The sequence below is a fragment of the Rhododendron vialii genome, chromosome 2a, assembly GCF_030253575.1.
Source record: "Rhododendron vialii isolate Sample 1 chromosome 2a, ASM3025357v1".
NCBI classification, from domain to species: Eukaryota; Viridiplantae; Streptophyta; class Magnoliopsida; order Ericales; family Ericaceae; genus Rhododendron; species Rhododendron vialii.
Window position 1 is genome coordinate 10617167 of NC_080558.1, and position 144179 is coordinate 10761345.

Consider the following 144179-nt stretch of genomic DNA (forward strand, 5'->3'; position numbering starts at 1 on the left):
AGTCAATCTGTCAAAGACTGACCTTTTTGATTTCAGAGCACTTAAGCGATCGAAGACCGATGCCTTTGGTGTTGAAGTACATTCTTCTGCCGTAATGTGGTTGTTGCTCGACTTCTTTATGAAGATGCGAGCAGGAGCAGGTGCAGTGTATCCAAGGCCTGCTTGGGACTCCTTGATAGAATATCCCTTTTGCTTGAGCATTTTCTGAGTCGGGTTCAAGCCATGTATTTTTTTGCCAGTCACTTCAGGCAAAAGTCTCCCTAGAGTGGTTGAACCTTTTGGATTATGTCTAGCCTTTGCGAACAGCTTGTAGGCATTAGGATCGAAGCCATTTATCCTCTGTGAAGGCAGGTATTCATGCTCCACTTGAGGGCCATGTGTGGCATGAATGAATCCTTTTAGGGGTGGAGCAACCTTTGCTTCGTCAAGGTCAGTGGCTGGGAGTGTTAATCCTTTCAAGGCCGACTCTTCATTTTTTTGCAACTTTGGTACATATCGAAGTGTTGGCGTGCCTTTCTTCTTTGATGGATCTTCCACGTGATGCTTGCCACCTTGACCAGTTTCCTTCTTTGCCTTAGTAAGAATGTTGGTTTTACCAATTTGAAGGTCATTAACTTCGGAGGGTTTGTAACTTGATGAAGAGGCAGCTGGCACTAATTCCGTCAACACCATGTTTGCCAAATAGAATTTAGCATCAGCAAAATGGGATTCAGTCTCGCTAAAGGGTTTGTCATCGGCTACCACCTTCTTTGTCACACCATCTTTGCAGTACTTGAAGCATTGATGGAGGGTTGATGGGACAACGCCATTCTCATGGAGCCACGGCCGCCCTAGCAATACATTGTAAGAGGTTTTGGCATCAATGACATGGAGCAGTGCGCTTGAAGTCATATCATCGATGACTAGATCCAGACGAATGACGCCAACAGCTCTTTGCCCCCCTTGATTGAATCCTTGGATCATGAGACGACTAGGTGCTAGATCTTCCATAGAGATATTGAGTTCCTTCAGAGTATGAAGAGGCAAGATGTTGACCGCAGATCCACCATCCAGGAGCATCCTATTGACTCTTTGTTCGCATAGGTATCCAGAGACAAAAAACGGACGATTATGTGGAGTTGCGCCAAGCAATAAATCTTCGTCGGAGAGTGTAATGGCTCCAATGCAAGCAGAGCAATCTTTGGCACAGATGGTAGAGCCAAGATGGATTGGAGAGTGCTTATATGCAAGAGGCGACTCTAGTTCCGTCTCTTCAGTTTCTTCACAACTCACAGTATTGCATGAAGCTTCAAAAAGACTGGTGTTGCGAATTGATTAGAGTAAGAAGTCCCATAAAGTAAACGGAGTGCGTAGTCTTTGGACAGGGATGTCTTCTTGCAAGTTTGAAGCTATTTTCTTCAGCTTCTTCCTTCTTTGTTGCCTTCTTGTATGCCTCCTTCTGAGACTAGGCTTTGGGGCCACGGATTGAGGATGCTTCACTTTTAGCTCGCACTTCTTCTTTCTGCGAGTAACAAGGGTCCATCCTTCGCCATCCTTGTCATCTACTTTTGCCTTGGCACAGATGCTGCCCTCAAACTGTTGAACAGAATGACATCGCACTACCTCAATTGGATCGGACGACCCAAATTGAATCTTCACACTCTGTGGCGCTTCAAGCTGTTGAGTTTCGTCTTGTAGAACAGCCACAATTTGATTTGTAGCTACGGTTTCTTTTTCTTCCTCCAAGACGATCTTTCCTTGGCTAGCGAGCTCCACTACCTTTTCTTTGAAGACAAAGCATCGTTGGGTTGGGTGACTAACCAAACGATGGTATTTGCAATAGTTTGGATCATTAACTTTGTTAGCTTCCTCGGGTCGCTTCATCTCTGGGAGCTCAATGAGTTTCAGATCTAACAGTTGATCAAACATTGAAGGGACCTCTGAATCGGGGAAAGGATACACCTTTTCTTGCATCTCCTTCAACGTGAGTCTTTTCCTCTCCTTCATTTGCGGCGGAGTGGACATCTCTACTTTCTTTTCTTTGGGTTTAGTAGAGATCTTGAATGGTGCAGCATTCACAGCCATGGATTCTTTTTTTCCTTCTTTGACTAGAAATTTGCCCCCTTTGCGAATATCTGGCTTGCTTCCTACGGTGCGAGAATCTTGCGCTCTGCGAGAGTCTTGCACTGGTAGCCCTTGCCTTCCATTTGCCGTGATGGTGAGCTCCATGTCATGAGCTCTAGTAGCCAATTCTTCGAAGGTTTTAGGTAGGATTCCTTGAAGAATGTATTGTAGATCCCACTGCATGCCTTTGATGCACATCTCGATTCCAGAAGTTTCAGACAGCCTATCCTTGCAGTTTAGACTCAAGTGTCGCCATCTATTGATGTAATCAATGACAGGCTCATCCTTCCATTGGCGAGCATTCGTAAGCTCGAACATACTAACAATACGGCGAGTGCTGTAGAAACGGTTAAGAAATTCTTGTTCCAGCTGCTCCCAATTGTCAATCGTGCCGGGTTCAAGGTCGCAATACCAGTCGAAAGCATTGCCCTTGAGCGTTCGAACAAACTGCTTGACGAGAAGATCACCATTAGTTCCAGCATTGTTGCATGTTTCCACAAAGTGAGCAATGTGCTGCTTTGGGTTGCCTTTGCCCTCGAATTGTTGAAACTTTGGTGGCTGGTAGCCAACATGCATCCTCAAAAGGTCGATCCTTCGAGTATAAGGCTTAGCATAAGTAGAAGAAGACTTCGGTGCCTCCTCGTACTTTTGCTTGATAGTGCCTAAAATGAAATCCTTCAGCTGATCCATGGGAATTGTACCATCACCAGAAAGCGAAAATTCTTTTGGTACCTCCTTATGTTTGTTTGAAGACCCAATTTGACTTGAATCCCCCATAGTTTCTATTTTGTTCTTGAGGAAGGCAATTTTTGAATCGCGCTCTTCTACGGTTTTTGACAAGCCCTCAATTGCTTTGGCCAAGGAAGCAACCTGCTCTTCTAGATTGACCGCATTTATCGTCATAACATCCATGATTGAAGAACTGACAGACTTGGTGAAGGCATTGAGGTTTGACAGAGGAGTGCTTCGAGAAGAGGTGGAGTCAGAACTGCATGAATAGCCTTCTTCCGTGTTCTTCTGAATTTCTGAAGCAGACTCAAGAAGCATGGGAGGATAAACAAAGGGATTGTCAATGATGGCTGCCATGTCTTTTGCTGCCTCCATGGTAGAGACGCCTTCCTTCCCTTTTGGTGAGCTTGTGAAGGTTAGCGATGCTTTCTGTAGATCAGCACCAACTGCAGAGTTTGGTTTAGGTAGAAGCGAGGCTTGTGCATATGCTTGAGCTGCAGCCTTTGACTTGCTTCGAGTTATTGCACCACCACTTCTAGCATGAGATCCAGAGCGAAGATTTGCAATGGTTGAAGACTTGAAACGTACAACCTTAGCTTGAAGGGCCTTTGAACTGTTGTTCTTAGGAGCCTTTGAAGCCTTGGAACTGTTCTTCTTAGCGGCCATTGAGAGTTTGCTTGATTTGTTGAAGAGAAGAGATGAGAAGCAGAGATTGTCCCACCAGGCGTGCCAAAATCTGTTGAACACAAATTTCGAGTCTGCGAAAAAGACGGAAAAATGTTGAACAAGAGTCAATTTTATTGATGTATGAAATTAGGGTTTACAATCTCTGATCTATTTTCTAATCAAAGAAAGTAAAGTCTTCTGATTCTTCTCTTCGATTGTTGAAACGAGGGCTTTGTGCTTGATCTCGAATTAAATGGCGGAATCTTCTTCGTGATTTGCGAAGAAGTTGATAACTTGGATTGAATGTTCTTCGAGGCTTTGAGGCTTCGATTCGAAGAACCTTCTTGTTGGATGCACACTTGAAGAATTCTGAAGGATTTGAAGGCTTCGATCTTCAGAGCTCTGGAGCTTTTTGCTTCAATGTGCAGATGGAAAAATATGAGAGAAAACACCTCTATTTATAAGGGTTTGGGTGAAGACTTCAACCCTAACCTTCCATATTGATCTCTTTAATTATTTCCTTTATTGAAAAATGAATAATAATAATTTGATAATTATCTTTCCTTTCTTTTCATTTTAGAAGAGGTAATTATATATAAAGAGATATATTATTATTTACCAATTAGCCTAATTTGATTGGCCGGACTTGATAAAATAATAACTGTGTCATTTTGACACGTGGCACCATTTGATTGGTCCATTTACATGTCTCTGACTTTTGACCACGGACATTTGGCATCACTTGATTGGCCAGTCCATGAAACTTTGACTTTGACTTATAGACACTTGGCGACATTTGATTGGCCAATTTGTATGCCCTAGCAACACGTGGGGATTTGTGATAGGCTAGAAATTTCACATGCCTACACTCGCGAAAGACCAACAAAAAATATGATTGGGAAGGACTTAATCTGAACAGTTTTTCTAAAAATGACATTTAAAACTATTCGGATTATGCCCTTCCCGGTCATATTTTTCATGTGTACTCCTAAAATCACGTTTTAAACATATTGAATGGTTCGGATCATCAAAATTTGATCAAGAACAATGTCAAACTCATGAGGTCCTTAACTTAGCAAGTTAAGGGATCCCTTAATAGAAACTCATTGTGTATATATGTAGAGACCCGTGAAATTTTTTTTTTTTTTGGGCTGTATATATATATTTTTTTCCTTTGTTAATGTACGGCCCGTTGAGATAGACGGTTCGGATATTCGGTGTGACATCTTCGTGGGAGGATATAATGGTAATTGGGCGAGAGGTGCGCATATGTGTGTGTGGGGTGGGAGCATGGGATTACTCCCCATGCCAATAATTTCCCCAGGAGACTACTTTCTCCCATTTCTCTTTTTCTCTCTCTCGGCCAAACTCTCTCCTCCTCTCCTCCGAAACTCTCTCCTCCCTTCTCCCTTCGATCTAAACACCTTAGAGCATGATTCTGGATGAAGTCCAAGAATTAAAATTGCTATACGGAGCACGGGCTTTCCGAATATCCAAGAAAAATCTTGATCGGACTGCGTGGGAGCTCGGTTGACTTGGTCAAAGGATCGGGTTTTGCTCAAAACCCATGAGGTAGGGATTTTTTTACTCTTGTTATGCGTTTATACTACGGTGTTTATGTACCTAGATTGTATCTTGCTTCGTTGTTTAAGTTTGTGCCTTCCATTTCCGAAAATCAGCAGAACAGGGCTGTGTTTTTGGGGTTTTACGCCTTCTTAAGCTCAGATTTGAATTTTGGTTCCTTCGTATGAAATAGAGTAGACTTAGAGCCCGTTCCAATGCCGCTGGAATCATACGAAACCGTTGAGAATTGAATTGATGGTGATTTTTAGAAAACTGGTCTGCAATCTGTCTCGTGTTCTGGATTTCAGCCCACTTCGAATGGCCATAACTTCCTCGTCCGATATCCGTTTCATGCAAACTTTATATCGATTCGAAGGTCTTGAAGTCAGCTTTCATTTGCCACTAGAATCGTCTTAAAACTCTTAGTACACAGAAAGTTATGTTCGTTTGAGTGGAGGTGTGTCAATCTGTCATGCCGCGCGACAGATTCGTGTAGCCTGGGAAAACCCCTGTTTAACCACCCTTTGAGGGCAGATTTGACAAGGGTTCCTTCGTGACTTTTAAGCTTCGTTCAATCGCGCAACCATTGGGACTGGAATCACTCAAAAATATTAAGAACTCGATTTATAGTAATTTTTAGAAGATTGAACGAAAATCTGAAAATGTGGGCAGGGTATCGGGCTTCGTTTTTTTTTTATTGTTTGTTATGGTTAAATGATGTTATTGGTTATGGGTCCTTGTGGGTTTTAAAGATTAGTAAGTTGGTGATAATTTGGCGTTGGAATCATTGAAAAATATTGAGTATGCAATTTTTAATGATGTTGTATAATCGTTTTAACTCGATAATGGGTGTGAGATTGATTATGGATGGATTGTGCATAATGAAGGATGTTTATGGACCTATGATTCGAGTGTTACGGCTACGTGTGACATCGAACTTTGTATGTATCGTGGTGTGGCATGTCATAGCATATGGACAATGGATGAAGTCGTATCCAACTTCGGATGTCGACGAGGGTTACGGGGCCCAACACCGCCCGGAATTCACGTCAATATGGACGGAGCCCGGTTCACCTTCTTGGTGGGACCTTGGCGAGGGTTACGGGGCCCAACACCGCCCGGAATTCACGTCAATATGGACAGAGCCCGGTTCACCTTCTTGGTGGGACCTTGGCGAGGGTTACGGGGCCCAACATTGCCTGGTGCATTGCTTTGCATCACATATCACGCATTGTTGATTGGTTGAGCTAGACTTATGACCTGTGTTGCTTGAGAAATGAAAAGAGAGATAAAGTTGTTAATCTAATGTTTGGCTTGTCGTGCGACTTTGAACCATATCTTGGATTACTATCCTTCCTCATTGAGCCTCTTGTTCGGTACAAATCAAGGAAACTAGTTCTTGTTGCATAGAGTGGCTAATACTTGAGAAATGAGAGATAAATCAATTATGTTCAAAAAGGAAATCCAATGATATGTTTGTGTTGTTATGCTGATAGACACACTCATTGTTATTAGCATCTTGGGGTTCGTTGTACATATATAATGTTGCTCACCTACCACTGTTGGTGCATGATCATCACATATTCGTATAGATCGAGGCAAAATGGAGTAATTGCGTAGCAATGGACAAGTGACAGTTGAGGATAAGTTGTGGTCTAATTAGGATAATTCGAGTTGGTTTATGCTTCTAGTTTGACGTATGAGCTGTTAGGAATACCTTTATGAAATTATGATCCCTTGGTTGTAGTATGCTCGTTTGTGGTGGAAAACTCACGTTTCTTTGTGGTATCTCGTCGCATCACTCAGTCTAGGTGTATGATTCATCGCATTTTCATATAACTTGCGTATAGATTTTCCTACTGGGCTAGTGTAGCTCACCCTATTATTTTCAGGTACGATTCAAGGAAGTTGACATGGAGTACATGTTGTGCATTTGTGACCAAACCTTTAAAAAGGTATTCAAGAAGGATTTCATAGCACAAGATTTGAAAGAACATTTTTTTTGGAAAGATAGTATTTGTAAATTGTAATAATATTTCCCTAGAATATTGGTATTTTGATGATTTGGGGCCTTCGAGTTTTGGAATGTAATATTTGAATTTTATTTGAGAACAGTGAACAAAAAGATCTTTTGGGGTATTATTTGTATTACAGCGAGGACTTTATTTATTAAAAGTGTTTATTATTTATGTTGAAAATCGAGGGCGTGACAACTTGGTATCAGAGCATTAGGTTAGAATACCTGGCGACCTTGGGGAGACTTTTAGTCTCATGGGTTCAAAAATTCATTGCATACTTTTACAAAAGTGTGTGTGAGCTTGCATCAATGACGTGTGTTCACTGAGCTGGCATTGCATCTATGTTTGCATGAAATAGTAAAAAGTTAGATGACTCACGTCAAAAAAATAAAATAAAATTTTGAAGTTTGGCATCATTGTAGTGACTGTGGTTACGTCTGTTGTCATTATTATTATTGCTGATGGTAGTCTTGTTCTTGAATCCCATGTGGTAAGATGCCTTCTATAAGTGATGCTAGATAGGGTGGATCTAGAAAATCATGATGGTTGAAGTGCTTATGCGCAGTGGCGATGCCGATGTGTGAAAGATAGTATTCATTAGCATATAAAAGAAGAGTTAGAATATTAATGGGACTTAAGAGTAAAGTGTTAGATGTGTTTCTGTTTGAATTGCGTGGATTACGTATTCAAGTTTTAAGTGTATTGAGTAAATCTTATGTCATATGAGTTGTATTGAGTATATATGCAAGGAGAGTGATGCATTTGTTGAGAATAGAGTCAGTGAGTGTTTTAATGTGTTTAAAAAGGCAATGTCCTGTTGTGATAGTAATTGTGGTTAGTCATTTTTTTTTTATGGTTAATGAGGTAGTGGTTGTGGGCATATGTAGGGCAAGTTGAACCCATATTTGTGAACTATATGTATCTAAGGTTGACTTAGAAAGTTGAAAGTTATAGGTAGGGTGTCGGGATACAGTATGTGTCTTCTGGACACCCAAGTGACTATTGATGAGATCTAGTTGGAAGAGGCAATTGATCACCGCTTCTTCTAGATGGAAGTCTTGGAAGGTCAATTGGACACTAGGATTGTGTATAGGGGTTAGATCTCTAGATTTGAGATAGATGGCTCTACGTAGGAGTTTCAAAAAAAAAAGGGAAGTGTTATGGTGTTTGTAATCTTCATTGTTGAGGTGAATGTCGTGGTGGTGTCATTATGACAGGATGGTAGAAAATAGTGATAGTATTGTGTGAAAAAAAAAAAAGGGAGACAAGACTTGAGAGGTGTACTATATCGATGTGACTTGAGGCAAGTGATTGATGTCAATGTGTGGTGAGAGACTTGTCTGAAGTAAGGGCAATATGAATGAGGACTGTTGTGAGTTGAAAGATTAGAGTGTAGAGATGATGTGTGATGTGTAATTGGCGACGTAGACTAGACTGATGACAGTGTAGAGTGCATTGAGGTATGCCGCTGAGGTGATAGATTTGAGAGAGACTAAGGTTTAAATAGTGATAGTGATAGCAGTGCTAGTGATAGGAGTCTTAGAATATAATGTGAAGTATAGAAGGATTGTTTGCAATCCCGGAGTCTTGTGGGTATTCAGGGATAAGTCTGTTAGTCGGTCTGTGTCAGTGTTTGAGTTCTAGCATGAAGATATTCGAGAGTATTAGATGTTCGTTGGTGCAGCTATTGCACACTTTGTGTAGGTGCTCTAGTGATGAGATGTTAATAGGTTGCAATATTGTTAAAATAGAGGAATGATACGTGTATTTATCATTTGAAGTTTAAGATTGTGAATGTGAAAAGTACATGATTTGATTCGACCGAATGAATGAGAAAGCTCGAGATTGGTAAAGTAAATAGACATTTTATAAGATTTTGTGAGAGTAAAAGGAACAAGATGACTGTTGGGTTTCCTGAAGCCATGAATTGTAAAATAGTGGATACTTGGTGAGTCCATTGGGCACTCGGGGAGTTCGTTGGATATTGAGTGAGTGTTAATGCGTGAAAATGTGGCTGGTGTTGTGTAAGCCATTAAATTATACGGTTGATTTTCAGGAGATATTTCATGTATGAAATGTGTTGATATTTCATTCAAGTGCTTGATCTGTTGTGAATCTGAGTGTGTGAAATTTGCCCTTAAAATGCAGTCCAGAATTGGAAAAAAGAGTTATGTGGATACATAGAGGTGTGATAGAGATTGTGGCTAGCGGTTTTGATTTATGTGTATTGAGTATCTATGTATGAAATTATCAGTGTTCGGTTAATGGAAGCGTCCTATTGATATGTCTGAAGATCGGGTTGAACTCAAAATTCCTTTTTCCTTTTCCGAATGAGAATGATGCTGTATGAAAGTTGATTCGTAGTTTAGTTCGTTTAAAAAAAATAAAAAAATGATAATGATACAAGTTTGGAGTCAGCTATATCATGATTATGTGAACCTTATCTTAAATTTGTTACCATGCTGTCTAAATTGTCGTATCCTAAAAGACTAGGTATGGTGCATGAAGATTGATTGGCGATGATATCTTTCAAAAAAAAAATTTAATTTAAATGAACTTTTCCTGTTAAATTCTATAAAATTTCGCCACTAGGTGGACGTGTTTTGATGATTTATCAACTACGGGAACTAAAATTTTCAATGGAATAAGTTTTCAAAACTGCTTGGAGGCGTGTGATATTACACTTTTACTATGAGAATGGTGAGTGGGAAACTAATGATTGTTGTTTAATTCTGATCTCATTATGTCGGACACGTAGACTTTGAGCTAACGTATGCTGTAGGGAGGTATTCCCGAGCAAATACATTTAATTGCCAGACACGTGATGTTTAGGAGCACGTGGTAAATACGACTGGATTTATCGCCGGACAGTATGGAGAACAGCGATGTGGACCAATGATATGAGGAGTCCTTGGTCCATGCAATCTGTTCGGTTGATTAAAAGGCCAACGACATGAGAAGTCAGTGGTGTAAAACTAAACTGTTCGGCAGATAGGGACATTCTCATTACGTTTGGACCAAGTTACATGTGAAGTCATTGGTCCAAGCAGTTTGTTCGGCAACGAGATGGCCGAACAAGGAAAGAACCCCAAATCAATTGTTGGAGCATGGGGAACATTCTGGGAGAATCCAGAATGTTGATATTCCGTTAAGGAATAAGATCCCGAGAATATAGGATCTGAGAAAGATACCCAATGAGAATGGGATGTTCGGCCAGTAAAGGAAAAGAATCCTAAAAGGACTCTTTTCCATTAAACTGATAAAGGAAACAAGAATCCTTGATATCCTGGGTTTCCTATACGAGTTGGGAGTCCTACGGAAACAGGGATGTTTGGGCAACAAGCATACACAAATCTATAAATATGAGGTAAACCTAAAGGAAAAAGGTACGCAATACACGGCATTCTTATTGCTTTCCTACTGATAATTAGGGTTTGATTTCTAGTACGTGATACTAACAAAGGCATCGGAGGGCCTTTGCCACAAGAGGCAAAGGTGCACTCACCCCCTGTCTATTTTGCAGATTAGGGTTCAGACGACGAGTTAGGGTTCCGATGAAGAGGCACGAATAAGCCGTTGCAATCCAGTTGATCCGAAGCACCAATTGTTTTCATCCCCCTACAATTGGCGCCGTCTGTGGGAAACAACAAATTTTTCTAAAAAAATAAATATGATGGAAGAAGATCCAGTCACTCCATTCAGTCCGAAGGACCAGTTGGGTGGAGGAAGAGATAAATCCCCACCAGGAGCTCCGAGAAAGCCCACTGGTAGACATGACCGAGATAACTCCAAAGAAAAAGGGGATAAAACTGCTACAGGCTCCACGAGAAGGAGTAGGTCTCATCGAAGAGATGAATCAATTACCCATTCGAGAAATATTCACAGTGATAACGATGTTCTCGATAAAAAGAGAAGGGAAATAGAGGAGTATGCTCGTTTGATTAAAAAATGAGAGTACGAGATACAAGAGTTGCAACGGATACGAGACCATCCAGAAGATTCTGGACTCTCTCGAAGGAATTCCCAGAGAGACGGACAGACTCTGGTAATCCATAAGCAGGTTCATTCGAGAAAAAGAGCGAGCAGAAGTCCTGTTATAGGGCGTCATGAAGCTTATCTACGAAAAAGGGAAAGAAGAAGTAGAAGCCGAACACCCGAGAGAAGGGCTTCTTCACGAAAAAGGAGGAGCAGAGACCGAAGTTCCACCCCCGAAGAGGAGGAAACTAGGAAACACCATCGAGATAGGTACGAGAGACCTGATGCTGATTGGGTCAAAGCTACGGCTCACAAGTCAAAGGAGCTAGAGGATGGGACAGTGACTGCACGAGAAGCAGCACGCAAGGCCCTAAGTAATATTGCAGCCTCCCCCTTTACAAAGAGGCTACAAGAAGCGAGGTTGCCGAGTAGAGTGAAGCACGGTGCGTTCGTACTTTATGAGACAAATACGGATCCCGTGGCTCACATACAGCATTATCAACAGGCTATGTTTATGCATGAAGGGGATGATTCCATCTTATGCAAGATGTTCCCTTCCAGTCTTGGCAAGGTGGCATTATCTTGGTTTCATAAACTGGCCCCACGGTCCATACGAGGATGGAGGCAGTTGGTCGAGGAGTTCACTGCTCGGTTCTTGACTAGCACAAAAGCCCCAAAGACCTTTGAAAGTCTTTCCACCATGAAACAGGAGGAGAACGAGCAGATCAGAGATTACGAAAAGAAGTACTGGGAAACCTTCAACGAGATTGAAAGTTGCAGCGAAGAGTACGCAACTGCAACCTTCAAAACTGGTTTACCTGTTCGGGGAGAGCTACGCCACTCATTGAATAAACATCCGGTAGCCACCCTGGCTAAATTGATGGAACGGATAGAGCAACATGCCAGAATGGAGGATGACATACTCCGTGAGGATGACAGGACGGTTGCCGAACAGCCGAAGGCACCTGCCAAAAAAGTGGATAAGCCAGAGCCCAAGACTTATAGAGAGAGAAGGGAGTACGGGCAGGCTAAGAAAGAGCCGTACAAGGACAAGCAAGCTCCTGACCCTAAATCCTTCTTTTCTATCACTACAGTTTGGAAGGAGCCAATTTACAGGATTCTTTATCGAATAAAGAATCAGCCATATTTTAAATGGCCCCCGAGTCTAGGCGGAGACAAAGATGCAAAACATGCTACGAATCAGCACTGCAGTTATCATAAAGATTGGGGCCACATGACCGAGGATTGTGAGATGTACAAGAGGCACCTTGATGATTTGGTCTCTCGGGGCTATCTAAAAGAGTTTATCCAGGAAGATCCAAAGGAAAAAGGGAAAGCTATGCAGCTGGGTTACGAAGAAAACCCTAAAGGCGTGATCCATATGATACATGGGTTGGCTACACCTTATACAAGGAATGAGGTGAGGCTGTTGCAAAGGCAAATCAAACACGATCAGCATGTGATGCGTTTGGGAAATAAGAGAGGACGAGAGAATGATGTGTGCAACGAGAGCATAGTATTCACCGACGATGACTTGGGGGAAGTCTAAATACCCCACAACGATGCATTGGTCGTAACCCTACGAGTTGGGGAATATGACATCGAGAGAATTCTAGTGGACTCGGGGAGTTGTACAGAGGTATTGTACTATGATGCATTCAAGAAGCTGGGGCTGGCCCAAACAGACTTAGAACAGTCTACAACACCTCTCATTGGGTTCGGTGCAGGAGCAGTCTGGCCCCTTGGAAAGGTAACGTTACCTGTTCGGGCTGGATCAGTGGTGTTGAGAACAGATTTCCTAGTGGTCGATGTCCCTTCTTCCTATAACGCAATTATAGGGAGGACATGGTTGCACAAGATGAGAGCAGTCTTCTCGACTTATCACCAGATGGTGAAATTCCCAGGATCAAATGGGATTGAAGTAATTAACGGCAACCAGAAGGTGGCACAACAATGTTTGATTTCCATCATCAAAACAGCCCCAAAAGTCCACCATGTTCATACATTGGAAGTACCAGATCAACTAACCATCGAGGATGTTTGGAGAAGTCCGGCTGAAAAAGTGGTTGAAGGCTTGGAGAAGATTCAGATCAACGAGACTGATCCTAAAAGATATTTTTTAATTGGAGAATCACTACCAGCAGAAGAAAAGGCTGAATCGATAAGATTTCTAAAAGAGTATATTGATATTTTTGCATGGGTGCCAGAGGAAATGCCCGGGGTGGATGCAGATGTGATCTGTCACCATTTAAACATTGACCCTCAGCACAAGCCGATCATTCAGAAAAAACGAAGGGCAGTCGTGCAGCATGTAGATGCAATGATTGAGGAGGTCGATCGTTTACTGGAGGCCCAAATAATACGTGAAGTCTATTACCCAGAATGTTTATCCAACACCGTTGTGGTGAAGAAAAAGAATGGAAAGTGGCGTGTCTGTGTGGACTTCACAGACCTAAACAAAGCGTGCCCTAAGGATAGTTTTCCTTTGCCCAGGATTGACCAATTGGTTGATGCAACCTCGGGATATGAGCGAATGAGTTTTCTCGATGCATATCGAGGATATCATCAGATTGCTATGTTTGAACCTGATCAAGAGAAGACTTCGTTTATCACGCCACGAGGGTTGTACTGCTACAGTGTTATGCCGTTTGGGCTGAAAAATGCTGGGGCAACATACCAAAGACTTGCAACCATTATGTTCAAGAAGCTCATTGGAAAAACTTTGAAAGTTTACATAGATGATATGGTGGTAAAGAGTCAAGAAAAAGGAGGGCATATTGCTGATTTGAAAGAAATTTTTGAAATCTTGAGGAAATACAAACTGAAACTCAACACCTCGAAATGTGCGTTTGGAGTTGGTTTAGGAAAGTTCTTGGGCCACTTGGTAACCATGAGAGGGATAGAGGCAAATCCCGATCAGATTGCTGCCCTACAGAGACTACAGAGTCCCAAAACTACCAAGGAAGTCCAGAGGCTGACTGGAATGGCAGCAGCACTTAACAGATTCATCAGCAGGTCAAGTGACAAGTGCAGACCCTTTTTCAGCTATTGAAAAAGAGGGAGGGATTTGAATGGGGAGAAGAATGTGAGCAAGCTTTCCAGGACCTGAAGAAGTACCTGGCCGAACCCCCACTTTTGTCAACTCCACAGCCAGGTGAGTCTTTAATTCTGTACTTAGCTGTTTCCGAGCATGCAGTAAGTGCAGTCCTGTTAAAGGATTTGGGGATCGAACAAATCCCTATTTATTATGTTAGCAAGACATTGTTGGATGCAGAGACGAGATATCTACCTTTAGAAAAACTTGTCCTGGCACTTAGGACAGCCACAAGGAAACTGCCACACTACTTCCAAAGCCACAAGGTTATAGTTTATACCGAGTTTCCATTAAAATCACTGCTTCGAAAGGCAGATTTCTCGGGAAGGATCTCGACATGGTCCGTGGAGTTTAGCCAGTACTATCTCGAATATCAGCCACACACATCAATCAAAGGCCAAGTGTTGGCTGATTTTGTGGCAGAGTTTTCCCCCACTGTTGCTCCCCTGCCTCCTACGAAAAAGGAACAGGTGGCTAAGACATCATCCATGAAAGATCAACCCGTAGCCGAACAGGATACCAAAGAATGGAAGCTTTTCGTTGATGGATCAGCATGCAATATTGGTTCTGGAATTGGGGTTGTCCTTTTTCCTTTTCAAGGAGTTCTGGTTGAACTATCTGTTCGGCTTGGATTCAGTGCATCGAATAATGTGGCTGAATATGAGCCACTCTTGGCTGGATTGAGGAGTGCAAAGACCCTTAAAGCAGAACGGGTTAGGGTGTATTGTGATTCCCAGCTTGTGGTGAATCAGCTGTCCGGCGAATATGAAACTCGAAATGAAAAGATGGTGGCCTACGTACAGGCAGCCAAGGACTTGCTTGATACCTTCGAGAGGGTATATATTGAACAGATAAGTTCTGGACAGAATGCTCATGCAGATTCGTTAGCTTGGTTGGCTGCAGCTGTACCTACTGAGTATAAAAGGAAGGTAGCAGTCGAATATCTGAATGAGCCGAGCATTGGGAGGAGTGTAGACTTGGTTTTGGACGTGAACCAAGGACCAAGTTGGATGGACCCAATCATGGAGTTCTTACGAGACGAGATACTCCCATCTGACAAAAAGGAGGCCCACAAAATAAGGGTCAAATCTGCTAAGTTTTGGCTGTCCCAAGAGGGTAAGTTATACAGGAAATCCTTTACAGGCCCATATTTACTATGTGTACATCCTGAGATGGTACAAAAATTCCTTCATGAAATTCACGAGGGAACATGTGGGAGCCGTGCTGGAGGCAGATCTATTGCCCACCGAGCAATTACTCAAGGCTACTGGTGGCCACACATGCAAAAAGATGCAAAGGTGTATGTGAAGATTTGTGAGAAGTGTCAAAAATTCTCACCAATGATTCGAACACCCGCCGAAGATCTGGTGCCTTTAACAAGTCCCTGGCCTTTTGCTCAATGGGGAATGGATATCGTGGGTCCATTGCACAAAGCAACTGGGAATCGAAAATTCCTGCTTGTAGCAACTGACTATTTTACAAAGTGGATTGAGGCAAAACCACTGGCCAAAATCACTGAACCTATGATAGAAAGGTTCGTGTGGAAAAGCATCATCACTCGCTTTGGGGTCCCTTATTAATTGATTACAGACAATGAATCCCAATTTCAGAAGAAATTCAAGGCTTTTTATGCCCAGTACGGAATATGAAACTATTATTCCACCCCAGCCTACCCTCAGACTAACGGGCAAGCAGAGGCGTCCAATAAAACTATCCTAGATGGGATAAAGAAGAGGCTGGACAAAGCAAAGGGGAAATGGCCTGATGAGCTACCGTTAGTTCTGTGGGCTCACCGAACAACACCTAGGAGGTCTATGGGAGAGACCCCCTATTCATTGGCATTTGGAACAAAGGCTGTCATACCTTTGGAAGTGGGTCTGCCGACCAACAGGACCGTTTTGGTTGAAAGTGGAGGCAATGACAGGGCCCTTGAAATCGAGCTTGATCTCACCGAGGAGAAGAGAGAAAAGGCCTTGGTCCATCTGGCTTCTTACCAAGAACAGCTGATGAAAAGCTATAACAAACACGTTCATCCTAGAGAATTTGGTGTTGGGGACCTCGTGCTACGAAAAGTGCTCGGCAACACCAAAGTGGCCAACAAAGGCAAGCTGGGGGCCAACTGGGAAGGCCCGTATAGAGTAACTGAGATTGTAGGCATAGGAGCCTATAGATTGGCAGATCTGGATGGTGATCCAATTCCGAGGCCTTGGAATGTTCATAATCTACGAAAGTTCTTTGTTTAGAAATATTAAAATCTGTCTCAGATTTGCACTACGTGATTGTGTGGGAATTACGAATATAATTCCCTTGTTCTAGTTTTGATTATTTTTGTTGCAAGGGGTACGGCTAACACCCTCTTGCGTTTTACAGATTATGAATAAAATCACTTCTTTAGTATAATTGTTGCGGTATTTGTTTTTAATACGAACTACGAGTTTAGTTTCCCTCATTCGTATTGGGGAGCAGGGTATACATTTTAAGTACGTGAAACTTAAACACAAGTATGAAACACTTGTGTGCTTTTCAAACTTAAACACAAAGTCTGTTAGAACATTTTTAAGTACGTGAAACTTAACAAATACAAGTATGAAACACTTGTATGGAATTTAAAGTACGAGACACTTGTGAAATACAAGTACGAGACACTTGTATATAGTACGAGAAACTTACCCTAGATGAGTACGTGAAACTTAAGTAAGTTGAGTACGTGAAACTTAACATCTGTTGCAACTATTGTTTACGTTCAGTACGTGATACTTAAAAGTATGAATACACTTATACATTTTTAAAGTACGTGACACTTAAACAAATATGAAAACATTTGTATGTTTGCTCTTAAGTACGTGAGACTTAGGAAACAAATTGTATGTTTTAAGTACTTAGCAAGTATGAAAACACTTGTATGTTTCATCTTAAATACGTGAAACTTAAGAAACACTTGTATGATTGTTTGTAACACGGCAGTTGCAACAATTTTTAAGTACGGGAAACTTAGAATCAATACAAGCAAATTATGTTTGTAAAGTTTGCTAAGAAGTATGAAACACTTATGCAAACATACAATGATCAAAATACGAAATATTTTGATTGCATCCGAACGGATGCTCCAAAACGAGGGGAGCTGAGCAAATATATGAAGTTATGCCACAGAGGGCCGAATACCTGTATTACTGAAAGTATTACCATACTACGAGAAAGTAACTGATACCACGCAGGGTAGAGATGCTATGGTCACGCAGGACCAGCCAGATAGTTTAAATCAAAAAAGGAACACAAACCCCTAACTGTTTGCTATCTCAATCCAGGTTCTGAACTTCTGGAGGGACGTCAGCCTTAGCCAAAACAGCAGCCGCAGCAGTATTTTCCTCTGGGATGACAATCTCAGTGGTCACTTCCTGAACAGATGATTGCTCAACATCATTTTGTGATTCTATCTGTATTTCTTCATCAACGTCTGCAAAGTCATCGATTTGCTGGTCAACATCATCAGTTGGGGCTGCCACTTGGCGGCTTGGTAGCTCGTTCTCCACCCATAGGGGGGAATCCTCGGCAACCCCCACCTTCGTCAGACAAGTCTCCCAGCAAGATGCCCAGATCTGGTCTTGAATGGCTGGCATTTGCTCCACATAGCTGGCCATCGTAGCGTCGAAACCTTTTTGGTAGCCATCTTCGAAAGCAGCTTTTTTGGTTTGCTCTATTTCAATCAAAGCATGGTTGAGGCTGTCTTCAGCAGCTCCAAGCTTGTCTTTTGCCTCAACGAAGTCTGCTTTGGCTTTGTCTCTTTCCCTCTCTAGTCTAGTGATCGTACGGAGCAGCCTGGTGTTGTTGTTCAGCAACGTGATCCTCTCATTATCAGCATCTTCAAACTTCTGGCCCAGTGTGACCATCTTTTGAATGAACTGGCAAAACACCGAACAGTAAGTAATGGGCATATCAATACATGAAAAGTGGTATACGAAATATACATAATAACTTGTATGGAAAGCTCAAATCACATTACCTTAATACCACTAACGAGTCCGGTGGAAACAAGCCGATCAGGTGCGGCCTCGGACTCCTTTTGCATATCAACCGGAAGCAGTAAACCTTGTGCAAGGGCGAGTGCTGTCTCCGAAGTGCTGGCGCTATCCCCAATATGAACAGGCCGATCACCTCTAATGAAATTGGGGGCCCAGCTTTGAGGAAGCACCTGAATGTTCGGTGAAGGAGGCTGCTGGACTGAAGTAGTGGCGTCTCCAGTTTCTTCACTCCTGGGACGTTTGTCCCGATGAGCATCGACAGCCTCAAGGGAACTATCGTGTTCCCGAGGAGAAGATGAGGATCATGTTGATCCCCCCCTATTACGACGAGATCGTGGGGGGGGGGGGGGGGGGGAGGGGGGCGCCAGTTGATGCCACCCTATTGGTAGCACCACGCCCTCGTGTGGAGACAGTGAGTAAAGTACTAAGATCAATTGGTTGACGAGTCATTGTACCTGATGTTGGGAGAGATTGAGAGTAGCCCGAGGAGGATGACTGACTGGTAATGCAACGAAGAATGGGCTATTGTTCAGGGACAACTGGCCTGCGTTCAGATCTTCTGAGTACTACCCGTGTTTGAGGAATGCCTTCAGGGATAGCAAACTCACCCGGCTGTCCAGCAAGGGTAACACCGGCTTGTAGTCTTGAATTACGTGCTCGGGGAGCAGTGGAGGTGGAAGCGGTACTGGTGCTTGGATGGGCGAACCTCCTGTCTATGACCCCTCTGTACGACGGGTCGTATCCTAGCAGCACTTCTGCGTTCCGTCCCCGACCAGCCGTGGAGGTACCAGGCTTGCCTGTATATTTCAGGACCTTGTTGATGTCCTCTGTTCGGACGTTGCTCGGAACGCGTCTGGGACGATGGTTAGCGTTTTCAGCTGCAAAATCAAAATTGAAACAACAAAATTAGACACATGAAGAAGCTACGAGAAAGCAGTAAACGAACAATTCCAGAGTTATAAAAATGAGGAGTATTACGTGGGTATCCCCATATGTGGGGGCAGTGGAGCCCCACCACTTGACCATCCTCTCCTAGTGGCTCAAAAGCTCCAGTAACGTATAGAAAATCGATCTCATGATCCCGAGCAGAATCTGGCAAGTTGAGCACGAGACGCTTTTCTGCCTTTCTTACTTTGAAATAGTAGGTGTTATATTCAGGGTTTAGTACAATACTGTACCACCACTGAATGTCCCAGATCCCTAACTGGGTCCCTAAAATCCTATTCAAGGCAACTACGCCCATTATCAGCCTAAAAACATTCGTTGATACTTGCATAGGAGTGAGACGGTACCAACTTAGGATTTGACGAAGAAGTGGATGAAGGGGAAATCGGACTCCACCTTCAACAATTGCCACTATTGGGATACACATTCGATCCCATGAACCTCCGTCTCTATCTGCACCCAGGGGCGCGAGTTCAAGACCAACATTTTTTGGAATATTATATTCCGTCCTAAATGCCGCCATGGCGGCAGGGGTTTCACATAATTTCCTAAATTTACTGGGTCTCAAGGGATTCTCACCATCCTCTGCCATAGATATATCCGATTTCAAAAGAAAAATCTGGAAAAAAGGGTACGATTGAAGCCCTAGGGAATGGGTGACTCAAGACAGGGAAATCCTAGTACGAGATGCAAGAAAGGAATAGGAATCTTACGATGTTTTGCAGCGGCAATAGAGTGCAACCGAAAGCTTTGAGGCAGTGGTTATGGCGGAAGCTTAGAGAGAGAAAGGCTGAAGGATTGAATTTTTGGGTGAAAAACCCAAAAGAGACCCTTTCAGGGGTTTAAGGGCAAGAGACGGAGACGAAACGTCTCCTCTCACGCCGTTATAGGATAAAGTAACGGAAAGCAGAGTCCATGCTGACGCCGTTTCATAGAACGTCAGTTCGAAATTAATGATAAGGCATACGATACGTGCCACGTAGAGTCATTACCCCGAAATGGTATAATGACAAAGGCGCCAAAAGGCAACAATGAAATTTTGAAATTTTGACTGCACGAGATCAGAAGAGTCTGATCTCAAATAGAATTTTGTTTCTAAAAGCTTCATATATTGCCCCCGAACAGTGGTAAATAGATGAAACTGGGGAGCAATTGTAGGGAGGTATTCCCGAGCAGATACATTTAATTGCCAGACACGTGATGTTTGGGAGCACGTGGCAAATATGACTGGACTTATCGCCGGGCAGTGTGGAGAACAGCGATGTGGACCAATGATATGAGGAGTCCTTGGTCCATGCAGTCTGTTCGGTTGATTAAAAGGCCAACGACATGAGAAGTCAGTGGTGTAAAACTAAACTGTTCGGCAGATAGAGATATTCTCATTACGTTTGGACCAAGTTACATGTGAAGTCATTGGTCTAGGTAGTCTGTTCGGCAACGAGATGGCTTAATCTTCTTTTGGACTCGCTTATCTTCATAGGAAAATTAATCGAGTGGCAAAATCATTTCTTATCTTCATAGGAAAATCTTTTCCTCCGCTTAATCTTCATAGGAAACTGAAAACTAGGCAACAAATTCAGAGCTGAAAGATAATGAGGAAATTAGAAGCCCTCTCCATGCATACTTTTATTCTTCTTTTGGACTCGCTTGCTACCCCTTTCTCAAGGTATGATCATATTCTGACACCCTTGCTTTAATTTTGAGCTAGATTGGCAATTACATGGAATTTAGTAATTTGCAGCCGTCTACTTTGTTCATCAATAAGCTTCTCATGAAGTATTTACTCGAATAAATCGATGAACCATTCACTACTAGCTAGGGACTTAAATAATATCCTCTGATGAGTAGTATGATGAAATCTTGGTGCGTGTTTGCGAGAACTTTTTTTTTTTGGTTTTGAAATTCCCCTCCTCATATGATTTTGAAAAATATTCTGGGAGGGGAAATCTTCATGATGGGATTCTCTGCAGACTGTGGTGCAGGGCAAGACCTATGTTGAACGGCTGCAATGATGTGTTTTGTGAAAAGTGGAGAGCTTTAGCATTCATTGGGCAGCACAACGGTCCTAAGCGCTCGGGACAATCACTCCTAAGCGCTCTGGAGTGAGCTGGCCCTGGGATTTTGGAAAATAGATTTGAGCGCTCGGGAGTGGTTACGAGCGCTTTACAGTGATTTTAGCACTTTATTTTGCCCTTTTAAAGTCTTCCGAGAAGCATGGTTCTAATCGGTCTAAGGCTTGTTTTAATCCAAATTATCATCGGGGAGCCTCAAAGCCACAAATCAAGGAAATTTGAGAAGTCAAAATTAGGGTGTCTACACAGCCCAACTGATGCCAGCTCACCAAAATCAGAACCCATTCACATGGCAGACAACACCAAAGAGCAACTTCCTCCATCAGCTTCACAGCAACTAGAACCACAACTGAGTAGCAATCTTCCCAGAACCAACCCTTTTGGTAGCAACAACTTCCACTCCAGAAACTTTTGCTTCGTCTAACTCCCACGAACTCTACTTCACTGCCACGCTATTTGCAATCCTTGCAATTAACCACAAACTTGGAGTGTGACTGTGTATCAAACTTATGCATAACAACTTTAGTAGACATCTTTTTGTGTAACAAACTTATGCAAACAACTTAGGCGTATCAAACTTGTCATTCAACTTCTGTTCCACTCACCTTCATTTACGATTTCAAAAACCGTTTTCCAAAACGGGCATGACAGACGTGCCTTGCACGTCGCGATGCACCTAGTAATATATATAAACGAAACTCCTCCCATAAGTTCGGATGAATTCCAATCATTGACCATATTACACTATTGTTTCAAAGCCGTTCTAAATTTTCTTTCTATCTTTTACCCTTAAAATTGTATAACTTAAAAAAATTAGAGTGAATAAAGATTAACTGTATTTCTTTATTTTGATATGGAAAAAATTAGTAACGTACTCAATGGTCGCTCTCCGGAGCTCTTCTCACGAAAAGTAGTCTTGTATTTTTTTTTTTTTTAAATGAACAACAAAGAAAGTAATATTTCTTTAATATTATGGATGTGTTCCTTCGGCCAAGACCACTTCGAACAGTGGCCTCTCTTCGGCCAAGATCACTTTGAACAGTTGCATCTTTTTCTTGACACCACCCTGAATATATAGTACTCACTTTAATGGCTATAAAAACACAAAAATGCTACACCCCTTACATTACTCCACATACTTTGGAAAAATTCGTGCCCTCTTGTTTCATTACTCCTCATATTGCTCTGAATTATTTTTCCTTTCGAGAGAGAGTTCAACATTCAATTTGGTTCGATAGATTTGTAGATTGTAGTGCTACTTTTACAAGGCGAGATCGTTGAATCCTTGGGGGTGGGCACTGGTAAACTCGTTTATAGCACACAGGCAAGGGTGAATTTCGCTTAAGACAACCACAAAGGAGACATTTCATTGAAGTCGAATCCAGGAGTTGACAGTAGTGACTATTGCCAAGGCCCCAGGTAATGACACCAAATTAAGGCCTAACCAGACCAAAACAAAATGGCAAGAAGCTAACCCGGCCGGATCAGCCACAGAACAAAGATAGGAGCAAAGACAATAACCAAAACCGATGCCCTACCCCAGAAAACAAAATCTCAATAACCTGGTCAACATCAGAAAACAAAGAACCTCAAAACGGTAGAATGTTACAGTGGAGGTTAGAAAGTTAGAGATTACAACAGGAGCCGAGCATCATAAACTTTTTCAAGAGGACTTGAACTCACAACCTCGCGGTATGAACTTTTTTAGGAGGACTCAAATTCACAACTTCTCGATCAGTCCAAAAAAAAGAGTGGCGAATCAAGCATGCTACGCATGCGGTTCTATAATATTAGAGTCACAAGAGAGTACTCAAACCAGGAAAGGGACATCATGAAGGCCCTCTTACGTACAAGACAAGAATCAAATCATTGAGAGCCGAGAGTTTACAATTTACATCAGGACAATAAATACAGCTCATGACATACATCAGCAAAATCTATCCAGCTAAGGCCCCATTCCGCTAAGGAAAATAAGCACTTACTTTTTAAATAATCAAGTATTTTTTGAATTAAAGATAATGTATTATGAGAGAATGACCTGCCTCGTAATGTATTTAAAAAATATGAACCTTAGCAGAATGGGACCTAATTTTCTATTTGATCGTTAACTTTTTTTCCTACCGTAAAACTTACTAAAATATCTATAAATGTGGTATATACACCTCACATTATACCAAAAAACATAATATTAGAGTTAATTTTCTATTCGTAATTGTAGAATCATTGATTTGTTTGTCTTTCGGCCAAGACAGTAGAATGTTAGTGGAGGTTAGAAATTTAGATAGTACAACAAGAGCTGAACTTTGTGAAAAATACTCGAACTCATGATCTCTCTATCTCGACGACAACAACAACAACAACAAAAGAGTGGTAAATCAAGCAAGATAAGCATGGCATTCTACAATATTAGAGTTACTGATAGTGTACTCAAACCATGAAAGGGACGGTCATGAAGGCCCTTTCACAATACTTACAAGTAACAAGTCATTTTCTAGCGACATCTCATACTATGCATCAGGACAATAAATACGCCTCATCTCGTGAGCTTTCATGCTCTGTCAGGCCACAACTATCTACATTTCCAAACTAGTTCTTTTGCTTTTGGATCTAGCCACCACCCTCCCTCCCTCAGCCCCTCAAACCAATGGATCCTTGTGTTCGACTCTTGCTGGTAACGTTTCCAGGACAACCGCAAATCAACCCCGGCCTCCAATTTGCCAAGCGCCTCCTCAAAATGGGGGTCGACGTCACTTACGCAACAGCCTTTTCCGCCCTCAATCGCATGACCAGAAGCACGACTACTCCACCAGGTTTGACGTTTTTCGGCTTCTCTGACGGCCACGACGGCGGGTGGGGAATGGACAATTTCGACCAGTACATGGAAGAGCTAAAGAGACACGGATCAGAGGCTGTAGCAAAACTCATCAAATCACAGGCTGAAACAGGCCAGCCTTTCTTCCATGTGGTTTATACCACATTTGTCCCTTGGGCAGGCAAGGTTGCACATGATCTTCACGTGCCGTCCACTTTCCTCTGGATTCAACCAGCCACCATCTTGGATATTTACTTTTATTACTTGAATAGTTGAATGGCTATGGGGATTCCATTGGGGACAACATGAATGACCCCTCATGGTCAGTTGAATTACCCGGATTACCACCAGTAACCGGCAGTGACCTTCCCTCTTTTTTGCTTGCTTCAAACACCTATAATTTTGCACTCAAGTTACTAAAAGAGCATTTTGATGTGCTTGATGCCCAAAACAATCCGAAAGTACTAGTAAACTCCTTCGACGCTTTGGAGTCTGGAGCCCTCAGAGCAATCGAGAAGCTAAACTTGGTTGCTATTGGACCGTTAATCCCGTCGGCTTTCTTGGATGGAAAGGATCCTTCAGACAATTCTTTTGGAGGAGATCTCTTCGAAGATTCGAAAACCTATATCAAATGGTTGGATTCAAAGCCTAGTGAATCTGTTATTTATGCAGCCTTTGGAAGCTATTCTCCAATAGCGAAGCAACAGATAGACGAGATAGCACACGGGCTGCTTGCTTGTGGAAGGCCGTTTTTGTGGGTGGTGAGAGCCACTGAAGACGAGAAGCTGAGTTCTAAAGAGAAATTGGAACAAGAAGGAATGATAGTTCCGTGGTGTTCTCAAGTGGAGGTTTTGTCACACCCATCGATTGGGTGTTTCCTGTCTCATTGCGGGTGGAATTCTTCTTTGGAGAGCTTGGTTTCCGGGGTTCCGGTTGTGGCTTTTCCGCAGTGGTCGGACCAAGTTACGAACGCAAAGCTGATTGAAGATGTTTGGAAGACTGGAACAAGAGTGAAATCGAATCTAGATCACTTAGTCGAGAGTGATGAGATTAAAAGGTGCATAGAAATGGTGATGGGCGGGGATGAAATGAGGACGAATGTTAAGAAGTGGAAGGAATTGGGAAGGGAAGCCGGTAAAGAAGGTGGATCATCGGATAAGAATCTCAAGATTTTTGTTGATGAGGCCAAGGCTAATAAAGTAGAATGAACTGGTCTATTTGATTGATAGGGGTTTGTGGTAGAATGATGCTTCCTTTTCGATTGGTTGGTTTGGATTTTCTCCCTCGTCACCACTGTCCTTGGGCAAGTGACATCTTGTTGTAATCCATCTTTGTTGTTTTCTTGAGAGGTTTTATGATGTTAATTTGTACGAGAAATAAGTGAAATATTCTTTCGCACTAGTTCCTATTTTAACCGATCATCTTAGCAAACGTACATGTGCAAAAATTGTACATTTCGAATAAGATTTCAGCATGCTGATGTGGTATTCAACCAATAAAGAATCAGTAATTTAGTAGAGATAGGAGTACCGTGACACACGACTTATCTATACACCACGTTCGGGTCATGTTAATCAAATTCACAAGCGGAGGAATTGCCTCGCTAGATATTGCAACTTCGAAAAAGCTATCAATCACAACTAGCTAACTGGCTCTTGGGCGATGTAAGAGAAACAATGAAACACACATCAAGCTAAAACACAATATATAAAAGAGTAAATTTTCGTGGCCGTCCCTCTAGTTCTACGGTTGTCTCAATTTCATTCATCTAGTTTTAATTGTCTCAATTTCGTCCCTATAGTTTGTTTTACGTTCCAAATTGGTAAAATCGTTAACACCGTTAATGAAACTAATAGAAAAAATGTGATTAAAAAATTAAGTGCTCCAATTTTCAATCCGGTTGAACCGGTGTAAAGATCTTATTTTTCTGATCATTTTATCTTAAATGGTCATAATGAATTTTTGGCTCTAAGGCCTTTCAATGAGCACCCTAAGAGAGCCCTGAAACTAAAGAACGAGTCTTCGGGTGCTTGTTAAAAGGCCTTAGAGCCAAAAATTCATTACGACCATCTAGGATAAAATGATCAAAAAAATAAAATCTTCGTACCGGTTCAATCGGATTGAAAATTGGAACACTTAATTTTTTAATCATATTTTTTCCGTTAGTTTTATTAACGGTGTTAACGATTTTTACCAATTTGGAACGTAAAACAAACTACAGAGACGAAATTAAGACAATTGAAACTAGATGGACGAAATTAAGACAACCGTAAAACTAGAGGGACGACTACGAAAATTTACCCAATATAAAAATAAAAAATAAAAATAGGGTAAAACTTGTGGTAGAGTATTTGGCAAGACAACTTGTCCTAACAATCCTGGAAAACTTGAAACGCATGACGAATCTAAAATCCTGATCTTCCTTTATTGATTGTTTTTTCCAGAGGCAGAGGAGGTGTTAGGTTGAAATCCAACGCAGCCAGTGACGGACAGAGAGGGTGAGGGCAGGGATACGTCATCCCCAACCTTTCGATTTTCTTGTAATCTCGTATATTTCTTATGTATATGAAGAACTGTAAATGAATACCATTGAGCTGTTCGAGACTCAACTCGGAAAAGACTCGTTTGAGTTTGATTTGTCCACTAAATAAACTGAATCTGAACCTTAATTTTAGGCTCGTTTCATAAATAAGCCAAACATGAATGTAGTAGTATTCAGCTCGATTAGACTCGCGAACCTGAAATATATGTATATCATGAGGATTTTATATAGTTATATAATGAAAATTTTAAAACTTGTACAAGTCTAAACGTTTCCAATTATTAAAAATTTACTCCCTCCGTCCCAATTGAATGGTCCTTTTTGGGAGTTTGTGCCATTTTTCAATTGATTATATTTTATAATTTATAATGTTCTATGTGATTTCGAAAACTTTTTATAAAAAACTAATCGAGATCTATCAAATAAGATCCATATTCGATATGAAATTCATTACAAATTTAAAGATATAGCAAGTTTTTTAGCCGATTAGATTAGAACGAGGGACAATTAAATCCGGATGGAGAGAGTACGTATATATATGCTTTTATCATTTTATAATTATTATATGAATGTGATGCCCCAAAAAAAAAAAAATATATGAACGTATTTATGTACATACTAAAAATATTATTTGTTACTTTAGACCTTTATGAGAGCATGAGAGCTTAAATATATGATATAATTGAGTCGTTAAGGCTCACGAACAAGCTCGAGTTCAACCCAAACCTAGGCAAGCTCAGTTCGAGTTCGGCTCGTCATAATTTTTATTGAGTTCGGCTCGAGCTCGAGTTTGCTAAAAAGCTTAATGAACAAATCTGAACGAGCTTGAGTTTACAATCTGATATCTTAACCAGAAAAAAAAAAGCGTGTGGGCACTTTAGAAATTATTACTCCCTCCGTCCCTTTTTAAGTGTTATGCTTCGTAACTCCAACTTATTAAAAAGACATCATCATTACACCGTCCACATCAATTTTTTTCTCCACTTTCCCTATTTACCCATCATCATTACACTTTTTACTCACTAACTTTTCAAAATAAAATCTACTTTTAGGGACAAAATAGACAATACACCAACTTTTACCCCCCTAACTTTACAAAATGGACACTTAATAAGGGACAGCCCAAAATGGAATACTGGACACAAAAAAAGGGGACGGAGGGAGTAATAAGTTTACTTTAACCCCTTCAATACTGAACTCTTTTAGCCAAATTTTATTTTAAAAAAGACTGAACTTTTCTGCGATAATTTACTCAACCTCAAATAATTACATTCGGCCTCCCCCTTCATCAAATTCATGTTTCCGCCACCAAACGCAACACCATCTCCGGCAATAATTTCTTTGCCTTAACCAGCTAAAGCCGAAGTTCTATTTGATGCCAATACCCTGCCTTGAAGAGAGCATAAGTACGAAGAATAAGTAGAAGAACAAGTGGAGTATAAGAACTCTGAACTAGGCATGGCATACACGCTACTCACAAACCCAGATCCCTGTCATTACGTTCATGAGAGAATCAGACCTAAGAAGCGTTTTTTCAAGCCAAAACTGGCCAGATTAAAACATGCGATTTTAACCAGAACTAGAATGTGCATGCACCCAAATGACTGACATCAACAAACACTAAAAGAAAGTTCACCCATGTCGCGTTTGGAAGCTATGCTTTTACAACGAAGCAACAAATTAAATGGTTACTTGTTCACTCAAACCTATTAGACTCGTATCTTTGCGCACAACAATATCTAATGTCAGTTACTGTCTTCCCTCCTTGTAGCGTTACTACCCAAAATTATCATATCCGCTCTCTTAACTACTGCATTTACAAAAAAAAATATCCCAAAAAAATTGCTATAGGTAAAACGATTTCTCAAGACATCGAACATTTTGACATCAAAATATATATCGAGAGCCACACACCCATGTGAGAGTATGTCTCATAATTTTACCACATTTAATATGTCTCATAATCTTACTTCATCAGAAAAAAAAAAAAAAAAACCCGAGTTATGTTATGGGATTACAAAATTAAGTACCACCATTCGTAACTGTCCGAATACTTTCGCACCAACTTAAAGAACTAAGAAGGTTCAGAAACTTATGCAAGGAAATGCTCATGGGCAGAGATATTTTTGTCAACGTAGATGGAAAAAATAACGAAAATATGGACTGATTTGACTCTTAGTATAGTAAGTTTCAGAGGGTCCGGTCTATGCACATGACAAGTTGATGTTGCATTACAATACAACATGTTATTGATACATGGTCGTATCAGTGAATTCTCGATATTTAATATTTTTATTCGTAAAAACCTGTTCTATAAAAGTTAGAAGAACCAATGTAAACTTTCCACTGTCTCCCTATCTTTTCCTGCTAGTTATGAAAGGATTCACTGCCCTCCTTCAGTATAAGATTGGTCAATGCCCTGATTTTGTGTTTCATCCAAGATGCAGAGCTTTAAACATCAACCACCTGATTTTTGCTGATGATCTCTTTGTTCTTTGTGGGGCTGAAGCAAAAACATTTCAATTGGTGGCAGATACGTTGAATGATTACCAATTATTCTCTGGTCTTGGCCCTAATTTGCAGAGAAGTACCATTTTTTTTCTCAGGAGTCGTTGACTTATCCAAAGCTTATCTCAGTACTTTATTAGCTATCCCTGTGGGAGCATTACCTGTGAAGTATTTGGGGGTACCTCTTATTTCTACAAGACTCAAAGCTGATGATTGTGCTCAGTTGAAAGAGAAGATCCTTAGCAGAATCTAGTCTTGGTCGCATTAAACCTCGTCTTACGGAGGCAGGGCTCAATTGGTCTAGTATGTTCTCTTCAGCATCCATTTGGTCTCGAATTTTTTTTCTTCCTCAATGAGTTTTGCGTGACAATGAGAGAATGTTGAGAGCCTTTCTTTGGTCTAGTCCTGAAAAGGTTGGGAGGTTTGGGATTTAGACTTCTCAAAGACTGGAATAGAGCTTCCAAGTTAAGACATTTATGGGCCCTGTGTTTAAAGGATGATATGTTATGGATAAAATGGATTCACACCTACATTATTAAAGATCAAAGCTTGTGGAGAGTTAAAATTCCTAATGAGGCTTCTTGGACCATTAGGAAGATTTTTAATCTTAGAGATCTAGCTCGACCTTAAATACTCCATTCCAGATGGATCCTCTACTTTTCTTTGGATTGATAAGTGGTATGCATTATGATCTTCATATCAAAAATTTGGTAATGCAGTGGCAGTCAACGGAGGGGGATTTTTGCTCACCAAAGTGTCTACCATTATACATCAAGATACTTTGAAATGGCCTAGACCTTGGAGTATGGCCACAAGGGAAATTGATGCACATACTCCCCCTACTTCGATCCCTAACATTGCTACTCCTGATTCGGTTAGGTGGATCTTAACTAAGGAAATTGATGCACATACTCCCCCTACTTTAATTCTGGTTGGCAGGCCTTGAGGGCTTCTTTTCCTAAGGTTCCATGGGCGAAAAGTGTTTGGTTTCCCCACCATGTACCTCGTTGGGCCTTCATAGAGTGGGTTGCTTTTATAGGCCATCTTTCTACAAAGGACAGATTACTTAGCTGGGGATGGAGATTGATGTTGATTGTGTCCTTTGCCTCGGTGCCATGGAGTCCCATGAACACCTATTTTTTGAATGTCCATTTTTGAAGGAGGGAAAATGGTCTTAAACAAGAATCAAATCGCAACAACCGTTTTGGGCTGTCTCGATCCCTATTAGAATCTACAAGCTCTCTTTGGCAGCTTCTATTTATTGGATTTGGCATGAAAGGAATACCAGAGTATACCAAGGTAAAGCTCTCCCTGCTCCTTTCTTGGGCTCTCACATTATTAGTGAAGTTTGGACATGCCTATGCTCTTGGAGAGGCCTCAAGTACTGATGGGAATCGTTTGCTGACTAATGTTTGGAGCTTAAACTCGATGATTTTAAATACCGAGCTCACTATTTTGTCTAGCTTCGTTATTTTCTATTAGTAGGTGCTTCGTTTCTCGTTGATTTCCTTGTTAAGGCGCCTTGTTGGTAGCCATTTCAGAGTTTGTATTGGAAAACTCTATATATTCTTTTTATTTGATCTATAGAGTGATTAATTTACCCCAAAAATTATGTAAACTTTCCAGAAGTATCTCGTGAACAAAAAATTTATATTCTAATAGACTCTGCACGAATGCAAACCATGGTTCCGCAGCTGAAAGTCCTTTAGTTATTTGGAAAAATAACACAAATTTTTTAAAATGAAACAAGTAAACCATAGGACAGAAGATGTAAACATTTACCCAAACTTTCTCACACAAGTCAAACCAAGAAAGCGTACTCAAACCATGAAAGGACGTCACGAAGGCCCTTTTAAAATACTCAAAAGTAACAACTCATTTTCTAGCGACAGCTCATAATATGCTTCAGGACAATAAATAAATACACCTCATCGCGTGGGCTTTCATACTCCGTCCGGCCACAGGTCAACTATCTAATACCCAAACTAGTTCTTCAGCTTTTGGATCTAGCCACCACCCTCCCTACCTCAGCACCCAAACCAATGGACTCCTGTGTTCGAATACTGCTTGTAACGCTTCCAGCGCAACCGCAAATCAATCCCGGCCTCCAATTTGCCAAGCGCCTCATCAAAATGGGCATTGACGTCACTTACGCAACAACGTTTTCCGCCGTCAATCGCATGACCAGAAGCACGACTACTCCACCAGGCTTGAACTTTTTCGGCTTCTCTGATGGCAGCTGGGGAATGGACAAACTCGACCAGTACATGGAAGAGCTAAAGGGACGCGGATCAGAGGCTGTAGCAAAACTCATCACATCTCAAGCTGAAGGAGGCCAGCCTTTCATGCATGTGGTTTACACCCCATTTGTCCATTGGGCAGGCCAGGTTGCACATGATCTTCGTGTGCCATCCACTTTCGTTTGGATTCAACCAGCCACCATCCTGGATATTTACTACTATTACTTGAATGGTTATGGGGATTCCATTAGGAATAACATGAATGACCCATCATGGTCAGTTGAATTACCAGGACTACCACCGGTAGCCGGCAGTGATCTTCCCTCTTATTTGTTGGCTTCAAACACCTATAATTTTGCACTTCAATCAGTAAAAGAGCATTTTGAGGTGCTTGATGCCCAAAACAATCCAAAAGTACTCGTAAACTCCTTCAATGCTTTGGAGTCTGGAGCCCTAAGAGCAATCGAGAAACTAAACTTGGTTGCTATTGGACCGTTAATCCCGTCGGCTTTCTTGGACGGAAATGATCCGTCAGACAATTCTTTTGGAGGAGATCTCTTTGACGATTCAAGAGAATATATCAAATGGTTGGATTCAGAGCCTAGCGACTCTGTTATTTATGCAGCCTTCGGAAGCTATTCTCCAATAGCCAAGCAACAGATGGAGGAGATAGCACACGGGCTGCTTGCTTGTGGAAGGCCATTTTTGTGGGTGGTAAGAGCCACTGAAGACGAGAAGCTGAGTTGTAAAGAGAAATTGGAACAACAAGGAATGATAGTGCCGTGGTGTTCTCAAGTGGAGGTTTTGTCACACCCATCAATTGGGTGTTTCTTATCTCATTGCGGGTGGAATTCTTCTATGGAGAGCTTGGTTTCCGGGGTTCCCGTTGTGGCTTTTCCGCAGTGGGCGGACCAAGTTACGAATGCAAAGCTTATTGAAGATGCATGGAAGACTGGAACAAGAGTGAAACCAAATCTAGATCACTTAGTCAAGAGTGATGAGATTAAAAGGTGCATAGAAATGGTGATGGGAGGGGACGAAATGAGGATGAATGCTAAGAAGTGGAAGGATTTGGCAAGGGAAGCTGGTAAAGAAGGTGGATCATCGGACAAGAATCTGAAGACTTTTGTTGATGAGATCAAGGCTAGTAAAGTTGAATGAACTGTTCTTTGAAACTGGTCTATTTGATTGATAGGGGTTGGTTCATAACTCATCTTCGTCGTTTTCTTGAGAGGTTGCATTATGTCAATTTGTATGAGCAATAAGTGAAGTATTCTTCCGCAGGTCCTCTCTTAACCCTTCTCTATTGTTCTTTCCTTCATCTTACCAAACATCTATTTGCAAAGATTGCACACTTGGAATAAGATTTCAGCATGCTGTCATGGTATCCGAACAACAAGAATTCATAGATAGGTCCGTGACACGTGACAAGCATTCGCATTGTAATAAGCAAATGGATGCGAATAAGCAAATTTAACAACAATGCTAAAAAAACACCCCACATTGTAATAACCAAAGTTACAAGTCTTTTAGTAAAGAACCAAATTCCATCCATTCCATAACCAAACTTAACAACTTTTACCAATAACCAAAACTCAATAACCAAACTCAACAATTAAACTTAAAACTCAAAAACTCAAAAACACTCCATATTAGAATCGTCTCATCGAGACGAATAATTTGGTGTGATCGAGTGCGTGATTAAAACTCGTTTACGATTGGACAAATATGCATTGTGTATTGTGGGGGTTTTTTTGGTTAGGGATACAAAAATAACCAATGTGGAGATAGAGGTTGTTAAGTTTGATTATGGACTACATGGATAATCAAATGCTGACGTGACACATTTTGATTATTGATTTTGATTAGTACCATTGCGGATGCTCTTATCCATGCGTCAAGTTCGGGTCATGTTAATTAAACACAAGCGAAAGAATTGCCTCATTATTTGCTCCAACATAGAAAAAGCTATTAAACACAACTGGCTGACTGGCTCTTGGGTGAACGGAGAGGAACACGGAAACACACACCAAACTAAAACTTGAAAAAGGTAAAACTTGTGGTATTTGGCAAGACAACTGGTCTTAACAATTCTAGAAAATTTCAATCACATGAATAATCTAAAAGACTAATCCTTCTTTGTTAATTTTTTATCACCTAAGTACATTCTAAAATTGCAATATTACATGCCTATATCAACCCTATTATAACACAATTCTAGTATCATTATGAAATATCATCACTAGCATTAGTGTAAGTTGCTTCAAATTGAAAAATCACACTTGATTGTACTATTCTATTTTCTAAGAAGATGAAACTCCAGAATGCACTTTTCATGGCAAGCAAAGAAGCATAAGCTTTCAGGAAACATTTTCCAGAGGCAGAGCAATTAGGTTGAAATCCAACGCAACCAGCGATGGACAGAGAGGGTGAGGGCTGGGATACGGCAACGCCAACCTTTTCGAGCCAAAATTGGCCCAATTAAAACGTGATTTTAATCAGAACTAGAAATTACATGCACCCAAATGACTAGCATCAACAAACATTGAAAGCAATTCTGTCTATGCCACTGTATGATTATAGTAATTGCATTTTGCTAGACCCATAGACAGTTGCAGAAATAAGAATCTCATACTTCCTTTGGCTTGTCTCTTTTACAAGTCCTGTATTCATGATATAAGCTATAACTGGGAAGAAAGGTAAAGAACTACTCCTATATTGGTCAAGGAATGCACCTACCTATTCTTGGGGCGGATTAGTTGAAACATCAAAGCCAGGAGGAATGAAAACCACATCATCCCAGGTCGACGAAGTATTGTCCTGCAATGTAAGAAGTTATTTTTGCAGAGCATTTCACGAATTTTCTAATTGATTGGCAAATAACTAGGGAGAAAAGACCATTTACAAGGGCAGGACCTGTTATCGAGTATATTCAAAGGGTAGATTGGGTAAAGAAAGTCTATGCCGTAATTGCTCCATGTGCCTGCTATCAAACTCCAACCAACATTCTCATTCTACAATGCTAGGTAACCCCAGCTTTTCAGTTACTCCAAGAGGACATGAAAAATAAAAATATCCATAGCAATAAAAGGACACGAAATATTTCCAAATTCATTTTCTAGACTCCACGGTCTCCACCTTCTCGGCAGTCAAACCAGGGCTTTGGTTTGTCTACTACAGACCACTATGTCGATTGCACCGGTGCAATCCACAGATTCTGGATTAGTTGGCCTACCCCGAGTTCCACCATGATGATCCAATCTGGTCACTTATGCAGATCATACATGACAAGTTTGTGGACAATCGGACAATGGGAGGTACATTATTTGCATTTGTCAAAAAATATATGGTCATTCAGTTCTTCAAAGACAAATGGGATGAAATCATGCACCTCCTGGATCAATCTGCCATTTTTCTCATGCATGATCTACACACAGGCACTTAATAAGAGATTGAATCATTGAAAAGGGACCCGGTGAAATCAAGGTCACGGACTAGCAGGTGAGGCTTGCAGAGAAACTTACTCCTTAAACAAGCTACAAGGAAGAACTACGGATAAAAGCTCCTCACCTTCATCCCTTGTATTATGTCCTCGAGTACAGCGACCTACAAGATTGGAAGGAGAGGGAAAAAATGTTTAGCGAAACTAAAGTTCTACCAAACCAAGGGGACCACAAAAGAGTTTACCTGAATATTGCCCTCTCTGAAGGCAGGATTCAATTGCTTCTGTTGGCGAGAAGCTCTCGATAACGAATTTTCCAGGTCCTCCTAGATAATTCATCAACAATTAAAGAATAGAAATGATCCAAAACATAAGCATAACATTATGTCAAGATGGCCATCTTCTTACTAACCTTCCTGAAAAAAACAGGCCGGTATTTCTTATCTTGGCTCCTCAGGATCAAGTTCTCTGACTGTACATCAAAGAAGGTTGGAAAGCTTCAAACCATAGGCCTACTACTTTGTCCACAAAATTACTCACAGTAAAAACATCGCACAATTAAAAATGAACTGGAGCCATATCATACTTTCGGACCAAAATACTCAACACAGCAATTCTCGATCCTGAACTCTTAGGCCTCATGCTAAGGGGCAGGTCACCCAAGAGGATCAAGTGTTTGTGGGAGAACTTTCAAAGTCGAGCGATTGACATGAAAAGAAACACAGGTGTGAGGAGATTATTAGAGGTTGGACCAGATGTGGTTCAGGCTAAGATATAGTCAAAGTTGAAACCCACTCAAGTTATTTAGAATTAGGTAATCAGTGTTCTAAAACAAGGAATTAATCGGTGATTAATCAATGGCGGGGCCTATCCGATTAGGTTCGACTAACGATTAATCGCCGATTACTAATTAATATGCACCGATTAATCGCTGATTAATCCGATTAATCACTCGAAGGTGGTTGACCACCCGACTAGTGCCTAGCGACTTTTAGAACATTGACCCTGATCACAAAAGACTTAAGCAAACAAAGTCTTAACTCTGAAGACTAGAAGGAAAACTTGTCTCATTGCACATGTTGAATGATGCCCCCTAAATGATTACCTAATATTAAACTTTCTAATTATCAGCTCCAATCATCGTAGCCTCGTAGGTTACTCTCTGCCATAATACTATCAACATGAACAAGTACAAGAAGGGCCTTTTTACATTCTTTTATCTTCGCTTGTCCAGCGAACCCGAGAGATTAAACATGTGCATAATCAGAAGATAAAGCTAATAAGGGTAAGTTTACGCCTTGTTCACTTCACTACTCTACCCAAAAAATCTTTCTCAACTCAATCATTACTCTCATTTCTCTCTTTGACTTTTCAATCATTACTCTCATTTCTCAATCTCCCTCTCCACTTTTCACCTCTCTCTCCAGTCATTATTCTCATTTCTCTCTCCACTCATTATCCAAAAATACTACTCAAATCACAAACCAAACGATGCATTAGTATCATCTTGCATGAATCTTAGGCCACCTTTACTATTATTCACTTCACTATAGTCTCGAATTGGAACATAAATATAAGTTCTCAGGATATACATTTCAATTATACAATTTGGTTACTTCCATAATTGAAACAAATGGAAATATATAGCCTCTCAGCATACTCTAGGCTGAAACTTTTTCCGTAAATGATAACAAAATGATAAACTCTATAGCGTCAGTGAACAAACACTACCACACAGTTTTTCAACAAAAATAGTGAAAAAACAGAAACCTTTTTCTCGCTGAGACATAGTAACTGTGATAAAATTATGTTTCTCTTTCTCCAGAAATTTTCGATTCATTATGTTGCAAATGCCTCGTCCCTTACAAACCATCAAACTGGATAGGTTCGTATATCATAACGCATGTACATGAAGTACACATAAGGCTATTTACTAGGCTTTTAATAGTTTTCGAAACAAAAAACTAATACAAGAGAACCTGAAAAACAGGCACCCCGGGGAAACTCTCATCCGCAAAACCAGCCTTTTGCCTCTCCTACATAGAAAAAACGAAACAAAAATCAAATAGAATATTATCATAACTCCAGCTGTAAAAATTACAGGTGAACAGTTCATCAGAAGCATGATTTCTGCAATCTGCATGGCCCATTGCAATAACAAACATCATTTCTTCTGGCTGAAGAGAATTATAATAGAGAGAGAAAGCAAAGAAGCTGGAAAGTTTATAATCTCAGGCATTCCATATTCCTAAATTATTCTGATTCAATCTTCCAAGAAAACTAGTGTCTGCCTATTTGTTTCAGACTTTCAGACAATATTTGTACATCCCTATCCATTCAAAATAAGTGAAAGGATATTGTACAACAAATAATAAAATTATCCAGATTAAGAAGAGAAAGAAGAAGCAAATAAAGGGCAGCAAGTTTAGCTTGGAGACACAACCTCTCTCTAGTGACACTCCTGATGTTATGGCATCTATATACCGCATTTAACAATTCAAAAAAGGAAACCACAAAGCTCAAACATTAAAGTAATCTCCAAAATCAATTCAAACACTCTCCTAAAGACTTTACCCAATGTGTACCAAAATCTTAAACTATCAATGCTTATTGCAGCTATACAAGAGCACCATCAGTACTTGCGCTAAGAGACTTTGCGTAGAAGTGCAAAATTAACTTATGTTTCCTAACTTCCACACAAGAAAACAAAAGCAGAAACTAACATTTCCAAATAACTGACCTTGAGAGCATTCGCGATTTGGGACAGCTCCGGTATCAACCTAAATGCCACACCTTCAAGTTTAAGCTGCAAAACCTGCAATACCAAAAACTAGTTAGACGACTCCTACAAGTGACTAGATCCAATGTTTACCAGTCAGTAATTCAGTAAATGAACGTATCACACCCATAAATCCAGAAACCCAACCAACCTCATATTATAACTTCTTCATATACAGGGCTATTTGATTGGCCAGAGTATACATGGCATTGTAATAAAAATACCAAGGGATTGCATTCTCAAAATCCCAACCCCTTCCCCATGTTCTATCTCCACCCTGCCTCTCTTGCTCTCTGTCTCTCTCTCAATAAATCCGAAAACAAGAAAAATTCTAGGAAATTAGATTTGGAAGAGAGGCTCAATTAGAGGTGTCAAACGGACCGGGCTGCACGAGCACAACACGACACATTTAAATGTGGCACAACACGACACGTAAATGTGGCATGGCACGACAGGGGCACAGCATGGTTCTAGACTAAATTCTTAGTTGGTACACAAATTTGCTTCCTGTCGGAACTCGGTTGGAGATAGGCCGGCACCGGCACGGCACAATATGATTTTACGATTATGTAAACTGGCCAGCACGGCACAATTTAAAAAGGGCACGACACATCACGGCACCATTAAGTAAACGGGCTGGCGCGGCACGGCACAACGAATCTAAATGGGCCGCCCGGCAAGGCACAGCCCGTTTGACACCTCTAGGCTCAATACATTTGTGGAGATCACTATTCCGACCAAAATTAAACATTGCCTAAATGGCTACTCACAAACCTTGTTCAGAGGCACAGCAACCACTTTCGAGCCTCTCCGCATCGCGGGGTCCATGGACTTCATCTGATCAAGAAGAGCCTCAGCATCTTTTTCCTTGAAACAAAACAACCCAATTGATTTCCCCGTACTCAAACCTGAAACCAGCACGAATTCCTCCGAGGCGTTGCCGAGGGCGTACACGTGGACCCCGGTCAACCGCTCTTCCACCGCCTCGTTCCCCAGTGCCAGGGCACTACCAGCACCGCGCCTTTCAGCGGCCGAAGCCGGGTTTTTCTGGGCCAGGATCGAAAACCCGGCTTCGATTGCGTGTTTGGCGTGCTGGTGGAGGTTGGAGAGGGTGGAATCGAGGTGGGTTTTGAGGAGAGAAGGGTTAGGGTTTAAAAAAGGGATGTTGAAGGGTTTGTGGTGGTGGTGGTGGTGGTGGCGGAGGAAGGCGGAGCATTGGGTTTGGAGGTGGGTTAGGGCTTGTCGGAGGAGTAGATTTGGGGATTGAGGGGAGGGGGACTCGTGGTGTTCGGGTTTCAAGAAATTCATTTTGGTATCGTTTTGGGGTTTTCTTTTCTGGGTTTTAGAGTTCAGAAAGAATGAGAACTGGACCCGAAACGGTGGCGTGAGTTTATGCAATCGCCCCTTTTGATTTATATTTGGGAATGGTCATTTGGCCAACTTTTGCAATGAGACTATCTCTAATCCTAAATGCAAAATTGTTGTTATCTCTGATGCGGTTCTGCGCCATCTTGAGAGTTGAGGAGAATCTAACGATCACTGGTGCCGAATTTTATTGTCAGTATAGGTAGAATTTTGATGCCCGTATTTAAGATTTAGACATTAATTATCTCTTTGCGTTTATTGAATAATCCTTTAGAGTTTCGGCTTTGGTTGTAACTCCTTATCTTTGTTTTTGGATGAAAATCTTAGTAAATGCCGGATGAAGTTTAATGTATGCAACTTGTGCTTCTGTTAAAAAAAATTAAAAAATGTGACCACCTCATAATTTCAAAGAAAATTACTTGCCCTCCATAGTTTTATCAAGCGATTTTATGGACACAATTTTAAAATACAACTCCGGATATAATTATATCAAGAATAGTTGGATGCATGTGCATCCACGATTCCACGTATATCTAACAATTTCCGGACACAATTCCTCTAGAGTTGTGTTCGAGTGGTGTTTTTTAGACTATCATTTTCATCGGTCTATAATTTTCGATACTATAATTTGCGGATTTCTTCTCAAGTTCAAAAATTTGGAGGGGTGTGTGTGTGTGTGTGTGTGTGTGTGTGTGGGGGGGGGGGGGGGGGGGGGGGGGGGGGTTGGGGAAGGAGCGGGCTGCTGGGCCCAATTTTTGGGCCCACTCCGAGCTCACTCCGATAATCGAAATCGTTCACTTAGTAGAACTCGTCGAGTAGAACAACCATGAAAAAAATCAGCTTAATTGGATATCATTAAGTGCCTGATCGGAACCTTTTTATGTTGAAGAGAATGGATCTGAAACACTGGATCAAATCCACTGTAACCCATGGACAGAGAGTTATATGTGCTCTGATCAGGCACTTAAAGATATCTAATTAAGCTGATTTTTTGCATGGTTGTTCTACTCGACGAGCTCTACAAAGTGAACGATTCCGATCATCGGAGCGAGACCAGAGTGGGCTCAGAATCGGGCACAGCAGCCCCCGCTTCCCCAAAAAATTTGGGGTTTTGGTAAAGCTTGTGGTCCTCAAGTACTCCGGCAAAACATTAACTTGATCGAACATCAATAAATACTATTAGTATGCGAATGAATCATGCTTTGGCTGGTAAAAAATTGAAGATGTCAGCTTATTTTTTGGTTTGCTGTCCATTAGGAAAAAAAGAAAATTCGACTTATCTATGCACTTTTTAATATTGAACCAAACTAATTTTTCCAAGATGTTCAGGATGGTTAATTTGCTGTACGATATTATAAGATGAAAGGTTTGAAATATTGTAAATTCCGGACAAGATTCATTATTGAGAGCAAGAGGTAGTATGAAGAGATCTCTCAGTAATTTCAGCTAAACCGCATTTTGGGACCTTGGGGATGGCAATCATCGGGGCGTTTCATTTAGGGTTCATTTCAGTTGTATCCTCGATACTTATCCTAGTTTTTTTACTTCGTCCTTCAATTTTTAATCGCGTATATTTCGTCTTTGAACAACTATATACTTTGAACCTTTTAGCCCCAACAATTGACGAATACCGGCTCTCATGATGTGCAAGGGAGTTCAACTAGTAAAATCTGTACGAAATCGGAAATATTTCAGTAACACAATTTAGGAACTCGTGTGTTCAAATTTCTTCATGACATCTTCATCACAATAAACTTTTCACACGCTTTACAGCTTTAACAATCACCCGGGGACAGTTTTCATCTATCATTTGGAAGTAAGCGACGCAGTAAAAGTAACTAAATACTTGGGGAGTGAAACTATAGCGTGCAGAGACGATAAGAATTTACGGGAAGGGTTGGTCTAGGGTCACGTCCCGAGCACATTCTGATTCGTGCGTAATTGTTTGAGATTCTTTGTAAGTGATAGGTGGTATCACCATTGCACTCACTGTTCGACTGAAAGGATCCCGTTATGAATATATATCATGTATCTTTCTGTAATATGTCAAAAATAACATCAGTATTTTCTGTCTCTGTTTTCTATCACCCATGAAGGAAATTCTCCCCAGTTTTCTGTGCTTAGAAGTTAGAAGATATCACTTGGCTTTTAGAAGTTGTTATTTGGGTTCTATCTTGAATATTTTTGCAGGAATACAATGGCATACAAAAACTCTGAAGGCGTTCCATCCTATTTCCTGCGATTACAGAACTTTACAATGATAAATTGATCAATTTGCATCTATAAATGCGATGCTAGTACGGTCATTTGAATTAGCAATTAAATTTTCATTCTCAAGTTCAAAATCTTTTCATGTCACAGTATTATTCACATGATCATATTACGGCCTGTACATGTTTTTGTATCTTTCCTATCATCTTCTTCCCTAGAAAGGGCCTTGCTCTCCCTGATTAAGATCACAGATATCACATTCTGGCCAGTGACCAAACTACTTTTCAGTTATCTGCCAAGTAGGCCTGTCAATGGGCCAGATCCGATCCGGATCCGATAAGACTCAAATCCGATCCGAAAAATCCGGATCCGATCCGAAAATCCGAATCCGATCCGAAAACTTTTTTACTTCAAAAATTTTAGCAAAAAACAAAATTATATTTTTCAAAAAAATACAATTTTTTTTCAAAAAAAAATATTTTCCGAAATTTTTTTTTAAAAACATTAAAATAAAAAGTAAAAAATAAAAATACAACTTCTTAAACATTTTTTTTTCAAAATAAAAAATTTACTGTTTTTTAAAAAAAATTAAAAAAATAAAGTTCGAATTCGGATCGATAACGGATTTAATCCGATCCGATTCGTATTTAGATTACCGGATTCGAATTATCGGATCGACGTTATCGGATTTGGATCCGGATCGAATCCGGTCCATTGACAGGCTTACTGCCAAGACTCCCTTCACCCATCGTCTATGGTCTACTTCCATCAAACTTTTAGAAATCAGTTCTATTTCTTCTGACAATATCTGTTATTACTTCTTTTATCCACTATAATCCATACCTAGAGAGGTTTGAGATGACATGATCTTAATTAGAACTTCACGCGCTTTTGCTGTTTCCTGCCTGCCTGTTATATACAATCGAAAATATGAGTTTAATTAGAAGTTCAACACTGATGCAATGTCTTCCTTCTGAAAGAATGTCACAAGGCTGTGGCTGGATATTCGATTTGCGAGTGAATTGTGGAGGGAAAAGAAAAAGTCTGGAAACACAACCAACTATATCCAAACTGTTCCTATTTTTACGTCTTCATCAAAACTTTCTCCCACAAATCTAAGATTCAAACACAGTCCAATAGCATTTGTCGCAACACATGGCAATAAACTCTCACACGTGCCGATCAAAAAAAATAAACTTTCACATGTTTCTATACACTTTCCGTGGTTTCTAACACAGCTTTCGAAACTTGGCCATAGCCCAATAGACAGTGGTAAACATTTTACATGCTGTTGTATCATTGCGAATTCTAGAATGGAATGCTAGCACCGAAACAAAACATAGGTTTGCCCAAAAAGAGGTTTATTAGACGTCAAACTCTATGTGCACTCTAGGCAGGTCGCAATAAGTTGTTGGTCAAAAGTTCAGACTAATCGCATTTCATTACCATCTTGCCCGTCGACACCACACAAAGCATAAGATATACAATATCTTGGGGGCCGGCGTGCTGTTGACTGTTGTTATCTATACTACTTCTTTTAAATGTACGAAAATGTTTCCTACACTTTATCTTCCAAAAATACCCTTTCAAAACACCTAGAATAACTAACCCTCAGCCTTTAAACAAAAACTAAGGTCATCCACAGTGATATAATCAAAAAAGGATAATCAAAAGTTGACACATCAGCTTTTGATTATTCACTTAAGAGGTTTCTAAGCTTAACAATGTTAAGCTTCATTATGGTCACTTCTAGTCAATAATCAAAATATGGGGTCCACTACAATTTCACTCTCTATCCCCCTCCATTTTCCGTCATTCACTTCCCTCCATTTACGTTTTTTATGGGTTAAAATATATCGATTCCCTCTCTTAATTTTGGGGAAAAAAACCGGTGACTTCCTTCCCTCCTATTATGAATTTTTTTTTTGGTGGTGGTGGTGGTGGTGGTGTGTGTGTGTGTGGGGGGGGGGGGGGGGGGTTAAACAGGAAAGAAGAGTGAAACACCTTAATCCGGCGACGATGAGTTGAATTATAGATGATCGAAAGATATGAGTTTCACTTCTGAAGGAAAAGAAAGAGAAATAGTTTGTGGGTGAAGTGAAGAGGACATAGAGTAGGCGAAGAAACTTAGCTACATAAAATTTTTATTCTTCAATTTTATTTTTTTTACCAAAAAAAAAAAAAGTAGGCGAAGAAGAGAAAAAGAAAATACCAGTTGAAACACGTGTGTATACAAATTTTGAAATTAGTTAACTTATGTGATGTATGATTCACAAATTTTGATTATTGAAAAAGGTTGCTAGTTTTGGTTATCCAAAGCCTAAAATTTGATTATTTCTAAGAATGTTGCTAAGTTTGATTATACCATTGTGAGCGATCTTTTACAACAACATTGTTAACTTTAAAAACAATTGGCATTTAATTATACCACTGTGGATGGCCTAACCCTGCCAAATTCCGTTCAAAGCTTCAACTGTTGCAATGTTTCCAAACGACACTAAAATGACAAACGAAGCAACTCCCATCTCACGCGCAGTCGCGCCTCCAAATCCCAAACCCATAGCACAACGGTTACATCAGTCACCAAATGCAACATTAAATGCACTGGCTTCTCCAAAGGGACTTCTACGGATGACCCTCTCCCGACGTTGCACACCGCACAATGGCAGCACACAGCGGCTCCTTTGGTGCGCGCAATCTCTTCCGGCCAGTGTTCTACCAATTTGAAATGGTAAGTATTCCTAAAACGTGTTAATCTAATGCTGGGTTTTGGATATTGTGGGTCATGTGGCTCACGCCAAATAGTTATTGCACTGTGTTTGATGAATTGCTGCTATGGCCATTGATTATAATCCAAACAAGTTTGCAAAGAGAAATCAATCAAAGAGAAAGAGGACCTAACAGTAGATGTTATAGGTTAATTTGTTTCGGTGGACACCAAGTCATCTATCTGACTTTGCAAATCCATCAAAGACTATGTGTGCCCATATAAGTCTTGTTTGCCTTTTGAGTTGAGAGCTTTATTGAGTAACCAATTTGACATGCAAAATTTGATTGGATTATTATAAACCTTTAATTTGTAGGAGGACATAAGAGATTTTGTGTTTTGCTTGCGTTTTTCCCTTGAATTCTACACTTAAAATTTTCCAACAGTTCGTAGCATTTTTGGACACTAAATCCATAGACTGTTTTGAATTGAATAAAAATCGAAGTCGAAAAACAGAAAGTTCGGCAAAAAAACAAAAAGTTAGTCCATAAAGGTGTAAACGGATCTCTGACTTTGGGGTTCCCCTTCATGTCGTCCTCAAACTTAACATTGGTAGGTTGGACGTAGAAGTGTTGAACTTGATGAAACCACGCTAAAATGCTTAGCTTTCATTTAAGGAAGATTGTTCATTGTAACCAAGCATTTGGAATGCATTAAGGAGTTCGTGAAACTTAAAGATTAAGGATGCGATTTATCTCGTGAAAATGAACAAAGATATATCAGTGGGCAAATATCTGCTTTGCATCTGCAGCGCCTTCGTCATCACTATGGAAACCATGGAACCACGATTTTCTGATTCAACGTCACTTCAAATTGGTATGATATCCATATTCTCCAAAACAACCGGAAAAGTTTGAATATGGTCATGGAACTGATACTTTTTCACTGTGAACAAGAAGATCAAGTAGATGATTTCGGTGATGATGACTTGGCAACTGATTGTTCAAACCAGTACATGGGGATGAATTTTGGATGCTAATAATGATGAGTTGGAAGTGGAGAACGATATAGATAATAGAAATCAAGTTTTTGGAGATGAACCGATGAACTCGTGATTGGCGAGACAAGTCCCTCAATTGAGAATATGGCTTTTTGGTTTGGTGGCTGAGAATGGAGTGAATGGGGGGTGGATAACCATGGAAAATCAAATTCCAATACAAAGCAGTTAGAGGAACTGGGGGACCCCATTGATTACCCAAAATTGTGTTGGGCTGGGTTCAAGCAAATAATTCAATTGCAGATTTATAAATTAAATGGTGGTATCCATAAATCGTGTTATTGGTTAGAGGTACAGATGTTGCAACCAAAGTGGGTAAGATTCTGAGCATTGGGTATGAGGATAGAGACTATATTTAGGGCAACAAATTCGATGCTTAAAATCCAATACGCTCTGGCAATCCATTCCACTAGAAGCAATTTAAGTTATATTTTCTGCTGAGTGTTAATGGTCTCTGTCTGAATCGTTTTGGAAAGAATTTGTTTAATGCAAATGTAAGAGCAGTGGCTGTAGAGAAACTAGCGTGGATTGGAATTACCCATTCAAAAGTACTTAAAGTAGAGTTCGTTTTTCCGGCTTGAAGGTGTCAAAGACAAAGGATTCCATCGAGACATATCTTACAAAATTGAAACTTTACCAGCAGGTGCCTTAAAGGTGTCAAAAACATGAGGATCAGAGGTTTTAGTGTTGAGACATGTCACTTATTGGACAAGGTTCAGGAGAAATTGGTATTATGCCATCACTTATGGTAGCTATTTGAAGTTAATGTATCTGCCTTTTCAATAAGTTGGGAGGATCATAGTGGATCTAGAAGAGGGGTTGCTGGTTTGCCGCCTTGGTTCAAGTCGCATGATTCATTAAAGAATTAGCTAGCAAGTTAGTTTGGTTGCGTAAGGAAAATAAATGCGCAAATGGTTATATTCCCATATATTTTCCTTCCCCTTGATATATTTCCAGATCCATACTTCTGTTTCACTATAGACAAGCATTGGTGTGTGAATATGTACACTATGCCTATATGATGGGGTAAGTGGTGTGTGTATTTTTTAGGTATGAAATATTTTCCCTATGGCAAGAAGAATAATTACTCAAATTTGTTTTTGGCTTTTGAATTGTTAACATTTAGTTATGAATGGCATATTTGTACGGTGATTATACTTATGAAGACAACGCGAATAATTTTAGATGGTACCATGTTGGAATGGAAGCCATACCTGTAGGTTTATTGAATTCAAATTGACACTTTTTAAGTAAATATCTTAGAACAACTTCGTCACAATTATCAGAATTTAAAGCTCATAAAAAAAAAAAATTCCTTTTGACTGCTCCACGTGCAAAGCACGTGCACATTACTAGTAAATTGAAATAGGCTAACAGCTGTTAATGCGTTTGAAAAATTTTAGGCCTCTATTCTTGCCTCCGAGAGGTCTCCAAGGGAGGAGAAGGTGACCAATAGCCACCATAGTCAAATCTGTGGGGCCCAGATTGATGGTGATAAATGATAATTGATGAGAGTTCCCAGTTCTTCTCAAACTCCGTGTAGTCCCTTTCAACAGCTACAACATCTTGAAAACTAGACAAAAAGTGGATAGGAATTCTGCAAATTGTTCCCTTCAGTCATCATCCCTATTGTAAAATATGAAAAGAAGTTTTATTGAATTCGATATCACTATACAATGAGCTCTTCTATTTATAGAGGAGAGAGAGCCTAATTAAGGAAGGAAATCATACCAATTAACTATGAAAGAAAATCATCATAGTTAAAATCAAATCTCAATCTTAATATCACGATATATATGATCATGATATTATTTATTATATCCATTTATTCTAACATCCCCCCTCAAACTCAAGTATGTCTACCAACTTGAGTTTGAAAAAGCGCAGAGAAACAAGAAGTAATCAAGTCAGGCCAAGTGAAACCAGGAGCAGACAAGCCAAGCCAAGCCAAGAAATCAGGAGTAGCGCTAGGAAGAAAACCAGGAGAAACCAAGAAAATCCGAAAAACAAAGAAGCCAGTAATTGAAAAGCCACGAGCGTTGGTGGAGAAGAGGCATGGTGGGTGCAGGCAACTGAAAAGCGTGAAAGAGATTGGCAAAGTAATTAACTAAGTGCCCGGCGGACGTCAGTAAGGCTTAGGTAGCCCGCCATGAACGAATATCTACAGGGCCTAGATCTTATAGCTCTAATATCATGTAAAATATGAAGAGAAGTTTTATTGAATTCGATATCACTATACAATGAGCTCTTCTATTTATAGAGAAGAGAGGGCCTAATTAAGGAAGGAAATCATACCAATTAACTATGAAAGAAAATCATCATAGTTAAAATCAAATCTCAATCTTAATATCACCATATGATCACAATATTATTTGCTATATCCATTTATTCTAACACCTATTATGATCTAGACAGCTGCAGAATTTCAACAAATTGGAAGCAAATGTTTTAGATAGTCGTACATGTTTGACTAATTAAGCGGGCAAGAACAAAGTGACCGGCACCTGAGCCCGCGAGCCCATTGCCAAGTCTACCCCTCCACGCTGATTAGAACTTCTGGAAGTCTCAATATGTGATAGAAATCTGATTGTACGCATTCTATTTATCTCGAGCTCCCAACTTACACATGTGATAAGCCGTGTACCTATATAAATACTCCTCCACACGATGAAAATTTAATGCTTTCATCTTTCTAAGCAGCACATGCAACTCCTAGATTGTATTCAGAAACAAGCCATGGCATCCTTAACAAAAAGGGTTCCCAATTTCCAAGTAGTTCCTTGCATAATCATTTTTGTCTGTGTTATCATCCTTCCGTTTGTCTCTTCATCTCGTTTTGCTGTGGCTCACGTTTCTACTGCAACTAAAACAAATGCAGAAGGAAGTGAAACATTCGCTCTCCTGACGTGGAAAGCTAGCCTTGACAATCACAGCCAATCTCTCCTTTCATCATGGAATGAAAGTAGTCATTGCACTTGGGTTGGAATTGGTTGCAACGAGGACACTAAAGTAACCAATTTGAACCTCACGAGTATAGGTTTGAGAGGTACGCTTTCGAGTCTTAACTTCTCTTTGTTCTCTCATCTAGTTAAACTTGATCTGTCCAACAACTTAATCTATGGGACCATTCCCTCGCAGATTGGCAACCTGTCGAGACTCACCTCCCTTAACATGTCCCTCAATCTTCTTTCGGGAACAATTCCTTCAGAAATAGGATTGCTAAGCTCTCTCAGTTCTCTGTCTTTGTGGTCTAACAACCTCACGGGTTCAATACCTCCAACTATAGGAAATTTGGATAACTTAATCGAGTTATACCTTTATGAGAACAAACTTTCTGGATCCATCCCTCAAGAAGTTGCGACGCTTAGGTCTCTCTCTAATCTTTCACTATCGCGGAACAACCTTACTGGTTCAATTCCTGCATCTTTAGGGAACTTGGGCAATCTTACAATTTTGTACCTTCATAACAACAAACTTTCTGGATCCATCCCTCAAGAAGTAGGAATGCTAGGATCTCTCATTGATCTTGGGTTGTCAGCAAATAATCTCACAGGGTCAATCCCTGCTTCAATAGGGAACATGGAAAACCTCAACAGATTGTCGCTTCATACAAACTCTCTCTCTGGATCTATCCCTCTAGAACTAGACAACCTTAGAAATCTACGAGTGCTTGACATAAGCTCTAACAAGATCACAGGTCATCTTTCGCCGAATACGTGCATTCATGGATCACTCATGAGACTGCTTACAGCAAAAAACTACTTAACAGGTTGTATCCCGAATATCTTGAGAAATTGCATTGAGTTGCGTCGTGTTAGGTTAGATCAAAACCAACTGACGGGGCATATATTAGAAGCTTTTGAGACACTCCCAAACCTTGAATATCTGGATTTGAGTTATAATAAATTCCATGGTGAGCTTTGGCAGAACTGGGAACAGTTTCCCAATTTGAGTAGCCTAAAGATCTCCAACAATGACCTCTTTGGAAATTTACCACCTGGGATTGGAAGTGCAACTCGGTTACAGTTACTTGATCTCTCTTCAAATCATCTACTTGGTGAGGTCCCAAAGAATTTGGGAAAGTTGGTTTTATTGTTCAATCTTTCTTTTAGCAATAACAAACTTTCTAGCGATATTCCACCAGAAATTGGAAGCCTGTCTAGTCTTCAGCATCTTGACTTGTCCGGAAACAATCTTAGTGGACCAATTCGAGGGGAATTGGGTGGTTGTGTGAATCTTCTGAACTTGAACTTAAGCAGAAATCTTCTCACGGAGACTATTCCTTATGAATTAGGAAAATTGCACTTTCTTCAAAATCTTGATCTTGGAAACAACTTATTAACAGGTGAGATACCACCAAGGATCGGGACCCTGGAAAGCTTAGAGACACTAAACCTCTCCCACAACTTGTTGTCCGGTTCTATTCCCTCCTCTTTCAAGGGATTGTCAAGCTTAATATCTGTTGACATATCCTACAATCACTTGGAAGGTCCTCTTCCCAACACAAAAGCATTTGAAGATGCTCCATTTCAAGCATACAGAAATAACAATCAATTGTGTGGCAATAAACCTAGTTTGATGCCATGCTCACTGAAGCAAAACAAAGGAGATAAAGGGAGAAATCATAAAAAAACTGTGATTCAGGTTGTAATTCCTATCCTGGGCATTTTATTTTTTATTGTTGCTATGATTTTTCTTGTTCATCGCAACAAAATGGGAGACAATGAAATTGAGCCAAATAGAGCAACTAATAAGGATATGTTTGAGATTTGGAGCTGCGATGGAAAATTGGTTCATGAAAGTATCATTGAAGCAACAGAGGATTTCAATAACAAGTATTGCATTGTAGTAGGAGGACAAGGGGCTGTTTATAGGGTTGAGCTCCCAAGTGGTCAGGTTGTCGCAGTAAAGAAGTTTCATCCTTCGCAAGATGGAGAGTTGACTGAACTATGGAGTTTTACGAGTGAGATTCGTGCCTTGACAGAGATACGACATCGGCATATCATAAGGCTTTATGGTTATTGTTCACATCCACGACACTCATATTTGGTGTACGAGTTCTTGGAAGGGGGGAGCTTGGACAAGAAACTCAGTTGTGAGGAAGAAGCATTAAGTTTGGATTGGGATAAGAGGATGAATGTTCTTAAAGGTTTGGCAGATGCTTTGTCATATATGCACCACGGTTGTTCACCCCCAGTCATTCATCGTGATATATCAAGCAAGAATGTCTTGCTAGACTTAGAAGATGTTGCTCATCTCTTTGACTTTGGGACTGCTAGACTTCTTAACCTGCACTCATCAAATTGGACTTCCTTTGTAGGCACCTACGGATATGCTGCACCAGGTACTTGCACATTTCAACTTAGCTATCAGTATTAGTGTCATTTTTTAAAAATCTACTAGTAATTCCTAAGCCGCCTCTACAATTTCTTGATCGTTTGTCTTTCCTGTTTGTTGTACCCCTCATTTATTTGAGTAGAACTTGCTTACACAATAGAGGTGAATGAGAAGTTAGACGTCTATAGCTTTGGAGTTTTAACATTAGAAGTTATAATGGGAAGGCATCCAGGGGATCTCATCTCATCTCTTTCTTCATCATCTTTGGATTCACCACCACCATCTTCTTATGGTATGCTATTGAAGGACGTATTGGATAAACGACTCCCACTACCAAGGAATGAGGACGGGGAAGCAGTGGTTCTTGCCGTAAAGCTAGCACTCGCATGTTTGGAGCCCATCCCACGGTGCCGACCAAGTATGGAACAAGTTTCTGCGGCTCTATCAAAACAGAAGCCACACTTGCAGAGCCCGTTCCATATGATCACCTTAGGACAACTACTAATTGATAACAATTGTCCAAATTCCTAAGTGCTCCTGTTGTCCCTTCTGTTTGGGTTTTGGCTCTCCATTTGTTTATTGTGCAATGTATGGAGTTTCCTAGCTGGAATTGGTTCCAAGGTTTTGTATTTTTGTTTGGGTAAGTTAAGGATTTTATTGAACAAACTTGATCATACAAGAGGTAGGGGCATACCTCAGAAAAGTACAATTAAAGCACCTAATTAACCAACAACCCAAAATACTAGGGCATAAGATTTTCTATTAGTTTCATAACCATTGTTACTTTTTCTAGCAATCTAAACTTTGTGAATTACTTTAAATGATTATACTTCTGTTTAAGTATTTGCATTCAATTTGGGCGTGGTGTTCAGGTTTACGAAGAGAGAGAGAGAGAGAGAGAGAGGCAGAGTCAAGTTTTGACGGGTTATTTGTGTTTACAATGCGGTGTTCAGCGCGAAATGTGCCGTTTCACTCGAGTTATGAAGTTCTTATTTTTGTGTGTGTACAATTCAATTGCGCAGACTAAGGCTGGATTTCGTATCCTCCCCTATACAATAATCCTTGTTCGATCGATGGTAGACACACAATACTCCTCTCTTGTACTCTCTAGCGAATTGTTCCGATCCCTCCAAGCATTTCAATTCAGTCCAAATTTAATTGGTTTCCACCATGACTGTGTCCCTAAAAGATACTTTAGAAGCCACATTCTTCCTGACGACGCTGGTGAACGCAAGAAAATAATTCTCTCTTTTTCTTTGTCATTGATTAACCCAGCCCGTATTGGTAATTATTCAGTTGTGGCAGTGCCCCAACCCTTCCTCCTCTGCGCAGTTGGGTCGAGAGGCCGACCCCAATCCACATTCCACACCAATCACAAGCACAAGCACAAAACAAAAATAAGCACAAACAAGAAAAGAGTAACACCGAATATACGTGGTTCGGCCAAGCAACCGGCCGGCCTACAACCCACGGGAAGGGGGGTTTCACTATATTGAGAAATTACACTGGTGAGATTTTCTACAATCACCCACAATCTCCTCTCAATACAATGAACTCTCTCTCTCTCTCTCTCTCTCTCTCTCTCTCTCTCTCTCTCTCTCTCTCTCTCTCTCTCTGCCTTGTAGCCAACAATGAACACTCTACCCTAGTGTTTACAAAGGAGAACAATGCTGGGCCTAACCAGCCATTACCAAAACAGGCCCACTGGGGTGGACCCCACCTCCTCCATTCCGAGTGGGTAATCACCAACCAAGCATGAGATAAACCACACACCCCTTGCATAGGATGCACCCCCTCCCAAAGGTATCCACGCTCACCAACCGGAACGCATCCATCTCCAACCGAGATGTCCCCAAATTGCAACGGAGTCCATTTCTATCCGCGCTCCACCATTGCTCAAGCACCCACACCCCCTCACCAGGTGCTTCGCAAGACTCACCGCCTCGCCGTCCGCGGTGTGTCTTTCCCTCCTCCCGTGTCGACAACCCCGAAGAGATCACCACCACTCACCAAATCAACAACAAAAGAGACTCTTTTCTTCTTTTTTGGAGTTCCCATTCAAGACTACCCCAAGGTATTTGGATGCCCAAGGCTTATTCTACGAATAGTGCCCTAAACGCTTGTCAATTTTTATGAAAAATAAAAATAAATAGTCATAATACGAGAAAGCCAAAACTATAATATTAAATCTCCTTGACTAATACATGTATATATATTCCAAATTTTGAAATTTCCTTTCAAAACAATTTTAATTTTAATTCTGATACATGCCGTCAATGTGTTGTTTTCACATGCAACCACTCTATGAGCAAGTGGAAGAGGTTGAGTTGAGGGCTTTATAAGTGAGCACTTTGCCAATTGAGCCTTTGCTCTGTCGATATGGGACAAACAAGTTGCAAAGCAAAACCTCCCACCTATAGTTTCACATCGCTAGTTGAAGGAAACAATGAAGGCAAAAAATCTTTTATAAATAGAAAGTCCTACTACCTTAGTACCAATGCTCTAGAGACTGGACTTGCTTCTAAAACTTGGACTGGGCATTTGCAAAGAGTCCTACCCAACCCAAATAGTAAATAAAATTGGGGTGCCCCAAAATTGGGCATTTTAGGAATGCCCAAGGCCCAAAAATTGAGCACTCCTAGTATGAATACTGATCAACATGATGGGATTGAACAAAAAATCAATATTTTTTGTGTGTGATGTTCACTTGTGCCACCAATCACTTTGATGTTAAACGGTGATCATCTATATTAGTGTTATATAAACATCACATGCATTTAACGCATGACCAACCAAAATTCAAGAGTCTATCAGCTCGTTTGTTTTTCTTTCAGTGCATTTCAGGTGAATTTCAAGCTGACTTTCCACTTGGATACATACATGATCTCAATTATCTATCATTTCTAAACTTAAAACATTCTGAAATGACAAGGCAGTGGAAAAAAAAAAAAAAGAGTTTTCGAAAATATGCACTTGCGGAGTCGCATGTAACATGCATGAGTATCATTTGTGCAGCGAACTGAAAAATGGAGTTGAGGATGCCAAGTATGGTGGTGGAGGGGACCCATGGCCAGGAGGCAAATTTTGGGGAAACCGAGGCCGTGGACTCCTTGGCAGTGGATACGGTGAAGGGAAAGTGGTATACAGCACAGGGGATGATGGAGGTGGGGATTGGTCGTGCTACGACAAGCAGAGCCGGCTCTAGGCATAGGTCCACCAGTAGACCGCCTGGAGCCTCCCGTTTTGGGCCCAATTATTGGGCTCCAAAATAGAGAAATAGGTTATATATTATGTGTTTCAATGAAAGGAGTGTAGCTGGGTGGTAAGATATATGCCCTTTAGCCTAGAGAACGCGTGTTCAATCCATAGGGATTTCATTTTTTTGAGCTGATTTACTGAAGTTGTACGAAAAACTGTACAAATTGAAGGCGGTGTAACTCGAACTCGCGAACTAGGACTCCCAAATCACGCTCAAAGCATGCTTGCCACCAAGCTACATGGTTATCTTGCTTCTCATATTGGACAACATATTTATATATAAAAAGATGAGAGGCACCATTTTCATATCTCGCCTGGGACCTTCAAAATCTCAGGGCCAGGCCTGACGACAAGTAGATATTACGATATATATTAAGATTGGGGATCCACGCGGCCGTTGATGTTGCGGTTTATTTCATCTTTCTTCGGTTGCTTTAGATTTGGTTTGTTCGTCCGTTTTGCACTGGTTCGTTCTGGTGGTGGGTGGGTGAGTATTCGTTTCCTGTATGCCTGTTACATACAATGGAAAATTAAGAGTTTAGAAGTTCATGCCACTGCAATGTCTTCCTTCGAAAAGAATCTCGTAAGGCTGTGGCTGGATGTTGGATTTCCGAGTCCAAGCTGTTCAACACAGTCCAATAGTATTTGTCGCAACATACGCATGGCAATAAACTTCCACATGTTTCTATACACTTTCCGTGGTTTCCAGCACAGCTTTCGAAACTTGACCACAGCCCAATAGACAGTGGTGAATATTTTACATGCTATTGTATCATTGCGAATTCTAGAATGGAACGCTAGCACCAAAAAACAACAAAGATTGATGCTAGGCCGGCTCATAATATGTATAGCAGGTAGGGGGGAGCCAAGGTTACGACTCCAGCATTCGAATGCAAGCAACCGAAAGATGCTAGGCCGGCTCATTCTCAATCAAGTTGCTTTGCCCTCTAGGGGAGGGAGAAAATTACATATCGCTTCGCATTTTAAGCAAGGGAATTGTGCTAGCCCCATGCCAGCATTTGACCGACCCGCCTATTCATGCATCCGTAGAGAGTACAAAGGCACCTATGTTCTTCTAGCTTAAGAGGTTTATTCAGAGCCGGCTCTGACTTTATAGAGGCTTAAAGCGGAAATCAAAAGAAGGCCCTTTGTTGAAATCGAACAAAATGTAAGTAGGTAAATTACCCTTCCAAGAGCAAAAACTATCAATAAGAGCCCATTCTCGATTCTCAAATAAGTACTTAAAAAATAAGGACTTATTTTCAAGTTTTAAAATAATAGGCTTAAAAAAAAGTTTAATTTTTTTTTTGCAGGGTTTGATAGATTATCAAATAAGATCCATATTGCATATTTTTTTTTATTTTAGTAAGCCTATTATTTTTAAGTTTGAAAATTACAAATCAGTACTTTTTTAAAGGGGAAAAACGGAACACACTAAGAATAACCCTAAAACAATAACCAAACATTCCAAGATTTCAAACTCGTCACTTATACATCACTAATCGTAAAATTTAAAAAAAAAAAAAAGACCATTACAAGATTTTAAAATTATCATCTAAATATCAATCTCCTTTTAGTTTTAGCATATTCTAAATATCAATCTAAAGCATCATCTAAATTACACGATGTACGCATTTTTTTTTTTTTTGGTATTACAAAAGATACCTAGGGGTACTATATGAGGGGCCCTTAAAATTCGCACTTTTAGGGGGCCTAAATCAACCGTATCGCTTGTTTTAGCTCAGGGTCGGCTTTAGGTTTATTAGATCACAAACTGTATGTGCACTCTAGGCAAGTCGCAATAAGTCGCTGGTTGAAAGTTTAGACTAATATCATTTCAATACCATCTTAAGCATATACAAGATATACAAATACACATTGCAATAGGCTAATAGCTGTTAAAAGAGAATGGCTACAATAAACACCCCACAAAAATATGCAATTGTATTTTGAGTCACAAAATCTCATAATTGATTACTAAAAAAATTCGTATGTTGAACCACAAAAATATTCATATATAGCACCACAAAAGTTCGTAAATAACACCACAAAATCTCATATATTGGAGCTGCCATTTTTGACTTTGCGATGTCTTCTTGGACCAAAAATTCGTTTACAACACCAAAATAATTCATATACAACACCACACATATTCATATACAACATCATAAAAATTCATATATGAACAACCATAAAATCTCATATATTGGGCCATAAAAACAAGCCACAAAATTCATAAATGTGTACCATACACACTTTCGTAAGATGAGCCAAAAAACTCATAAAAATCAACCACAAAATTAGTATGTGGTGGTGTGTATTGGAATCTTTTCCGCTGTTAAAAGCATTTGAAAAAGGAAATTAATTTTCACGCTCCACTTTTGTCCGCAGACCGCTAGCTCTACATTTAACATAAAGTTACTAGTAAACTTTATGTACAAAGTAGAGTGTCTGCGTACAAAAGTGGAGTACTAAAATCAGTATCCTTTGGAAATTTTCAGCCTCTATTCTTGCCTCCCAAAGGTCTCCAAGGGAGGATAAGGTGATTAATAGTCACCATAGTCAAATCTATGCAGACCCAGATAAAGAAGAATGATTTTTACACTCTCTTTTTAGCTATTCACACTCTTTTTTTGTCTTTATCCACATGAATTTACAATATTGTCCTTGAATTTATGAAGAATTGTATTAAAAAGGGCAAAATAATAAATTCAAATAATAAAGACAAAAAAAAGGAACGTGAATGGCTAAAAACAAAAAATGGTAATAATTGACCGGAAGTTCCCAGTTCTTCTCAAACCCCGTGCAGTCCCTTTCAAGTTTCACTATAAATTCCCAATTCCTAGACAACTGTCAACTATATGGTTAGAAAAATGAATCTCTCCCAGTGCATTCCTTTTCCTATTCTACTGATTTCAACTTTTGATCTTTATGAATAACGAAATTTTCTTCTCAGTTCAATTAAAAAATGAATTGTTGTGGTCAAGTTAAAGCGATTCCATGTGTTCTTGGCACCGCATGTCATTTGATATCAATCAATCTTGGCGACTTCTGCAAATTTTCACGTCAGTCATCCTCTTTATGATCGAGACAACTGCAGAATTTCAACAAATTGGAAGCACATGTTTTACATATTAGTACATGTTTGACTAAGTGATGCAGGGTGTCTTATGAAATACGGAACGACAATCGCGCAACAAAGATAGAAACAAACTCTAAAGTAGAAAATGTTCTCTCTAGACTCTTTTTCTCATTCAATAATAATAATAAAAATGCTTAGCCTGAAGGCTTTCAACTTATTAAATAGGTAGAAAATCCTAACCTTAATCGATTCACCCGAAAAGGGAGCCGATTCAATTAACAACGGAAAATTAGCAAAAATGAAAAATTCAGAATAATGGCAAAACCCAAAAATATAGAAAATTCTAAGAGTTATAGAATAAGAATGGACTAAATTGGGTTTTCTTTGCCCGAGTAATAAGAAAGTCAAATCTTTGCTAAAACGGAAAATTTGGCCTTTCGGAAGCCGAAAAAGCGACAAACACCCGAAAAATGCCATAGGCCATGGCAAAGCCATGGGTCTCGTTTCGGATCAAACAAAAGTGGGCCCAATGCGTAACTCTACAGTTGCATATTTACAGCTTTGCCACTCTAGGCTTGAAATGCCTTAAGTGTACCTCTTTTATCACTACAAGAAAAATGAAAATTAGTGACGAAAAAGTGGCGACGAAATTTAATTTTGTCACTAAATGAGTATATTTGGTGACGAAAAAATAAATTCGTCACTATTTTGATAACTTTCGTGACGAAATAATTTCGTCACCGATTATGCTTGTTTAGTGACGAAAAAAATATTTTCGTCACTAAAGGTACACATTTGGCGATAAAATACATTTTTCGTCGCCGAAAGCTTAAAAAAGGTGACAAAATTATTTTTCGTCGCCAAAGATAATCATTTGGTGACAAAAAATATATTTCGTCGCCAAATGTGAGCAATTTAGTAACGAAATATTTTTTTCGTCACCAAATGCTTAACTTTGGTGACGAAAAATAATTTCGTCACCATTTTAATGCTTTCAGTGACAAAAAATATATTTCGCTGTCAAATGGGTACCTTTCGTGACGAAATTTATGAATTACGCTTTGTCACTAAATGTATTTCGGACATAACTCTTTACTAAAATCTCCGATTGAGATAATTCAAATTGGGTTTGAACAATAACTCAATTGCCTACAACTTTCATGTTTATCAAAATTGCTAATTTTAATATTTAAAGGTCCAAAATTACGTTCGAAATATATTTTCATGTTAAACATATGTGTTATATATTAGATATTTCAAATATTTACTGAAAAGTGTGTGTAGTGCAGTTGGTTGGAACTTGCGCGAAAAACTCAAGGGACTCGGGTTCGAAACCCAGCAGGAGCAACAAAGATGGATTTCTTTTCCCATATGAAAACACTTTCGCAACGAAAAATTTCGTCACCGATTTTTTATATTAGTGACAAAAAATTTCGTCACCAATGTGACCCATCGGTGACGAATTTTTTCGTCGTCAAAAAGCACAATAAGTGAGGAAAAAAATTTTGTCACCAATTATTCACTTTTTGGTGACGAAATATTTCGTCATCAAAAGGCACTATAGGTGACGAAAAATAGATTTCGTCACCAGGTAGGAATCCTCGACAACCTTTAGTTGACAAATTTTTTTTCGTCACCTATATTATTTGTGACGAAAAACATGCAATTTGTGACGATTTTCATTCGTCACCCAATTGAATTTTTCTTGTAGTGTATGGCATCTGCATCATCCCCCTTCTAGAAAGAAATTCGCCCTCGAATTTACAAGATCATCACACGAACTATCACCCGGAATGGAATCAAATGCTTGACATTAAACACATCGACTGTACGAACATGACTGGGATGCTTGAAACGGTGGGCATTCGGATTACTCTAGCTTCTCAATAATTTCAACAGGTCCAACCTTTCGGGCCGCAAGCTTGTTGTACTCATGAGCAGTGTAATAATCTTTAGTGATAACTGCATAAACAAAATCACCAACCTCAAACTCCACCAGCTGATATTTCTTGTCTGTGGCCTCCTTATACTTGGTTGTGCTGTTTTGCAAATGCAGTCAAGGGCGGAGCTACTAAGGGACATGGGGGGTTTAGTGACCCACTCACTTTGATTTTCCACCAGAACATTTGACAGTTTGCAACCAAATTTTGTTATTTTGACCCCAACAAAAATCTCTAAATTGCCCCAACTTGTTTTAAATGCATATAAATTTCAAGCGTTCTCTTCTCTTCGAGAGTTGATAGTGCTAGAAATGAGAGTATCATGCATTATATATTTTACAAACATAACAAGTTCTTTGGGGCCAATTATGAGGCAAAAATGAATTCTTTGTGTATATCGATCTTATAATTAACCTCTTAATTTAGCTACTTTTGAACTTGTGCGCAGAAAAAATATAGTTGCATATGAATCTAATTTTTAACCCCACTAATCAAAATTTATGGCTCCACCAGCGCAGTATCCTTGTGAATTTGCTACAGGTTAGAAATAAAATCCTCAGCCTTGCCGTTGGCCCACTTCAGATTAGGAACAAGAGCCAAATCAACCAATGTGCGCAGGTTAAAACCATAGACAACTTGGAATAGAGAGATCGAACCAAGTGCTACGATTCACAAAATGAAAACAAACTCAGCCTGACACAGTATTTCATCCCAACTCTTGAAATGACCTTCAACTAAACTTCGAAATAGATTGCCCAAAGAACGGTTTACCACTTCGGTTTGGCCATCTGTTTGAGGGTGGTAAATTGTACTGCAATCCAGCTTGGTGTTTGCCAAGAGGGGCGGAGCTGGTATGTGGGGAGAGGTGGCACGTGCCACCCCCTGTTTCAAAAATTCTTAAAAAAAAAAAAATTCTCAGAAAGGTTTTAATAAAAAAATGCGAAAGATTAACATAATGTTTACTTTGCCTGAGTGGTTCAGTGCAGTGACTTAGGGTGGTGTTAAAAGAGAATGTCTACAATAGACACCCCACAAAATATATGCAATTGTATTTTGAGCCACAAAATCTCATAATTGATTATCAAAAAAATTCATATGTTGAACCTCAAAAATTCATAAACAGCACCACAAAATCTCATATATTTGAGCTGCCATTTTTTACTTTGCGACGTCTTTTTGGACCAAAAAATCCTTTACAACACCAAAATAATTCATATACAACACCACACAAATTCATACACAAAGTCATAAAAATTCATATATAAAAAACCATAAAATCTCATATATAGGGCCATAAAAATTCATAAAAGCAAGCCACAAAATTCATAAAGGTGTACCGTACAAACTTTCGTAAGATGAGCCACAAAAACTCATAAAAATCAGCCACAAAATTTGTATGTTGTGGTGTGTATTGGAATCTTTTCCGCTATTAAAAGAATTTGAAAAATGAAATTAACTTTTTCGCTCCATTTTTATAAGCAGTGCTCCACTTTTAACGTGAAGTTACTAATAACTTAATTCATGTACAAAGTGGAGTGCCTGCGTACAAGAATTGAGCACCAAAATTAGCATCTTTTGGAAAATTTTGGGCCTCTATTCTCGCCTCCCAGAGGTCTCCAAGGGAGGAGAAGGTGACCAATAGTCACCATAGTCAAATCTATGTGGACCCAGATTAAGGAAAATAATTTTTTCACTCCCCTTTTAGTCATTCACATTCTTTGTTTGTCTTTATCCACATGAATTCACAAAATTGTCCTTAAATGTGTAAAGAATTGTATTGAAAAAAAAGTAAAAATAGTAAATTCAAATGGATAAAGGCAAAAAAAAGAGTGTAAATTACTAAAAGACAAAAAAAAATGGTGATAATTGACTGGAAGTTCCAGTTCTTCTCAAACCCATGTAGTCCCTTTCAAGTTTCAACAGCTACTACAAATTGAAAACTAGACAACGATATGGTTAGAAAAATGAATCTCTCCCAGTGCTTTCCTTTTCCTATTATACTGATTTCAACGTTTGATCTTTTTGATTAACGAAATTTTCTTCGCAGTTCAATAAAAAAATGCATTGTTGTCATGATCAAGTTAAAGCGATTCCATGTTTCTTGGCAGCGCATGTCATTTAATATCAATCAATTTTGGTGACTTCTGCAAATTTATCACTTCAGTCATAGTCCTTGAGATCTAGACAACTGCAAAATTTCAACAAATTGGAAGCACATGTTTTAGATATTAGTACATGTTTGACTAAGTGATGCAGGGCATCTTATGAACTCCGGAACAATCGCGCAACAAAGATAGAAACAAACTCTAAAGTAGAGAACTCTAAACTCTTTTTCATTTAATAATAATAAAAAAATGCTTAGCCCGAAGGCTTTCAACTTATTAAATAGATAGAAAACTCTAACCCTAATTGATTCGCCCGAAAAAGAAGTTGAATCAATTAACAATGAAAAATTACCATAAATGAAAAATTCAGGATAATGGCAAAACTCGAAAATATAGAAAATTCTAAGCTTCTCGAATAAGATTGGACTAAATAGGATTTTCCTTACCCAAGTAATAAGCAAGTCAAATCTTTCCTGAAACGGAAAATTTGGCCTTTCGGGAGCCGAAACAGCGACAAACACCCGAAAAATGCCACCGTTGGGTTGTTTCTATCGAACAAGGATGGGCCCAAAGTGTAATTCCACAAATGCATATTTACAGCTTTGCCACTCTTGGCTTGAAATGCCTTACGCTGTGTTTGGTTCACAATTTTGGATTGAAAATTTTGAGTAAAATATAAAAACATGTGATTGGATGAGTTATTTCAAAAATATGTGGGACCCCCCTACTGAGACTGACAGAAAAGGAAAAAAGAAAAGCTGATGGATAAAAGGCAAGTTGGACAAAAGTCTCCCGTTTCCCTCTCTCTCTCTCTCTCTCTCTCTCTCTCTCTCTCTTCAATTACTCCCTCTCTCCAGAACCAGTATTGCTATGTGCACCGACCAGAGTGTAGAGAATTCGTACCGATTGGCCGCACTGAGCATTCTCCGGCCACCGGACAGCCGATCCGAGCCGTCAAAAAATTCTATAAAAAAAAACCGAATGGGCTCTCCCAAGAATCAATGCCATCCAAGGTGTGTAGGGTATTTGATCCGAGCACCTATTTTTCGTGTATATACACATATATACATATATACACGAAAAATGGGTGCTCCGATCAAGTACCCTATATACCTCAGATGTCGTTGATTCTTGCATAAGCCCACTTGGTTTTCTTTTTTGAATTTTTGGACGGCTCGGATCGGCCGTCCGGTGCCGGAGAAGACCCGGCAGTACACATATCATTTTCGACCACGATTCATCTCTCTCTCTCGAAAATTCTTTCCAAACCTACAATAGTCAGATTTTAAAGTCAAAAGGTAGTCTTTCGGCACCTTGGAAGTTACTTTTTGACTCCACATTTAAATGGCATTAAAAATAACTTTTTGAAACAAAAACTCCAAATGTGCTTCCGAACACAGTGTTAAGTATCCCTCTTCTATGGCATCTCCATCATCCCCCTTCTAGAAAGAAATTCGCCCTCGAATTTACATTATCATCACACGAACTATCACCCGGAATGGAATTAAGTGCTTGACATTAAACACATCAGTTGTATGAACATGAGTGGGAAGCTTCAAATGGTAAGCATTCGGATTAATCATCTCAATAATTTCAACAGGACCAACCTTTCGGACCGCAAGCTTATTGTACTCATGAGCAGTGTAACAATCTTTAGTGAGAACTACATACACAAAATCACCAACCTCAAACTCCACCTACGTACCCACATTTCTTGTCCACGGCCTCCTTATACTTGGTCATGCCAGTTTGCAAACGCAGCATAGTATCCTTGTGAATTTTCTACAGGTTAGCAATAAAATCCTCAGCCTTGCCGTTGGCCCGCTTAAGATTAGGAACAAGAGCCAAATCAACCGATGTGCGCGGGTTAAAACCATAGACAACTTGGAATAGAGAGAACCCAGTGCTATGATTCACTGAATGATTGATCGAATACAAACTCAGCCTGACACAGTTCTTCATCTCAACTCTTGAGATGACCTTCAACTAAACTGCGAAGCAGATTGCCCAAAGAACGGTTTACCACACCTTGGTGTGGCCATCCACTTGAGGGTGGTAAACTGTATTGAAATCCAGCTTGGTGTTTGCCAACCTCCAGAAGCAGCACCAAAAGCGATTTAGGAAACGAGTATCACGGTCAGAAACAATGGATGTTTGCAGCCCATGCAAACAATAAACCTCCGCAAAATATAACTGTGCCACCTTGACACCATCCGTAGTCTTTTTACAAGCAATGAAGTGGGCCATTTTGGAGAACCGATCAACCATCACATAAACAGAATCATTGCCGCATTGGATATGCGGTAAGCCTAACACAAAATCCATACTGACATCGGTCCAAGGGTGAGATGGAATGGGCAATGGCATGTATTAACCTGCAATTGTAGCTGTACCCTTAGACACTTGGCAAAAATGACAGCCACGCAGCCACAAACTTGTAAAGATATCACTGCAAAGTCGGCCAAAAGTATGACCCGACACCAACGCATACATCTTATCACGGCCTAAATGCCCCTCATCATGCAGTTCCTTAATAATTTACGAATGAAGATTAAAATCCGGAACACACAACTCATTCCCATTTGCAAAGATGTGCATCTTTCAAATATGGCTACTAAGCATTAATAATCCATTAATCCTCATCATGGTTACTATGAAATGAAAATGATTTTCGCCACGTTTATCATTTTGGACTTCTTTTTTGATCAAGTACAATTTTGTTAACCCACCTAAAAAATAGGTGAACTATATCCACATCCTCATTAGTTCTTGCTGTACGATATACATGGACCATGCTTGATACTTACTGTCCCAATAACAAGAAAAAGGTACACTTTTTCTTTTTTATAACCAAATGTTCAGGCCAGCTAGTGCGTACTTCAACTAATACTGAGGGCTTGAAGATAATAACCGGGCATAACCCCCGAGTGATTCGAACATGCGACCTCATGAACAAGTACTTATTGTTTTCTTATGCCTACTTTGCAGACCTTTGGGTGGCTGGGGGGCTCAAGAGCTATCCATAGCCTTGAAATCGGGCCGGGGGGGGGGGGGGGGGGGGGGGGGGGGCGGCTCAAAAGCTATCCATAGTCTTGAAATCCCAAACCCTGCCCTTCGTGGAGCTCAAAACTAGGCCACCATGGATGGGGGACATGAACTTTACCAATTGTGCTAACTTGACAGTTCTTTGCCAACCCCTTGAGGTCGAGAATACAGTACACTTGGTGGTACGGAATTGACAACTTTGATTGTTGTGTGAGAATACCTTAGATCCCAAAAATATGGGCCGGGTATTGAGAGGTGGCAGATTGTTGTTCACAATCCACTAGATATGGTCCTAGAAATTGTACCCCCGGCCTCTGAATATTAGCCTCCATTCATGTTAGGGGATTTTAGCTTCTTAGATTTGGGACCATTAATTTCTCATTATCAACAATTTTTTAGTAAGAAATTTCATCAGAATGCTACTCTCAGGCATCATTCTTTGAGAGGTCTCCGACGACGGCAGAAGTCGTCGATGATAACCTTTTGCTGCCGGCCGTAGGGAGATGACTTTGGTTGTTTGCCACGGTGTTGAAATTGTGGAAAAAGTCAAATAACACACCCCTTTGCACCATAATGTACGCCACATGCTTATGTGGCTGGCCTGGCGGCGTATAATTGAACAATGTAGAAGGGCATCTAGTTCGCTGCCCAATTATTCAGAGCCTCTTAAGAATGTTGTGCATTTTTGTTCTGCAAAGTGTTGTGTTAGCATACCTTTAAAATTGCTTCTCTTTGAGAAAGAGGGGCGTGGGCTGAACGGCTAAACTAACCAAACAGCTCGAGCTCTGCTCAACTTTTGGCTTGTTCAAACTCGTTTAAAAATATATAATCCAAGCTCAACCACATTTTTTTGCTTGTTTATGAATTCAAGCCAGGCTTTAGTATATGAGTGTTTGGCTCAATAGGCTCGTGAACGAAGGAATTATTCCGTAAATGTTACACATATATGGGGTAGACTAATCGATATCCCAAAATATGAGATCGGAGTCGGTCATTTATATATTATATATTTTTACCAGTTTTACAGTATTATTGCATCTAGATAGGAAACCTCCTATATGTGAGATGAAAATTTGGAACTTAATCATGAGCTTGAGTTCAAGCTTGAAAAGCTCAAAATTTCACGAGCTTCAACTCATGCTTGATAGCTCGAGATTGATTTGCTTATTCCACGAGCCAAGCCAAGCTTATTACAAACACAAAACTTCAAATATGAACCAAGCTTAAAAAATTAGTTTCAAAAAATTTCAAGCACCAGATCAGGCTTGGCTCATTTGGCTCGATTACAACCCCTAGGCATAGGGCGTGGGTTTTGATTTTAGAGGGTTGAATGGTGTGGGACCTACTCAAACAAAGAATTTGAAAAAATACCAACCCCAGAGAATCAAATGCTGAAGGTATTCACCCATTTTCCAAGCTTTATCTTCGATTCTTCCTCCTTTCATCACTAAGACATAAATACTCTTGAATATACTAGCACATTGTCTTTGCATATACTTTAGGAAAAAAGTTTCAACTTTTTTTTCGCTCTATTTGCGAATTTGATTTGTGAAGGAAAACAAAAATTGAAGCAATATTGTAAGATTTGAATACGTATGATCCGAGTAAAATTTGATGTTCCATATCTTTTCCTTCACAAACTCAGGCAAGAATTCAAAATGGACCTGATCATTTTTTCCATGTTCCACCAATCTTCCACGTACCATATTGTGAAATTTTCTTCTCATTCTTCTTCTTTGGAGTACTAGAATAAAACTTTTTGGAATATTCTATTACAAATTTTTTCCATATGCAAAGTTTATATATTGGATTGGAGGAAAATAAAGATGAATGTGAATACATTTTTAAAAAAGTTGGAAGTTGATATAGTATAATTCCACTTCTGTTTTCTTCTCTCCACAAGTTGAACTAAAATTAAAACTAGACCAAATATTTCATATTACTCCATGTTGATTATTTTCATTTCTGTCCTTTTATAGATATATATGAGGGGACATATATAATTGGTTCCAGCAGCATTTCTCCAACCAAATGGCTGTTCACGATTATGACTTCTCTTACGAGAGTAAATTCGCGACAACAATACCAGCTACTACATTTGCAATCCATTTAGTTGAAGAAGCCAACTCAAAATACCAGAAGAAGTGGAGATCTATGCAGGGTGAAGACCAGAAAAGATGACCTATTTATGCCTGCACGCTGAAACTAGATGCTTTCCCGGCAAGAAAGCAAAAAGTACTGGTAAAATTGACCTTATTTGCATAAATATACGTATATATAGCCTTGTATATATGTGTTATGTTACTAGCTTATGTCCGAGTCTTTGCTAAGTGGAACCTTTGATTTGGAGGCTTCTAATACCCCAGTTGGCCTCAGCTTAGCAAAGCGGGCCATAGCCCGACTCTTGAAAGTAGGCTAGATTGATATTGGCGGGAAAAAACAATAGAAAGTACAAGAATTGATGTCAGAACCATTCATAAGATGCCGTTATGAGTCTCATCCATGAAATAGAAATTCCTACCCATTCCTTACAGTTTCTTGCAAAAATAGAAGAAAATTGGGAGAAAAAATTTAAGTAATTATTTTTATTGAATAGGCGGGAAATAAGTTCATTAAAATGCGGTTATGTACAATTTATATTTCAAATTCATTCATTTTTCCCGCAATCTCGACAATGAACATAATTATGTACATTGGATCGACTATTGAAACTTTCCTAAAACATTTCATGATCAATATGATGTTTGTGAGCAATTGAGGATTCGATGAGAAAGAGGATGGAGCAAGATAGGAGAGGAAGCCGTGCATCATTTGGAAGGTGCAATGGTGGAGACGAAAGCCGAAGGGGTAATTCAACAAAAGAAGAAGTCTAGAACCCAAAGCAAATGCATGGGAGAAATTAACCATGGCTAAGCTTCTAAAACAGTACAAATTCATTGATATTTGGAATCCAAATTCTTTCAGAGTCCACCCTACAAATAACTCAATATTTCAGTTATATGTTGGTGGAGGGCACCCAGGAGGTAGATTTGGTTTGTTTGGGACCAAATTAGAGATCACAATTAATTTTTTAATTCAGTGTCAACAAATTTTAGAAATTATGCGTGGAAGTAATTTTTTTTATCTGAAAATTGCACATCTTTTCTATAGGATCGAGACCAACAATTTGGAGCGAAATTAAGGAGTACATACAAAAAGTTAAGAGGCCAAATTTTCAAAACTGATCTAGGACCCTGAAAAACTCAGGATCGGGTTTGGTTGGACGCTACAACTACACGTGATTAAGATTAGACCGTCCAGCTAGAACTCTAGTGCTGCAGATCAACATGATATTTTCACTAACAAAACTTCTTTGTTTAATGGCGTAGCTGACACCAAATTAGAGATCTCAATTAGTTCTTTAATTCGGTGTCAAAATGTTCTAGAAATTAAGCATGGAAATATTTTATTTTTTTAATCCGAAAGTACGTCTTTTCTATAGGATCGAGAACAACAAGTTGGAACAAAAAGAATATATACAAAAAGTTAAGAGGCCACATTTTCAAAACTCATCTAGGGCCCAGAAAACTCAAGACTTGGTCTGGGTGGACGCTACGACTGCACGCGTGATTAAGATCAGACCGTCCAGGTAGCACTCTAGTGTTGCAGCTCTAGTGCTCTTTCACACCAACAGCCAAAGACTTCCCTTTCCATGATACCATGGCCCATATGTCGAAATTACCACTGAAATAATTTCTATTCACATCCATGCACTTTTTCTCTCTAGGTCTATAAATAGGCATCAAAACGGTACTTAAATCTCATTCAATATACCCATCGTACTCATCTAGCACCGAGCAAAATGGGTTCCAAAACAATAGTTTTCTTAGGCCTTTTGGTGGCTATTGTTCTTCTCATTACGTCGGAGGTAACAGCAAGAGATTTGGTTGAGACTTACAAGGAAACTAGTGAGTCTATATTTGAAATTGAATTTACTCTTCACATTTGATAAAGGCTTGGTTGGATGGGATATTATTATATCACTGTAATATTTAGTCTTATATCCACTTGCAGTAGGTTCTTATTATACATGGTTATTTTTGTTTTTCGGTGTTTGATTGTGGTGTTTTGATTGGCATATTGCCTTCCTTTTGTTTTGGTTCTCAAGTGACGTATGCCGGTGTGCCCGTGATTCCTTTCATCTTTGTTTCCTTTCCAAAGATTAATAAAAAAAAATTATCAATAAAAAAAAAATTGATACATGATTATTTCTAGGGGTGAGCATGGACTAGATTGGTTCGGCTTTATAATAAACCAAAAATAAAACCACTACATACAGATTATGAATTTGGAGAACCAAACCAATCTACAAAAGGTATAGAACCAAACCAATTCAAACCATTAGACTATGGTTCGGTTTCGGTTTCGAACTACGGTTTACTTGAAATTGAAATATCATATTCGTAAACTATTTAAAATACTCAAAATTATGGAGATAAATTAAGAATCCATTTTCATTTATAGAAACATAGGAAAATTTAGAAATTAATTGAGCCGTGGAATCACTTATCACTAAATGGAGTATTACATTATACCATGTGCTTTTGGTGTATCAAAATTATACGATGATATATAAAAGTTTATGCGAAATAATTTTGATAGTAAATAAATACTCAATAGGACAGTAGATTGAATAGATTATTAATTTAGAAAATTAGTTGACTATATATATATATATATATATATATATATATATATATATAAGTACACGCGCGCGCACGCACGGTTTGGAACTTGAAATCACTAACATAAATCCACAAACCAAACCATTTAACGTGGTTTCTAATTTTTTTAAACCGAAACCAAACCAAACTACTAAAAAACCAAACCAAATCATTGATTGGTTTGGACTGAATTCACGGTTTGACGGATTTTTTGCTCACCCCTAATTATTTCTATTATTTTTGAAAATGACAAATGCCAAGCAGTGAAAGAAAATTAATTTTTGAATATGCAATTGCGGAAGTCGCATGTAACATGCATGAATATCATTTGTGCAGATGCTGAACAAATAAATGGAGTTGAGAATGCTGGTGGTGGAGGGCACCCAGGAGGCAAATTTGGAGGAAACCAAGGCCGTGCACACGGAGGAGGCCCTGACGGGGGGTACGGTGGAGGCCATGGCGATCGATACGGCAAAACTTGGGACAATGGAGGTGGGGATTGGGGGCCATGCTGCAGGTAGATATTAAGATATATATGGAGAAGGAAATCGTGGTGGCTGTGGAGGCGACTGTGGTTATGGGATTATGGGGTATTCTAGGAAAATCAAAGCCTTTCAATAGTAATCATTGTGTCATAGTAAAAGGTTTAATTCTGAAAATGGACAAACAAATTGAAAGTGAGAAATTATGAATTAGTATTTGGAAGCAACCTCTCTCTGATCTTACCTTCAAACAGATCTCGAACCTGAGATCTGTTGGTTCAAAGAGGAGGTTTTTTTTTTTTTTTTGGTACGTCGTAATTTGGCTACAAGAGGAGTTGGTAGTCAATTAGTATTCATAGTAGAAAAGTAAAAGGGCATCCCATTTGTAAAGGTGAGCATCTCTTTCAAATATGGCAACTAAGCATTAATGAAATGAAAATGATTTTCGCCCCATTTATCATTTTGGATTTCTTTTCTGATCGAGTATGATTTTGTTCACCCATTTAAAAAGTAGGTGAACTATGTCCACATTCTCATTGGTTCTTACTCAAAGCCGGCTCTGACCTCATACTATTTTATCCCTTATTATAGTCCAACAAAAGATGCTCTATATTTAATTTTCACTTAAAGCTCCCGAAAAGTTAGGGTCGGCTCTGTTCTTACTGTATAGTGTACATGGACCATACTTGATACTTACTGTCCCAATAAAGAAGAAATGGTACTCTCTTTCTTTTTTATAATCAGATGTCCGGGCCATCTGGCGCACCCTTCAATTAATTTTGAAGCTCTGAAAGTAACAATCGGATAAAACCCGCAGTTGCCCCAAGGCTTGGGATGGTTGGCCTCAACACAAGATTCAAACATGCATGCGACCTCATGGAACAAGCATTTATTGTTTTCTCATGCCTACTTTGTCAAAGCGGTAGACTAGCTGGTAAAGAATTGACAACTTTGGTTGTTGTGTGAGATCACCTTAGATCCCAAAAATATGGGCCGGGTAATGAGAGGTGGCAGATTGTTGTTCACAATCCAGTAGATGCATGGTCCTAGAAATTATACCCACGGCCTCTGAATATTAGCCTCCATTCATGGTTAGGGGATTTGAGCTTCTTAACATCATTCTTTGAGAGGTTTTCGACTTCGGCAGAAAATCATCGATGATGAGCTCGTGGCTGGAGGCCGTAGATAGATGACTCCCGTTCCATCTGTCGTTTTTTATTGGAACGGGAGTGGAACCTTAAAAGCAGACTTAGACCAAGTCCGTGGCGAGTGTGGAAACGCCAATAAGGACCAAAGTTCAGTAAACCTGGAGGTAAACAAGAGTCCTTCTATAGGAACCAACGGATGTTGCATCGAACAACATGCAGGGTCCACTCCGGGTCCAGTATAAATAATTTGAGTCGTTCAATAATTTTAAAATATTTTTTTGAGTGAGCTTGTGGTGAATCAACTCAATAAAATAAGTGCAAGTGTTCGATCTAATCTTCCAATTTTTCATTCAAATTATAGAATCCAATCAGCAAGATGCTGACTCGTGAACAATTTGATACCGGAATTTACAGATGGAAAGGAAGAAAAGTAAAAAGGATAAAAGGGATAAACGCTCACCACCCAAGTTCGGAAATCAATAGGATACAGATTGACACTACCCGAGTATTTAACGAGGGATAAAATACGTAGGGATCGCTCACCATTGTTCAAAGGAATCCACCTAATAGATACATAAAAGAAAAGAAAGTGATATACTTCTCACGAGCCAAAGGTTATACTTCACTTAAACACACAAAACTACTCATTTCATTTATAGCATCATAATTTATAGGCCACTAGACCCTCTAAAAATAGGAAAGGACACTCACATTTACTGGCCAAAACTTAATGAAACAAAACTTTGACTACTAAAATCTAGCAAGACTCTCAATAAAAATATGTGAGTACAAATAACTACGAAGAGTCCTAAATATTTTGGCTAGAAACCAAAAAGACACTTTGACTTGAAAACAAACACTAAAAAATATTAAGGGAAAATTTTAAAAAAATCCCTGAACTTTCTGACAACTCGCAAAAAAACACCTGAACTTTCACTATTAACAAAAAAACACCTGAACTTTCTGACAACTCGCAAAAAAACACCTGAACTTTCACTATTAACAAAAAAACACCTAAACTTAGCATTCCGTAAACAATTAGACCCCTGCCGTCCAATTCCGTTAGTTTGTAATGGATGGAGCTAACGGAAGGCGTTAACTTTTTTTTTTTTTACTTTTTACATTCAAAAATTACTTTTAACTCTTTCTTTTTTTATTGGTAAATAAATATGCAATAAAGTTCTTTTTTTTTCTTACTATTTATCAAAAATTACTTTAACTCTATTTTTTACTATTTACAAAAATAACCTTAACCACCATCTTTTTTGTTACTTTCAAATTTTACCTTTCCTCTTCTCTCTCTCCCTCTCCCTCTTTTTTTTTTAGAACTTTAACCCCACTCCACCAATCAACTGCCAAAGCTCTAGCTCTAATTTCAGAAATTCAAAATTGCATTTAACCTCCTTTTTTTCAGTATTCTTGTTTTTTTATATTTTTTACTTCCAAAATTACTTTTAACTCTTTATTTTTAGTAGTAAATAAATATGAAATAAAGTTTTTTTTTCTTAATAAAATACTTTTAACTCTTTATTTTTAGTAGTAAATAAATATGAAATAAAAGTAATTTTTGAATGCAAAAATTAAAAAAAAAAAAAGTTAACGCCTTCCGTTAGCTCCATCCGTTACAAACTAACGGAATTGGACAGCATGGGTCTAATTGTTAACGGAATGCTAAGTTTAGGTATTTTTTTGTTAATAGTGAAAGTTCAGGTGTTTTTTTGCGAGTTGTCAGAAAGTTCAGGTGTTTTTTTGTTAATAGTGAAAGTTCAAATGTTTTTTTGCAAGGTGTCAAAAAGTTCAGGGGGTTTTTTGAAATTTTCCCAAATATTAATAACGAAAACACATGTTATCCATAACAGGAAAAGTTATATCCGGATGAGCCGGTAACTCGACTTTGTCCTGAAAACCAATAGAGGAACTCCACGTCATCCAAATAATAGAAGTTGCAGCAGCATCAATAAAGAGCATTAACCCGTTCCAGAAATCTTTTTAAAAAATAAGCAGTTTATTTTACATTTTTAAACTCAAAAATAATATAAATGAAAAATAATTTTTCAATTTTTTTTGCATCGTATAAAAGATCTCATCGAGATCTTTCAAACAAGATCCATATTGCATATTTTTAGATTTCAATAAGCGTATAATTTTTAAGCTTGAAATTGCCTTATTAAAAAATAAGAATTATTTTTTAGTTCTAAAACGTGTTCTTTCCTTCACTCCCTCTTTCAACAATGTGGATGGGTCCCACCCTAACCCTTTGAGATACGGAGTAACTATTTTTACCCCTCTCAATTTACCTGAAAAACTCCGAATATTGGAAATAGCAAAATCAACACAAAAAAATCCCAATTCAATTTACTTTGAACCTAGCGAAAATCAAATATTAAACCAAAACTGTTCTTTGTACTAAAAACTCATTTTATTTGTTGTGAATGGCGTGGAATATAGGCGGAGAAGAACTAACACGGTTGGAGGCGAAGAGGAGCCGTGTTGATTTTTAACAACGAAACCCATCCCATCCATTAACAAATAAATACAAAAAAATCCGGCTAAGTACTGCTAAAGGTTTTTTTGGAATTTTTGTATTTTGTCTTTATTCAAATTTTTTTTCGCGTTTGTTCGTTTTGAGACAAATATTTTACCCTTAATGATTCGTCTCGACGAGAGGAATCGAAAGTAATTTTTTTTTTTTACTTTTATCCTAATATTTTTTATAATATCGAAGATAAAGTAATTTTTTGTACTTTATCTTGAATATTTTCAAAAGTATTTGGGTAAAAATCATATTTTTTTACTTTTTTGATACCTCTCGTCGAAACGTATCAATAGGGGTAAAATATTTGTTGTAAAACAAGCAAATGCTAAGAAAAAAAGAAGAAGAAGGACAAAACAAAAAAAGCCTCGAAACTCTTAGCGGAACTTAGCCGAATTTTGTTGTTTTTATTTGTTAAAAAAGCCTCCATCTTGTGTTTTTTTTTTTTTTTCACTCGGTACATCTATTCCTTTTTTTTTAATATGTTATAACTCAAATGGGTAGGGTGGGACCCATCCACATTGTCGAAAGAGAGTAAAGGAAAGAACACATTAAAAGCATTTAATACTCATGCTGCAGCTTTGTTATTTGGATGACGTGGAGTACCTCCATTGGTTTTCCGGACAAGATTGAGTTACCGGCTCATCCGAATATAACTTTTTTTTCTATCCGTATAATTGCCATGTATAATGCCCACGTAACGTCACCGAGGATATTTCCCAGGTTTCCCCCCTACTATTTCCAAAAGTCTCTCCCCATTAGTCTTTCCCAGGTCTTTCCATTAGTCTTCCGATTAGTGTTTAATCCCCTTTAGTCGCTTGACTGGGAAAAAAAGACAAATCTAAATGAAGGACTTGGAAAAACTCCAACCCGTCAAAAGGGTTGAGTGTTAATTCTACGGCTATCATTTTGTTTTGTAGACTTTATTCCATGTTTATTGGCTGCACATGCCCGTTGATATTGACCAATTTTGGCGACTTCTGCAAATTATTATCATCAGTCATCCTCCTTAGGGTCCAGACAACTGCAGATCATTTCCACAAATTGGAGGTACATGTTGGGTAAGTGGGGAAAAACAAAGTGACCGGGACCCCTCCATGTGTGTTAACTTTTGGAAGCTAATGTGTGATGGAAATCTCATTGTACGCGTTCAATTGATCTAAAGCTTGTAACTTACATAAGCCATTAATTCCAATAAATTTGTGCAACAACTGCTACTCCCAGCTTAAAGTAAGATCAGAAAACAAGCCATGGCATCCTTACCAAAGAGGGTTCCCAATTTCCATGTAGCTCCTTCCAGACTCATATTTGTCTTTGTTATCATCCTTCCATTTGTCTCTTCATCTTATTTTGCTGTTGCTCATGCTTCTCCTGCAACTAAAACAGTTGCAGAAGAAAGTGAAGCAGTCGCTCTCTTGATGTGGAAAGCTAGCCTTGACAATCAAAGCCAATCTCTCCTTTCATCATGGAACGAAAGTGGGCATTGCACTTGGGTTGGAATTGGTTGCAACGAGGACACTAAAGTAACCGATTTAAACCTCGAGGGTATTGGTTTGAGAGGTACGCTTTCTAGTCTTAACTTCCTTTTGTTCCCTCATCTAGTTAAACTTGATCTGTCCAACAACTTCATATACGGGACCATTCCCCCACAGATCGGCAGCCTTTCGAGACTCACCTTTCTTAACTTCTCTTCCAATCATCTTTCGGGAACAATTCCTTCAGAAGCAGGATTGCTCAGTGCTCTTAGTTGTCTCTCTTTGTCGTCTAACAACCTCATGGGTTCAATACCTCTAGCTATAGGAAATTTGGATAACTTAACCGAATTATACCTTTTTGACAACAAACTTTCTGGATCTATCCCTCAAGAAGTTGGGATGCTTAGGTCTCTCTCTAATCTTTCACTATCGTGGAACAACCTTAGTGGGTCAATTCCTGCGTCTGTAGGGAACTTGGGAAATCTTAAAATTTTGTACCTTCACCACAACAAACTTTCCGGTTCAATTCCTCAAGAAGTAGGAATTCTAAGATCTCTCATTGATCTTGCATTGTCGACGAATAATCTCACAGGGTCAATTCCTGCTTCAATAGGGAACCTAAAAAACCTCACAAGATTGTCTCTTTATGCGAACTCTTTCTCTGGCTCAATCCCTCTAGAACTAGACAACCTTAGATATCTACAAGTGCTTGACGTAAGCTACAACAAGGTCACAGGTCGCCTATCGCCGAACTTGTGTATTCATGGATCACTCATGAGATTGCTTGCAGCAAACAACTACTTAATAGGTCATATCCCGAATAGCTTGAGAAATTGTAGGGAGTTGCAACGTGTTAGGTTTGATCGAAACCAACTGATGGGGCAAATATCAGAAGTTTTTGAGGCACTCCCAAACTTGGTATATCTGGATCTCAGTTATAATAAATTCTATGGTGAACTATGGCAAAAATGGGAGCAGTTTCCTAATTTGACTAGCCTAAAGATCTCCAATAATATCCTTTCTGGAAACATTCCACTTGGAATTGGAAGCGCAACTCAGTTACGTTTACTTGACCTCTCTTCAAATCATCTAGTCGGTGAGATCCCGAAGACTTTTGAAAAGTTGGTTTTATTGTTCAAACTTAATCTTAGCAATAACCAACTTTCAAGCGACATTCCACCAGAAATTGGAAGTCTGTCTAGTCTTCAGCATCTTGACTTGTCCGGAAACAATCTAAGTGGACCTATTCAAGGGAAGCTGGGTGAGTGTGTGAATTTTCTGAACTTGAAATTGAGCAGGAATCGGCTCAGGGGGGCGATTCCTTATGAATTAGAAAAATTGCACTTTCTTCAAAATCTTGATCTTGGAAATAATTTATTAACAAGTGAGATACCACCAGGGATCGGGAACTTAAAAAGCTTAGAGACACTAAATCTCTCTCACAACTTGTTGTCCGGCTCTATCCCCTCCTCTTTCAATGAGATGTCAAGTTTAACGTCCGTTGACATATCTTACAATCACTTGGAGGGTCCTCTGCCCAACATAAAAGCATTTGAAGATGCTCCATTTCAATCATACCGAAATAATGATAGATTATGTGGCAACAAAACTAGTTTGATGCCATGCTCACGGAAGAAGAGCAACATCGATAAAGGGAGAAATTACAAAAAAATTGTTATTCTAGTCGCAGTTCCTATCATGGCCATTTCATTTTTGATTGTTGCTATGATTTTTTTGGTTCATCACCCCAAAATGGGAGACAATGAAATGGAGCCAAATAGAGCAACTATTAAGGATATGTTTGAGATTTGGAGCTTCGATGGAAAATGGGTGCATGAAAACATCATCCAAGCGACGGAGGATTTCAGTGACAAGCATTGCATTGCAGTAGGTGGATATGGCGTTGTTTATAGAGCTGAACTGCCAAGTGGTCAAGTTGTCGCTGTAAAAAAGTTTCATCCTTCGCAAGATGGCGAGTTGGCTAATTTGCAAAGTTTTACGAGTGAGATTCGTGCATTGACAGAGATACGACATCGGCATATCATAAGGCTTTTGGGTTACTGTTCACATCCACAACATTCATTTTTGGTTTACGAGTTCTTAGAAGGGGGGAGCTTGGACAAGAAACTAAGCGGTGAGGAAGAAGCTCTAAGTTTGGATTGGGGTAAGAGGATGAATGTCATTAAAAGTTTGGCAGATGCTTTGTCATATATGCACCATGGTTGTTCACCCCCGGTCATTCATCGCGATATATCAAGCAAGAATGTTCTGCTAGACTTGGAAGACATCGCTCATCTCTCTGATTTTGGAACTGCTAGACTTCTAAACTTGCACTCATCAAATTGGACTTCCTTTGCAGGCACGTTGGGATATGCTGCTCCAGGTACTTGCATAGTTCATCCTAGCTACCAATATTAGTGTCGTGTTTTTCTTTTGAATATGCTAATTCCTAAGCCCTCTTTACCATTTCTTAGTAGTTTTTTTTTTCCTGTTCTTTGTACTCCTTATTCCTTTGGGCAGAACTTGCTTACACATTGGAGGTGAATGAGAAGTTAGACGTCTATAGCTTTGGAGTTTTAACACTTGAAGTTATAATGGGGAGGCATCCAGGGGACCTCATCTCTTCTCTTTCTTCATCATCGTTGGACTCACCACCACCATCTTCTTATGGTATTTTGTTGAAGGATATATTGGATAAACGACTCCCACTACCAAGGAATCACTTGGCGGAAGCAGTGGTTCTTGCTGTAAAGCTAGCACTTGCATGCTTGCAGCCGAGTCCGCGGTGCCGACCAACCATGCAACAAGTTTCTGTGGCTCTAACAAAGCAGAAGTCACACATGCAGAACCCGTTCCTCATGATCACATTAGAACAACTACTAATTGATATCAATTGTCCAAGTGCCTAAGTGTTCGTGTTGTACCTTCCCCAGTTTGGGTTTTGGACACTCGAGGCACCGATGCAGAGAGCGAAAGAACTGAGATTGTGATCAGTAGGCCTAAGTGGTATTCTTGTTCGAATCATACGCATACAATTTACTCTGGTAAATGTAGCAGTTTGGAAAGAAAGTATTGTTGGTTGTGTTTTACACCAGATTCAACTAAAAAGTGACATCATCTTTTATAATTTAAGTTTTTACTTTCGATGCTTTGTATTGTTGAAGCCTGAAAGGTGTGTTTGCACGTGGAATTAGTTCAACATTCAAACACACTTGTTATACATCCTAGTGTCACGTGAGCCGCGTGCTCATTGTTTTTTAGTTATCGGTTATTGTTGTGATGGTTATTCCTGTATTTGTGGTAGGATAGTAATCAAAATAGATGAATAACGAAAGCAACGATTGTGAGATCGCGATTCGTAAAGATGTGCTTCTTTGAAATATGACGACGATTAGGCTTCACTTATCAGTTTAGAACGACTGAGATGGCCTCCATTCGTTTCAAGCTGAGCTTCAGTATCTTTCTTCTACATTGTCCTTACACTTGTCTAACAAACTCAAGTCTTCTGATGACTTCTCTAACATTTCTCTAACTTCTCTAACATTTCTCTAAGTGACAAAGTAGTTGTTCTGCGACAGTTTATTTGTTGGAATTTTGTAAAAACAAGTTACTATTAAGAAGCTTTGGGTGTTTTGTTTAGGTTTTTCTCTGACTCTTAATTTCTTGCTGTTTTGGTTGGCATCTTGTCATCCTTCTTCGGTCTTGTGTGGCGTTTTGTCAGTATGTTCTTGTTCTGTTTAATCTTTGTAATTCTTTATAAAGATTAATAAAATTCTTTTTGCTTGGCAAAAAAAAACTGTATTACCTAAATTTTAATGCCGTTGAGGAACAAATTTACACTTGCATCTTGATCTTGTAATTGTGAAAACTTTTTATTCAACCCAAAATTAATTAACGATGAGTGGAGAGGTTCCCTCATAATATTAATTGATCATTTATTCCACTCTCAAAAAATGTGGAGCTATACAGGTATTTCCTTAACATGGCCCTCACGTGTAGCCTCTTTTCGTGCAGCCTTTTTGTTAGTCTATGGATTGTAAATTGAGAATTTTCTAAATGTGGAGGTGACATAGGTCCTGCTCTAATAGCATGTGTGGAAACTTTATATCCAACCAAAAATTAGTTAGCAACATTATATTAAATAATCGCACATTCCACTTTCCAGCAACATGCATGAGACCACATATTACCTTAACAGCAAATTCAACACGAATCTTTTTGTTTCTTTGCCAAATTGAATACTCTATTTGGACTTGGAGGACTGGTCCTCCCCCTATGTCGTTTTTGATTACACATGAGTGGAAGAGTTGAGTTTTGTTCATCCTCCACTTAAGAGGGTGAACATTACTCTTCTTTATATTAGTTGAAATGATGTGGGTTCCACTACAAAGTGATGTCATGCTTACCAAAAAGTGTATTGCATGATAAGCATGTCATCATTTTGTGGTGAGATCTATACCATTTCAACCAATAAGAGAGAGAGTAATGTTCACTCTCTTTTAAGAAATGTGAACAAAATTGCACTCAGGGTGGAACCTTAAAAACCGACATATCAGGAGGTAAACAAACTATATTGATAAGAATATCCTAAACTATTTTTTTTTTATCGGCAAAAGTAACAATTTAAATTTTTTTAAAAACTTAACAACATATCCGGTCTAAACTTTGTCGGTACTAAGATACTGGTATATTGTTAACTCATGTTATTACACAAACAGAAATGATTCGTGCACATACTGCTGTGCACAGCAGCCTTTTTCTCCCGCTCCGGGTTGTACAAAGATGATCGGAGCCGTTCATTTTGTTCAAAATATGTCGTTTAAGGTCTCTGTAAAAAATGAGTTTCGTTCAATATCGTTAGAGGCATTAACAAAACACCCAAAATCACTTCAGAATTTAGCCTAAAATTCTGAAGTGATTTTGGGTGTTTTGTTAACGCCTCTAACGATATCGAACGAAGCTCATTTTTTACAGAGACCTTAAACGACATATTTTGAACAAAATGAACGACTCCGATCATCTTTGTACAACCCGGAGCGGGAGAAAAAGGCTGCTGTGCACAGCTGCTGTGCACAGTAGTCTGTGCACGTAGCACAGCTCTTAGGCAATTTTGTTTTCATGGGGAACAGGGACGCTACGACTAGGGCTGCAAACGAGCCGAGCCGAGTTTCAACATGTTCGGGCTCGGCTCGCTTTAATTTACCTTGGCTCGAGCTCGGCTCGAGCTCGTGACGAGCTGCAGAACTCGAGCTCGAGCTCGGCTCGATAAGTATTTACAGAGCTCGAGCTCGGCTCGTTCTGCTCGTTTATGAAACAAATGTATATAAATATATATATAAATAAATATAAATATGTAAAAAAAAATATATATATATATATATATATTTAAATAAATAAATATATATAATATAATTGAGCTCGCGAGCCAATTCGAGCCGAGTTTCGACTAGCTCGAGCTCGGCTCGTTTACGAAACGAGCCCAGGACTCGAGCTCGAGCTCGTTCTTTTGTGTCTCGAACCGAGCCGAGTCGAGCCGTTGTCGAGCCGAGCTCCGAGCCGCTCGCGAGCGGCTCGGATCGTTTGCAGCCCTAGCTACGACTACACATTCGTGAGGCACCGCCGCTAGCCGCCCCTCCTCTGTCTATCTCTCACTCCCCCTCCCTTCCTTTCAGCTTCTTCCATTTTCAGATCTACTTTACCGCTTCTTTTTCTTTCGTTTTTTTTCTTATTCAAAATCCATCGGCAGAAACATGGAGATGGTTGGCGATGATGGACGGTGCTAGCATTTTGGGATCTCAGTGCCCATTTTCCCCTGGTCGTTTTTGGAGGCCGAAGTAGCGTGCTTCACAGCAACCACTGCTAGGGTTACAGTTGTCCGACGAGGTCGACGTTCTGGTATTACTCATCTTTTCCTTTGTCCTCTCTCTCTCCACTCTATTTTTTTGACCCCCTTCCCTGTGCGTTTTGGGCATTTTCTTCCACGATCTTATTCGCCTTTGATCCCGTTCACGGCTGTGCCTCCTTGTTTCCGTGCTTCTCCGGTTAGTTTTTTGCTGGGTAACTAATTTTGGCCTAACAGCATAGGGTCGGTGGGGGTGGTTAGTTTTTTGCTGGGTAACTAATTTTGGCCTAACAGCATAGGGTCGGTGGGGGTGTGGATGGCGTGGTCGGCATGGCTCCTGCCGCGTTTCTGCTGTTGGGCGGCACGGTATTCGCCTAATGGCAAGGTTGAGCTTCTGCGGCTGGTCGGCTTGTTGGATCCCGTGCTGCTTCGCCACTAGTGCGGCCAGTGGTGGCATGGTGTGGGTGGTTGTGGTCATGATCAGTCTGTTTCTGGGGTTGATGGTGATCTATGGCTATGATTGAAGCTGCTCAAAATGCTAGGTTAAGTTTTGGGTTTTCTTTTGGGCTGGGCTGTATTGTTAGATTTGGGCATTTTAGGCTTTTTTTTTTGCTAATTTTTGTGCATTATTGTATTATGTGGGTTTTTAGGCCATTGGGTGTTCTTGGGCTTTTTTGTATTAGGAGTATTTGGGTTTTGTTTCTAACAGGCTGATCAGACCATCCAGATAGGTGAGGAGCCAGCCCCTCCTCGCTCTGGTGCTGCAGCTCTAGCGCACACTGGAATGCAAACACCTCAATTAATTAATTTTCCTGGCTGGAGATGACTCCTCTTTCACACTAACAGCCAAAGACTTAAAAGACCTTTCATTTTCCATGCAATAAAGTTCATGTAATAGACAGCCAATTACATGTATACCATGACCCAATGAAGGTCAGATGTGACTCTAAGCTCATCTGATTTTACCTCTTCGCTTGCAAATGCAAGATTTGGAGTTCGAGTCTATAAATATTGAAAGACGTTGGACCCCCTCAAGTAAATAATTGCGAAATCCATGTAAGAATTTCCGGCCTATTTTGGGTTATATCAAAAGAGCATCGATAAGATCGAATACGAGGCTTATTTCTGAAGGAAAGTTGAATGTTTTGTAAACGTTCTACCGATATCGGGTTGAGCTAATATTTTACAGACAACCTAATAAACAACATATTTTAAACAAATTAATGAACGACTTGGATCATATTTGTGGGACCTGATACGGGTCCCAAAAGCATACGTACACGGTGTATGTACGCATATATGTATGTACTCATAGCAAGGTTGTCTATGATTAATCTTACAGCTGGAAGCCGGGTCCATGTAGTGGTTTTGTGGCAAATGGCAGCACCCCGTATATAACCACACATATATACAAACACTTACACGTTACACACACTCTCGCTCGATCACAATAGGGGTGAGTGTGTTTAAGTGTTTGTGTATATGCGTGTGGTGATAGCATTATTGACAATTGTGTTTGATCTTTGAGCGCCCCGTACGGTACACAAGCCAGTACCAATGGTTGTGTGAGCTCATTTTGTGATTCTACACAAATAATTTCAGCCATTTAATAATTTTAAAATAGTAATTTTTTTGGTGGTCTCACATAAAATGACCTTAATTGAATAAGTGTAATTTATTAATCCAATTTTATAATTTTTCAATCATATAAGAACATGAATAATGAATGAATTTTGAAAAAAAGCTATACAATTGTATACCCAATATAACATAGATCTGAACCACATATATTGTACGGATTATGAAGAAAAGCATTCAGTTAAAAATTTATCTTAATTAGGCATCGATAGATATCAAAACAGAAAGATTATGAACTGTTTTGATATCCATCGATGCCTAATTAAGATAAATTTTTAATTGAATGCTCTTCTTTATAAGCCCTACAATATCTGTGGTTCAAATCTAGGGTATATTGGACACACAATTGTGTGGCATTTTTTTCAAAAGTAATTCATGATTCATGCATGATGCTAAATTATGAATAAAAAAATTGAAAAATTAGATTAATTAATTATAATTATCCGATTGAGATTATTTTAAACGAGACCACTAAAATAACTATTTCAAAATTATTTAACGGCTCGGATCATTTATATAAGACCTCAAAATGAGCCCCACACAACCATTGTTACGGTATGGGAGAAAAAGGATACGGGTTAAGCTTGCTTACATTACTTGGGCCCCCCAAAACATTGTAGTTTTGGGGCACTGCCATTTGCAGCCACAAAACCTCATTACAGGACCCGGCTTTCGAACTGGAACAGCCAACCACATATATTATTACCGAAAAAGCTACGGACACCAACCACATGGGCACCAATTCTGTGCCGACACCACCCAGGACCCACTCCGGATCCCGTACGAAAAATTCGAGCCGTTTAATAATTTAGAGAGAAAAAAAAACCGAGTAGGCGTGTGAAAAATCAGCTCAATCCGATATACATAAGTGCTCGATCTAATCTTTCTATTTTTCATTCAGATTACATATCAGGCTCGGACCTTCCATGCGGAATCCGGAGTGGGCCCCGCTTGTCTTTTGGTGCGGAATCGGTCCCCATGTGGTCGGTGGCCGTAGATGGGTTGTATCATTACTCATATGTCCAAACCACTGAATTATTAGTTTCTATTCACATCCAGGCGCTTCTTCTCTCGTAACTCTTTGGGTCTATAAATAGGCATCAAGATTGTACTTAATTAATCTCATTCAAACTTTGTGCAATTTGAAAGAGTAGTCATATCTAGTACTGAGCCGAAATGGGTTCCAAAACAATAGTACTTTTCTTAGGCCTTTTGTTGGCTACTCTTGTTTTCATTACGTCTGAGGTAACCGCAAGGGATTTGGTTGAGACTTCCAAGAAAGCTACGAGTAAGTCTATATTTCAAAGTGAATTTACTCTTCGATCACATTTGATTAAGCTAGGCATATGGTTAGATGAATATTGTTATTACACTGTCATCTTTATTTTCTTCATGTGTCGAAGATAACATAAGTATATTAGTTTTTTGAAGATGAACTTGCATGTAACATGCCTTAATATCATTTGTGCAGCTGCTGAACAGAAGACAAATGGAGTTGAGGATGCCAAGAATGGTAGTGAAGTGTACCCAGGAAGCGGATTTGGAGGAAACCGAGGCAGTGGAAATGGAGGAGGCCCTAACGTTGAAGGCCGCAAATTTTGGGATTTTGGAGGTGGGGATTGTTGTCAATAAACCTGATTTGCAGGCTGTTGAATGAGTTGGAAAAGTAGGTAAACAATGTGCGGTTTGTATCTGTATCAACCTAAACGGTGCTTTTAGTGTATCAATTGTGGGAGTAGAGTGAGTAAGGGAGAGACAGTGAATAATTTGTGAGTGAGATTTCAGTTGTAATACATTGTGTGTTTAGCTTTTGCGATAAAAATTGTTGGCTGTGCGTGTGAAATCGTGGTGGCCGTTGAGTTGAGGCGGAGGTGGTTATGGAGGATGGAACGTCTAAAGCCGAATTATTGTATATGTGGAATGGGTGGCTATATTTAAGAACTGGAGTAATATTAATCCTCGTCATGGTTATTATGCGATGAGAAATGATTTACACACTCCCGATCCCTTTTATCTTTTTGACTTCTTTAATTTTTCAGAGCGTAATTTTGTGCACTCACCTTCAAAATGGGAGAACAATACCCACTTTCTTGTTGGTTCTTTTTTTTTTAAAAAAGCGATGCAAACATTTTATTAGAGGAAAAAAAGAAAATTCCAACCAAAAGTTGGAAAATACACCCAAAGGGCCGAAACCCAAACAAACCTAAGGGCCAAAAGCCCAGAAAATACAATGAAGCACAAACACCCATGGAGCCAAAAAAAACCCAAATAAATCAATACAGCCCAGCCCAAAAGAAAACCAAAACCTACCCAAGATCACTGTCCACCCCCACTGCCGGCCAACAAACTCCACCAACCACCGAACCACCATTGGCCACCCGACCGAGCTGCAACCTGCACCCAAATCACACAAACAACCACAGCAGATCAGACCACCACCCACCGCTGCCCAATGAGAGAACTTTCTCATTGGTTCTTAGTATACATGGACTATACTTGATACTTAACCATAGTTAGTTCTGGAACAGAAAAGAACATAAGAAAAGGAAAGAAGCATACTCCACTTAATAATTTTGTTCACCCTCCTATGACAATGTATTCCGTATGAGTTTTTCCCCCTCATACTCCACTTAATAATTTTAAGACTTTTTTTTGCTCGACGAAAGTTATTTTTGTTAGTATAGTTACAAAAAACACCTTAGAGGAGTTGAACTACTAATGTTATTATTCCTAGCACCTAAGTAGATGTTATTATACTAGAGTTGAACTACCTAACAGTAGATGTTAGAGGACCCCTTGATGCCGTTGAGCCAAATACCCGTCTTTCATCTTTCATGACTATGTTATTATATTCAAGCAAAAAACACAAACAAAAAAAAAAAGAACTCAATAACATCTACTGTTAGGTAGTTATTCTTAAATTTTTTTTGGTCAAACGGAATAGATTAAAATTATGCTAAGTGAATAAGTTCAAGTTGCAACAACAACATTACATAAAATAGCTAGCAAAACAAAGCCTATCATAGGTTCTAATTAAGATGGCCACACCAAGGGCATTCATTCTTGGTAGTAATAGAACTATATTCAATACATGTAAAAAATGAATCCATTATGTTATTTTAGCAAAGTAATGACTTTCTCAGAAATAAATAAATAAATAAGGATTTCAAGTCTTGGTACTGTGATGTTTATCTTTCGTAAGTTTAATTATTTTCTCCACCAAAATAGACTGTAAATCAGATTTATTTCTTTTTGCAGAGCTAACTATTGTTTCACTAGCACAATATATGATTGAAAGTGTAAAGTTGTAACCAGAACCAATAAAAAAGTGGATGTTGTTCACCTGCGTACTCCTCCTTTTCTTGTTCTTATTCATGTGAAATTGTCAAATTATACTTATAAAATGCAAAAAGTAAATTAAGAAGGAAGAATAATTTGATAATTTCAAGTAAATAAAAACGTTGCAAAAGAATAATAAAGGGGTGCAAAATCATTTTGGTTTTGGAATTAGTATATCCAATAATGCTACGGTTCCAGAAACATCCCTGAATGGGACGTGGTACCGAACCTCATTTGGGTGGGTCCGACAATCATTATAACTTGAAAAATGTTAGAATACATAAAATGTATTTATGAAAAGGAAGATGAAATTAAGGGTAATGAACAACGACTCAGATCGATTCACATCACTATGGATCTGAGGCGCCGTTCATTGCCTTTTCATATTCCATTTCATTGATACTTTTCATGTGCCATTCTAAACCCCTTTTAACCCCTCTAATATCAAACCCTACACCCTCTCTTTCCCAAACGTCACTTCTGCCCTTAAGCTCATCATGAAATCCTAAAATACCCAACTAACATTCTTCCTAAGCAGTACAATCTCACCAAATTCCTCAAAATTAACGTCAATTTGTTCAACTTAAAAAAGCTAGGGAAAACACAAATCAACAATCATTGAAAGAATTCAAGAATTCTTTGCCCTAAATCATGAAACAAGCTCCATAGACTTCCTATTAGGTCACTCCTCCAACCATTATTGTAAGACAAGCAAGTTTAACCGTGAAGTTCCAACGAGTTTTGGCAACTCTCGCGGCTTCAAAATGCCTTGCACAAAATAGGGTCAACGGATCGAATAATTAATTTATATAAATGGAGTTCTCCGGATGATCTATTATTGTTCACTCTACATTCACCAAATAATGTGAAACTCAATCGTGACCATCCATCCAGACGTCTATGGGATTCTCTACTGGAGCTTGGCAGCAACCTGGCTATGGTGGCATCAATTCATTTCAAGTTGAGCTTCAATATTGATCCTTAATTTCTTCTTCTTTCTTCTAAATTGTCCATGCTCTTTTTTTTAAACCAACTTGGGTCCTCAAACAATTCTCTAAGTCACTAATTAAGTAGTTGTTCTGCGCCAGATTATTTGTTAAAATTTTGCATGATTGCATGTTAAAAAAATTAATTATCAAAAATCTGAATTACCTAAATATTTTTTAATATGCACCTGAGAAACAACTGTAACAATTATTGTTCTTGATCTTAGTTGTAAATTCAACAAGAATCTTTTTGTTTCTTTGGCAATCGAATTGTCTATTTGGAAGACTCGTCCTCTCCTTATGTCGTTTTTGATTGGTACAGGAGGGGTCGCCTTAAAAAGCGACTTAGACGACAAATTAGTCAAGTCTTCCCATGACAATTAGCCAGTGGTGAGTGTCATAGAATGGCAAAATGGGCCCAAAGTTTCAAGAAAACAAACTGTCCTTGGTTCTACTTTTTCATATTTTATTTTCGAGAGTTATTTTTTAATTGGAACTAGTTTGAAAAGAATAGGTGGTGGATCCCTTTTAAATGACTATTTGGAAATTGTGCATAAAGAGTACACAACAATAATTAATTCTTGGTCCAACAAGTTAACTGTCGGATTTTTTTTTTCTTCTAATGCATATTATGTTAGACCACTGGTTTGAGAGAGTCAAGGGAGACTCACTTATCTTTGAGATGAGGCATCCAATCACATGTTTTTACATTTTAACTCAAAAATTTCATATACTCCAAAAGCAGTGGCGCCTCTGGGAAATTGTGAGCAATGGGTCATTCAAAAGGTTAGGTCCCGTTCATTTTGGAATTTTGAATTTGGATTTATAGGAAATGAGCATAGAGAGAAATAGAGAAATGATTAAAAGTATGGGTAATAATTCGGGAGAGATAGAGAGATAAATGAAAATAATGATTGAAAAAATTAAGGATAATGATTATTGTATTTTGCCTCTCAATAACTAAACAAGAGTGCTACACACATAATGGTTGTGTAAAACACAACACACAATCAATCTCTATCTGTCCATTGTTGTAATAAACGGCCAGGATTCGCTCAATTTTTTCCTCGAAAAAGTTAAACTTTTCGCTAAAAGAGTTTTTTTAATATCTGGATTTTTAGACCCACAGGCATAGTTGTCAATCCCGTACCGTACCGGCTGGTACGTACCAGATTTGAGGAAAACTAGTACCCTAATACCGGTCCTTACCGCTTGGTACCGGCCGTTTCGGGAAATACCGGCTGAGACAAGCTTACCGGAAATCCCGTCCGGTATTATTCGGCATCCTCGAAAAAATTAACAAAAAAACCAAAGGGATAGGAAAAAAAAAAAAACGTTGCCTTTCAGAATTTTAGCAAAACGTGGGCTTAATTATAGTACGTGCACGAGGCTCAAATCCCAGATTTGCACCCCTCCTGTGTGCGAATAACCCGTGACGCGCACTCGATTAATTGATTTCCAAATCAGTTTTTTCAAATTATCTTTAGCCACGGCCCATTTTCCTGAGCGCGCGAGACCTCTTTTTGGGTCCTCATTCACAAGCCCACTAGTGTGCAAAGTCATTTAAGATGGAAAAGAGTTTTCTAACTAGGCAATGTGGGACAAGAGGCAAACACATAGGTATTTTATAATGAATTGCATGGTATGGGGGATTTTTTTGAATTATAATTATATATAATTATTATATATATTGTAGTTGCGGTAAATTTGAAATGGTACCCGATATTTGACCGGTACCGATACATACCGTACCAGTAGGAAAACTAGTACCCTGGCCGATACGGTATTCAGAACATTGCCCACGTGTTTTTGGGCTTGTATTGTTATATTTGGGCATTTTAGGCCCACTGTTTTTGGGCTTGGCCAATTGGCTGTAGTGTCCAACTTTTTGTTGGATTTTCCTTCCTCATTTTTCTTAATAAAATATTACTTTTGCAATAAAAAAAAGAAGGCAATTTTATAAATCTTTAAAAGGAAAGACCGATCTTAAAATTGTTACAAAGATTAAAAGAACCTTAAAAAAGACGCATGACAATTAAGAGGAAGCATCCTAACTATGTTGGCACCCAAACTCTATATATTGATACCTGCTATAGTACTTTTACTCAAAGGAGAGTAAAAATTGGAGTAAAACTCGATTTGGTGCAAGTTTGAGTCAAGCGTACGTCAGAGTAATTAATTAGTTTCAAGAAATTCGTACTCAAAATTTGGTTCCAAACCAATAATGGTGTCATGGAAAATGTGGACGCTATATATGACTACACATACGTGATTAACTAAGATCAAACCATCTAGTTCAAGAAAACAAGAGGTAAATTAACAAACTTGATTGATATTAAGCATATACACCATGATTAGGTATCCTATTATAAACTGTATTGGTATTAATTAAGATGAGAAACTTATATATATATATTCCAGGTATAGGAGGGTCTTGGTATCCCCTCCGGTCTGTTTTCAATTTTTTGGCCACTTTTGAGTACACATTGATGATCGGTTTCATTCATTTTGTAGAGTTCGGCGAGAACATTAATCTTGCCAAAAATTATGGTGTCTCAGGAAGCTATTATTATAGTATTGGTATATTCTTAACCCTTAGTAGCCAAGATTGGTGTCTCGGGAAGCTTGGACTCTGTGACCATGCATACGTGATTAAGGCTGCGTTCGTTTAAATTTATCTTAAAATAAGTTGGTTTGTCATTATTTAAATTTTTTTCGTATTTCTTAATTTTGCGTCAAACTTTTGTGAATTATTGTTTCATCTCAACGAAAGGAATCGGAAAAGTATTTTTTTTTTCCTTTTATCCAAATATTTTGAGAAATAATCACTTTTTGACTTATTTTGCCAAAATGTGGTTAAAATACATGGGTAAAAATAATTTTTTATTTCTAGAGATGATCACTCCTATTTCATAGAACGTAAAAGCCAAAGACTTGATATGAAAGACCTTTCTTCATTTTCCATGCAATAAAGTCCATGTAATGCCAATGACGACATATACCATGACGCAATGAAGTCCATGTAAGAATTTGCGTCCTATTTGGGGTACCTCGAAAGACCATTATTTTTTCCATGATTGATCCGAAACAGCCAACTATATATGTCATGCTCTTGGTCTCTTTAACTTTTTAGATCTTAAACAGCCAACCAAACCAATGAATTAATTTCTTTGGGGTTCGTTCATCTTGGCCTGCCTGGTCACCTCTTGAGCCTCTGATTCGGTTATGGTTCACGCCTAGGTTCTTTACTTGACCTGCACAAGAAAGCACGACTAAAAGACTCCTCATGACGCCGAGCAAAAAAAAAGAATCCTCATGACTTGCTCTTTAGAATTAAAGTGCAGTAGGTGAAGGAAAGTACTAGGGTTTTAGGTGGAGAATATAATGTACCTCTTAGGATTGCGCGCATCCTTTCCTTTAAATAGAGACTCCTAACTTGCTCTTTAAGTACGTGCGCGTACATCTCACACTCGATAAGCTCTTCGATTGACATCACGACTAACACACCTGAAAAGGTTGTTATCGGATAGGAGTATGAGCTGTCACTCATGCGCACACGTGCTTGGCTCATGCCCTAAGCACCCTTAGTGACGTCACCAGTACTGATGATGCGGATATGGCGGTTAGGGTCATGGATGTGAGCTGGCATGCTAGGGCTCATGCTGAACCTAACAGTCTAAACCCTAGTCCGTTGAGAGTTGCCTTTAGTATGGCTTGACAGATGGACCTCCCATGTCCGAACACCAATATTGCCGAATCAATTAAGCATCCAAACGTAAGAGTACTATAGTATCCGGCCCGACTTGCTGAGACAGAATTGAGGGTCTAGGCCTGGCCTTGTGCCGAGCGTATTGAACCTAGATCGAACCATCATATATATTTGGCCTATTACAATTTTTATTCACATCTATGCACTTGTTCTCTTTAGGTCTATAAACAGGCATCAAAATTGTACTTAAATCTCATTCAATCTTTTTGTAATGTGAAAGAGTAGTCACTAGTAATCAATAGTATGGAGCGACAAGGGTTCCAATACAACAGTTTCCCTAGGATTTTTGTTGGTTACTGTTCTTCTCATTTACATCGAATCGAAGGTAACAGAAAGGGATTTGGTTGAGACTTCCAAGCTAGTAAACTAGTGAGTTTATATATGAAATTGAGTTTACTCTTCACATTTGATGAAGGCATGGTTGGATGAATAATATTATTCCACTGTCCTCTTTAGTCTTATATCCACTTCAAGTATGTTCTTATTTGATAGACGGTGATTTCTATTTTAACGGGTCTACTTGATAGTAGACGGTGGGATTGATCAGTTGTAGACATTAGATGAGGTGCGCGCACGTAAACTGGTTCTGACATATAGAGTCATCAAAAGTAAGAAAAAAATGTGTGGAAATGAACTATGAGTGAACATATTGTTTATTGGCATGCAGTGACCAAGTCCTCAAGTCGCACATCTACCTAATAAAACACAAGGATGTGGGCCTCCACACAAACACAAGTTGAAAGAAGGGCTGAGATTCATTTGATTCCAAAAGCTGACAGTGCAATCTTCCCAAGAAATTAAAGTGCCCATGTTCTTTACATGTATTACAAAGCTGCCATCAAATTACGTTTTTTTTTTTGTTTGTGCTTTCAAATTTTGAAACCCACTACGACATTTCATCTCTCTCTCTCTCTCTCTCTCTCTCTCTCTCTCTCTCATGCCACGACGTTGCTCCCCCCGCCAAGAACTGGACTTTCGTTTCCGTTGACTTCCAACTCCCTTCCCCTCCTCTGCAACCTGCCGGGGCTTCGTCTCACCACCATGCCGACTCCAACCTGAATACATTGAGGTTTGATTTTTCAATTTTGTCGCTAACTATTGTTATGGAAGTGTTCTTTTTCAGAATTTGAATTTTGAAAAAAAAGGGCACATACATATATTCAGCATTTCAAATCTAGAGAAAAAAAATTTCTCAACGTTTATTCCATTCAGAAAAGGGCTTTCCTATCTGGCATCGAGCTTTAGATTGGGGGTGAGTTTGATTTGGTTCTTTTTCAACTAATATCGGGCATCGAGCTAAAGAAGGGAAATGATCTTGGGTGTGTTTTGTATGATTTGGGGTGATTGTCGAGTATAACCTACTGGAAATTAAAATATTGGGGCAGTACAAAATAGGACATTATTTGCTAATTACACACTAATAAATCGATTTAGTGTTTGAGCCACTAGCTAGCAAGTGCAGGCAAGGGCAAACACTAGTCGACTAACAAGGCTGGATTTTATATCCTGCGCTATACAATATAATCCTTTTTCGATGGTAGACACAAGACTCATTTTGTATTCTGTAAGGTCCAAGCGATCTAGGATTTTTCATATTCTTTTAGCTATTAATTTGTTCCCTCCAAGCATTTCGATTTGGTTGAGACTCTCGATGAATACATCTCTAAGTTTTATACATCTATGAAACTTTCAAAACTTGGAACAACATAACAGATTGAATCGTTAATGGAAAATCAAAAATATCCCAACTGAGGCCCGTGTTACACACAGTGGCCTTAAAATAGGTTTGCTGCCTCTAGAATGATGCTTGAGGTTTCAACCGGTATCTGTCTCCCAGGATACAATGGTTTACATATATAGTTTGGCACCAAGGATTTAAAATTACATAACGGTTTTGGCTTCTTGATGCCTTCACACCCCGATATACCGGAGGGAGAGAAATCGCATGCGTATCGGCCAGTTCCCGTTACGTAACGGTCTGTTTCCGATTCACTGTTACGGGTGATTTTGGCACTTCAAAATTTTTTTCCCTCAAAAATGATTTTTAAAAATTCACGACCGTGACAACCGAGTCGCATTAGGTATCTTTCGATACTCCCCATACTGTTACGCCTCAAACGTTATTATTATGTGCCCCGTTATTTAAAACCTTTGTCCACGCATACCACTCGGTGGAACTGCCCAGCAAAAACAACCATGTTCGCACTCTTTCAGAAGAAAAAACTAGCAGAAACACAACGATAAGAACAGAGAATTGAAGTTATGGAATTTGTAGAGTGGTTTCGGTCTGTTTTCCAACGGGCTTGTAGTGTAGCGCAATGGTAACACGTGTTCCTCCCTTGAGGGAGATCAAGGTTTGAACTCCGACGTGGGCATTTGTGGGTTTAGGACTATAGACAGCCTCTCAACCTTATATAGACTAACTCAATAATCCGGCCTCCTACCCCCGTTGGCACATGAAGTATGGCAAAAAAATAATAATAATAAATCCCCAAATTCATGACAGTTTGACGTGGATAGTTATGATCGAAAGGTTTGGATGCCCAAGGCCATGCCACTGGTCCATAGCATGAGAAAATATTGCTTGCTCATATAGTCTTTTCCACCTTCCCTTTCTATGGATACAAACACTAACGCACGCGGTGGAAAATCACTAGGCGATGCTTTAGCATCACTGAATAATTACTCAACCACAACATTTAGCTATAGGTTCTCTCTCTTCATTATTGGTTCCCAAAATATCATCTGGCACTGTGGCAATAGACCAACGTACAGCTGTTAAAGGCAATTGGATAATTAATTAAGCTGATTAGATAAAGGTCACCGACAGCCACAATAGTCAAGTCTATGCGGGTCCAGATTAAAGATGCCATGGTCATTGTCTGCTGCACCTACCATCCTACTATTAAAGTGACAAGTCTAGCTACCCCATGCACGACAAGCAGACATTGAGAACTGATTAGAACTTTTGTTGGAAGGCTTAATATATGGTGGAAATTCCATTTCATTGTACGCATGCATTCAATTTATCTCAAAATTAAGCTCTGGATTTAATTACATATGTGATGAATATTTAACCGTGTTCCTATAAATACTCACTCCTCAATATGATGAAAATTTAATGTTCAAGCCGATCCGGGACTTGTGATGTTTTGAACTCGACTCGTTTACGTACCAAACGAGTCTAAAAATCGAGTTCGAGTTCGGCTAGTTTGTAAACGAGTCGAACCTGATTCGGTTTGAGGGAGGTTTTTGAGATAATGCGAATGGAGAAATAGATAGAGAAATAAGAGTAATAATTGGAGAGAAAATTTACTATGGACTATGCGCAAAGAGAACGGTTGGGTTTATTGACAATAATTTACAAAAAAAAAAAAAAATTTGACATACATTAAAAAAGGATTATTTTTTTGAAATAAAGACAACAAGAATCATGAGGATTAGTAAGCCAAAATGGCAACATAAACGACTTATAAGAAAAAAATTACTTAACCTCACTAACTACAACTAATGCTGTTGGCGTTCATTGAGAAAAGAAAGTGAAGACTGTAGTAAGCTCCCCGTCCAAACTAAAGGTGACAAATCATGTTCCTATAAATACTCCTCCTCCATACGATGAGAATTTAATGCTTTCATCCTTCCTTGCAACCACTGCTACTACTCCTAGCTAGCTTGTCCTAAGAAACCAGCCATGGCATCCTTACCCAAAAGGGTAATTCCCAATTTCCAAAGAGTTCATTCCATATTCATGTTTGTCTTTGTTATCAATATCCTTCCATTGGTCTCCTCATCTGATTCCGCTATTGCTCGTGCTTCTCCTGCAACTCAAACAGTTGTTGCAAAAGAAAGTGAAGTAGTCGCTCTCTTGACTTGGAAAGCTTGCCTTGACAATCAAAGCCAATTTTTACTTTCATCATGGAATGAAAGTAGTCATTGCACTTGGGTCGGAATTGGTTGCAACGAGGCCAGTAAAGTAACCAATTTAAACCTTGAAGGTATTGGTTTGAGAGGTACGCTTTCTAGTCTTAACTTCACGTTGTTACCTCATCTAGTTCAGCTTGATTTGTCCAACAACTTAATACATGGGACCATTCCCTCACAAATTGGCAGCCTTTCGAGACTCACCTCTCTTAACATGTCCATCAATCATCTTTCGGGAACAATTCCTTCAGAAATTGAGATGCTAAGATCTCTCATTGACCTTGATTTCTCAATGAATAATCTCATGGGGTCCATCCCTACTTCTTTAGAGAACCTGAAAAATCTCACAACGTTGTACCTTCATGAGAACTCTCTCTCTGGATCTATCCCTCAAGAAGTAGGAATGCTGAGAACCCTCATTGATCTTGCTTTGTACACCAATAATCTCACGGGGTCCATCCCCGCTTCAATAGGGAACTTGAGAAACCTCACAAAATTGAACCTTTACCAAAACTCTCTCTCTGGACCTATTCCTCAGGAAGTAGGAATGCTAAGATCTCTCATTGATCTTGATGTGTCAATGAATAATCTCACGGGGTCCATTCCCACATCGATAAAGAACTTGGGAAACCTCAGAGTATTGTACCTTTACAAGAACTATCTCTCTGGATCTATCCCTCGAGAAGTAGGAATGCTGAGAGCCCTCATTGATCTTGGTTTGTACACCAATAATCTCACGGGGTCCATCCCTGCTTCAATAGGGAACTTGAGAAACCTCACAAAATTGTACCTTTACCAAAACTCTCTCTCTGGACCTATCCCTCAGGAAGTAGGAATGCTAAGATCTCTCATTGATCTTGACGCGTCAATGAATAATCTCACGGGGTCCATTCCCGCATCGATAAAGAACCTGGGAAACCTCAGAGTATTGTACCTTTACAAGAACTATCTCTCTGGATCTATCCCTCGAGAAGTAGGAATGTTGAGAACCCTCATTGATATTGCTTTGTACACCAATAATCTCACAGGGTCCATCCCCGCTTCTATAGGGAACTTGAGAAATCTCACAAAATTGTACCTTTACCAAAACTCTCTCTCTGGACCTATCCCTCAGGAAGTAGGAATGCTAAGATCTCTCATTATTCTTGCTTTGTACACCAATAATCTCACGGGTTCTATCCCCGCTTCAATAGGAAACTTGAGAAACCTCACAAGATTGTACCTTTACAAAAACTCTCTCTCTGGATCTATCCCTCGAGAAGTAGGAATGCTGAGAGCCCTCATTGATCTTAGTTTGTACACCAATAATCTCACGGGGTCCATCCCTGCTTCAATAGGGAACTTGAGAAACCTCACAAAATTGTACCTTTACCAAAACTCTCTCTGTGGACCTATTCCTCAGGAAGTAGGAATGCTAAGATCTCTCATTGATCTTGATGTGTCAATGAATAATCTCACGGGGTCCATTCCCGCATCGATAAAGAACTTGGGAAACCTCAGAGTATTGTACCTTTACAAGAACTATCTCTCTGGATCTATCCCTCGAGAAGTAGGAATGCTGAGAGCCCTCATTGATCTTGGTTTGTACACCAATAATCTCACGGGGTCCATCCCTGCTTCAATAGGGAACTTGAGAAACCTCACAAAATTGTACCTTTACCAAAACTCTCTCTCTGGACCTATCCCTCAGGAAGTAGGAATGCTAAGATCTCTTATTGGTGTTGACTTATCAACGAATAATCTCACGGGGTCCATCCCCACATCAATAAGGAACTTGGGAAACCTTAAACTATTGTACCTTTACAAGAACTCTATCTCTGGATCTATCCCTCAAGAAGTAGGAATGCTAGGGTCTCTCAAGTATCTTGACTTGTCAAGGAATAAGCTCACGGGGTCCATTCCCGCTCCAATTGGGGACTTGAAAAATCTCACAACATTGATCTTTTTTGAGAACTATCTCTCTGGATATATCCCTCAAGAAATAGTCAATCTTCGATATCTAGAGACTCTTGATATAAGCTCCAACAAGCTCATAGGTCATTTACCGCCATATATGTGCGTTCATGGATCACTTATAAGACTGCTTGCATCAAACAACTACTTAACAGGTCGTATCCCGAACGGTTTGAGAAATTGTAGTGAGTTACGTCGTGTTAGGTTTGATCGAAACCAACTGACAGGCCATATATCAGAAGTTTTTGAGGCATTCCCTAACTTGGTGTATCTTGATCTTAGTTATAATCAATTCTATGGTGAGATTTGGCAGAAGTGGGAACAGCTTCCTAATTTGACTAGCCTAAAGATCTCCAACAATGACCTTTCTGGAAACATTCCACCTGGCATTGGAAGTGCAACTCAGTTACGTTTACTCACCTCTCTTCAAATTATCTAGTTGGTGCGGTCCCGAAGAATTTGGGAAAGTTGACTTTGTTGTTCAATCTTACTCTTAGCAATAACAAACTTTCACTCGATATTCCAGCAGAAATTGCCAAACTGTCTAGTCTTCAGCATCTAGACTTGTCTGGAAACAATCTTAGTGGACGTATCCAAAGGAATCTAGGTGAGTGTGTGAATCTTCTGAACTTGAACTTGAGCAGAAATCTTCTCAGGGAGACTATTCCTTATGAATTAGGAAAGTTGCACTTTCTTCAAAATCTCGATCTTGGAAATAATTTATTAACAGGAGAGATACCACCAGGGATCGGAAACTTGAAAACCTTAGAGACACTAAACCTCTCCCATAACTTGTTGTTCGGTTCTATCCCCTCATCTTTTAACGGGATGTCAAGTTTAACATCTGTTGACATATCTTACAATCATTTGGAGGGCCCTTTGCCCAACACAAAAGCATTTGAAGATGCTCCATTTCAAGCATATCAAAATAATGACAAATTGTGTGGCAATAAAACTAGCTTGATGCCATGCTCAATAAATCGGAGCGATGGAGGTAAAGGAAGAAATCACAACAAAGTTGTGCTTCAAGTTTTAGTTCCTACGCTGGGCATTTTATCTTTTATTGTTGCTATGATTTTCCTGGTTCATCGCAACATAATGAAAGACAATGAAATCCAGCCAAATAGAGCAACTAAGAAAGATTTGTTTGAGATATGGAGCTTTGATGGAAAATTGGTGCATGAAAACATCATCCAAGCGACGGAGGATTTCAATGACAAGCATTGCATTGCAGTAGGTGGATATGGCATTGTTTATAGAGCTGAGCTGCCATGTGGTCAAGTTATAGCTGTAAAAAAGTTTCTTCCTTTGCATGATGGCGAGTTGGCTAATCTGAGAAGTTTTACAAGTGAGATTCGTGCATTGACAGAGATACGACATCGGCATATCATAAGGCTTTTGGGTTACTGTTCACATCCACGACACTCATTTTTGGTTTACGAGTTCTTGGAAGGGGGGAGTTTGGACAAGAAACTAAGCTGTGAGGAAGAAGCACTAAGTTTGGATTGGGGTAAGAGGATGAATGTTATTAAAGGTTTGGCAAATGCTTTGTCATATATGCACCATGGGTGTTCACCCCCGATCATTCATCGAGATATATCAAGCAAGAATGTTCTTCTAGACTTAGAAGATGTCGCTCATCTCTCTGATTTCGGAACTGCTAGACTCCTAAACCTGCACTCATCAAATTGGACTTCCTTTGTAGGCACCTTGGGATATGCTGCTCCAGGTACTTGCTCAGTTCGTCTTAGCTACCAATATTAGTGTCGTGTTTTTCTTTTGAATATGCTAATTAATTCCTAAGGCACCTTTACAATTTCTTAGTAGTTTTTCCCCCTGTTCTTTGTACCTCTCATTTATTTGAGCAGAACTTGCTTACACAATGGAGGTGAATGAGAAGTTAGACGTCTATAGCTTTGGAGTTTTAACACTTGAAGTTATAATGGGGAGGCATCCAGGGGATCTCATCTCTTCTCTTTCTTCATCAACTCTGGATTCCTTGCCACCGTCTTCTTATGGTATTTTCGTGAAGAATGTATTGGATAAAAGGCTCCCACTGCCAAGGAATCAAGCGGAGGAAGAAGTGGTTCTTGCTGTGAAGCTAGCACTTGCATGCTTGCGCCCCAACCCGCGGTGCCGACCAACTATGCACCAAGTTTCTACGGCTCTATTGACACAGAAGTTAGGCCTGCAGAGCCCGTTCGTCATGATCACATTAGGACAACTACTTGATGACAATTGTCCAAATGCCTAAGTATTCATGTCGTCCCCTCATTGCTTGGGCTTTGCTTCTCCATTTTTCTACTGTGTGAGGAATATGTAATCTAAGGTTTTGCATTATATTTATATTATAGTTTTTTTTTTCTAGCAATTGAAACTTTGCGAGTTAATTTTGATTACTATATGTACTTTTAAGTTTTGGCATTCAAAATGAATGAACATAGCCATTCCAATCACAAAATCATTCTCAAGTGACGTGGTGGAAGTGATGGGATTTCGTATGGCAGTGACCCGTTTGCAGAATTTTGGAAGGAATATTGTTATCTTGGAAGGTGATGCTCAGAAGATCATTCGTACGCTGCGAGGATGGAGCTCGATCAGGGCTGAATTGGATGTCATCATTCATGGTACTTAAGCTTTATCTTCTACTCTAAACTCTTGTTCTTTTAATTTTATTCCTCGCACGTGTAATAAGGTGGCTCATTTGATAGTCATGTATGCTCTATCTCTTGTTTCTCCACTTACTTGGAATGGGGACTTTCCAACCTAGGCTCAGTTGGAAGCGTCTTTGGATATTTCTACTATTACGTAATGCGATGTTCAGCCAACAATGCGGGTTTACATTGCGGGTTCAAAGTTTGCAGTTCCTGATTCAGCCCTCTAACTTTATCCCAGCCTCGTGCTGCCGCTTGTGTCGCGTGGATTTTTGGAATTTTTACACTTGAAGTTATAATGTCCCCTCTTTGCTTGGGATTGGGTTCTCCATTTTTCTACTGAGCGAGGTATGGAATTTCCTAACATTGGCTCTAAGGTTGTGTATCGTATTCATAATACAGTTGCTTTTTTCTAGCTTGGGATTGAGTTCTCCACTTTCACCTACTGTGATTATCGCCATGTGCGGATATCCCCCACATGATTTAAAACTGACCACATAACATATTTGTAGTTTTGAAAATGTGCGGATAGACCTCCAGCCGTCATATTTTTCATCTATATTAACGGACACAACATTAAAAGACTGATATTCCCTCATCATGTCCTTTGATTCTTTTTCTTTTTTAAATCTAACTACACCCTCCTCTATACCAAAAATTGAATCCAAACCGTTGATATTGTAAAATTTGACGACTACATCTATGCCAAAATTCAAATCAATCAAAAAATAAAAAGCTCATGGTCGAATCGATTTTGTTATAAAATTAAATTTTCAAATTTGAATTTACTAAAAATTAGATCACTGGGTTATTAATGCCTGATTGAGATGATTTTTTACAGAGATGCTCTGTTATTTATTTAATACATTATGAACAACTCAGATTACATTCTAGAGACGTATGAGATACACCTCCGTTAATATGAATGAAAAACATAACGGTAGGGGGTCTATCCGTATATTTTCAAAACCACACGTAGGTTATGTGATCAGTTTAAAACAATGAGGGGGTATAGGCACATTGACGATAACCACAGGAGGTAAAAGTGGACTTTGTCCTATTAATTTAGATGATTATACGTATTTTTAAGTACTGGCATTCAAAATGAATGAACAGAGCCACGAAAATATTAACAGAAATGATACTGGTACAGATCGATATAAATCTGTACCAGTGCGTACAAACGCTTTTTTGGGCATGTTTTGGGTAAAAAAAAAATGATCGGAGCCGCTCATTTTGTTTAAAATACTTTGTTTATGGTCCTTGAAAAAAATAAACTCAATTCGCTACCGGTAAAGACGTTTACAAAACATTCAACTTTGCTTTAGAATTTAGGCCTAAAATCTGTAACAAAGTTGGATGTTTTGTAAATGCCCTTACCGATATTAGATTGAGCTTATTTTTTGCAAAGATCATAAACAGAGTATTCTAAACAAAATGAGCGTTTTGGATCATTTTTTTGAGACCCAAAAGAGGCCCAAAAAGTCATTTGTACTCGCTGGTACAGATTTAAAATCTGTACCAATAGCACCACTCAAATATTAACTCGTACACCTGGCGCCAACTCTAGGCCAATTCACTAGACGACATCCTCCCCGCAATCCTTGTAGAGTTCAAATTTGGGCGCAGTGTTCAGGTTTTACGGGGAGAGAGAGAGTCAAATTTTGGCAAGGTATTTGGGTTTACAATGCGGTTTTAAACCAACAATGCAGGTTTAGTTTCCGGGTTCAACTTTTGCAGTTCCTGATTTAGCCCTCTAACTTTATCCCAGCCTCGTGTGGGTGGATAGCTCCACCACCCGGTACTCCTGAGATGAGTGGTCGGAGAGTGATCAGTAGTAGCGTACCTTGGAGTGGTCGGTCGGTAGGAGTGTACCAAGACTTGTGCGTGGTGTTAAGGTTTATTATAGTGAGATTTATAACGGAATGGTGAATGAACATAATTACAGTGCCTGAGTTTTTTGGTTCGGGGGTATGCCCTTTACTTCCTATTTTGTGGTTGGTTCAAAAAAATGTTAACTACCCAAAAAAAAAACATAAATACAGTGGAATAGAAAAGATCCCGAGCATGGTGCCTCTCAACCGTCTACAATTTGATGATCCCTCGGCACCCCCTCTCTCTCAGCCATCTTTTTTGAAATTTTCTTGGATATTTAAAAAAAAAATGTTAGATAAATGTCATAATTTTTTGCTTTTGCAATTCTATGTTGCTATTGGCATTAGATCAAGCATGAGGAACAGGGCTTTTGGTCTCAAGTGAATATTGGTGCTGAATCTGTTGATGCATATGCTGATTATGTTGGTGCATCTTATACCAATATTCCCAGGGATTCTCAGCTCTCAAAGGAATATATATATTTTCAGATGGATGCTGCAACTGAAACTGCTGCTGTTAAGGGATGCCGGATGATCTCAGTTGAGCCAATCATTTTTGGTTGCTGCCATTTTGCTTTGGCTGTGGTGATATCTCAACTTATGGATGGTCAATCATTTGGAAAGCTATCGGCAACGTATCATTTCGTGTGAGTTTTGTTTTCTTTATCAATCGATTAAAAGAAATAAAAAAATGTTGGCTAGTTTAAAAGCTGTGGTTAAAGCCTTGATTTGCTTTATGATATTATTCAAGTCTATTTTCAAGAATGGGTTACCAGCATTCCAATGATTTTATATGGTTCCCCAAAAAATAAAATGAGATGTCGAACAAAGACAGAAACAAGTTCGGTCTTGGGTGTTGATTGCTACCCACGTTCTGATACCAATTGTTATGGCCATGGGAGGGGATCAAACCAAAGCCAAAACACACACACATACACACACAGACACGAGCATAGAAAATTACGTAGTTCTCCAATATTGGGTACTCCACGGAATAAACCGGAGCAATCACACTCCGTGTATGGATGTTATTTTTTTCCAAGTCTTCCCATTAGTCTCTCCCCTTAGTCTTTGTCCCCTTAGTCTTTCCATTGGTCTATCCCCTTAGTCTTTCCATTAGTCTTTCCTGGCCAGGTCTTCCCATTAGTCTTCCGATTAGTCTTTCCTCTTAAGTTTTCCCAATTTAATAGGAAACGATTGGTAGATTGCAATAGATAGAATCCTCTATCTCGGTGGATGTCCATCGCTTGATTGGGAAAAAAATTAAAGGACAAAATCTGAATGAAGGATGTGGAAAAACTCCAACCCTTCAAGAGGGTTGAGTGTGAATTCTACGGCAATCATTTTGTTTTGTAGATTTTTCTATGGTGTCACAGTAATATGTTATATCATGGTTGGAAGACTCTGTTTCGTATTCCTTGTTAGACTTTAAAGTTCGAAAAAGACTAAGGAAAGTTAAGCTTGTTTGGAACATGGGAAAAAGAAAGGAAAAGATAAATAAAAAAAAAAAGGAAAGGAAAGGAAAGTGTGAAGGAAAATTATTCCTTGTCTTGTTTCCTCTCAAATCGGACATGGGAAAAAAAACTCTCTTCCGTTCTTTTCTTTTCCATAGGTTCCAAACAAACTCCGTCCGTGTGCTTTCCTTCCTTCTATCTTCTCTCTTAAGAGCATCTCCAACAACCTAATTGTCACGTTATTCATTATTTTTTGTAACGCCTTCTTATGATTAACGGTATGCCTAGCTTCTCATTGTGAAAATCATGGGATATGGTATGTGACGATACCTTAGCCTTCCCCGTGATATATGTCCTCCATTTATTGCTCTATGTTGTCTGTAGGTCAATTGTCGACATATGATTGCCTTCTATCAGAAGTTAAGGAGAGACCAAATTTGATTTTGGTTTGTTGCTGTCACCGCATGTCCTGCGATCGATTAGGCTAGATTTGGATGATCCAAAATGGTTTTCTCAGATGCTATGTACCATACATGGGGTGAAAGAAATGCTACAACTATTCACCACACAAGAAGAAAAGGTGTCTGGATTCATTTCAAGCTGAGCTTCAATATTGATCTTCTTTCCTTTAACGGACTTGGGTCTTCTTAATTAACGAACTTGGTTGTCTAATGACTTCTCCAACATAACATTTCTCTAAGTCGCTAAAGTACGTAGTTGTGCTGCGACAGTTAGTTTATTTGTGGGAATTTTGTATGAGTATTTGTTAAAAAAAAGTTAATTATTGAAAATCTGCATTACCTAAATTTTTAATGCACTTGAGATAGAAACAACTGTAACAGTTATTGTTGTTGATCTTAATTAGTTGTAAATTCAACAAGAATAATCTTTTTCATTTCTTTGCCAATCGATGGAATTGTCTATTTAGAAGCAGACTAGTCCTCTCTGCTCCCTATGTCGTTTTCGATTGGTACAGGAAGGGGTAGCCTTAAAAAGACTAAGTCAAGTCGTCCCATGACAATTACCCTTTTATCCTTATTTTTAAAGGGTTATTACATGTGTGATGTGTCTCTATGTAGTACGTATTTGTTCAAAAGAAAAAAGGAAAAAGATTGGCCTGGGCCTTATTTGGGAGAGGAGTTGACTGGAGAATGATTTTTATTTATTTATTTTGTGAACTTAAAATTATGTGAGCTTTTATTTTTTCTTTTTTTAATTAGAAGAGGTTTATATATATAATGAGAGTGTAATTTTTGTTGTCTAATAAAAGTTTATTTTATGATGATCGAATTGCAAGGCAGGGAAAAAAATCCGATTTATAACTATATGTAATAGCAATAGCACTAAATCTGAAACAGTATTCGATATTTGTCCGGTACCGGTACATACCGTTTCAATAAGAAAACTTGTACTTTAGCTAATACGGTGTTCAGAACCTTGGTACTGGTATCTATGTTCTTAACCCTTGTTATTAGCCAATATTAAATTGATTTAATTGTGTTGCTTTCCCTTGGAAAGTGCATTTGAGAACCGGTGTCATGATAAATGATTAGGAGAGCTAGCGGGAATGCTGGCTATGGGTCCCCTTCCTCGCGCAAATCAGAGCACACACAGTATTCACTGGAAGGTAATTAAAAAGATGAAAGAAGGAAAATGATAAAGCCTGTTGCAGGTGTACATGCTCAATAGAACCCACAATCAGCCAACTCTATTGTGGTGCCTCATGATGATTGTACAGCCAGCCAGCCTCTGAAGACGCTCAAAGAACACTTGAAGACTGACATCGTCAGTTACGAACATTTCTGTCCCAGAAGCCATCGATCTCATGAGCGTTGCTATACGTAGCTGATGCGTGGGTTCCACTTAGGCTCAATTTGGATGACTGAAATCTTTAGTAGGAATAGAAATGTGATTACTAAAAATCAAATTCCAAGGAATTTTATTGAGTGGGTATATGAATATGATTACTTCGAATGATATTCCTAGAAATACAATACCTGATGTAATCTTATTACAGTATTTGGATTAATTCAGTAATCTTATGCAGGAATCAATTTGTTTGAAAATTTATCAAAATCAATATTTTTTTTTTATTGATTGAGCCAAGAATCTAAGATTCCCTATGGAGCAATCAGATTTCCACTCAATCTGCTAATGTGATTCCTAGTCGATTGTGTCATTTGAAATCAAAATTTTATTCATGTCTCTTCCAAACATGAGAATCCTAAGAGTATGGTATCACATTCCTATTCTTGTTCTTTCAAAACGTCAAAATCATGGAAGTATGGTGACACAATCTCATTGATCTCCTCAAGATTCCTGCCATCCAATGTAGTGGTGGAAGTTGGAATGGGTATGTCCCCCTTCTCTAGCAGTCTTAGCTACTTGGTGGTTTGGCAACAGGTTTCGAAATTTGGAACCGCACATTTGGGAGGTGACTTTCTTTGCTACTTTGTGGTCTTTGTGGCTTGCGAGGAATGACCTTATGTTCAACAATGTAACAAGGTCTGCGAGTGATCGAGGTAGGGGATCTAGTCAAAACAAGGATTGCTATGTGGATGAAAGCTAAGTTCGACATCAAGATGTACTCGGTGGAGGAGTTTAAGAGCTTTTTAGGTCGAATTTGTAAACTAAAGATCTAAGTTTGGCCTTGTGGTGTTGTAACATCCAACTTTCGGTTCGATGCCTCCCTTTTGTTTTTCCCCCTTTTCCCTCTCAATGTACCCCGTTTCAAGTTTTATAAAATCGTTTCCGTTTGCCGAGCAAAAAAAATAAAAAATTCCTACCATCCAAATTGAGCCTTAGCTAATTAAAAAGAATCTTGCCTGCTCAAAATGTCATGAAAATCAAAAAACTATTCAGTACCGCAACGAGGAATCAGTTTCCAGTACAATGTTTTCGCCATGAAGCCCTTGATGCTAAAAGAGGAGGTAATAGAGCAGGCCCGCCGTATTGCCAAAGCCATGTTTTTACTTGCATAGTGTCAAACCACCCCCCCCCCCCCCCCCCCCCCCCCCCCAAAAAAAAAAAAAAAAGCAATGTAACAGTTCAGTGCCATTTTGGCACAATGTCAAATTTCGACCATTAGATTAAACTCATCTCATGTTTCAAAACAAATGAAACGGCTTGGATGAAGTGGAAGAAATTAAATGGCATTGCCATTTTCGGCATAATAAATGGCAATGGGTGGACCTAGATTTTGCCAAATAATTTTGCCGAATTATGCCAATGGCAAGGGAAATGGCAACGAGGCGGACTCGCTGTTACAAGGAAAAGAAATCCCTATGGCGACATCGTGAATCAAGAATCACATATTAATATGTGAGTTGTCGTGTGCACGCGCGAATTTATAAGCAATATTCATGCACCTATATATAATAATATGAATAACGGGATGATATGGCCTCCTTATCGTAAAGAAGGTAACAAAGGTTCACTTATGTTATGCATTGGGTGATAGGACAAAGTATCGTGGGCTAACAAACAGGTCATAATTAACCAAAATAGTGAAAGTTCGGAAATCTACAATAATTTTATTGGAACATCACGACAAATTATTGGATATAATTGAAATGTTTACAAAAATTAATATAATTTCACGAAATCTAATGGGGGCCGTGCCTCCGCAGGACCCCACCTACATCCGTCCCTGCCTTGATGCCGTTAGGCCAAATGCCTGTCTTTCATCTTTCATGAATATGTCATTAACATAATCCAATCCAATTATGTTCAACCAAAAAAAAAAAAAAACAAATTATATCGTCTCTAAGTACTGTTAGTTATTCATTCCTGGTAGTAATAGAATTATATTCAATACAAGTAAAAACTGAATATGGAACCCATTATATTATATTCAATACAAGTAAAAACTGAATATGGAACCTCATTTGGGTGGGTCCCATATCATTTTAACCCTCTCATATACATCAAACCCCACACCCCTCGATCTCTTTCTCAAACATCACTTCAGCCGTTAAGCTCATCCTCTTCCTCATGAAATCCTAAAATACCCAACTAACATTTTTCCTAAGCAGTACATGCAATCTCACCAAATTCCTCAAAATTAATGTCAATAAAATGCAAATCGAATCCATTTACCACAATTTCAGTAAAGACCAAAACATGCACCTAATATGTTGAACTTAAAAAAAAAAAAACTAGCGAAAACATAGATCGACAATCATTGGAAGAATTCACTAATTCTCTGCCTTATGTCATGAAACAAGCGCAATGAACTTCCCTATTACATCACCCACCCCAACATTATTGTAGGGCAAATACAATTAACCGTGAAGTTCCAACGAGTATTGGCAACCCTCACGGCTTTAAAAATCCTTGGACGGAATAAGGTCAGTAGAATAGTTTAAACAAAGTTTCCTGGATGATCCATTATATGTAACACTTAATTCGCAGTCTCTAAGGGATGTGGGACTTTGGACCACCCATCCAGATGTCGAGTGGGACTCTTTATCGAAACTTGGCCCCAACCTGGCTATGGGGCATCACATATGGTATCTTTCATTTCAAGATGGGCTCCAATATTGATCCTTTCTTCTTCTTTCTTCTCCATTGTCCTTGCTCCTTTTTTTTTTTTTTTTAAACCAACTTGTGTCTTCTGATGACTTCCCTAACAATTCTGTAAGTCCCTAAGTAGTTGTTCTGCTACAGTTTATTTGTTGGAATTTTGAATGAGAATTTGTTTAAAAAAAGTTAATTATCAAAAATCTGTATTACCTAAACTTTTAATGCACTTGAGAAACATATGTAAGTAGTTATTGTTCTTGATCTTAATTAGTTGTAAATTAAACAAGAATCTTTTTGTTTCTTTGCCAATCGAATTGTCTATTTGGAAGACTAGTTAGTCCTCTCCCTATGTCGTTTTTGATTGGTCAATGCTGGACAGGAGGGTAGCCTTAATAGAGACTTAGACTAAGTCAAGTCGTCCAATGACAAGAGATTGGAGAGTGTGGGATAGCAAAAGGGACCAAAGTTTCAAGAAAACAACAAGGGAACAAATTTAAACTTTTTTTTTCAAAAGGAAAAAGCATATTCATTTAATTCATTCAAACAAGTTATACGGCATCTACAAAACATCATCCAGATACGGATCAAGACATACAACAGTTACTAAAAACCATCCGAAAACAGAGATACAGAAAAACAGTCAAACCCTAAAAGAGAAGAAATGAATGTCGAACTCCTAAATAGGAGCCATTACCCATCCATACCGTAATCATGAACCTCGAAAGTGGAGATAAGCATATAAATGCACCATGATTAGGTATCCTAAATTGCATTGGTATTAGATAAGCACATAAATTCACTCATGTGGCTTGGGTGATGTGCGGATACACCCCCTATAATTCAAAAGTGTGCATATAACTCCTTGTGGTTTTGAAAATGCATGGATAAACCCATTACCGTCATATTTTTCATCCATACTAGCAAGGGTGCACGTGCGATGCACGTGATAATTTTCTATGAAACTATTTTGGGCTTTACCTCAACTTCTACTAATGGATAGTGGGATTAGTCCTGAAAGATTAGTTAAAGTGCGCATAAGCTGGCTTGGACATTAAAATTATAAAGAACAAATTCTTTTATATGTTCAAAATATAAGAGTTGGACCAATATATAGCACAAGACATTTTGAATGATGCTTGCAAGATTTGAAGAAAAAAGAATAGACATGTAAACCTCTCCTCCTTATCAAAAAAAAAAACCCCTTGGTTGCATTGTTAAAGGGGAGAGCATTGGAGAGTAGTCTAAAGACATGTTTTCCCTTAAATCTCAAGGATGTAGAGAGATTTTGAGAGAGCAAAAGATATCAGACAAATCACTCTCTTTCCTAAATTGCCGATCTAATCAAAAGATATCAGAAAAATCACTCTCATTTCTATCTTGCACATCCAAACAATAGAAAGAGAGACATCACAATCTTTTTTCTTCCGTGCTTTTTTCTCCTAGGTGGCCAAACGGAGTGCAAGTCACCTTGACTAAATCTTCTTCATGGGTACAATGACAAATATACAGAGCAATTTAAGAATTTGTCCCAAGACATTTGGTTCTAATGCCTTGCTAATGAACGTCGATCTCAAACCAGAACACTAGCATCAATCGTGAGTTTGAGAGAAGTTGAATCATCATAATGATGCATCAGAAACTACCCAAAAAAGGCAACATATTAATGGGCAGATCCTGAAGTGGAAAAGAAGTTGAATCATCAGCATGTCTAGCAAGTGGAAACATTTCATACTCCTTAAAGCAAAATTGAAATCCAAGCTAGGTAATTCTTGAAGAACATGGGACAACAATCCCTCAATGAACCCACCAACCCGCAATAACTGTGGATCTTTGAAAAAGCAACTTCTACCTTCACCCTTCCTCAAATACCTAACATTCCCGGTGAAAATTTCAATGAGTTTAAGGTTTGTAGTATTAGAGAGGTCCTTCAAGATCATTATTTTTGGGAAGTCAACCTCTAATATAGATTACATCTTCAATGGATACTACCCGTTTCCATAGAGCCTCCTTTTGCATTGTGAAACTTCAATGTAATTTTAGTAGTTGAGTTTCATTTCTAACTCAAACTTTTGACGTTAAGACCATGAAGTCGTTGCTTAATACCACTTTTCCCAATTGATATAATGCATTACCCTTAATTTTCAGTCTAGGCGACAAATAACTCTTGTAGTCTTAACAAACAAATGATACGGCTTTCTAGACAAAAGAAAACAAAGACCATAAATTGCGCATGAATTTCCAAAGTGAATGGCTTGAAGGTTTCCCCATTGTTACTCTACATTCAGTGGTGGTTTGCAATGACTGTGTACAAGTAGTCAAAAAGATATATGGGTGACCCATAAAATCAGAGTCAAAGCATATGTATCTTTGTCATTCTTTAGCACTCCATTAAAGCGATGGATAATGGCCAAGTAGAAGAGCCTTTTACCCTATTATTGAAGTGTATCTAGAACTTGGAAGTAACTTCCCTGTAGGAGATCTAAGACTTGGATAAAAATGTAAAGATGAAGGCATGATATGATAGTTGATTAATGCCAATGATCCAAATCAGTTAAAGAAACACTTGAAATTAAGCCAAACATAAGCCATGTTACTGGTGCACCATATGTTAACATGGAATCAATGGGAAAAATGCCATTTCATTCAAGAAAAATCTAAGCAAATTTGAGAAAGAAATCAAAACAGTGAGAAATAGGTCCATTTCTACCCAACCTAAGAAAAAAAGTCCATTCTAAAATCAATTTGAGATGTAACATGAATATATCAAATTGGTTACCCACAATTCGCAAAGCACTAACCAAATCCAAAAAACATAGAACACAGAGAAAGTGCTTGGTATCTTAGATACAAAATAGATTGAGATCAAATGATGACCTGATTTTTGTTGCAGTAAACAATAGATTTGTAAGAGATGTTAGCAGACCAAATTGTCGGTCATTTTTACAAATGTTGGAGAGATCCTCAATCGAATATCTCTCATCTCTGAACTCAATCCCTACCAAATCCCCAATATTCTCGGGACATTTCTGCAAAGCTGTAACCCTCCACTGAACTGGTTGATGAATATCTTGATGTGCCTAGAGAAGATCTAAGACTTCCTGCTAACATCAATCAAAAAGAAAAAAAGAAAAAGGGCCCAACATTATGTCGAACAGCTTTGGCACACATGTTACATGTATTACAACAATGGAAACTAACTGGTTTAATTAGTTAACGAAACATCGTAATAAGAGTACCTGGAATCTCAACTTAAAACCATGGCCATAGTACGAACAACAAAATGATGTAGATGCCTCTATTGCCCTTTTCCCTTTTGAAACAGAAGCAGTCCGGATTCACCCCAAGTTGATTCCTGTTGAAGCATGGAAGAAACTGATGCATGGTTGGGAACACGCACACACTGTCACGCTAGGGAATGAGGCTGAAGATCAAAAGTTGCTCTCTTTTACAAGTTACACGAGTCAACAGACAACAGTCGATGTTTTCACCTCTTGATGCGAAGGAAGGAAACCTCTGTGTGTTTGTGTCTGTGAGACATGGCTTTCTTTCTTTTGTGTTAAGCCTTTAGGCAAACAATCGTATCTTTTGGTTTACATGCCGCCGTTCATAATGCACCGTTTCCTCTAGAAGGAAAACGTCAGGTCTGTTATGTTAGTATTTTTTTTTGTTCTCAGCAGGGTATTTTGGGTCATAAAAGTGTGTGAAGTGCTTTATTAGTTTCTTCTGATTTTTTAAAGAAGTATAGTAGATATTAGTTGCAAGGGCATTTTTGGAAATCAAAAAGTAGAAAACACCTTCGTACTTTTTAAAAAGTAGTATAGATAGATAGGAGTGGTAATTCCACCGCACATCTAATTTGAACAATCAAATTAGTAGTAAGATTATCAATTACCACAACAAAGGTATTCTATTCAAAATCCATAGATCATTGTGACCCTTGAACTAATGTTTACAGCCCAATTTTTTTTTGTATATTCTATTAGAATTATCTTTAGATTGCTAATATGTTTATTGGGAAATTATAATGCCAAAACTGTTTTTGTTGGTATCAAAACTCTAGTACACAAAAGACTTGTACCATGTGCAATGCACAAGACTTTTATGCATTAAAGTTTTGACACCAACAAAAACGATTTTGACATTATCACTACCCTTATTATTTTGTTTTTGTTTGATAGGTGAAAAGGGGGCGGAGTAGGTAATACATCTCCATATTATTACAAATTTACAATTTCATGGGGTAATATTTTGTTGATTTGGCTTTTTATGATCTTTGTCTTCTTTATTTGACTTGCTTGATCACTTGATCATGTTTCGTTGGTGTATTCACATGAAATTCAAATTAAATAAACACAATAAAAAAATTATTGGAATAACTTTTGGGTTGCGATTTCCGTGCATAACACGGGTTTTCTGCTAGTAGTCAATTAAAAGCAATTGATGAATAATTTAGGGCTGGCTTTTCGGTCTTCTTTCTTCCCAGAGGCTTCCACAGGAAGAAAAAGTGACCATTACCAACCATAGTTGATTACCAAAACCAATTTCTAACTGACGGAAAGGTCCCACCATATCGTCCATGTTTATTGGCTGCACATGCCAGTTGATATAATTGGAACAGAATTTCCAGACAACTAAAACAGAATTTCCGCAAAAGACAAATGCTATAGGGTGCTTGATGGCACTGGGTCCATTGGCCAGCTTTAGGATTCTTTCCAATGCGAAGCAGTGGACAATTTACATCACACAAAACACTTTTAACATGTTTTACAAATTTGCCCTTAGTTTTGAAAGTAATAACAAAACAACCATTTTTCCAAGGAAGTTGATTTTCGTGCTCCAAAAAAAGCCTCACGCACTCCATCTTTTGTCTTCATTAGATAAACTTCCTGAATTACCCTCTTCATCTAAAACTTTTCCGTGGAAAAGTTCTTTCTTTTCCTCAGAAGAGTTTTTTATAGGTTTTCGCGCTCCAATAAATATCTCAAGCGTTCCACCTGTTTACTTACTTAGAAACTTTTCCAGGAAAAAGTTTTAGATTGAGATGATAATTTAGGAAGTTTGTCTAATGAAGACAAAATGTAGAGCGCCTTAGACTTTTTTTGGAGTGTGAAAATCATTTTCTTTTAACCCAATCAGAAAAAGTAAAATGCTTTTGTTTGGTTTCAATCTTTGGATATTTTAGTTTTTGTAATGAGTGGAAAGAAAAATATGGTAATGATTGAAGAAATGAGTAATGAATAGAAAGAGATGAAGAGAAAAATAAAAGTAATAATTAAAGAAATTAATAAGGTAATAATTGAAGAGGGAAGCAAGATAATGATTAAAAAACAGAAACAAAAACAAAACAAAGTTAAACTTGAAAATGAACAAAGAATTGTGTTTCCCCCTTTAGGCGCCATTTCCCAGTATTTCCTTTTTACCATTCTTCCTCTAAACTAACTTTTTCTCTTAAACTTGTTTCGATATGCTGGTGTCGAAAAACACTCAATTACATTTGACGTGCTTGAAAAACTCTTGATTAACCCCTCCTACAAGGGTCCTTTTCCCCTCATTTTGTCCTTTCCCCCTCCATTTTCTTTTTACTTAGAATCCTAGAAATCAATAGTTCGAAGGAGCTTAATTAATGGAAGAAGAATAGCGGGTTCCACCACAGTCAGTTGTGATTCTTCGGTGAGGGTTTTGCCACAGTCAGTTGTGACTCTTCGTCAGAAAGTTCCGTCACAGTCAGTGGTGATTTCCAACGAGAATTTTTGAGACGAACGGTTTTGTCATTTGAGGGCGGAGACGGTGGCATGGCTAGAGTTCGGAGTTCAGACTTGTGATTCGATAATGGGCATCTGCTTCTCCAAGACTGATCGATTTGTTGATTGATTGGATAATGGATGGACAATTGTTTTCTTTTGATTTCAATGAGCTTCCAACAGATGAAGATGCCCATATGTATTTTTGTAGTTATGGGCTGATGAAAATGATTCTTGATACGGGGTCATAATACCTTGTCTTTTGGGAATTATGTCAGTTGAAAATGAAACTTAGCAGGAACATGATGGTTTATGGAATTATTGGCGTTGTTCAAGTTCTCACTTAATTATGCACGTTGGAGTTGATTTATTTGTGGCTTCAGGTGCTTAGGTATTTTTATGCACTTTTGGTGTTGTTCAAGTTCTCAAATATAAGAATTTGGCTTCAAGTGTAGTTCATCTGATTTGTGTAAATTTGGCTTGAAAAATTTGACTTGGACTTGTCGACCACCTCAAAAAGAAAACGGAAAAAATATATACTTCAAAATAGTACTAGTCTCTCTCTCGAGTTGTAGTGGGTCAAGGAAAGGGTATATTTGGCAAATATATGTGTGGCTCTGGTGCATCCCTTCCAAGATGACAGAAAAGAATAACAATCATTCTACCTCCACATCTAAATACACACCCAATTACATATCCTCACTCAAAATAGGGGTGGAGCCCACATACACTATACACAGTGTATGTGGAACCCACCCGTATTGTGAGTATAGGTGTGTAAATGGGTGTGGAGTTAAAATTTTCAAAAGAACAATGGTTAATGACATCTAACAAGATGAAAGAAAATAAAGTACACAATTCACAATGTTAAACGGTGCTTATAGTGTGTACCCGTTAGCCAGACCGTTTCCACAAATTGGAAGTTCCGTACACGTCATAGATATTAGTACCAGTTAGATGACAGATCTCTTCCGGTTGGATGGACGGGACACATGGCTTGGAAAATAAAACCGAGGCTTGAATCTTGGCTCGTCTGGCTGGATTTGATGAGATTCAATCGGACGGATTGCATCCTTTGCCTCCTATTTTGCCTTCGGCCAGCCTCAATCACTCCTACCTCACGTTCCATCACATCCAAATTCTTCCATTTGGCTCGAAAATCATCACAATGGGACGTATTTGAGTCCTTTGCAAACTAAAGAGAGAATTTTAGCCTCAACATCTGTACGGATTGTCTGATCAAAAAAAATATCCGTACGGATTGGGGAATTCCAGATTCAACTTTTGTGCAGAGGCAGGGGTATTTCATTTTTTGTAACTAGGTTTGTTTTTTGAGTTCATTTTATCTCTGAGTTGTCTGGTCCTGGCTGTGCCTAGTTTTGTAGCATAGCTCTTTTGTACCCTATTGCATGGCTATTTCCCCGTGTGTTTGGGTTTGGACGTCCCTTATAAAGTTTGTTTTTTCTCGGCAAAACGAAACTTTTATAAAAACCTCGAAAACAGTTACATCGCGGGCTCGAACACGGAGATACACACATGCTTGAGAAAAACAAGAATAAAAAGGACCAAAAACAAAAAGCCCTCCAACAGAAAATTGGATGACAAAGCACCTTACCACCCAAACCAACTTACAGCTTCAACACCCTAACTCCATCAAGAAAAATCCTAAAATCCTCCACCGAATACACCTTGATGTTGAATTTCGCCTTTACCCACATTGCAACTCTAGTTTTAATCAAATCACCCACTTTCCCAGAACTTATTGGACGTCCCTTATAAAGTTGCCGGGTTCAAAAAAAACAACAGAATTTCGGAATTTGAATTATGCATAGCAATCAGTGTCTGGATATTTAATTATAGTAGTTTTAGGGAACTGATTTTCGCGCTTCAAGATTTACTGGAGGCGCTCCACCTTTTTGTTGTGTAAAAACAAAAAGATGGAGCGCCTGCAGTAAATCTTGGAGCGCGAATATCAATTCCCTAATTTTAATGGTTTTTAGAAGTTTAGATAAGTTAAGGATTCTACATCTTATTCTTCTTCATTTTAGACTAAGGTTGTTTCTTTTAAAATTCTTTCGTGTTATGTTTTTAAGATTTTGATCATAAATTTTTACATTTTAGATTTCTCTAGCTCAGACGAATAAATAATCCAAAAAACAATTGATGTAAAATTGACGAAGGAGATTTTTTTGGAATAAAGACAAAAATTAAACATGCGGATTATTAAGTCAAAACAGGAACATAAAATAGAAAAAAAAATTACTTAACCTCACTAACTACAATTAACATTATTGACATTCGTCAAGAAAATAAAATAGAAAAAAGTTGGACGGAACTTCCACGGTTAGGATAATATGCAATACCTTGGGTGGTAATAGGCCAATAGCTATTAAAGGCTATTGAATAATTTTGGGAATAAAAGGTGAGCACTAGCCACCATGGTCAAGTCAATGCGCGTCCGGATTAAATTAAGCTCCCCGTCCAGATTAAAGGTGACAAATCATTTTCCTATAAATACTCCTCAGAATTTAATGCTTTCATCCTTCCATCCAACAACCGCTACTACTCCTAGGCTCCTAGCTAGCTTGTCGTAAGAAACCAGCCATGGCATCCTTACCCAAAAGGGTTATTCCCAATTTCCATAGAGTTCATTCCATATTCATGTTTGTCTTTGTTATCAATATCCTTCCATTGGTCTCCTGTTCTGATTCTGCTATTGCTCAGGCTTCGCCTGCAACTCAAACAGTTGCAAAAGGAAGTGAAGCAGTCGCTCTCTTGACGTGGAAAGCTAGCCTTGACAATCAAAGCCAATCACTCCTTTCGTCATGGAACGAAAGTGGTCATTGCACTTGGGTTGGGATTGGCTGCAACGAGGCCACTAGAGTAACCAATTTAAACCTCGATGGTTTTGGTTTGAGAGGTACGCTTTCTAGTCTTAACTTCTCTTTGTTCCCTCATCTAGTTAAATTTGATCTGTCCAACAACTTCATATACGGGAACATTCCCCCACAGATTGGCAGCCTTCCGAGACTCACCTTTCTTGACATGTCAACCAATCATCTTTCGGGAACAATTCCTTCAGAAATAGGATTGCTCAGCTCTCTCAGTTCTCTCTCTTTGAGTTCTAACAACCTCACGGGTTCCATACCTCTAGCTATAGGAAATTTGGATTACTTAACCGACTTATACCTATTTCACAACAATCTCATAGGGTCCATCCCCGCTTCAATAGAGAACATGAGAAATCTCAAAACAATGCACCTTTACAAGAACTCTCTCTCTGGATCTATCCCTCAAGAAGTAGGAATGCTAAGATCTCTCACTGATCTTGAATTGTCAACGAATAATCTTACGGGATCAATCCCCGCTTCAATAGGGAACTTGAGAAACCTCACAAGATTGATCGTTTTCGAGAACTCTCTCTCGGGATCTATCCCTCAAGAAGTAGGAATGTTAAGATCTCTCACTGATCTTCAATTGTCAATGAATAATCTCACTGGATCAATCCCCGCTTCAATATGGAACTTGCGAAACCTCAAAACATTATACTTTCACCACAACTCTCTCTCTGGATCTATCCCTCAAGAAGTAGGAATGCTAAGATCTCTCACTGATCTTGAATTGTCAACGAATAATCTCACGGGATCAATCCCTGCTTCAATAGGAAACTTGGGAAACCTCACAACGTTGTACCTTTTCGAGAACTCTCTCTCTGGATCTATCCCTCAAGAAGTAGGAATGCTAAGATCTATCACTAATCTTGCATTGTACACGAATCATCTCACGGGAACAATCCCAGCTTCAATAGGGAACTTGAGAAACCTCACAATGTTGTACCTTCACGAGAACTCTCTCTTTGGATCTATCCCTCAAGAAGTAGGAATGCTAAGATCTCTCACTAATCTTGCATTGTACACGAATCATCTCACGGGAACAATCCCAGCTTCAATAGGGAACTTGAGAAACCTGACAATGTTGTACCTTCAAGAGAACTCTCTCTCTGGATCTATCCCTCAAGAAGTAGGAATGCTAAGATCTCTCACTAATCTTGCATTGTACACGAATCATCTCACGGGAACAATCTCCGCTTCATTAGGAAACTTGAGAAACCTCACAACATTGTACCTTTATGAGAATTCTCTCACTGGATCTATCCCTCAAGAAGTTGGGATGCTAAGATCTCTCATTGAACTTGATTTGTCAATGAATAATCTCATAGGATCCATCCCCGCTTCAATAGGGAACTTGAGTAACCTCACAAAATTGTATCTTAGCGAGAATTGTCTCTCCGGATCTATCCCTCATGAAGTAGGAATGCTAACATCTCTTACTGATCTCAAATTGTACAACAATTATCTCACGGGAACAATCCCCACTTCAATAAGGAACTTGAGAAGCGTTACAAGTTTGCTCCTTTACAACAACTCTCTCTCTGGATCTATCCCTCAAGAAGTAGGAATGCTAAGATCTCTCGCTATTCTTTCATTATACATGAATCATCTCACTGGAACAATTCCCGCTTCAATAGAAAACTTGAGAAACCTCACAGTCTTGAACCTTCACGAGAACTTTCTCTCTGGATCTATCCCTCAAGAAGTAGGAATGCTACGATCTCTCACTATTCTTGCATTGTACAAGAATTATCTCAATGGAACAATTCCTGCTTCAATAGGGAATTTGAGAAACCTCACATTGTTGTACCTTCACGAGAACTATCTCTATGGATCTATCCCTCAAGATGTAGGAATGCTACGATCCCTCACTAATCTTTCATTGTACACGAATCATCTCACGGGAACAATCCCCCCATCTATATGGAACTTGAGAAACCTCAGATTGTTGTACCTTCACGAGAACTCTCTCTCTGGATCTATCCCTCAAGAAGTAGGAATGCTAAGATCTCTTACTGATCTTTCATTGTACAGGAATTATCTCACAGGATCAATCCCCACTTCAATTGGGAACTTAAAAAACCTCACAACATTGCAACTTTACGAGAACTCTCTCTCTGGATCTATCCCTCTAGAACTAGACAATCTTAGATATCTAAAGGATCTTGGATTATCCTCCAACAAGCTCACAGGACATCTATCGCCGTATATGTGCGTTCATGGATCACTTGTGAGATTTTCTGCAGAAAACAACTACTTGGTAGGTCATATCCCGACCGGCTTGAGAAATTGCAGTGAGTTACGTCGTTTCAAGCTTGGTCAAAACCAACTGACAGGGCATATATCAGAAATTTTTGAGGCATTGCCAAACCTTGTATATTTAGATTTTAGTCACAATAATTTCTATGGCGAGCTTTGGCACAAATGGGAACAGTTTCCCAATTTGACTGCCCTGAAGATCTCCAACAATGACCTTTCTGGAAATATTCCACTTGGCATTGGAAGTGCAACTCAGTTACGTTTACTTGACCTCTCTTCAAATCATCTAGTTGGTGCGGTCCCGAAAATTTTTGGAAAGTTGGTTTTATTATTCAATCTTACTCTTAGTAATAACAAACTTTCGCATGATATTCCAGCAGAAATTGGAAGCATGTCTAGTCTTCAGTATCTAGACTTGTCTGGAAACAATCTTAGTGGACCTATTCAAGGGAAGTTGGGTGACTGTGTGAATCTTCTGAACTTGAACTTGAGCAGAAATCTTCTCAGTGAGACTATTCCTTATGAATTAGGAAAATTGCAGTTTCTTCAAAATCTTGATCTTGGAAATAATTTATTAACAGGAGAGATACCACCAGTGATCGGGAACTTGAAAACCTTAGAGACACTAAACCTCTCCCACAACTTGTTGTCCGGTTCTATCCCCTTTTCTTTTAATGGGATGTCAAGTTTAACATTCATTGACATATCTTACAATCACTTGGAGGGTCCTTTACCCAGCACAAAAGCATTTGAAGATGCTCCATTTCAGGCATACCGTAATAACGACAGATTGTGTGGCAATAAAACTAGTTTGATGCCATGCTCACTGAAGCAGAGCAATGGAGATAAAGGGAGAAATTATAACAAAATTGTGCTTCCGATTGTAGTTCCTTTGGGTATTGTATTTCTTATTATGGGTATAACTTTCCTGGTTCAACGCAATAGAATGGTGGACAACGAAATCAAGCCAAACAGAGCATTTAATAAAGATTTGTTTGAGATTTGGAGCTTTGATGGAAAATTGGTGTATGAAAACATCATTGAAGCAACAGAAGATTTCAATGACAAGCATTGCATTGCAGTAGGTGGATATGGCGTTGTTTATAGAGTTGAGCTGCCAAGTGGTCAGGTTGTCGCTGTAAAAAAGTATCCTCCTTCGCAAGATGGTGAGTTGGTTAATTTGCAAAGTTTTATGAGTGAGATACGTGCATTGATAGAGATACGACATCGGCATATCATAAGGCTTTTGGGTTACTGTTCTCATCCACAACACTCATTTTTGGTTTATCAGTTCTTCGAAGGGGGGAGCTTGGATAAAAAACTACGCTGTGAGGAACAAGCACTAAGTTTGGATTGGGGTAAGAGGGTAAATGTTGTTAAAGGTTTGGCATATGCTTTGTCATATATGCACCATGACTGTTCACCCCCGGTCATTCATCGCGATGTATCAAGCAAGAATGTTCTGTTAGACTTAGAAGACATCGCTTATCTCTCCGATTTCGGAACTGCTAGACTTCTAAATCTGCACTCGTCAAATTGGACTTCTTTTGCAGGCACCTTGGGATATGCTGCTCCAGGTACTTGCACAGTTCATCTTAATTAGCTACCAATACTAGTGTCATGTTTTTCTTTTGAATATGCTAATTCCTAAGTCACCTTTATAATTTCTAAGTAGTTTTTTTGCCCTTCTTTGTACCCGTCATTTCTTTTGGCAGAACTTGCTTACACAATGGAGGTGAATGAGAAGTTAGACGTCTATAGCTTTGGAGTTTTAACGCTTGAAGTTATAATGGGAAGGCACCCAGGGGATCTCATCTCTTCTTTTTCTTCATCATCTTTGGATTCCTCACTACCATCTTCTTATGGGATTCTGCTGAAGGACATATTGGATAAACGTCTCCCACTTCCAAGTAATCATGTGGAGGCAGTGGTTCTTCTTGTAAAGGTAGCACTTGCATGTTTGCACCCCAGTCCGCATTGCCGACCAACTATGGAACAAGTTTCTGTGGCTCTATCCAAACAGAAGTCAAATCTGCAGGACCCATTCCTCAGGATCACATTAGGACAACTACTTGATGAAAATTGTACGTACAAATGCCTAAGTATTATTGTTGTCCCTTCGCTATTTGGGTTTTGGTTCTCCCTTTCTCTCATGTGCTTTCTAGCTGGCATTTGCTCTAAGGCTGTGAAATACTTTTTCTTATCAATAGTTGCTTTTTTCTAGCAATCAAAACGGTGCGAATTTGTACTCTACCATATAATAAGCAAAAGGGTGCATTTGTGAGGAAAGCTGTAAGGCTGCCAAGTGGCCAACTTTACTTGTTTCGATATATTTCCTTTATTCTAATTTAAATGTCCCTTACGTTTTTCTTGCATTTTGAAATTCTAAAAAAATATATTTCTAGATATTATTTTTTTAATTTTCTTATAATGTGTACTTTAATTTGGTGTAAGAAATTAAAGAAAATAATATGTAAAAGTATATTTTTTTGAAATTTGAAAATACACGAAAAACTGTAGGGGATATTTAAATTAGGATAGAGGGAGTAAGATTAAATTATTAAGTTAGTTTTCAAAACAGATTGTCATAATCTATCTTACTTGATTATTGGCCAACAGAGGTAATTTTAAGTTTTTAAAAATATGTGAAAAGATTACTTTTTTTCAAGCACCGTTGACTCGTGGGAAAACCAACATGCAGGATTAACACTGCAAGAAAAACCGGATTAAACGGCGTTTGGAACACGGTGTTTGTTCGGGCACCGTCACAAAAAATAAAAGTGGCGTTACAATAACGCCGACTTAGTTTTCAACTGACTTAAAGCCTCAGGCTAATGGAAGCACACGCATAAACCAAGTTCCGTCATTCCGTCAGGCACACGCATGAACCTATGTTCGGCTTCACAACTCAGTCCACACTCTCTCTTCCTCGAGAACTCTGAACTTCAGTCCTCCCTCTCCCGATCGAGAAATGTGAAGATCGAGAGTTTTCTACAATCTGAATCGCAGAGTTTTTCAGTTTTTTTTTGTTGGAAATCAAACTTAGATCTCACGTTTTCTCACGTTTTTATTTGAATCTCTCATCGGTGAAAATCAAACTAGGTTTTTTACAATCTATCTTTTTCTTTCAAACCCTAATTTTGATAACTTCTCACGTATTTTTCGCATTCATCAGGAATCTCGTTCGTCAGGAAGATGTAGATGCAATTGAAGCTCAGAGACCAAAGCTTTTGCTTCTCGTTCATCAAGAAAGTTTGAAGCGGTATAAGTTTAGAGCTTCACAGTCGATCATTTTCCGGTGAGTTCACAATCGATTATGTTCATCGTTTGAATTTTCTTCGTTGCAGTGGGAGTTCATGATGAGCATAGCTTCTACTTCATCCCAACCCACACAAAGGCAAACAAGACGCCCAACATGGATGCATGGTGATTGGAACCCTGGTGGTGGAATGTTACATATAGTTCCCAATGAGTTAAACCAAATAGTTGAAGGACATACACCTCTTGCTTCTCATTCGGGTGTTTTAGCTCGCGATGGAAGTCTTTTACCACTCACTTATAAAAGCTGGCATTATGTTCCAAAAGAAAACAAGAGCGAATTTGGGGGGAGATAAAGGTAACACAAATGAGATTTTTGTCTAAACAAATTAGCTTTTTTGTTTTTGTTCAACTCAGATGAAATGTTGAAGACAACTTGGTTATTATCTTACCCTATGATACAAGGCAAACACCGATGCAGATGATTCTATGAAGCGAATGAAATGTCTTCAACGGGGAAGAAATGGAGAGAGTGGAAAGTCACACTATAAAGCCTTTACAAATGATGCAGAGAGGTTAGTTCATCGACCTGAAAGGGTAAACAAGCATAAGTGGCGAGCCTTGGCCTAATATTGGGGACTCGGAAATCAAGCAAGGAAGAAAGCCAAGAAGAATAAACAAATTCATAAGAAAAAGACATTGCATCATAGAACAGGGAGAAAGCCATTTGCTGTCGTTGGACTAGAGGTATCAATAACTTTTCCTTTTGCTGCAAAACACAAATAATATATTCCATATTTACTAACTAATTACTGCATACCTACTTGCACGAGACAAATAGGAACAAAGGGGTTCCCGGCCGCAAGTCGCATGCATGTGTGGAAGGCAAAGAGGGCTCGTTGGCAAGTGATACGGTTAATGAGGTCATGGTATGTATTAGCGTCCTTTTCATTCTGCATCTAAATCTGCAATATGCATACTAATAATTGAAAGTTCATACTTCGTACATGTGATTAACCTGCTAATAATTGAAAGTTCTTACTTAGATTATCCTGACAGTTGGTCTATGCAAAAAATTATTTCTTTTACGGAATTCTGTATGTGATATGGTGGATTTCCTACCCCTACTAAAGAAGATCACGTTTGGGGTGATTTTCGCCTGTCAACTTTTCCAATTTGGACAACCCCTACGAAAGAAGATCACGTTTGGGGTGATTTTCGCTTGCCAACTTTTCCAATTTGGACAATTATACCCTTTGATTTATGGGCTTGCAGTGTGAGTTGGTTGCCCATTATGGTAATTTTGTCTTATTGCCTTATGGTCCAGGTATGCGGATCACAGGCAACCACGTGTAATCCACCTTTCCCTCACGCAATACACCCCCCCCCCCCCCCCCCCCCCCTCTCTCCTTTCGGCGATTATATTCCTCCGCCGCTCGCGCTCTCTCCAGGTCCGGTCTCTCTCTCTCTCTCTCTCTCTCTCTCCAGATCGATGACTTTTCCCTCTCTCGCCTTCCGCTCTCCCTTCTTTCTGTCCACTCCCTCTCTGTCCCTCCGACCCACTACCACGACACTGCACCACCGCAATGCCTCTCTTTTCCATCAGCGGCACCACCACCAAGTTTGTCTCTCTCTCTCTCTCTCTCCGAGTGAATATGGTGATCCCATCTGTCCCTCTCCCTCAGACTCTATCTCTTTCTCGCGATCTTAAATCAACATCCATCCATATCTGAAAACCTTAAATCGACTTCCATCCATACATCAAAACCCTAAATCGACCTCCATGTAGACCTCAAAACCCTAAATCGACTTCCACTGTAACTACTGATGTTCAAAACCCTAGCCTATTGATGACTAAAACTCTCAATCAACCCTAAATGCCGTATCTCAAATGGGTTTTGTTAAAACTCATGGGCCTTGTGCTTTTTTTCTATAAATATAGTAAATTGGGCGTAAGAATATGTTTTATGAGCTGTTTCCTTGGTCCTGGAAGAATTAATGAGTTTTGGCTTATTTTTTGATTTTTCTGTACAGTAAATAACTGAGCTTGGTAATCCTAAAGGTAGAAAAACCAACACTTGATTTGGTCTCCCATATTTCCAGGTAAGTTGTTACTGTTTTTTATTTTCAAATTGCATTGTTTTTGTTTGTGTAGATCGATGAGTTACAACTTAACAGGTTTGAAATTAATTAATTTGTAGGACTCCGAAAGTCTTATTCATTTTATGTATTGTTTGGTTGGGTATCTTAGTCATTAATTTTTGGTAAATGTTCTTATGTTGCATGTAGGTGGGTTATCTACCTGGATTCAAGTCCTCTGTTTACTCCCAAGTAAAAAAGAGTCGCCTATGATGTAGGGAAGGGTGTGCTTGTTGAATCTTCCCTTTTAAATCTTATTTTCGTGATCAGGTTTGGTGTTCAGTGCCTTCGAGGTGTGTATACCTATGTTGTGTTCGTGCATTGCGTAATACGTTTTGCCCCTAAAAACTTGAAATCTTATACCTTGAATGGTGTTTTTGTTGCTAAACTGATGGGAAGATCGAAGCTCTGTATAAACTTCTAGCTATTTCATGCAAGTTTTTGTCACTGGGAGGTTGGTTCGAAGACATGGTTGTAAGGCACTTACCTCCACCTTTACCACTTGATTGAGCTAACCCTTTTGCACTTACTACTGCAAAAAGATGTAGTATTACTCTCTTTAGGTTTTCGGGTCACTTACTGCCCTTATTCATGTTTGGTCCATTTGCAAGATAGGCATGCATGGACAAGGATAAATTTAATTAGAAAAATCAACTCCGAGATAAAAGATTGAAATCGATATGGAATTTGGCTGAAGGCGTTGTTTATGAACAGCTCTATGGTTCAGCAGAAATTGTATTGATGTAGCAATGTATTAGCCCATGTTAGAGTTTTTTCTTGTTAAAGTCCAAGAAGAGCAGTGTATCAGCGAAGGTCTTTCAGTCTTTGAAGATTTAATATCTTCACAAAATGGGCATTGAAGTATTCATGTTTTGGCCTTTTCACTAGGGCCTTACTTTAAATTGGGCCCTTGATTTTTAAGGCTGGTTAACTGATAAGAAAAACTTTTTACACAGGCCTCAATGAAATAAAGTTTCCATAATTAAAAAAGTGCCCTTAAAAATTGGAGCCGCTGAAATTAGTCCAAACTTGAGGGTACAGTGATAGCTCTAAGGGCTTTAGCCCAAAGTCGGTTCCAGTGCATTGTTCTTAATATTGATACTGCTATTGATATGTGATGGCCAATTGTAACTGTTGTTTGGTATGACGATTTTCATGGGTTTTCTTTCCAAAAATGTTCCAGGTACGTGAAAGAAGATCTTCTCCCACATTCGGATTCTACTTCTGAACCGCCTCCCCTCTTTGATGCAACTTCTCCATGTACCCTTCCTCCCTTTCTCTTTGATTTAGACATGTACGAATTCATATAGGCAATCCCCCTTTATGGGCATAATAAAGTTGGGTTTGATGTGATGTGATATGAGTACATATACAGATTTCACAGAACAAAGTTTATTTGCTGTTTGCGAGATCTTTCCTTTTTTCTGGCCTACTCTAGACTCAAATTAGTAAATTAGTTTTGTGTGATCACTTCGTGATCTGAAGTGGGTACTTTCTTGAAGGTTGTACACATTTTACCGTGCCCGTTTGCTCAACGTGTTTGGATGCCAAGAACTATAAGGTTTGTTTTTCCTTATCCTCAATTCATTTTTGTTAGGCAATGTTTTTTATTTTCATTTTATAGTTCGCCCACAATGCTGCTACATTTAATCACTTCATGAAATCAAATCAAATCAATTGGGTAGAGATCAGGTTGTACAAGAATTGATAGGGGCATGAGAGAATTTCAGGATTTCATTCACTCAGTGAATGTGAGAGACTTGCTAATGTTAGGAAGGAAATACACATGGTCTAACTTTCAACATGTGAACATCTAATCAAGAATTGACAGGTTCTTAGTTTCTCAAGAATGGTTGGTCAATTTTTCATCCAACCACATCTGGTATCTCTATATATTGTGCTGCTACACATGAAGATTGAAGAATATTATGTTGGGTCGGTTGTTGATCAAGAATGAGAATGAAGTCTTAATGACATGGTCCAAATTGTGTTGTATGCAGTAGAAGATGGGGATTGTGATCCTTTGATACTTGCCTGATCTGCTGATATAATGTCAATGAAACTGCTGGTCCAAGCACTCTGAAAAACTTTATGTGCTTGTCTAGGCCTTGGTTTCCTTGAAGGTATTTGGAGATCTACTGTGTCTATGGCTTTGCTTTGGTTTGGTTTTTTTCAGTATGAGATGGGGAGATTTATTCCTTTGATATTGTTTAAACCTTGACCATACATTCATGTTGAGTTTTTATTGTTGTCCAAATGGAGCTGCTATTTCTTGAAGTTGGAGAAACTGCTAGCGGTGCCAAGATTTTGTTTCAGTTAATGATTTTGGGTTCTTGGTTGGAGATATATGTCGAAGGGTTAGGATAACAACAGGTCAAGTTGCTAGAGGGCTAGCTGAAGTTCTGTGTTTGACTGTGGATTTGAAGTTCTGTACTTACGTATATCAAACCCTTGATCAAACTTATGAATACAACTTTTGCTATGCTCATCTACATTAATAATTTCAGAAACATTCATAATCGTTCTCCACAACGGGCATGACAAATGTGCCTTGCACGTAGCAATGTACCTAGTGAATTGAATATGTTTTGGTGCATCTGGCAAGCTATACAATTGGTTGGTTCTTGCTGAAAGTGACAAGCAGGGTATTTTGTTAATCATATTATATTCGTTTATCCTTTTATTTCACGTGTTGTTTGTAGATGCAAATGATGGAGCTCTCGACGCAAATGGAGGGATCTTCTACTGAATCCACGTGCATAGATGAGGATAGCTTTGTAAAAGTTATGGGTCCTAAGCAACCTGGTAGTGTTCGAACATTTGGATTAGGCCCTTCTATCAAAGATGTCTTTGCAGGTGGATATCCGCGATCACAAGAGGAAACCCATATATTTCAAGCACAAATGCAAGACTAGTTTCAATTGTACCGGGTCCAATTTGAGACAAAAATGAAAAGAGATGATGGAGACGCAAATGGAGGCTATGCGTACGCAAATGGATGCTACTATTCAAGCACAAGCTGCTACCATTCAAGCTTAGCAAATAAGGATGGAGCATTTGGAGTCTCAATTGGTGACCAGGGGAGGGCCTGCTGCACGTGAGGCTGCTTGGGGTCACCACCCAATGTCACGACCGCAACAAAACTCACACGAGTTTACCTCCTTGTCAAGTCACCAAAAGGTGAGTGAACAAGTATGCCCAACATGTACTTTCTATTATTTTTTTCCTTTTGTGGGTGAGTTACCAATCAATACCCTTGTCAAGCTGTTGAATTTGATGCACATTTCATAAGCATTCAATAACTTTGTTGGTTCTTTGCCTGATGATTCTTTCTCAACCTTGACCAATTTGGAAACTTCGGATTTGAGTTCCAATAGCCTTACTGGGTCTATCCTTAAGAGTAGTTTGCGCATTTGCACCAATTTAGGTGAACATAAAAGCTGCCTAAACTGACAATTCTTATTTGTGTGTAGGTTGCCCAATCAAAGACAAAGAACAAGAACAAGAACAAGAGCAAAAGGAGGCATCATATATAAACTGCCGCTTTTTTTTTTTTGGTTTTGTTTGTGTCTTGTTTCTTTTGTGTCTTGTTTTTTTTTTTTTGGAGTCTTGTGTACTCTATTAGTTTGGAGTCCTGAGTCTTGTGTCCTGTGTTAGTTTGGCGTCTTGTGTACTAGTGTGGATGGTGTTTCCTAGTTTTTGGAGGACTAAGGGATCTAGATTTTGTTGCTGACGCAATCTGTGTTGTTGTATTATTATTCTATGAGGTAGAATATTAATTGCTGATATATTTTGATGGATTGATGGCTGAAAGAATATGAGGTTATGCTGGTTTGGCCTTATAAAATAGTTTCAATCAATCTCCTGCTTACCTTGGATGCTGCTCTCATGAAAGGATGGATGGATTGGTTGCAATAACACAGATGATCTCGGCTAGTAGTTGATATTTATGGCATCTGGATGTTGTGGAATTTTGTACCTGGCACTCTCGTTGGAAGTTTCTCTCCCACCCTGCCCCCTTTTCTTTCCTCTCTTCTTTCTCTCTTGATGTACCCATTATCGAGCCTTAATAGGATTTTTGCCGTTTCAAAAAAAAAAAAAAAAAGCACATCATTTCAGTTGAAGTTTGGTTTCTAACTTTTTTTTGGTTCAAACATTTACTTCAAGCTTTTAAAATGGGAATTGATGGTTAATATAATGGAGTTCTAATTTTCTGGGTAATAATTTACTGGGCTAAATAATGGAGTTCTTTTTTTTTTTTTTCCTTTTTTGAACGGCAAAGAAAAATTTTATTGATAGGAGAAGAGATAGAAGAGTACAAGAAAAGGGCTAAGAAAAAAAGCCTCACAACGCAAAAGTAACATCCCAACAATATTGACACCTTACCCTGTGACAATCATCTGCTACTTAGCCCTAAAAAACCACAACCCAGTTGATAAGGAATCAACAGCAGAGGAACAGCCCTACATTTGGAGCATGCCTAAACAGAATAGCCCAAAACAGACATTCTGGGCATCTAACAGATTGAGGCTAGAAAAATTTGACTGAATGATCACAGCAAGCAATCCTTATCCAGTAAAAGAAGACCTTGTTCCTGAGACCCAATAGCACCCTCGGCTAGCTTATGGAAAGATCAAGAAGCTTTACTCCATGCTTGATCTTGCAAAATTTGTGAATGATGCCACTGGCCAAAATTGCAACAATAGTCAATTGCAACCCCAGACAAACCCTTAATGGATCCTTACAATATAATTCCAGAAAGTGTTCCAGTTGTAGATCCTCCGCAGCAAAAAATGAGAGCCAAAAGAGTTGAGATGAACCATATGGAAAATTGAGTCAATACATCTAGCTTTCCCAATTCCCAATCATAAAGGCTTCTTCTAAACTGCATGGAAATCCCATTGTTGCAGTTCCCTTTTCCTTGCTTAGACTTGGCTCAGATTTTCTTCTTTGTTGCACAACACTCTGTACAGTGTAGGAAAAGATAGAGCCATAGTGATGTTGCCCAGCCACATGTCTATCCAGGTTAGTATAGAATTCCCATCACCCATTTTCCAGAAATGCTCCAAACATTTGAGGTTGTCTGGCTTGCACCTTTCACCAATATGAAGTACTTCTTGTTGCAGTAACTTGCCTCTATTATGAAGAAGCCTGGATTCCAAACTATAAGTAAGCCACCAGCATCCTCTATTATGAAGTACTTCTGTTTTCTTTCATGCCCAAACCTCTGACATTCCACGAGAGGATCTGCATATCTCCCACACCCTCCCAGAATATGAAGAACCCAAGCAGATTAAGGAGTAGGATGTGCTTCAAGTGATGCTCTTAATTCTTCCTCCTCATCTGTTACCATAATCTTGCTAATAACCTCTTCATCATTGCCCAAGTAATCTGTTTCCATTATATTCGTGACAGTCCACACAGCCTGAGAGTCATTCAATAGGATTATATTCCTATTATTTATTCCCTCAGTGGAGACAGATAAGGCAGCAGATTTAAAAACATAAGGCGACGGCCGCGTCCCCGATGCTTGGTATAAAATGCTGCTGAACATTTGGCGGCGTTTAATGGGTCTAACGGCATTATTCAAGCGCCGGCATACGTATTATTCCTTGTAGTGATTAAGGTTTAAATTCCAAACATATCATTCCCTAAAATGTAAGTCTTATCTCCTATTAATTTGATTTTCACTCCCCTCCTATTTATTCTTTTCAATTGTCGAAATTGTTTTTGTATCTACATCTGTCATTGCTAAGGTCATAAAATAGATTTCTCCTCTTCTAATTATGCATCAAATTAAATCATGTTGTGTTACTTCGTACTATCCCTTTGAGATTTATCTCATGCATGTACAAATCTTTTGATGGTCTTAGAACTCTAACAACATGTGACTATTATGCAGGCATTTATGAACGGGTGAATGAAAAACCGAATGGAAGAATTGGAGTGCAAGGAATTGGATCATCTTAGCATCAACTTGCGTGCCAATGCAAACCCCATGCAAAACCAAAAGTAAAACCAAGAAAAGTGTGGCCATTGAAACCACCGTCATCTCTAGCAACAATGGTTCTGTAAGTATCTTTTCCTTCCACTGTTAAGTTAGCAGACCAATGACCATAACAAACTTTCACGCGATATTCCACCAGAAATTGGAAGCCTGTCTAGTCTTCAGCATCTCGACTTATCTGGAAACAATCTTAGCCTTATCTTTTTCTCTTAGTTATGGAAGGTTTCTACTCTATTTTGCACACTAAAGCTATAAATGGCCCTTTATCTTCCACCCTAAGTGTCATGAATTACAAATTCATCATCTAGCTTTTGCAGATGATTTATTTGTCCTTTGTGGGGCTGATCAGGGATCTTTTACTACAATCAAAGCTGTTTTGGATGATTTCTATTCCTCTTCCGGTCTTCGTCCCAACCTCCATAAAAGTGCTGTCTTTTATTCTAGTGTGAGCAATGATCTTAAAGTGGTGTTGCAAGCTATTCTCCCTATTCTTGAGGGCAGTCTTCCTGTCAAGTAATTAGGGGTGCCTCTCATCACTTCCAGACTCTCTTATTCTGATTGTGTTCAACTCAAAGATAAAATTTTACGAAGGATCAACAGCTGGACGACAAAGTTATTGTCCTTTGGGGGTCGATATCAATTAATCAGTTCTGTGTTATGGAGCATGCAAGTGTACTGGTGTTCGATTTTCATCCTTCCTCAAAAGTTATTGAAGGAAATTGAGGGTTTGCTCAGGGCCTTTTTGTGGACAGGTGTTCATCTAAGACAAGCTGGGACAAAAATTAAGTGGGAATGGATCTGCACCCAAAAAGAAGAAGGTGGTTTGGATTTCAAGCCTCTTAAAGTCTGGAATAAAGCAACCATGATTCGGCACTTGTGGGCTTTAAGCAAGAAATCTGACTCTTTATGGGTTAGATGGGTTCATTCATATATCAAAAAAAGGAAGTGTCTTTGGCAGATGTGTTTGCCTCAAGACTCTTTCTTGGACCATCAGAAAACTTTTTAAGCTTAGAGAGGTAGTGCAGCCCCTCATCAAGTATGTGATTGGAAATGGGAACACTACTTTTCTTTGGCTGGATTACTGGCATGATGTAGGTCCTTTCTATAAAGTATTTGGTGCAGGCATAGTTAATAATGTGGGTAGCTCTCTGCTGGCCAAGGTTTCATCAATCATTCAAAATGGAGAGTTGTGCTGGCCTAGACAAAGAAATAGGGCCATTATGCAACTTATGAGTAGTACCCCTTCAATCCTTAGGCCTAACATAGGTGTTGATGATTCTGTGATCTGGATTCCTGCCTCAAATGGTAAGTTCTCTGTTAAAACTGCTTGGGAGACTCTTAGAACTCCTCTCCCTACTGTTCCGTGGGCTTCGGTTGTTTGGTTCAAGCAAGGTATTCCTCTATGGGCTTTTATTATGTGGCTTGTTTGTTGGGGTCATCTTTCAACAAAGGATAGACTTCTCTCATGGGGAATGATGGTGGATCCCCTATGTGTCCTATGTTCTAATGTGCATGAGTCCCATAAGCATATTTTTTTTGGTTGTTCTTTCTCAGCATGCATTTGGGGTAAAGTTCTTCATATGTTTAGCATTCCTAGAAGTCCAACAGAATGGGGGCAAGAAATAGCTTGGGCTATTCAGCACCTCAAGAAGAAATGTCTTTTCTCTGCCCTCTACAAGTTAGCCATGGCGGGTACAGTGTACTACATTTGGAAGGTGCGGAATGACATTGTTTTTGGCAACAAGCACTGCACTTCGGATGCCATCTATGATATTATTGTCAAGGATGTGCGGGATAGAGCATCTTCTTGGCGGAATTATGGTCGTAGCACTATTAATAGAGCTTTGTGTAGAGCTTGGAACATTTCAGAACATATTTTGTAACTAACTGTAGTTTAGGCTCTTGTTTTTTTTTAGTTTGGTGTTCCTGTCTAGTTTTCCAGTAGGTTGTTGGTTTTTTTTCCAGGTTATGCCCTTGTTTCTTGTATTCTTGTATCTTTTTAGTTATAAAATCCCTCTTTACCAAAAAAAAAATCTTAGTGGACCTATTCAAGAGAAGTTTGGTGACTGTGTGAATCTTCTAAACTTGAAATTGAGCAAAAATATTCTCAGGGAGAGTATTCCTTATGAATTAGAAAATTGCAGTTTCTTGAAAATCTCTATCTTGGAAATAATTTATTAACAGATGAGATACCATCAGGGATTGGGAGCTTGAAAAGCTTAGAGATACTAAATCTCTCCCACAACTTCTTGTCGATCTGGTTCTATCCCCTCCTCTTTCAACAGGATGTCAAGTTTAATGTCGGTTGACATATCTTACAATCACTTGGAGGGTCCTCTGCCCAACACAAAAGCTTAATTTGAAGATGTTTCATTTCAAGCATATCGAAACAATGATAGACTATGTGGCAATAAAACTAGTTTGATGCCATGCTCACTAAAGCAGAACAAAGGAGATAAAGGGAGAACTGATAAAAAAAAAATATATTGTGCTTTCAGTTGTAGTTCCTTTGTTGGGTATTTTATTTCAATGAGGTGAATGAGAAGTTAGACGTCTATAGCATTGGAGATTTAACATTGAAAGATTTAACATTGGAAGTTGTAATAGGGAGGCATCCAAGGGATCTCATCTCTTTTCTTTTTTCATCATCTTTGGATTCCTCACCACCATCTTCTTATGGTATTCTGCTGAAGGACGTATTGGATAAACGAGTCCCACTGCCAAGGAATCAGGTGGAGGCAGTGGTTCGGGCTGTAAAGCAAGCACTTTCATGCTTGCACCTCAGCTCGCAGTACAGACCAACTATGGAACAAGTTTCTGTGGGTCTATCCAAACAAAAAGTCAAATCTGCAGAACCCATTCCTCACGATCACATTTGAACAACTACTTGATTACAATTGTACAGATGCCTAAGTATTACTGTTGTCCCTTCACTACTTGTCTTTTGTTTCTCCATTTCTCTCCTCTGCTTTAATTTCTAACTGGCATATGCTTTTTTTCTAGCAATCTAAACGGTGCGAATTCGTACCATATAATAAGCAAAGGGTGCGTTTGTGAGGAAAGCTGTACGTAAGACTGCCAAGTGGCCTGCTTTACTTGATTGGATATAAGATTAAATTATTAAGTTAGTTTTCAAAACAGATTTGCAAAATTATATTACTCCTTGATTATTGGCCAGCAGAGGTAATTTGAAGTTTTTAAGAATATGTGAAAAGAATACTACTATTTTTAGCACCGTTGATTCGTGCATGGGATAACTAATATGCAGGATTATAAGGTTTAACTTCCAAACAAATATTCATTCCCTAAAATGTAAGTCTTTGTCTCCTATTAATTTCATTTTCACTCCTCTCCTGTTCATTCATTTCGATTGTCGAAATTGTTTTTGTATCTACATCTGCCATTGCTATAGTCGAAAAGAGATTTCTCCTCTTCTAATTGTACATCCAAATTATATGGTGTTACTAGTTACTACGTACCATCCCTTTGAGATTTATCTCATGCATGTACAAAATCTTTTGTTCGTCTTAGAACTCTCTAACAACATGTGACTATTATATATGCAGGCGATTATGAACGGGTGAATGAAAAACCGAGAGGAAGAATTGGATCGCGAGGAACGGTATCATCTAGTCAATAACTTGTCAATGCCAACCCCAAAAGTAAAACCAAGAAAAGTGCAGCCATTGAAACCACCGTCATCTCTAGCAACAATGATTCTTTAAGTATCGTTTCCTTCCACTGTTAAGTTAGCAGACCATATATTCAGTCTTTTTCTATCTTTTTATTTTCTTCTGTTAAAGTTGAGATGTGAATTGGCACTAGCTACAGTGCTGAGTCCGCGTTTACTTTGGGGAATTAAGAATCGGACAGACTTAGCTATATATATCGAGGATGCTAAAAAGTTGTAAAATGCATGTGACATGATCGTGGAATCGGACAGACTTCGCTATATATATCGAGGATGCTATAAAGTTGTAAAATGTATGTGACATGATCGAGGATGTCAAAAATAAGTTACCTTTGATAACTCCATTTTCCCTGCTTTCGAATTTTGTCCAGCTAAAGCAACAAAGTATTCAATACTTGTTGATTTCCGTAAGCTGGATACATGTGATATGATACATTTTCGGCAACACATCATGTAGGCTCGAGCTCGAGACAAGCTGAGAAATGGAGGCTTGAGCTCTGCTCGCAAAATATTTCCCTAGCTCGAGCTCCGCACGTTGTGGCTCGAAAATCAGCTCACAGCTTGGCAATGGACGTCTAAGGAATGGCCCTCACTTTATAGGGTGTTGTGCGTTGCTCACAGGCATGAAGCCCTTCCCGGTCATTTTTTTTTTGCTGATTTCTCATGGGCACTCTTAAAATCACGTTCTGGTTACATTGAGCGGCTCGGATCATCAAAATTCGATCGGAAACTTGGGGGGTTTTTTTTAAGGATTTTTTTAAGTGTCCCCAGAACTACCCCGATATATAATATATATATATATATATATATATATATATATGTATATATACACACACACACAAGCTCACAAGCCACTTCGAGCCGAGTTTTGGCAAACTCGAGCTCAGCTCGTTCACAAATCGATCGAGCCAAGATACCAAGCTCGTTTACAAATCGATCGAGCCAAGATACCAAGTTCGAGCTTGTTCATTTATATCATGAGCCGTTTCTAGCCATTCTCGACCGAGCATCAAGCTGCTCGTGAGTGGCTCTGTTCGTTTCGTTTGCAGCCCCATTTGAACAAACGAATTTGAGATAATCTCAATTTTTACTAATTCAATATCAAAAACTGTCATGCCCTAAGACTTACAATGAATGTAAATAGGATGATAGAAACCCTAAACAACTTAGAAAACAATTAGGGCCGAGAATTAGTCCGTAATCGCAGAAAATATGAAAATTACCAAAAACGAAAAAATTCTACGTTAACTGAAAAATCAAATACTAGGAAGAAATATAAAGTTGCCAAAACAAGCGGCAACTAAAACAGAATTTCCTATCAAAAGTTATTAGCGATCTAAATACTACTATAAACGACAAGATAGGCCTTTTGGAATGCTAATCAGCATCGAACGGCCAAAAAGCAACGTTGATCATTTTCCAAAAGAACATGAGTATTGATCAATGGACCGTTTCGTTTCAACCCTACGGCTCACGGGTCATTCTGCCATTGTCACCCTGCCTCCAGTTTGGTTTGGACTATGCTCGGTCCAGTCGCTCAAGGAACGCAGACGCGACCCACTCTACATCACTTATCCTGATCAGGTTCAATATGGGATGGGTGGTTTAAAACAACTGAGATGGCATCCAATTGTTTCAAGCTGAGCTTCAGTATCTTTTTTCTTCTACATTGTCCTTACTCTTTTCTAACAAAGTTGGGTCTTCTGATGACTTCTCTAACATTTCTCTAGGTGTTTACAAATTAGTTTTTCTGCGACACTTTATTAATTTGTTGAAATTTTGTAAAAAGAGTTTAATTATCAAGAAGCTGTATTAAGTAAATTTTAATGCCGTTGAGAAACAAATGTACTGGCCTATGAATAGTTATTGTTAGATCTTGTAATTGTGGAAACTTTATTTTCAACCTAAAAACTAATTGACGTTCAGTGGAGACGTCCCAACATATTATAATACTAGGTGATCATCCGCTTCAATCTCAAGCAATGTGAATTATATATATTTCCATAACATGACCCTCACTTTGCATTCACCAAGCGATGCACGTGGGACTCGTGACCAACCATGTATCCAGACGTCTACGGGGATTCTCTGCCGGAGCTTGGCCCCAACTTGGCTATGGGATGCATCACAGATGGTATCTATTCATTTCAAGCTGAGCTTCAATATTAATCATCTTTCTTCTACATTGTCCTTACTCTTTCTTTTAATGGACTTGGGTCTTCTTAATTAACGAACTTGGTCCTCTAATGTGATGCGGTAGCCAAGGAGGAGGAGTATCATCTTAAACATGATTTCTACTAAGCGGCATTTTCGTAATATAACTGACCGTGGATTTAGGTAATGGGCCCACCTGGGTTCAATCCGAAATGGCCCAACGGTCAGAACACATGGCCAGAGGCCATGTGCCGTGAGGATTTTAGCCTTCCGAGGCCATTTAAGCCTCTCAATGGGCCTTCGTTCTGTTTTGGGCCTTTCTTTACGCTCTTATAACTTTCCGCAGGCATTTCCGTTTCAGCCCATTCTTTTTTCTGAAGTCTTGTTTTTCCCTCTATTTTATGGGTCATTAATAATTTCAGTATTGTCCCGTATATTTTCTAGGGTTAGGTTTGCTACCTTTATATTCGGTTTTATGCCTTTTGGCTGAACAGTTGATTAGTTTTGATAAAGAAAAGAGTCAGAGAGAGAGTTTCTCTAAATATTGTGTTTGTGATTATCTTTGTCGCTTCGATCATTATCCTTCTTAATCCCTTCCCTGCATCAGTTGGTATCAGAGCCAATGCTCAATCCTGACTATGGCCGGAAGACGTGCTGGAGGTTGAGGATTGCGTGGCAGTCGTATGGCTCATGTAGATGACGTTTATGAGTGTGGTGAAGTTGCGCGAGAAGCACGAACAGAGGAGAGATTTCAATGCCTTGAACAACGAGTGGAGGAGAAGCTAGAGGTGCTGACTGAACAGATCGCTGCCATGGCCGTTGGTAATCTCCCTCGCCATCGTCATGTGAACCACCATCCTCAGGAGGAGGACGGGATTTCAGATGATGAGTTTGAAGTTAACCTTTTTGCCGATGGTGGTCGAACTGGCCACTACTGCCCAAGGGGCCGGGAGATTGTGGCTGAACGTCATGATTCTCGCCGCTGGGAGGCAGGTCTGAAAGTTGAACTTTCTGAGTTCCACGGGGGTTTAACGCCAGAGGATTTCTTGGATTGGGTTGCTGCTATTGAGGAAACCATGGATTTCAAAGAGGTTCCAGAGAATAGGCAGGTTCAATTGGTTGCCACAAGGTTTCGGGGTAGGGCTGCGGCTTGGTGAGAGCAATTAAAGCTGACCCGATCGAGGCAAGGAAAAGAGAAGATTACCTCATGGGAAAAGATGAAAAAGAAGTTGCGGGTGGCTTTCCTCCCACACAACTACAGTTGTACGATGTATCAACGCCTCCAGAATCTCCGGCAAAATACACGTTCTGTGGATGACTACACCACGGAGTTTTATCAGCTGATGGCTCGAAACGATATAGCCAAGACAGATGAACAATTAATATCAAGGTATGTTGGGGGTTTGCGTCAGTCTTTCCAATATGCTTTGAATATGCTAGATTTGTATTCTGTATCGGACACCCATGAACGGGTAATACAGTTGGAAAAACAGGCAAGCCGTAGGCCTATGACGACTTGGGGTGCTACTGGTAGGAACACAACCCCTACCCCCGTCAAGCCAGCTGCTCTTCCACCACTGGTTGCACCATCAGCCAATCGTGCTACAGGTGGCTCCGGGTTCAGATGTTTTAAGTGTGGCGAGTTGGACCACCGTGCTGTTGAATGTCGCAAAGGTGACCGCGAAGGCAAGGCCTTGTTGTTGGAATATGAAGAGGGTAAAGAAAATCCAGCTAGTATGTATGAGCGTGAACCAGTGTTTGATGCTGAATTATTCGATGAGAACGTGGAAGAAATTATCAGGGACGTTGGGCCACTACTGGTGGTTCAGCGAGCATGCTATGCCCCTCGTGAAGCTGACGGGAATTTGTGGCTGCGAAGCAATGTATTCCAGTCTACCTGCACAATTGGAGAAAAGGTGTGCCGATTTGTGATTGATTCGGGCAGTTGTGAAAATGTGGTGTCAGAGGAAGCAGTCCAGAAACTTGGGTTGAAGACAGAGCCTCATCCTAACCCTTATAAGCTGGCGTGGTTAAAAAGAGGTAATGAACTAGTCAAAGTTTCTAAAAGATGTTTAGTTTCATTTTCTGTTGGTTCTACATATAAGGATCAGGTTTGGTGTGATGTGGTGGCGATGGATGTTTGCCATCTCTTGTTGGGGAGGCCTTGGCAATTTGATCGCAGGGTTATGCATGACGGGGGCGCTAATACATATTCTCTCATGTCTGGGGGTACAAAGATGGTGTTGCTGCCTTCAAAGGAGATTGTAGCCAAATCACCAGTTCGGGAGAGTACCAATCTGCTGACAAGGGTGCAGCATGAGGAGGAGATTTTGGCAACAAAAGTGATATTTGTACTTGTGAGTACAGCAAGCTCGCCGGTAGTGCTAGATCAGAACATTCCAGCTATTATCCAGCCCCTACTGTCAGAATTTCGGGATGTGTTTCCAATGGAGTTGCCGGATGGGCTACCACCCCTGCGAGATATCCAACATCAGATTGACTTAGTACCGAGTTCAAGCTTGCCAAACCGGCCCCACTATCGGATGAGCCCAAAGGAACATGAAGAGTTGCGGAGGCAAGTTGAAGAGCTGCTATCCAAAGGCTTTATTAAAGAGAGCCTTAGTCCATGTGCAGTTCCAGCACTATTAATTCCCAAGAAGGATGGTACGTGGCGAATGTATGTTGATAGCAGGGCAATCAACAAAATAACAGTAAAGTATCGCTTTCCAATTCCACGTTTGGATGATTTGTTGGATCAATTGGTGGGAGCAAAGGTTTTTACAAAGCTGGACTTGAAAAGTGGTTATCACCAGCTTCGTATTCGGCCCGGTGACGAATGGAAAATAGCCTTCAAAACACGAGAGGGCCTGTATGAGTGGCTGGTCATGCCGTTCGGGTTATCAAATGCACCGAGCACCTTTATGCGAATGATGAATCAAGCGTTGCATCCTTTTATCGATAAGTTTGTTATGGTATATTTCGATGATATAATATACAGTGCCTCGCCTGAGTTACATCTGCAGCATTTACGGGACGTTCTCACTGTCCTTCGGAGAGAGAAGTTATTCGGAGCGGTCAAGAAGTGTGTGTTTTTGACAGATTTAGTATTATTTCTGGGGTATGTTGTGTCCAAAGATGGGATTTCAGTTGATGAATCAAAAATTGAGGCTATCCGAAGCTGGCCTCAACCAAAGACCCTCTTTGACGTCCGTAGTTTCCATGGGTTGGCCGCTTTCTATCGACGCTATATTCTTCACTTCAGCACTATTATGGCGCCAATTACAGTTTGTATGAAGGGTGTCCAATTTATGTGGACAGATGTTGCAACCGAGGCATTTCTGTTGGTCAAATAGAAATTAACATCCGCACCGGTCTTGATTTTACCAGATTTCTCTCTGCCCTTCGAGTTGCATTGTGATGCGTCCATGGTGGGAATTGGGGCTGTTCTCAGTCAACAGTCGAAGCCGGTGGCATTTTTTAGTGAGAAGTTGAATGGGGCAAAGATGAAGTACAGTACTTATGATGTGGAATTCTATGCCCTGGTGCAAGCACTTAAACATTGGTACCACTATCTTATTCACAGTGACTTTATCCTGTATTCTGACCACGAAGCGCTGAAGCATCTTCATACACAAGATAAGTTGTCTGATCAGCATGCAAAGTGGGCAGGTTACATTCTGCAGTTCTCTTTTGTTATTAAACACAAGTCTGGTGTGCTCAATCGTGTGGCCGACACCCTCAGTCGCCGTTCCAGCTTCGTCACAATGATGCGTGCAAAGGTAATGGGTTTTCTTATTTTTCTGAGGTGTTAGCAGTTGTTGCGAGTGGAGCCGAGTCAGACTTTCATGTGAAAGATGGTTACCTTTTCAAAGGCAATCGGTTATGCGTTCCGGATTTTAGCCTTCGGTTAAAAATTATTAAGGAATTGCACAACGAGGGCCATGTAGGTCGGGATAAGACTTTTGCTTTGGTGTCGGAGGCTTATTTTTTGCCTACGTTGCGGAGGGATGTTTATCGATTTGTGGAGGGTTGCCATGTTTGTCAGGTGTCTAAAGGAACAGCAACCAACGCTGGATTATACATGCCATTGCCTGTCCCGTCGCAGCCATGGGCTGATGTGAGTATGGATTTTGTGCTGGGCTTACCTCGTACTCAACGGGGTAACGATTCTATCTATGTGGTGGTAGACCGTTTTTTCAAAATGTCCCACTTTATTCCTCGCAAAAAGACTACAGACGCAGTCAAGGTTGCTGAGCTTTATTTTTCTAGAGTGTATCGTTTGCATGTGTTGCCGAATTCTATTGTTTCTGACCAGGATACCCGATTCTTGAGTCACTTCTGGCGCTGCTTATGGAGGTTGGCCAACACTAAGCTTGACTTTAGCACGGCTTATCACCCTCAGACCGATGGGCAGACTGAGGTGGTGAATCGATCTCTTGGCAACCTTCTTCGTAGTTTGGTGGGTGAATATCTCAGGCGTTGGGACCAGAAGTTAAGCCAAGCTGAGTTTGCATTTAACCACTCTGTTAACCGTAGCACCGGTTTTTCCCCTTTCCAGGTAGTCTATGGGTTCAACCCTCGTTCACCCCATTGATTTAGCTCCAGTCCCGGACTTAAAGAGGATTCATGGTAAAGCTGAATATTTTGTTCAGCAATTGCAAAGCATTCACAAGGAAACTGCACAGCACTTGCGTGACTCTACTGCACGGTATAAGCACGCGGCCGACAAAGGGCGAAGGTTTGTAGAGTTTGAAGTTGGCGATTTCGTGTATGCCGTCCTCACAAAGGACCGTTATTCTGCGCATGATTATAACAAGCTTGCTGCTCGCAAAATTGGTCCCGTTGAAATCACTGAGAAGATCAACCCCTGCCTACCGTTTGAAGCTTCCGAGTCATATTCGTACTGCTGACGTGTTTAACGTGAAGCACTTGATACCGTTGAACGGTGACAGCTCGTCTGATGAGGATCCAAATTCGAGGGCGAATTTCTTTTTAGATGGAGGGGATGATGCAGTAGCCAAGGAGGAGGAGTATCATCTTAAACATGATTTCTACTAAGCGGCCTTTTCATAATATAACTGATCGTAGATTTTGGCAACGGGCCCACCTGGGTTCAATCCGAAATGGCCCAACGGTCAAAACACATGGCTTTTGGCCATGTGCCGTGAGGATTTTAGCCTTCCAAGGCCATTTAGGCCTCTCAATTCCGTTTCAACCCATTCTTTTTTCTGAAGTCTTGTTTTTCCCTCTATTTTATGGGTCATTAATAATTTCGGTATTGTCCCATATATTTTCTAGGGTTAGGTTTGCTACCTTTATATTCGGTTTTATGCCTTTTGGCTGGACAGTTGATTAGTTTTGATAAAGAAAAGAGTCAGAGAGAGAGTTTCTCTAAATTTTGTGTTTGTGATTGTCCTTGTCGCTTAGATCATCATCCTTCTTAATCGCTTCCCTGCATCATAATGACTTCTCCAACATTTCTCAAAGTCGCTAAAGTACGTAGTTGTTCTGTGACAGTTAGTTTATTATTGGGAATTTTGTATGAGAATTTGTTAAAAAAAAAGTTAATTATCGAAAATCTGCATTACCTAAATTTTTAATGCACTTGAGAAACAACTGTAACAGTTATTGTTCTTGATCGTAGTTGTAAATTGAACAATAATCTTTTTCATTTCTTTGACAATCGAATTGTCTATTTGCAAGACTAGGCCTCTCCCTTTGTCGTTTTTGACTGGTACAGGAGGGGTAGCCTTAAAAAGAGACTTGGACTAATTAAGGCAAGTCGTCCCATGACAATTAGCATGCGTATACATGCACCATGATTAGGTGTCCTAAACTGCATTGGTATTAATATTATGGTAGTACTGGTATATATTCTTAACCCATGTTAATTATTAGCCAATATTGGAGTCACGGGAAGCGTAGACTCTATGAATACGCATACGTGATTAAAGATCAGACTGTCCAGCTAGGTGGGGAGCCAGCTCCTCACTCTAGAACTGCAGCTCTAGCGAAATGCAAACAGCTTAAATATTAATTAATTTCCTTTCTGGAGATGATCACTCCTTTTTCACAGTAACAACCAATGATGAATACCATAGCACAATGAAGTCCATGAAAGAATTTGCGTGCCCATGATAGATCCGAAACTGCCAATAACCAAACCAATGAATCAATTTCTATTAACAGTACTACAGGCACCAGACTTGCGAGTGAATTGTGGAGGGAAAAGAAAAGGTCTGGAAACACATCCAAATCCAAACTGTTCCTAATTTTACCTCTTCATCCTTTTTCCCACAATCCAACATTCAAACACAGTCCAATAGCTTTTGTCGCAACATACAGCAATAAACTCTCACACGTTTCTAATACACTTTCCATGGTTTCTAACACAGCTTTCGAAACTTGACCACAGCCCAATAGACAGTGGTAAACATTTTACATGTTGTTGTGTCATTGTGAATCCTAGAATGGAACGCTAGCACCAAAAAATAACAGAGGTTTGCTCAAATTTATTAGATGTCAAACTGTATGTGCCCTCTAGGCAGGTCGCAAGAAGTTGCTGGTCGAAAGTTTAGACTAATCGCATTTCATTACCATTTTGCCCGTCGATACCACACAAAGTGTAAGATATACAATATCTTGGGGGTGTGCTGTTGTAATAAATCCAATAAGCTAATAGCTGTTCAAAGCATTTGAAAAATTTTGGGCCCCTATTCTTGCCTCCCAGAGGCCTCCATGGGAGGAGAAGGTGACCAATACCCACCATAGTCAAATCTATGAGGGCCCGGATTCAGGGTAGTGTTATCTTCAAATTATCTCTCGCTGCCATCGTCTATTTTCAGTGGAGGGAGCGTAACTTGAGGATTTTCCAGCATAAGCACAGGGATTTGGATGGTTTTACATCTGTACGTTATCCTTGAAGCAATCCGAGCTAAACTCACTCCTTCCCTCTGTCAAGTTTACGGCATCCAACAGGTCACTTTGTGATGCTTGGTTACTGGATTCTAGGATCTTTAGACTCAACAATTGTAGAGGGCTCTGGTTTTTCATTAGTTCAGGGGAATGCCCCGGTGTTCTTGTAGTTTGGTGAATTTTTTGGTGAAATAAACTTTACTTACCCAAAAAAAAAAAATATGCCTCATAGGGAAGTTAAACCAATTCCACATTTACTGGCAGCAAATGTCATTGGATATGATCAATTTTGGCGACTTTTGCAAATTGTTCACTTCACTCATCCTCCTTATGATCTAAACAACTACAGAATTCCAACAAATTGGGAACTCATGTTTTAGGTAGTAGTACATGTTTGACTAAGGGGCAAGAATAAAGTGACCGGCACCCTAGCCCAACACCAAGTCTACCCCTCCATGCTGATTAGAACTTTTGGAAGCCTCAATATGTGGTGGAAATTTGATTGGACGCCTTCAATTTTTCTCGAGCTCCCAATTTACATATGTGATAAGCCCTATTCCAATATAAATACTCCTCCACGCGATAAAAATTTAATGGGCGAGAGGGAGAGAGAGAGAGAGAGAGAGAGAGAGAGAGAGAGAGAGAGGAGGTGGGGTGGGAGCGGCGGTATCGTCTGGGGTTAGGGTTTTCTCTGCCTTGCCTGCCGAAGGGAAAATAAGAAGTGATGGGGAAATTGAAAAGCATCCCGCGCGTTTTTGTTTTAAAAAATTAACCCTTACCGGGGTTTCTTGGAAACGTTGGAAAGAGAGTGCGGGGAAAGCCCTAATTTCTTGTAGTGATTGGTACTAAGGCAGCGTTCTTTTAAACATATTTGTACTAAACTTATTTCAGTATTTATTTTTTATTTTTCTTAACTTTTTGTTTAGCTTTTCGTCGTAATTTTTGGGGTTAATCATTTGTCTCCATATTACGAATCGGAAAAGTATAAAAGTTTGAACCAATGAGAATGAAAAAGTACTCTTGACGCAGCGAAATTCACAAAAGTGTGTGCAAGCGGGGTATGTATGTACTCTGATGCAGCATAATTCACAAAAGAATAGTTAGCGTACTATTCCAAACTAGATAAACCCTTGAATCCATGAGCAAAACTTGCGCACAAAAGAGAGAAAACTCTGAATATTATAGATGGAAAAAACTGAATAAAATTAGGTCACGACCCCTTTTATAAGGCTTAACCCTAGGAACCCTAAAAATATTGCAAGAAAATAAAAAGTCCCGAAAATTGGGGAAACTTACAAAATTGGAAAATAGAAAGAAAAATAAGACTTTAATTTCTCAACAAGAATCAACTTCTATGAAAATATATGCTAAGAGTTATTAATGTTTTAAAACTTTTCTAAAACAACAAATAACATAAATTGAATGCCTAAACGAAAGGAATTAGGCCAAAATTCACCATGTGTAATGAACTTAAGGTGGTGTGTATGGATCGCAACGCGATTTTAAGTTAGCCCACCAAGTTTGGGCCCGATCCGAGCTCGTCCAAATTTTGCCAAATCGGGTAATCTGCAATTAAACATCGTTTGTTTTCCGAGTTTTCACTACAAGAAAAATTCAATTGGGTGACGAATGAAAATCGTCACAAATTGCATGTTTTTCGTCACAAATAATTTAGGTGACGAAAAAAAATTTGTCGACTAAAGGTTGTCGAGGATTCCTACCTGGTGACGAAATATATTTTTTGTCACCTGTAGTGCCTTTTGATGACGAAATATTTTGTCACCAAAAAGTGAATAATTGTTGACAAAAAACTTTTCGTCACTTATTGTGCTTTTTGATGACGAAAAAATTTGTCACCGATGGGTCACATTGGTGACGAAATTTTTTGTCACTAATATAAGAAATCGGTGACGAAATTTTTCGTTGCGAAAGATGTTTTCATATTGGAAAAGAAATCCATCTTTCTTGCTCCTGCTGGGTTTCGAACCCGAGTCCCTTAAGTTTTTCGCGCAAGTTCCAACCAACTGCACTACACACACTTTTCAGTAAATATTTGAAATATCTAATATATAACACATATGTTTAACATGAAAATATATTTCGAATGTAATTTTGGACCTTTAAATATTAAAATTAGCAATTTTGATAAACATGAAATTTGTAGGCAATTGAGTTATTGTTCAAACCCAATTTGATTTATCTCAATCGGAGATTTTAGTAAAGAGTTATGTCCGAAATACCGTTAGTGACGAAGCGTAATTCATAAATTTCGTCACGAAAGGTACCCATTTGACAACGATATATATTTTTTGTCACCAAAGTTAAGCATTTGGTGACGAAAAAAATATTTCGTTACTAAATTGCTCACATTTGGCGACGAAATATATTTTTTGTCACCAAATGATTATCTTTGGCGACGAAAAATAATTTTGTCACCTTTTTTAAGCTTTCGGCGACGAAAAATGTATTTTATCGCCAAATGGGTACCTTTAGTGACGAAAATATTTTTTTCGTCGCTAACAGGCATAATTGGTGAGGAAATTATTTCGTCACGAAAGTTATTAAAATAGTGACGAATTTATTTTTTCGTCGCCAAATATACTCATTTAGTGACAAAATTAAATTTCGTCGCCACTTTCTCGTCACTAATTTTCATTTTTCTTGTAGTGTTTTGACCTATCCAACTGATCATGAAATTAGGCCTGCACATATTCTACATCATACTCATATATAGCCAGGCTTTCCGTGATTGATCTTATAGCTGGAAGCTGGGTCCCTGTAATGGTTTTTTGGCTGCAAATGGCAGCGTCCTATATGGTACAAAAGTCGAGACGTCCCTATAGTGATTGATCTTTCTTCGGTTGTTGAGTCCACTTTGGAGTCCACACAAATGACCCGAGCTAATTAATAATTTAAAATAATTTTATTGGTTGTCTCATATAAAATGAGATCAATCAAATAATGTAATTTATTAATTTAATCTTACAATTTTTCATTTAAAATTTAGGATCAGGAACACTGAACAATTTTTTTTAAAAACTAGATGCATCGCGATGTGCAAGGCACATCCGTCATGCCCGTTGTGGAGAGCGGTTTTCAAAATCGTAAACAAAAGTGAATGGAACAGAAGTTGAATGCACGCCTAAGTTGTCTGCATAAGTTTGTTAACAAAAGATGTCTACATAAGGTTGTAATACATAAGTTTGATACACATT

The 144179-nt window shown here is 39.1% G+C and overlaps 10 protein-coding genes, 2 long non-coding RNA genes and 1 pseudogene across 19 annotated transcripts; 12 read left to right on the top strand and 1 right to left on the bottom strand.

Annotated features, from left to right (window-relative positions):
• The first annotated feature begins 4789 nt into the window (after positions 1–4789).
• On the top strand, positions 4790–8827 carry LOC131315782 (uncharacterized). The gene is made up of 2 exons (XR_009196886.1): positions 4790–5070; positions 6954–8827. It is a non-coding gene; the product is annotated as an uncharacterized LOC131315782 (long non-coding RNA).
• Positions 8828–23561: 14734 nt separating this feature from the next.
• LOC131315783 (crocetin glucosyltransferase, chloroplastic-like) lies at positions 23562–25397 on the top strand (annotated as a pseudogene).
• Positions 25398–27780: 2383 nt separating this feature from the next.
• Positions 27781–39013, bottom strand: LOC131315785 (protein TIC 22-like, chloroplastic). 3 transcript variants are annotated; one of them, XM_058344976.1, is made up of 8 exons: positions 38282–39013; positions 37469–37543; positions 36708–36764; positions 35141–35200; positions 34974–35054; positions 34857–34892; positions 34026–34106; positions 27781–28028 (listed from the first exon to the last, which is right to left on the bottom strand). In XM_058344976.1, the coding sequence occupies exons 1-7, from the start codon at positions 38813–38815 to the stop codon at positions 34026–34028; spliced, it is 924 nt and encodes a 307-aa protein (XP_058200959.1). In that variant the 5' UTR covers positions 38816–39013; the 3' UTR covers positions 27781–28028. The 3 variants fall into 3 exon arrangements, with proteins under 3 accessions (XP_058200959.1, XP_058200958.1, XP_058200957.1); XM_058344975.1 differs by lacking the exon at positions 27781–28028 and adding an exon at positions 30843–31633; XM_058344974.1 differs by lacking the exon at positions 27781–28028 and adding an exon at positions 33817–33949.
• Positions 31077–32582, top strand: LOC131315784 (crocetin glucosyltransferase, chloroplastic-like). Its single transcript, XM_058344973.1, has one exon. It carries the CDS (start codon positions 31089–31091, stop codon positions 32445–32447), a length of 1359 nt encoding a protein of 452 aa, XP_058200956.1. The 5' UTR covers positions 31077–31088; the 3' UTR covers positions 32448–32582.
• Positions 39014–47460: 8447 nt separating the features above from the next.
• LOC131316017 (MDIS1-interacting receptor like kinase 2-like) lies at positions 47461–50971 on the top strand. The gene is made up of 2 exons (XM_058345284.1): positions 47461–50191; positions 50327–50971. The coding sequence occupies exons 1-2, from the start codon at positions 47551–47553 to the stop codon at positions 50713–50715; spliced, it is 3030 nt and encodes a 1009-aa protein (XP_058201267.1). The 5' UTR covers positions 47461–47550; the 3' UTR covers positions 50716–50971.
• A 16446-nt stretch (positions 50972–67417) lies between these two features.
• LOC131316321 (glycine-rich protein DC7.1-like) lies at positions 67418–69260 on the top strand. Its single transcript, XM_058345643.1, has 2 exons — positions 67418–67561; positions 68654–69260. The coding sequence occupies exons 1-2, from the start codon at positions 67456–67458 to the stop codon at positions 68836–68838; spliced, it is 291 nt and encodes a 96-aa protein (XP_058201626.1). The 5' UTR covers positions 67418–67455; the 3' UTR covers positions 68839–69260.
• Positions 69261–73448: 4188 nt separating this feature from the next.
• LOC131316372 (MDIS1-interacting receptor like kinase 2-like) lies at positions 73449–77104 on the top strand. Its single transcript, XM_058345720.1, has 2 exons — positions 73449–76338; positions 76476–77104. Exons 1-2 carry the CDS (start codon positions 73731–73733, stop codon positions 76862–76864), a joined length of 2997 nt encoding a protein of 998 aa, XP_058201703.1. The 5' UTR covers positions 73449–73730; the 3' UTR covers positions 76865–77104.
• Positions 77105–82441: 5337 nt separating this feature from the next.
• LOC131316376 (abscisic acid and environmental stress-inducible protein-like) lies at positions 82442–83429 on the top strand. The gene is made up of 2 exons (XM_058345726.1): positions 82442–82723; positions 82907–83429. The coding sequence occupies exons 1-2, from the start codon at positions 82612–82614 to the stop codon at positions 83065–83067; spliced, it is 273 nt and encodes a 90-aa protein (XP_058201709.1). The 5' UTR covers positions 82442–82611; the 3' UTR covers positions 83068–83429.
• A 12408-nt stretch (positions 83430–95837) lies between these two features.
• LOC131316374 (MDIS1-interacting receptor like kinase 2-like) lies at positions 95838–97805 on the top strand. The gene is made up of 2 exons (XM_058345721.1): positions 95838–97132; positions 97272–97805. The coding sequence occupies exons 1-2, from the start codon at positions 96232–96234 to the stop codon at positions 97655–97657; spliced, it is 1287 nt and encodes a 428-aa protein (XP_058201704.1). The 5' UTR covers positions 95838–96231; the 3' UTR covers positions 97658–97805.
• A 551-nt stretch (positions 97806–98356) lies between these two features.
• LOC131316382 (uncharacterized) lies at positions 98357–102202 on the top strand. The gene is made up of 3 exons (XR_009197113.1): positions 98357–98405; positions 100421–100578; positions 101770–102202. It is a non-coding gene; the product is annotated as an uncharacterized LOC131316382 (long non-coding RNA).
• Positions 102203–114289: 12087 nt separating this feature from the next.
• LOC131317119 (probable leucine-rich repeat receptor-like protein kinase At1g35710) lies at positions 114290–119024 on the top strand. Its single transcript, XM_058346690.1, has 2 exons — positions 114290–118377; positions 118516–119024. Exons 1-2 carry the CDS (start codon positions 114312–114314, stop codon positions 119022–119024), a joined length of 4575 nt encoding a protein of 1524 aa, XP_058202673.1. The 5' UTR covers positions 114290–114311.
• Positions 119025–120945: 1921 nt separating this feature from the next.
• LOC131316375 (uncharacterized) lies at positions 120946–126057 on the top strand. Of its 6 annotated transcripts, none has more exons than XM_058345725.1 (8): positions 121466–121509; positions 122093–122161; positions 122348–122490; positions 122597–122676; positions 123381–123457; positions 123700–123758; positions 124900–125377; positions 125671–126057. In XM_058345725.1, exons 4-7 carry the CDS (start codon positions 122666–122668, stop codon positions 125110–125112), a joined length of 360 nt encoding a protein of 119 aa, XP_058201708.1. In that variant the 5' UTR covers positions 121466–121509; positions 122093–122161; positions 122348–122490; positions 122597–122665; the 3' UTR covers positions 125113–125377; positions 125671–126057. The 6 variants fall into 6 exon arrangements, 3 of the variants coding, with proteins under 3 accessions (XP_058201708.1, XP_058201706.1, XP_058201705.1); XM_058345723.1 differs by having other exon boundaries at positions 121488–121679; XR_009197097.1 differs by lacking the exon at positions 122597–122676 and adding an exon at positions 124198–124320 and having other exon boundaries at positions 121488–122161; positions 122348–122467.
• Positions 126058–135317: 9260 nt separating this feature from the next.
• LOC131317120 (uncharacterized) lies at positions 135318–137402 on the top strand. The gene has a single exon (XM_058346691.1). It carries the CDS (start codon positions 135318–135320, stop codon positions 137400–137402), a length of 2085 nt encoding a protein of 694 aa, XP_058202674.1.
• Positions 137403–144179: the final 6777 nt, after the last annotated feature.

Excerpts from the sequence above, each read along its gene's own strand:
- LOC131316376 (XM_058345726.1), top strand. The coding sequence starts at position 82,612 with ATGGGTTCCAAAACAATAGTACTTTTCTTAGGCCTTTTGTTGGCTACT. Across the intron at positions 82,724-82,906 it reads GACTTCCAAGAAAGCTACGA|CTGCTGAACAGAAGACAAAT; the intron begins GTAAGTCTATAT and ends TCATTTGTGCAG.
- LOC131315785 (XM_058344976.1), bottom strand. The coding sequence starts at position 38,815 with ATGAATTTCTTGAAACCCGAACACCACGAGTCCCCCTCCCCTCAATCC. Across the intron at positions 37,544-38,281 it reads TTGCTGTGCCTCTGAACAAG|GTTTTGCAGCTTAAACTTGA; the intron begins GTTTGTGAGTAG and ends TTGGTATTGCAG. Across the intron at positions 36,765-37,468 it reads AAATCGCGAATGCTCTCAAG|GAGAGGCAAAAGGCTGGTTT; the intron begins GTCAGTTATTTG and ends TTTTCTATGTAG.
- LOC131317119 (XM_058346690.1), top strand. The coding sequence starts at position 114,312 with ATGTTTGTCTTTGTTATCAATATCCTTCCATTGGTCTCCTGTTCTGAT. Across the intron at positions 118,378-118,515 it reads CTTGGGATATGCTGCTCCAG|AACTTGCTTACACAATGGAG; the intron begins GTACTTGCACAG and ends TTCTTTTGGCAG.
- LOC131317120 (XM_058346691.1), top strand. The coding sequence starts at position 135,318 with ATGTATCAACGCCTCCAGAATCTCCGGCAAAATACACGTTCTGTGGAT.
- LOC131316375 (XM_058345725.1), top strand. Across the intron at positions 123,458-123,699 it reads CTTTGATGCAACTTCTCCAT|GTTGTACACATTTTACCGTG; the intron begins GTACCCTTCCTC and ends ACTTTCTTGAAG. Across the intron at positions 123,759-124,899 it reads TGGATGCCAAGAACTATAAG|ATGCAAATGATGGAGCTCTC; the intron begins GTTTGTTTTTCC and ends TGTTGTTTGTAG.
- LOC131315784 (XM_058344973.1), top strand. The coding sequence starts at position 31,089 with ATGGACTCCTGTGTTCGAATACTGCTTGTAACGCTTCCAGCGCAACCG.
- LOC131316374 (XM_058345721.1), top strand. The coding sequence starts at position 96,232 with ATGTCAAGTTTAACATCTGTTGACATATCTTACAATCATTTGGAGGGC. Across the intron at positions 97,133-97,271 it reads CTTGGGATATGCTGCTCCAG|AACTTGCTTACACAATGGAG; the intron begins GTACTTGCTCAG and ends TTATTTGAGCAG.
- LOC131316017 (XM_058345284.1), top strand. The coding sequence starts at position 47,551 with ATGCAACTCCTAGATTGTATTCAGAAACAAGCCATGGCATCCTTAACA. Across the intron at positions 50,192-50,326 it reads CTACGGATATGCTGCACCAG|AACTTGCTTACACAATAGAG; the intron begins GTACTTGCACAT and ends TTATTTGAGTAG.
- LOC131316321 (XM_058345643.1), top strand. The coding sequence starts at position 67,456 with ATGGGTTCCAAAACAATAGTTTTCTTAGGCCTTTTGGTGGCTATTGTT. Across the intron at positions 67,562-68,653 it reads TGAGACTTACAAGGAAACTA|ATGCTGAACAAATAAATGGA; the intron begins GTGAGTCTATAT and ends TCATTTGTGCAG.
- LOC131316372 (XM_058345720.1), top strand. The coding sequence starts at position 73,731 with ATGGCATCCTTACCAAAGAGGGTTCCCAATTTCCATGTAGCTCCTTCC. Across the intron at positions 76,339-76,475 it reads GTTGGGATATGCTGCTCCAG|AACTTGCTTACACATTGGAG; the intron begins GTACTTGCATAG and ends TCCTTTGGGCAG.